Source organism: Petaurus breviceps, unplaced genomic scaffold (genome assembly GCF_028583685.1).
Source record: "Petaurus breviceps papuanus isolate PSGF00001 unplaced genomic scaffold, PetGlider_PUasm1.0 490, whole genome shotgun sequence".
Lineage (NCBI taxonomy): Eukaryota > Metazoa > Chordata > Mammalia > Diprotodontia > Petauridae > Petaurus > Petaurus breviceps.
In genome coordinates, this window is record NW_027186352.1 from 20,789,489 (window position 1) to 20,894,470 (window position 104,982).

The following is a 104,982-nucleotide window of genomic DNA, read 5'->3' on the forward strand; positions in this document are numbered from 1 at the left end:
GGGAGGGGAGGGGGACACTGAAAGCGGCCACAGGGAAGGAGGAGGGTTCCACCTCCCCAGAGAGACAGGAGAGCCCCGGGGCAGGCACGAGTGGAAGGGTGTTCTGGAAAAGGAGACGAGGGAAACAGAGTCATCCGGAGCAAGCCATGGAGTACCAGAAGAGGGAAGGAACGAGAAAGGAAGAAGTTTAAGATGAACATCAGTTTGTACATTATAGAGCAAGCAGGTGTTCCAGAGGGGACAATGGCAGGGCCCGCAGATCTCCAGTGGGACCTGGTGGGAGGGTATTGAAGTGGATGGGAGAAAGGCAATGGGAAGCTGGGGGTGGGCAATGCAGTTTGCACATTTTGGAGAAAGATCCACTAAGGGAGGCATGTGATTGGACTGTTGAAGGTCCTCCTTAGATACTACCTCATGTCAGGGAGGGCTGTTGTATCCCCTGCCAGCCCTTGAGGCCCGTCTCATGGCAGTGAGGAACAGAAGCTATGGGAGCCTGGGCATGGGACAAGCTGGAGAGGGCCCGGGGCCAGAGAGGAGGGACGGATTTTGTCTGGGGGTTTAGGGCCCAGGCCCTGGAGATGGTGCTGATGGGGTCCTTCTGTCACTGTTGATGATGAGTCTAAGCTCTCTAGTCACAACTCAGTGGGGTTCCACTCCAACTGCTCATCCAGCTGTAGATGTGACAGCTGGTCATCAGAGGTCATCCCAGAGGAGTGTGGGGCCAGCAGGCTCTAGTTAGAGTGGGAAGGCTTCAGATACGGTCCTGATGACTGACTTCACTGATATACAGAAACTAGCTCTGCTGAATATGGAGAGGCTCATCACCCACGGCTTGGTCACCAGGTGATGAAATATTTGGCAATTTATGAAACAAAGGAAATAGAGCGTGAGCCCCATTCCTGTCCTGGTTCCAGAGTCCGAGGATCTTAGTTCAAATCTGGGCTCTGCCATTGAATACCTGTGTGATCTTGAACACTTAACATCTCTGGGCCTCAGTTTCCCCAACTGTAAAATGAGGGGCTGGACTACATCTGTGTGTATGTACATATATGTGTGCATATGTACATTTGGGATCCTATGATTCACTTTGGAAAGACAAATAAAAGGATTTGGCAAAACCATTGTCGTTCAGCTACGTCTGACTCTTTGTGACCCCATTTTCTTGGCAAAGATACTAGAGGGGTTTGCCATTTCCTTTTCTAGTTCATTTAACAGATGAGAAAACTGGGTTAAGTGACTTGCCCAGGGTCACACAGCTAGTAAGTGTCTGAGGCCAGATTTTAACTCAGGAAGATGAGTCCTCCTGACTCCGGGCCCGGTGCTCTGTGCACTATGGCGCTGCCTAGCCATTCTGGCAAAACCAGAAGCAACAAATAATTCCGTGAGATCCGTCTTCTGATGCCCCAAAAAAACAGAAACCAACAAGGCCACCATGAAGATTACGGCTCCAGAGATAGAAGAGGCCTTAGAGGTCCTCCAGTTAACGCCCTCACTGTACAGAGGGGGGAATGGAGGCTCAGAGCGGGTACACACTTGGCCAAGGTAACAGACGGGATCTGAACCCTGATTCTCTGACTCCCAACCAGCACCCGCTTCACAGCACCAAGACGCTTTCACTGCGGCTCATGCACCAACATCTCTCGCAAAGAGTGAGGCAGAGGAATTCTGCAAAGGTCTTGACAACACCCCCAAACCAAGACACCCTAGACAATGATCGTCAGCGGCACTCCAGCGGCCCTGGGTGCCTGGCTGTTCCTCATCCATGACGCCCTATCTCCTGACTGTGCCATCTTGTCGGCTGGTCTCCTTGCCTGGAATTCTCTCCTTCCTCTCCTCTGCCTCCTGGCTTCCTGGGAGTCTGAGCCAAAGCCCCACCCTCTGCAAGAATCCTCCAGCTGCCTCCTCTCTGAGATCACCCCCAGGCTGGCCGGCCTGTCCATTACCAGGGCACGGTTGTTTGCATGTTGTCTCTCTGTTAGACTGAGGGCTCCTTGAAGGCAGGGACTGGCGTTTGCCTTGCTTTGTATCCCCAGTGTTTAGTACAGGGCCTGGCAAGAAGTGGGCCTTTTAATAAATGCTTCTTGACTAATATTTGAGTGAGAAAATGAACACAGGGAGAACAGCTCAGAATGCCAACCTTTAATATTTATTATCGGAATCCCAGGGTGGGTAACTTCATGAAGGGTCCAATTGGACAATAACAATCACTTTTTCTAATATGGAAATCCCATGGGTCTTTTGTGAATTGCTGTCTACCACTAGATGGCACTGGACTATTTGTCTACATTTCGATATCTGACATTTTGGCTTCATGGGATCATAAGGGTCCTATTTAGATTAGAGCTGGAAGGGACCCCCGGGGTAATCTTCCGCAACCCCTTCGCTTTACAAATGAGGAAACTGAGGCCCATAGAGATTAAATGACTTGCTAAACCTCACACATAAAAGGCCGCACGTGTACCTAGCTTCTCTGACTTGAGACAGAACCTATCTACTTCATTCCCATCCCCTCAGGCTTGGGCCAGCTCTTACCCCCTCACTGGGAGGGCTCTATGGGGCCATCACTCGGATCCCTGATACCAGCTAACTTCTCACTCCTCATTCTCCACCCCTGCCACATTTCCCAAATCGAGGCCCTTCCACACATTCTGGACATAGTCACAGAAAAGATGGCAAAGGAAGCTGTCCAAAATCGCAGAACTTGAGAGTTAGGGAAAGATCTTGGCAGCCATTTGGTCCAACTTATTCCCAAAAGTAATGACTCCTCCCTATGACATTCCTGATAGATGGTTGTCCACATGACTAGTATGGAAATGTGTTTACATGATTGTGCATAAACAACCTATATCAAATTGCTTACCATTTTAGGAAGGGGAGGGGAAGAAAGGAGGGAGAAAAATTTGGAACTCAATTTTTTTAAATGAATGCTAAAAATTTTCCTTACATGTAAGTGAAAAAAAAATACTATCTAAATGCAAAAAAAAATCTTTGTGCAGCCTCTGCCTGAAGACCACCAAGGAGGAAGACCTCACAACCTTTGGAAGCAATCCATTCTGCTTTGGACCAGTTTTGTTAGGAAGTTTTTCCAGACATCAAGCCGAAATTTGCCTCTGTAACTTGGTTCTGAACTTTGGAACCAAATAGAACAAGTCTCAGTCCTCTTCCTTTACACTAGCCCTTCAAACCATTAATGACAGCTATCAAGTACCCCAGAGTCTTTTCCTTTTCAAACCCAAAGAAGAGAGAGAAGCAAATCAGGAGGAAAAAAAAACCCACTCATAAATCCTTGGTATATTTACCCCCTTATCATCTCTTATTCACAGATCCAAGGAAAAGACTGTATGTATGTCTTAGATTGTATACAGCCCTAATGAGAGCTCATGAGAGACTCCCCCCCTTCCCCCCAAAATATCAGAAGACTCAGAAGGCATTAAGTAAACTCAGAACACCTGCATTTGGGTCCCAGGTCTCGCACTCGTTGGCTATGGGACCTTGGAAAATCACCATCTCTCTGAAATGTTTCCCAAATTTGTAAAACATGGATAGTGGTTTCCACACCCCCTGCTTCATGGAAACAACATGGCTGGTTACAGACAGAGTGGGAGCCTTGGAGGCAAGTTAGACACAGCTTTGACCTAGCACTTGTCCTGTGTGACTCACGGCAAATGACTTACCTTCTCAGCCTTTTTGTTCAGTTGAAAAATGAGCTAATACCTGGAATACTTCACAGGGTTATGGTGGGGTTCAGGTGACATCATCTATCAAGGGTGTCCCAAAAGTCTTAGTGCAGCTTTAAGTCTTAATAATTTATTAACTAAGTCTTTGGAGACACTCTGCACCAAGCACTTAGAATGTAAACTCATTGAGAGCAGAGACTTGGCATTTTAGCTTTGTAGCCATAGTGCAAAGAATACAATGAGTACTTACTGTTATTTTTAGACAACTGTATATTGGCTATAAAAATTCAAGGTATCATTATAACTAACAGCCATGATAATTTAAGACTGCATGGCTTAGAAGTCATGCCTTGAAAAAGGCTTTGGCATTAGAAAGATGTGGGTCCAAATCCAACCTGGGACACCTACTAGCAGGGGGAGCAGAAGCAAATAGTTTAACTCTCATGGTCCCAGCCTACTCTTCATTGACCCAGACCAAGAAATAATAATGAAAAAATTATAATAATGACAAAAAAGAATCTAGCACAGTGGTTTGTATATAATAAGTGCTTAATAAATGTTTATTATTGACTTGAACCACCAAAGCCCTTTTTCCAATGCACCAATATGGAGTTGATCTTAGGTTCACAAGGGCTCTGCCAATGTAGCCGAAGGTGGAGTTCAAACTCAGTTCTTCTGACTCCAAGTCCAGCACTTTTCTCACTACAGTGAACAATAAATTCATTAATTCAGCAAATCGGTATTGAGTGCCTTCTATGGACAATCCATAGGGATGGCCAAGAAATGAGAATGGAACACAAAGCAGCATTAGGTAGTAGGACAGTGGAGTTCCCCAAGGCAAATGGATAAAGTGTTGGATTGCCAAGACCCCCTCTGCCTTCTCCGTCCACAATAGCCCAGGATAATAACCCCTCTGCTCCAATCTGGTCGTTCCCTTTACTGTCCCCTTCGGTGAGTACACACACACTTGCCTGTGTCCCTTTAGTCACTCTGCCACACATTTTAAATATACTGTTAAGTCTGTACTGGCCATAAAAGTGTCATTTAAGCAAAGGTAAACTTCAGCTGAGCTGTCAAAATGATCAACTATTTTAAGTTAATAAAATCAGAATGAATGAGGTGTTACTGTTTTATTTTTATACATCTTTGTTTTTTTATCACAGCCAGGACCAGCTGGCCCTTCTCATCATGACTCTAGCCCTTAAACAGCTAACTATTTGGCAATAAAAATGCAAAAACCCATATTCCTGAATTTACTCATCAGTCTTGATAATGGACACGTCAGCATTTGGGACAATCTATGGGCAGATAGATGGTACGGTAGATCAAGAGGGCCAAGCCAGGATTAAGGAAGACTCATCTTCCTGAGTTCAATTCCCACCTCAGACACTTACTAGCTATGTGACCCTGGGCAAGTCAGTATCTCTGCCAAGAAAACCCCAAACGGGGTCACAGAGAGTCAGACATGACTGAAATGGCTGGTAAACTCAGTCTATCTAAAATCAATCAAGGTCATTAGTTCAGGGCCTAGGTAGACCAACTGAACTTTGTTCCATGTCTCCATACTGTGCTTCAAGCCAATCACTTCCCAAAGTAGAGCATTTGATGAGAATGAACAGATCGTTACAAGTACATTTGGACTATTTTAAAAACTTAAGTGCCTTCAGGCCCCACAGACAATGAGTCTATAACACTGTCATATGCAAACATAATTTTATGTTATATGCAAAATATATGTGTACATTGCCCCCCACACACACGCACATGCAGAGTAGGAAGGGGAAATTCAAACCTGAGATTTCAGCAGTGCAATATGTGAAATCTGTATGGGGGAACCCCCACAAATGGGCAATTCTTGGGTAACATATGTTCTTCTCTGACCCTCAGTTTCCCTATCTGTAAAGGAAAGAGGCTGGACTGGCTGAATTCTGAAGCCCCTTCCAGCTCTAAAGCCATGATCCTATCTACCATCTTAGATGTTCTCTCAAATCTCTAAGGTTCTTACTGGGGGTTGGCTGAGGTGAAGCCTGAGATGGTGACTTTCTGTGGTTACTTACACAAGCCATCATGGGCCCTGCTGGACTGTGATTGAGTTGCCACCAATCTGCAGAAATGGAATGTTCACACCCAGAGTTCCCAGACTGATCAAATACATATATGTGACCTAAGGTGATGTCAAGTGGCTAGACAGATGCTTATATTTTGCTGAAAGGTTTATTTTTCAATCATCCATGAAAGTAGATATGGAGGAAGAGAGGAAAGACTCCCTTTGGCCCCCCCCTCCCCGCCCCACTTCGGTTCTACCGATTCCACAAACCCACTGGGTAGACGTCTGGAGAAGCTGGAAGTAAGCTACCAAGTCCTAAGAATCAAGGTATTGCGTTATATTTACAGAATATCTTCAGGACTTACTGAATCCCAGTTGTGTGCCCAGAAGCTGACGCCATACTTTGCAGTTTGGGCATGCAACTTGCTTGTGCCTCTAAAAAGCATTACTTTTGCTTCTCTGATCTGCTTTTATTTGAAATTACATACGGGGCTTTGCATTCTCGTTTTATCCTCACAACAAGCCCTAGTGGGCACTATTATCTCCATTTTACAGATGAAGGAACTGAGGAAGACAGAGGAGTGACTTGCTCACCCAGTGTCTAAGGCTACATTTGAACTCAGCTCCAGGCCCAGAACTCAGAACACAGCTTCACCTCATGGTCCAGAATTCATAATAATCATTACACATTGTTAAAAATCCTTGTCTTGGAGACACGCAAGGCTAAGAAATGTATTTTTTTCAGTATGTGATGTGACTACAGAATATCTACCCTCCCCCTTATCTCCCCATAAAAAAATTAATTTATTTTTAGCAAGAGAACTTGCCAACTTCTCTTTGAATCAAGGGATCGTCTCTCTCGCTTAAGGTCCATTAAATATTCCCATCACAATGAAGAGTCATTAAATTGGGGGGAAAGGTCCCTAAAAGTAACATGGAAGATGCCCTCAGATCACTACTCTATGTGTTTGTTGTTTTGTTGAGGCAGCTGGTGGCACAGTGGACAGACCACTGAGCCTGGAGTCAGGAAGGCCTGAGTTCAAATTCAGCCTCAGACACTTCCTACTTACATGCCCCTGGACAAGTCATTTAACCTCAGATTGCCTGACAAAAGGATCCACTGAAAAAGGAAATGGCAAACCACATCAGTCAGTATGTTTACCAAGAAAACCCCAGGGACAGTTGGGGCCTGGCATCAGGAAGAGTTGGACACGACTGATGGACTGCCCAACAACTATTCTGGATGTACTGAATTTTCAGCAGTTTTAAGAAATGCTGTTTCTCATCTTAGCCAATCTTGCTGGGGAGATGTGATATCTCAAGAGTTGTTTTGATTTGCATTTTTCTAATCAACAGTGATTTTGGGCATTTTTTCATATGTTTATAGATATCTTTAGTTTCATCCTCTGAAAACTGCCTGTTCATATCCTTTGACTATCAATTGGGGAAATGACTTGTATTCTTACAGATTTGACTCAATTCTCTATATATTTTAGAAATGAGGCCTTTATCAGACACTGGTTGTAAAAATTCTTTCCCAATTTTCCACGTCCCTCTTAATCTTGGTTACATTGGCTTTATTTGTATTTGTACAGAAACTTTTCAATTCAATATAATCAAAACTATCCGTTTTGCATTTTATAATGCTCTCTAACTTATTTGATCATAAAACAAGGAAAATGATAAATGCTAGAAAGGATGTGGGAAAATTGGAACACTAATGCATTGTTGGTGGAGTTGTGAACTGATTCAGTCATTCTGGAGAACAATCTGGAACTATGCCCAAGCAATAATACCTCTTCTAGGGTTGTATCCCAAAGAGATCGTAGAAGTGGGAAGAGGACCCATATGTGCAAAAATATATATAGCAGCTCTTTTTGTAGTGGCAAAGAATTGGAAATCAAGGGGATGCCCATCAGTAGGGGAATGGCTGAACAAGTTATGATCTATGAATGTAATGGAATACTATTGTGCTGTAAGAAATGAGGAGCAGATGGACTTCATAATAACCTGGAGAGACTTATACAAATTGATGCTGAGTGAGAAGAGCAGAACCAGGAGAAATTTGTACACAATGACAGACACAACACATGTGTGACAACCAACTTTGATAGACTGGGCTCTTCTCAGCAAGGCAAGATTATAAGACAACTCCAAAAGACTCAAGATGGAAAGGGAAGGGATCTCCACATCCAGAGAAAGAACTAGAGTCTGGATGCAGATTAGAGCAAACCACTCACTCTCTTTTTCTTGTTTTGTTTTGTTTCCTCTTTCCCATTGTTCATTGCATTGGTTATAATTCTCCTTTACAACCTGACTAATGTTTAATGTGAAGGTATTTGTAGAGCCTATATCAGATTGCATGCCACCATGGGGGGGAGGAGGAGAGGGAGAAAATGTGAAACTCAAGGGATTGTAGAACTGAATGTTGTAAACTGAGTAAATAAATAATTTTTTTTTTTTTAAGAAATGCAGTTTCTGCCTTTCCAGTTCCAGGGGAAGGGAAAAACCAATAGAAAAAGAAAGGCTGCCACTGGAACAAGTAGGTTTACATCTGTTAGTCACACCAACCAAGGAAAAGAGAAAAAGAACACCAAAACGGACCAAAGAATTCCTGCAGTCAGGCCTCTTAATTCCGAGACAAATAGTCTTCCAGACTAAAGAGGCAGCAGGCAGCCCTGCCTTAGAGCACCACACAGCAACGTATGTTCATAATTAGGATGCTGAGTCACTGAGAGGCTTTCAGGAACCTGTTTAAAGATGGCATTTTTAGAAAGATTTGCATAAAATTAGTTTTATGGGATTCTTAATTGGTACTTAACCGGGTGGCGTTGGCTTACCAACGTACTTATTTGGAACCATTCATTAGCGCTGGTTGGAAGAACCAGTGTACTGGATTATGAAGCAAGTGCACACCTGGTTACAGAGCGCACTGTTGGGACATACACTGATCAAGTGCCTGCAAACACCTGGGAAAGTCGAGTGTTAAGGATGCTGTAAGGAATGCGGGTCAGAGAAGGGATGGATCTTCACTTGCATCATTGCCCAAGTGATCAAGGAGAATCGCTTCCTCTCTGTTAACGAAGATCCCAGCAGCAGAGCTGAAAGGGCCTCAGTCTTGTCTAACACCCTTTATTTTATAGATGAGCAAACTCAGGCCCAGAAGTTAGGTGGCATGTCCAAGCTCTCATGGGGCAGAACCAGCTGGGATTTGAACCAAGGGGCTGACTCCAGTAGGGGGCCCCTGAACTTCTTTTCAAGTTGCCCTATTTTCCATAACACTAGACCCGGAGTATGCAGAAGGCCCTGAATGTGTCCAAGATGAAGCACACACTGCTCCCCAGGCTGACTTAATGGCACTGCTTGCATCCCAAGCTGGCCTCCCTTGGGAGTCGAGGTGTCAGTCAGGATAAGCAGATTCTTCTATTGTCATTGCCTGGCAAGGAAAAAGAAGGTGGCTTTTGCGCTCACCTTGCCCCTTCCCCTTTGGGAGGGGTTTTGCCCTTTTCCTGCCTTCTTGAACATTTCCCCCCTTTAATGCCACATGCCTTTAGATACCTCCTCCTCCTCCTCCCTCTGTTCTGCTGCAAAAATGCAAACCTGTATGGCCTGCAATGTGCAAACCTAGTTTTCTCTTGCATTTTATAAGTTGTGATTGTCTCTTGACATTCACAAAGTCTCATCTCTCTCCCTGCTCTAAAGTCCAGTCTTGAGGCCTCTCGACATACAACCAAACCCTACAGCACTTCCAAGGCAACAACCCCATCCTGCAAGGCAGCTGCTGTCACTGTTCAGTTACGTCCAACAGTTCATGATGCCATGTTGTTTTTCTTGGCAGAGATACTGGAATGTTTGCCATTTCCTTCTCCAGCTCATCTTACAGATGAGGAAACTGAGGCAAAAGGGTTACATAACTTGCCTGGGGTCACACAGCTAGTGTCTAAGGCCACATCTGAATTCAGGGAGACAATGACTTCTCTAGTTGCCCCAAATGAGGGTGAGTTTTTCATTAAAAGTGTTTAGTTCCACCATTAACTCATTTTCCAATGGAGGCTTTTTTTTGTCAAAGGTCGCTTTATCCAAGGATTTTCAAAAGGGCCTTAGAACAAAAGATCCCAACACTTTTAAGGAAATGTGTGTATAAAAGAGTATACACACACGCATGGGTGTGCATGTGAATGTGTGTGCCAGTGTGGGGAGGACACCTAGGTGGACATGGCATCAGGAAGACTCACCTTCCTGAGTTCAAATCCAGTCTCATTTTACTAGTCTGTGTGACCCTGTACAAGCCACTTATCCCCGGTTTGCTTCAGAATCCTCATCTATAAAATGAGCTGGAGAAAGGAAACGGCAAACCACTCCAGCATCTCTTCCAAGAAAACTCCAAATGGGGTCATAAAGAGTCAGGCACAACTTGAAAACCCTCCATGGTCTGCACTTTACACACACCGCTGTGAGTGTATGTGACAAGGACTTTGGTCTGGATCATTCTGGGGCATCTTCTCTCTTCTGAGACTGACTCTGCTGCAACTTCCAGTGTTTGCTCTCCTTAGGAACTTCTTGTTACCTGTGACCAACACCAATGAGGCTTCAGTTCAGAGGATTTTTTTTCTCAAGAACCAAACCAGAAATGGGGAAAGCACAACCCTTCCTGTGGAGAGAGGGGAAATACTTCCTAATACTTCAAATTCCCTGAAACTTAGCCAAGAAGGCCTCCCAGAGCTGTGCCAATCAGTTTAGGTGATAACAACGTAATTGAGACTCTAAGTTCCTTGACAGCAGGGACTTGGTCACACATCTCTATTTCCCCAATAAATAGCACAGTAACTAATCAGTCGACAAGGTACTGATCACTTGCTAAAGTATAGAAAGCCGTATAGAAAAGAAAAGATCACTTGCTAAAGTATAGAAAAGCCGTATAGAAAGAATTAAGAAAATACTTAGCTGTGGCTAGACCTTAAATTCTAATTGCTGAAACTGATTCTAATTTATTAAAATGTGCCATCCCCAAAGACACTCACACCATTTTCAAAGATCTTAGAACTTGCTGTATTTTAATAACCAAATTATTATAGTGTGTGTATTATACTATCCAATACTGGGGTCTATTCCCAAAAGATGATGCCAGAAAGATGCTGATATTGTGCTGTTATAAAAACTACTGTACAATTTCAATTTTATTAGAGAAATTTTTACATGGTTATCACAATCCTCAGAAAGTCCCCTGACTGGATTTCACAGAGAATATGCTAAAACCAGTATCTGTAATGCTTTGACAACTCTGACAATCCTGTTGACATAAAAGGTCCTTGTCATGCTTGTAGAAATTAGAATTCTTGTATATTCAAAAATGATAGTGATCACAAGTCCCTGCAGTGATTAATTTTAACAGAAATTCTTAAATGATAGCTTTTTCAAACTCGAGTCCAACTGGACTACCATTCTATGGTCTATGTATTCCCAAGAGATATTAGTCTACATATATCGGGTGCCATGTTTTGTGGGGTGATTCTTCAAAAAGAAACAAAATCCTGCTATAAAACAGGAAATAAGTATAAGGTAAATCACAGGTCTGCAAAGTACAAACATCAAGTTATGTTATTATAAAATGAGAAACAGGATCTGCTATAAATCAAGGGGGGGGACATCACTGAAAATTTTTAATAGTCTGCCAAATATACAGTTATTAGGATTATCTAAATAGCACTTAAATTATAAAATTGGTAGATGATTCTGTAAAATAATGAACACAAGTTACATATCAACAACCCCTGAAGTCCAGTAATGGCCCCAAAGCCCAACAGCATGAATTACAGTCAAACACATTTTTAAGCAGACATAATTTAGACATTTAAATCAAAGTAACTAAGACCAGACTAAGTACATTCATTCAAGTACAATCAATTTAGCTTTTCAGGTTTATAATCATCAGTTAATAACAAAACTTTAGGTGCAATTTCACATGTTCTCATACACTTTCCAGTCCAGTTCCCAGAGTAATAAAGTGTCTTTGTGCACTCCATTTTCTTTTTATAAGTAGGTGCAATATACATTGTTTATAGAATATTTCACTTTATATTAAAATTGTTAATACACACTGTTGGTGAACACCATATTAAAACTCAACCCCAATAACTACAAAATTTCAAAGAAAAGACTTGAAAGCATTCTAATTACTGTTTAAACACTTGAGTATGATTCCTTGTATGGGAGCCTATCAAAATAATTGAGAATAACTGATTCTGATATTGACTCCAAAAAGAGGAGCCTTCAACCCTCCCAAAACATTAATAGTTTGTTACAAGTTAGTCATTTTGCCTACATTTGAAAAAGGATTTCTAGCCCATCATATTCAACGTATTCACACTCTGAAAACATAAGATCAAGATTTAAAATAAATATCAATACAATACTAAATTGTTCTATATGAAAAAAATGTGTAGTATTTTGCTTGTGGGTATGTAATAGAATTGTACTTCACAGTAATTTTACTATATTATTCTACTTTCTATATAACTGGATGAATACTATAAGTAAAACGTACCCTATGGACAAGAAATAAGGCCTTTGGATGTCATCTGTCATCATCACACAAACTCTAGGATTGTGCAGGGTAATGCTGCTTGTATAATATGAACTCAAAACATTTCATCTAAGTTTTAGGAGCCGTGTCAACTCTGAAACACTGGATACATTTTGTATTTCACACAAATATATTTAAAGATGATTTTTTAAAATTCATTATCTTCTAAGTATCAAACTAAATTTGATCTCTGAATATAATCACCTATTTTTTTTTAATGACTTTCAGCTGGTGGCTAAGCTTTCATGTGAATTTGCATTTCTGTTATCACATAAAACATTTGAAGTGATTCACATTTTGGAAAATCTGACAGTTTTTATATGTACCCTCTTGAAAGCTCCATCCTAGGATGTCACAGATTCTATAAATAAGGTTACAAAGGTACCAAATCAGGGTTGAAGGCACTCAAGAGGGAAAGTTATTGCAAAGCAATGTAAACAATTTGAGAAGCAAACAAATTTTTAATCAACAAATGGCCAAAGTTTTGACAAAAAGTTACTACCAGAGTGGGGGCAACTCTTGAAAATGGACACTTTAAGATAGATCTCTGTTATTTGACAAGTCTCTTAATGGTTCTACCCTCTTTCCTCCACTCTAAATTTTTTTTAATATATTCCAAACACATAAAAAGAATCTTGCAAGCCAACACCTTGGGTAATGCCAATTATCTTAAACATCCATCTGTATCCAAGCTGAGAGAATGTCTTACTCCATTGAATGCAGTCTAAAACCTGGAAATGGTAAACTGGTAATGCGTTTAAAAAAAAAAAAAAGAAAAAATACAATCTCTTTGTACATGCATTAACAGTTAACCAACAGTGGCTTGAAAATACAAGCTCCATGTTAAAGTCATTTAATATATAAGTTTTCATAGGTTTTTTCTAAGCTATTTAGATAAAATATTGAACATTTTTGTAATTGCTTAAGTTTGTGATTCAATCTATGTAATTTCCCTCCATATTAAAAATACCAATTAACATAAATACTTTGCTATAAAAACTATTGTACAATTTCAATTTTATTAGAGAAACGTTTAGTTATCACAATTCTCAGAAAGTTCTCTGAGTGGGTGCATTCACAGGGAATATGCTAAAACCAAAATTTGTTAATGCTTCCTTTGCCTGCTAAGACAACCCTATTAACATAAAAGGTCCTTGTCATGCTTAAGTGCTTAAATTAAAACTCTTATACACTTAAATGTTTGATAAATTGTGAACATGAGTCCCCACAGTCATTAATTTTAGCACAAATTCCTAAAAGATGATAGGTTTTGTTGTGGTGGCTTTTTAACTAGAGGACAGCCATTTAACCAGGTCTATTCTGATTCATTAAGTTCCTAGATAAGGAACTTTAAAAGGGGGGCCTTAGATGACAATGATGTAAAATGTAAACAAAAAGAATTGAACTCAGGGGGCTCACTTTGAGAAGTGTTCTGTGATTTGATATGGATTATGGGAAGCCGTTGTCCTGAGCCCCCCGGCTTTGAAAAAACCCAGATGTTGACTGGGTATGGATGTAATGGTTGGACAGTTTGAAATCTGTCTACTAGATCTGTTTCTGTCTTGATAATTCTGCCTGTATACTTTGAAGTTTGGGGTGCTGACCTTTTTCCCCTGAACAAGGATATACAGACCGAAATTGAAGCACATAATGATATTTTTAGAAACACTGATGGGAATAAGCAGAATATGTTTAAAGCACTTGGAAGTTTAGATGAGGCAGCTTTATTACAACGTAAACTACATGATATGTACCTGCGATGGAATGAATTAAAAGAAAAATCAGTGAGCATCAGGGCATACTTGGAGGCTGGTGCTAAGAAGTGGAATAATTTTTTTACTTTAAAAGAGCTGATTCAATGGCTAAACATCAAAGACGATGAGTTAAAAAAAACTCACAGGCATTGTTGGGGACGAAACTTCCTTAGAACTCCAGCAAAACCATTGAAAAACTTTGCAGTGTGAATTAAAAGAAAAAGAAGAGTGTATATTAAATGCTGTCGACCAAGCTTGAAACTTCCTTGCAGACCTGCCCATTGAGGCCCCAGAAGAAACAAAACATGACCTGCAATCTAAAATAGAATCAACTCCTGAAGAAAAAGCCCAGAAGATTGCTAAAGCCATGTGCAAACAGTCTTCAGAAGTGAAAGAGAAATGGGAGAACCTCAATGCAGCCACTAAAGAAAGTCAACAAAGCACTTGAGAAACTCAGTGATCTGCAAAGAGCCATGGATGATGTAGATGCTGTCCTCAAAGAAGCTGAGGGTGTGCGCAAATGCTGGAAACCTACACAAGAAATAGTTATATTGATTTTATGCTGAATGAAATAGAAAACGTCAGAACATTTAAGGAAGAGATTGCACCAATTGGCATAAAAGTTAAAACAATGAATGATTTATCCAGTGAGCTGTCTTCTCTTGATTCGCGTCCATCTATAAAGATGTCTCAGAAGCTAGATGATCTTAATAAGCAATGGAAACATTTACAGGTTTCAGTAGAACACCGCATTGAAAAGCTTCAGGAAGCCCAAAAACGTCTTGTACGATATTCTCAGCGTTTTCTCGCTATTTCTGTCCAGCTTCCATGGCAGAGGGCTGTTTCACAAACCACAGCTCCATACTACATCAATCACCAAACAGTCAACATGTTGGAATCACCCTAAAATGACAGAACTCTTAAGAGTCCCTTGTTGACTTCCACAATATACGCTACTCTGCCTACCGTACAGGTTTCAAAATCCAAAGAATACAGAAAGCCTTATGTTTGGATCTGTTAGAGCTGGAGAGAGCAAATGACATCTTACACCATCGCAACCTAGCACAGAAGGATAAATTCCTCTATGTCCCTGATGTCATCGAGTATCTGAAAATGACTTATGACGTGCTGGAACAGTCACAGCAGGACATGGTCAACGTTCCACTCTGTGTAGATATGTGCCTGAATTGGTTGCTCAACGCCTATGATGCGGACCGGACTGGAAAAACACAGCTATCTCTAAGTTGGTAGCAGGGCCTACAGAGATGGGTGACCAAAGGCAGCTTGACCTTTTACTTCACCATATCATCCAGATCCCTCGGCAACTTGGGGAAATAGCACCTTTTGGAGGCAGCAATATTGAACCCAGTGTTAGAAGCTGCTTCCAACAGTCACAATAAACCAGAGATAAGTCTAAATGATTTTATAAAATGGGTGCGTATGGAGCCACAGTCCCTGGTATGGTTTCCCCTTTTACATCGAGTAGCTTCCTCAGAGACTGTAAAACATCAGGCAAAGTGCAATATCTGTAAGGAATATCCTATCGTCGGGTTCAGCTTTAAAAGTCTTAGACGTTTCAACTATGATTTTTGTCAGAGTTGCTTCTTTGTGGGTCGAACGGAATTGCCCTTCCCGATACTGGAGTACTCTGTACCTGCAACATCAGGAGAAGATGTACAAGATTTTTTGAAGGTGTTAAGAAATAAGTTCAGGTCGAAGAAGCACTTTGCCAAATTCCAGCTTGGCTACCTGCCTGTGCAGACAGTTCTTGAAGGTGCCAATTTAGAAACACCCTCTGAGGCCTCACAACAAGGTCAGCATGATATACATTCCGAAATAGAGCAGTGTACCTCCAGACTTTCTGAGGTCTCACAAATTCAGGATGATACACATTCCCAAATAGAGCAGTGTGCCTCCAGAGGGGATGAGCATTCCCTCATCCCCCGGTATTGTCAGGCTCTGGGAGGCGATCCCCTTGCAGATCAGCTTCAGAGTCCAACACAGATCTTGAAATCAGTGGAAAGAAAAGAAAGGGCAGAACTGGAACGGATCATTGCCGACTTGGAGGAAGAACAAAGTATCTTAAATTTGGAACACAACCAGTTAAAGGAACAAAACCTTCCATCGATACTGAGCCCCCTGAGTTCACCTCTAGATGCCACCGAAACTCTTCACACTATTGAAGACCCAGAGTTCACAGCGGAAGCAAAGCTCCTCAGGAAGCACAGAAGTCAGCTGGAGGCGAGAATGCAGATTTTGGAAGATCACAATAAATAGCTGGAGTCTCAGCTTCAGCGCCTTCGATAGCTGCTTGAACAGCCTGAATCAGATGCTAAGATCAATGGAGTCACTCCTTTATCTTCTTCACTGGACCAAGATAACAGCTCTCAATTACAAACCACAGGTGCAGATGCCTTGGGCCCACCTCAAAACACCAGCCCAGATCTTACAGATCTCGAGGAACAAACCCACAGTACCTTTCCATCATGCTCCTCAAACCTCCTTGGCAGCACCCAGGCAATCTAAAGCATTCATCTGGCCGACCAATACTTCGTAATAGATAGATAATAGATAATATTCTTAGTGTATAGTAAATTTTTAGTAAGTTCCAATTCCAAATCCCCTTGAACAAGACTCCACATGACACCTTCGACACCTTGAAGACCACATTGTTTCAGTCTGACTTATGTCTTCCACTGAAGGAGTAAAACAGAGAAGATCCAAAGATGGGGATGTCATGTTTTTTAATAATAAATAGGTTTTTTTTCTCCTTCCATTTCTATGCAACTGTAAATTAATGGAGGTATTTAGAAATGGTTATACATTTGTCCTTGATTTGTATAAATATACAGCATAGGGAAAGGGGGTGGGGGCTTTATATATTGTACCTTCTTTTTTGATAAATAGGAAGACTTGCATAAAATTATTAGAAGCAAAATGTTACATTTATACATTCCTTTCTGCTCCTCACATTTACTTCTGACAATGACTTCATTTATCTACTGACATTTTGACCATGGCATTGAGGTTATTGACACACATGAGTAGGTGTCTAGAAGAGACTAGAATTGTTTTCCATGACTGGTCATATTAACAGGTTCAGTTAATTCCCTCAGATGTTATTTATTAAGAATTAGGATCTCACCACAGTTATGTGCAAACTGTTTAGCTTCATTAACAATGGCACACTCACCTCCAAAACTTTCCATACATGGAACAACATTTCTTGTGGAATATTTTTTTTTTCCTTCATTTGATTTCCCAGCCATACAAGAAAGTGTTTGTTCTTGGAGATTAATGTCAAATGTTACTCTAGAGAAAAATATGATTTAATTGTATAAGTGCAATCTTAAAGAACTATTTAATGGAAGTTTTCCCAAGGAGCATTTTTTTTTTTACCCAGAAAGTTTTGAACATCCTTTCCAGCTTTCCAAGGTCTACATTTTCAGCCATGAAGTACAAACCAATCCCACAACTAATTGTGATATTATTGAAAAAAAATGGCTTCTATCCCCTCCAAGGGTTTTTTATACAAAGAAAGAAAAGATTAAAAAAAAATCCATTACTTGAAACTTTTTTTTTTCTGGATGCAATGGTCAATTATAGCTTGAGTCTTTGCATAAATAGATCATATGACTTCACTGATTTCCACATTTGGGGAGGAATATTTTATAGATCATATGAAAATTAAATTAGCATGGAGAATGGGTTCTGTTTCCCTGAGTACATTTAGGCTTTTGGTTTAGCATCAAGTTAATATCTCATTCAATAAACATACTATATGATTACCAAACACAGAGAAAGCAAAAGCCTGTCCAAGGTTATGCTCATAGATATATAAGAAAGCCTCCAAAAGGACTGAAACTCTTATCCCCCCAAACAAGAGTACTTGGATTGTAGAATGTGTGCTTATGAATCGTCAGGACATGTTAACGTTTGCTTCTCTTCACTTGGGATGCAGCCAGGAGGAGATTCAAAGTTAGCAAAATGTGTTCTTTTCAAAGGGGTTGGGTGGGTGGGTGGGGGGAGTTGGGGTCTATTTGCAGCATAGATATTTTGAAAAGAAAAATTGTTTTATATAAGAGGAAAGCCATGACCGCCTTTCTACCTCAAACCCATCTTCATTCATAGTATTGGAAATAGCTTTATGCTACTGTATTCTGCAAAGTCTATAGCTTTTACCAGACCATACTGTAGCAAAGGAAAATAAAGCACCCCTTTTTAATTAAGGAAAAGGAAATATCCCTGAACACTGAAGTTCACAGTTGTTGATTTGGTGTGTGTCTTGTTACTACTTTGAGAAGTTATGTATTAAATTGTTTTTCTGCCTGTATTTGTATGCAAAGTAGGTCCTCTACTCTGCTACTGAGTAAAAGCTACTTAAAACACTACATTGTAACATTCTTCCTCTGAGTAATAATAAATAAAAAAGGAATATATTTCAGCAATTATTAGAAAAAGTTGCCCAGTTCTTTTGAGGTAAATGGGAAAGAATGGATCACATACCACCATCTAATCTGGTTTACATACTCTATTTTTTATCCAGAATAAAAGTAATTTTTAACACAAGATTGCTCTGATATTACTCAGCTAAGAAATAAATTACATTTAAAAGGCTATTGTTCAGTGACAGAGCGAGAGGTTTGAAAATACATTTATGAAAATAAAAATATAGAGAGATGTTTCTCAATAAAAAAAAAAAGAATTAAACTCTAATCCCATCCCTAAAAAATGTTGCTCTGATGTAAAAATTGGATTTCACTAGCCAAAGATAGGATACTGATATTACAAAAATATACCTGAAATGACAGGTGAAAACAATTCTGGGATACATATTCCATACTTTACTGATCTAGAATGTGCAAAAAAAAAAAATCAGTCCGCAAATAACACAAATGTGTTAAACTCGCAGTAGATACACAATTGCTGTTCTACACAAAGGCTCTTCCCTTAGTTAAATCAGACTTAAAATAATGTTAATCTTCTGAGTTTGGGGTTTAATGAACTCATAATTTTAATGGTCTTTCCTAAGGTAAAAAAGTGGTAATTTTCTTGGATTTGGTTTTTCCTTGCTTTTCTTTTTCAATCCAAAGATTTCGCCATTAGTCTGATGGCCTCACAGTTGTACACAGAATCAAACAGAGACTATGGGGGGAAGGCAGGGGGTTGGGAGGCATCCCAGAACAAAGGGCAAAGCCTAATTACTGTTATCAGGGAGTTGAGACCAGTTCTCAAAACTGACTCCTAAACTGTGTTTTTCTCCTGCTTATAAAATTATAAAAATGCAACCAGATTTCAAAATGCTACAGAATTTATTAAGGTACTATGCAATCACAAAATGAACTCATACAGAGCAGCCCTATCTTTTCAGACTCTGGCATTTAGCATCCTGGTCTCTGAGTTAGGAAAGAAGTCAGGATCATTCCTATCACCCTCCACCCCCAACCGAAGAGACAGAGATGGGGGTTTATAAGCACAAATTACTGTCACCCTTTCCAGTGGTTTCAATGCTATCTATTGTATGAAAGGGCCGAAAAACAACCAAAAGCTGAGCAAATATTTTCCTGGAATGTGGCAAATTTAGAAATGAATCAAAATAGTATATATCAAAACTATATGGATTGCAATAGAAAAGATAAAAAACCCAAACAACTATAATCAACATTTCCCCTTCAACTTAGTCTATACCTTAAAAACAAAAAGACTCAAGTATTTCTGACTGATTTTCCTTTTTTCTTTTTTGCCTTTTGGAGGGCAATTGGGGTTAAGTAACTTGCCCAACGTTACATGGCTAGTTTTTTGTGTGTGGGTGTTAAGTGTCTGAGGCCGGAACTAAACTTGGGTCCTCCTGACTCCAGGGCCGGCGCTTTATTCACTGCACCACCTAGCTGCCCCTCTGACTGATTTTCAACAGACTGAGTACATAGTCTGTAAAATGTAAACCAACCTGGAAGCCAGAACTAAAATGAGTCTTGTCCTGTTTTCATCTTTAAACAAAACTGAAACTAAATTCAAACGAACTTCCAATGACATTTTTCCAGTATGAACTAGTCTTGAATTATGGCTGACTTGACTAGAACTAAAACAATGCAACAAAATGTAGCCCTACTCCTACCAAAAATGAATGTGAAAAAAGTTTCAGGTATGCAATTTCAAAAAAAGATTATGGCATCATGAAAGTTTTTTTTTCCTTGTTCACTTACAGCAAATATTTAAGAATCCAATTTTTCAACCTCTATAAAAATACCTAAGAATGTGTGCAAAGTGGCATCTTCCCTCCGTAAAATTCAATTCTAAATGCAAAAGTCATCATTAGACGTACTTCTAATTCAACTCCACTGGCTTGAATACAATAGTAGAAAGCTGGATGTTATGAAAAAAAAAATCACACTGAATCCTATTATAATACACCAAAGGGAAAAAATCTACTTCTGAATAATCACTCATACTAATGACAGCTGTCCTTGCTTATGAAAATTGAGACATTACTTTAGTAACAAGTTCATATGGTTTCTCTCAAACAAACGGTGGTAAAATGAAACGGCCTCTTACGAGGAAAAACACTATTAAAATAAAAACATTATAAATGGCAGAACTGCAATGTTCCATTGAGTAAAAGTTTTGATTCTCTCAGGGAAGAAAGCTGTAAAAATGCATTCATCTCTGAAATGCAAGATTTTTTTAAAAGAGGAAGAGATTTTTCTTTTTTTGCTTGGGGCGATAACAATGCCCTTCAGATTCCAAACCATTTTTTACTATTTGAGACAGACAGTAGAGGAAGTCTATTGTTATCTTTCAGACAAACTATTTTGGAAATAAAAGGGATTATCTTTTTGAAATGCAGCAGGAACATTATCCACTTTGAGAAGGAAGCACCTTAGCACCTGTGATATGCTGGTCGGAACATGGAAGAGAGAATCAACATGTCACCATTATTACTACTTCATTAACTCAGACTTTCTCCAGTTTAGTAACTCGGTCCGGGGCCACAGAGGAGGTTGAGGACGTCAACTTGTTCCTTCTAGTTTTCCGTCTGTTTTCTAATCACTATGGCTCAATGGCAAGGCTGGGTGGACAGGGATGCATGGATGAATTTGCTACAGGAAGCTAAAACCGAACCCTTCAAACTCAAGAGTTTTTATTTAACTTAGGCCAACGAGACATAGACTGAGTCATGTACCACCATGTCCCCTGCTTAGCATTTCCTATGTTTTTTTCTTTATTCATAGTCTTCTAATGAACTATTAATTAGTTTTCCTGAGTAAGAGTATAAAAAAGTGAACCCTCCTACCAAAAAGTACAAAGACAAATAAAATGTAGTTGAATCACAATACAAATCTGTTACATAACATTACAAGGGCAGAGAGTCGCTGCCACTCTTCAGTATCATTGGCCCCATAAAAAGAACGTAGCAAAGAACTTAATCGTCTAAAATATTCTGCAGTACGGTTATCAGATGCTTCAGTCCATACACATATCCCTCATCCTTGGTGTTGCTGGGAAACACGTGAGCAAAGTCGATCATCCGCACTTCCACACCTGCACTTGCGGGGAGCTCTGTGGGGCAGCGGCACAAGACCTTTTCCAGTTGAGAGAGAACATTGCCATTCAAGTGCTCCTGTGACACACAGTTGCTGCTTTTCCACACATTGCCCTGGTCCCTATTTTCCACTTTCAGTGAAGTCTGACCGTGATGATTCCTGGAATAGGCTTCCTGATGACGCACATACACTTTGCCTGCGGAGGCCCCCACTTTTCCATTCTCAGCAGAACTCAGTAAGTGAATGTTGTTGTTATATTCGAGCACTCCGGCATCTGGCAGCTGTCCTTTGGCCCAAAAGGTCTTCTCTGCTGAAGTTCCGTCACCCAATTTGTTAGCCGCTGACAGAGATGAGCCTTCATAAACAAACAGCAAGGAACTCGCATAAAAGTTAAGCTGACTCTGGCTTTCAAACCACTGAAGAATCTTCTCAACTTTCTGAATGCTGGCAGCGATTGCATCTTTTCTCAAACAGTAACCATTATGGAAAAATCTGGCCACTCCTACCAAGAGGAAAACAAGATCATTACAGGGAAATGATGAAGCGAAGCCGCCAATCACTCTGTGGAGGCTCTTCCCTACCCTGGTCCCTCACTTTGGAGGGAAAACAAGAACATTCAGATAGTTTTCTATTTTAGAGCATTGTGTGCTAGTGGATAACATCAGAATCACAGCCACACAAATAGAAATGTGCCCTTCACAGAGACGTAAAATACAGAAACGGTTTCATTCACAAACTTCCAGCGGTCCTCCTTTCCTCGAGGACTGGATTTCAGCTGCCATCATGACCGACTCTAGGAGGGCTGTTTGTCTAGTAGAATTTTGAGTGAAGGTCACCAATTTATCTCACATTCAAAAGAAACTAAAATCCCTACGTTTTTTGCATCTACTCATCTAAAGTAAATTCAAATGAAAAGAATGGAAAAGATAGTTGGCATCTTGGCATGCCAGCACTCAATGTGGTCCCTGATACATGGCTGGCACTTAATAAATGCTGGTAGAGGAGATGGAGTTCGCATTCCAGATGCTTCCATCTTTGAGCCCAGCGATGCCTGCTGACAAGGTTAGTTCAAAAACTGTTTACCAAGCCAGCTAAAGGATGAAAGTTTTTCAGTCACAAAAACTGTCTATCAAGTTGTAGAGGGGTTAAAGTCAGTGGAGGAAGCACCCACACCCACCAAGAAAATGTGATTAAAGGGGCAGCCAGGTAGCACGGTGATTAAGAGCACCGGCCCCAGAGTCAGGATAACCTGGGATCAAATCCGGGCTCAGACACTTAGCACCCACCCAGAAGCACCTGGCCATGTGAGCTAGTTACTTAACCCCAATTGCTTAAAAAAAAATGTGATGTAAAGCATCTTAAATTACATTGAAAGTGTTCTCACTAAATACGATTATTGGTTCAGAGGTCACCTGATGAAATCTCTCTCTCTAAGGAAACTGGGCCAGAGGTATATACTAACTTGGCCAAGGTCTTACAGCTATTCAAAGTAGCAGAGCTGGTATCTGAACCTCTACCCTTCTTATTGGATTCTCCCATTCACAGCCCAATCATGTTTGATTTCTGAAAGTCTCACACTCATCCACTATAAACTCATCTGGACGATAACTTCTAACTCCCACTTGGGGAGGGATAACAGTCCTGCAGCTTCAAGAATACTGGGCTGTCATAAAATTCAACTGCATTGTAGACAGCACCACCCGCTTACCATCTTTGATTGTTTCTTTAGTCAAACTTCTTCCGTAGTGCTGGTTCTGTGTCTCATAACTATCAGAATGGGCATGATAAACCTGCCAAGAAAAAAATGAGAACATACACATTTTAGGAATAAATATTTTGGGAGTTCTCAATCATAAACAGCTAAACCAGTCCATATGAAGAGGCCAACATCACTCTCCAGTGCTGAGTCAATGAATAATTTCAAAGTAACCAAGTCCTTTCTCATATACAGGGGGATACAAGGCAGGGAGGCCAAGCAGGAGGCTACTGCACAGGTGAGAGGTGATGAGGGCCTGAAATTTGGTGTCAGTGTAAGTGGACAGAAGGGGATGGGAGAGGTGCATTGTGAGAATGGATATGGGATGGGGGCAAGGAAAAGGGAGGAATCAAAGATGGCACCAAAGTCACAAGGACATCACTCAAAATGCCTCAGAGGATAATGTTATCAACAGAACCAGAAAAGTCTGGAAAAGGAATCACTTTGGGGGAGAAAATAACATCATAAGATCTGCAAGGACCAGTGAGACATACTGTCCTACTCAAAACAACAAAGCGACTTATGGGATCCTACTCACTAACTACTGTCCTCAATGCAGAGCCTGCCCTCCAGCCGCCATGAGGGGGTAACACAGGAGCAGGGGGAGGATACAGAGCTGAGAGGCACTGACCGTCTGCTGCAGGGTCGTAACTACCAAGACAGGCCATGCTGGTTTAGAAAGGGAGAAGCAGAGCGTCTGCACATGGGAGTTAAAGATAGGTAGACCCATATCAAGAATAAGCTTTATGACTGACAGGACATGGAGGAGACACTGCTCACCTTCCACGTATTTACTGGTCTCCACATATTTACAACAGTCACCTACCTCGCTGCCCCCCCACCGCTCAACACACACACACACACTCTCTCTCTCTCTCTCTCTCTCTCTCTCTCTCAGTCAGTCACACACATTTCATTGCTGCCCCTCCAAATCCTTATTTTCCTTAAAGGCAGCCCGGATGTCACACTCTCCACGAAGACATGGGCAACTACTGTCATTGTCCCCTCTTCCTTCCTTCCCCAGCTGGCTCATTCTTTCTTCTTCCTAAATAACCTTACACATATTTATCTCTCGCCTAAGGATCTCCTGAAGATTCAGCTCCACCAACATTTGCTTAAGCATTTACTGTGTAGCCAGGCACTCTGCACAGAGTGAAAAGAGGTGAGGGGCATTTGCTGCACTGAATATTAGCAGTGAAAAGGAACCAAAGGTCATCTACTCCAACTATTTCATTTTACAGGTGAGAAAGTGGAGGCCCCAAATGGTGCTGGCTCTGGAGTCTGTGTGTCTTTGGGCAAGTGCCCTGCTCCCTCCAGTGGCAGACGCTACTGACCCCTCTTCTCTCCGTCTAGGTTCTCCCTTGGGTCCTCTCCAGTCTCCTTTCATGGAAGCAGATTTCTAGCCCCACCCAAGCCTCTGTCCTAGACCCTCTGCTCTCCTTGGTTTACATCCTATCACATGGTGACTGCATCTGCTTTCCTGACTTTGGGATGCTTTGATCCCAAACTGATACAGCCAGGGCCAGACCCCTGCTAGCTCCAGTCCCACATCACCAACCACTTTTCAAACATTTCCAACTAGATGTTGCACAAACATCTCCAAGTCAACATTTCCAAAGCAGAACTCCTCTTTCTTTCTGAATGCCCCTCTTTATACAGAGGACACCGCTATGGCTCCTAATCACCTCAGATCAAACTCTTTGGAGCCTCCTGATGCCTCCATCTCTCGCTCCCTCTGGGCACTCTCTCTAGCTGTGGCCCATGCCTGAACACTCCCTCTTGACTCAGCCCATCAGTTTCCCGGGCTTCCTTTAAGTCCCAACAAAAATCCCAACCCCTCGGGAATTCTGGTGGCTTCTCTCTGTTAATGACTTCCAGTTTATCCTATACAGAGCTTGTTTTATACATATTTGTTTGCCTGTTGGCTCCCTCATTAGACTGTAAGCTCCTTGAGGGCAGGCCTGTCTTTTGCCTTTTTTCTATCCCCAGGGCTTAGCACAGTGCCTGACACACACACACACACAGAAGGCACTTAGCAAAAGACAGTTAATTGAATAATCCGCTATGTGCCTGCATTGCTGCCTCAGTGTGAACCTTCTACCTCCCCACCTCTTCCTCTAACTTCTCCCTACTAAAATGGCCTCCTCACCCCTGGAGGGCTCTTTATGCCATACCACCACACTGCCTCAGAGCGCAGGATCATCCTATTTCACAACTGGAAGAGACCATTTACAAAGAACATCACAGGTTAACTCATTTGATCCTAACAGCCCCGTTCAATCAATATTCAAAGTATTATTATGCCCACTGTTCAAATGAGGAAACTGTGGCTCACGGGATGTAAGAAACCTGGCCATGGTCACATCCCTCGCAAGTGCTAGAAGTCTGGTTCAGTACAACTCTCGTCATATTATAAATGAAGGTCAACCAGAGAAGTGACGTAGGTTAACAGTATGGACAGAGAAGCTTCCCAGGCTAAGTCTAAGCATGTCAGGGAATTTATTTGGAATGTTACAAGCTCCCAAAATTGCCACAACACAGTAAAATTTAATTGTTTTTAATTTAATTATTTAAAATAATTATTTAAAATTTACTTATTGTAACACAATACATTCCAAAATCATGTATTCTGTAGGTTGTTTCATTACCAAGGCTGCCAACATACAGACTTCTTCCAGAACTCATTCTTTCTAGAAGTATGCAGAGGGTGTTGTATTTCACCATTACGTACATATTTATTAGCGCCCTTAGAAAAATTATGGCAGATGCACCCTATGCAGAGTCTCCCCAGCACACTGCTGGGTTCTTGCATCACCCAGGCCAGAAACCATCTCCAACTTTAGCTCTACCTGGCAAAGTCCCTCACTCCCTTCAAGATTCTGTCCAAGCGCCACCTTCTATATAAATGATGCATCTTTAAGATCCCATCAGCCTCTATACTACTGCCCATGCATGTGCGCACATGTGCATATGTATCTACCTTCTCTATCCTACCACTTGTATTCATTCTGTACATGCTTACATGGATATGTTGGGTGTTTCTGAAGAATGAGGACTACGTCGTTCTTGTCCTACTGTGCCTAGCAGCGCCTGGAACACAGTAGGCAAATAATAAGTTACTTATTGCCTAAAGGACAAGAGTTTTCTACCCCATCCTCAGCAGCAGCAGCCCCTGCTGCCATTGCCACCACTACCACAGCTCCTTTCCAGGACCATAGTCCTTTTCTGGACAAACTGTAGTTGCCAAAGTGCCAAACTGATGGGCATTTTCATTTATCCATGATTTTTAATAATAATATGTTTGGGGGAGAAAAGACTTTATACAATGTAAATATTAAGAATTAGAATCAATACTGAATGAATTCCTCATTTATAGAAAACTTATTTCAATCACTCAATCAATTATTAAGCATGCCACTAAACCCTGAGTTATATTTTTCTCTTCTAAAAGGTACATTTTCGATAATTGTAGGCAATATAAAATACTTGACACTCTACCTACCAAGACATTGAGAATATTGAGAAATAGAGATTATTAGAGAAATGCAAATTTAAACAACTCTGAGGAACCACTTCACACCTATCAGATTTGCTAATATGACAGAAAAGGTAAATGATAAATGTTAGAGAGGATGTGGGAAAACTGGGACACTAATATACACTGTTAATGGAGAAGCATTTTGGAACTATGCCCAAAGGAATATAAAACTGTGCATACCCTCTGATCCAACAACACCACTACTATATAGCCCAAAGAGCTTTTTTTCTCTTTTTTTGACAGGGGAAGGCAAGGCAATTGGGGTTGGGGTCACACAGCTAGTTAAGTGTGCCAAGTAAGGCCACATTTGAACTCAGGTCCTCCTGACTCCAGGGTCAGTGCTTTATTCACTGCACCACCTAGTTGCACCTGAGATTTTTTTTAAAAGGTGAAAGGCGGTGAGGGGAGAAGGGGTGGAAGAGATCTATTTGTACAAAAACATTCATAGCAGCTCTTTTTGTGGTAGCAAAGAACTGGAACTGAAAACTGAGGAGATGCCCATCAATTGAGGAATGGCTAAACAAGTTGTGGTATGTTATTTGTGATGGGATATTATTGTGCCATAAGAAATGAAGAGCAGAATGCCTTCAGAAAAACCTGGACTTAGGGGCGGCTAGGTGGCGCAGTGAGTAAAGTGCCGGGCCCGGAGTCAGGGAGTCAGGAGGACCCGAGTTCGGTTCCAGCCTCAGACACTTAACACCCACACAAAAAAACTAGCCATGTAACCTTGGGCAAGTTACTTAACCCCAACTGACCTCCAAAAGGCAAAAAAAGGAAAACCTGGACTTAAATGAACTGATGTTGAAGTGAGCAGAACCAAGAGAACACTGTATACACTAACAGCAATATCATATGATGATCAACTGTGAGTGACTTAGCTATTATCAGCCATACAATTATCCAACACAATTCCAAAGGACTCATGCTGAAAAATACAACCCCCCTCCAGAGGAAGAACCGATGAAATCTGCATGTAGATCAAGTATACTTTATTTTTACTTTATGTTTTTGTGATTTGGCGGGGGCGGGGGAGGGTGTCTGTGCTTTCTTTTACAACATGACTAATATCGAAATTCATTTTGTATGATTTCACATGTATAACCTATATCAAATTACTTATAGCGTCAGGGAGGGGTGAAGGGAAAGAGGCAAAGAATTTGGAAGTTGGAAGTTTTTTAAAGGAAATGTCCAAAGAGAAATCAAAAATTCAAGGAGAGAGAAGAGTGGTCACAATCACTTCACATAAGGGTTAAGGGAAATTCAGGGAAGGATTCATAAAGAGGTGTACCTGTACTAGGCCTATAAGGATTTTATTATGCAAAAAGAAGAGGGGGATGGTATGATCAAAAAGAAAAATAGCAGTTTTAGAAGGAACTTCAAAGATTATGACTATGAAGGAAGAAAAAAATAACATCAGGGAAGGCTAAGAAATCTAGATCAGTGAAAATGTTTAGTCCACAAAGAGACAAAAATACTGGAAGGGTTGCTAAGAACCAAACTCTGGAGGAATTTAAAGACCAGGAAGGCTGTACTTTCCTTCACTTGGTAATGGGAAAAGGGCTTTTGAATAAGGGAGATCAGAGAATTGTATTATGGCAAACTTACTCTATAAAAATTAATTTGTTAGAAGTTTCATTTTTTAAATATATCTTACAAATTATAAATGTGATTAATTTGTATATGGATAATATTAAAGATGGCAAGGGGGAAAGAAGTTTAAATTATTTAAGTTCTTTTTTTCTTTTTCTTTTTTCTTTTTTTGCCTTTTGGAGGGCAACTGGGGTTAAGTAACTTGCCCAAGGTTACACAGCTAGTTTTTTCGTGTGTGAGGCCAGAACCAAACTCAGATCTCTTCCTGACTCCAGGGCCGGCACTTTACTCACTGCACCACCTAACCACCCCATTTAACTTCTTTTTCAACTAAAAACCCCACCTCAAATCAAGAGTTGGTTCTAAACTCCAAGGGAAAATGAACATTTCAAATTAGAGCACGAACACTCTACTACCTCAGATTTCCACCATAAATTCTTCTTCTTCTACATTTTATAAGATAGGTTTCTTTCTTTTGGTTTTCTATGCCCATAATTTCAAATCTAAAATCTAAGAAGACTATATAACACTGTGTGTTATGTCTCTATCTTGTATCCCCACAATGCTCAGTAGTCTTCTGGAAACACCCAAATGCGCCTCCCAAGGATTTACTAAGTCAGACCCCATATAGATTAAAAGTTATTCTATGGGTCAAAAATTATTGGGGGGGGGGGGGAGAAGGAAAGGGGCAAAGTCAAGATGGCAGAGTAGAAGCAGGACTTTTGCATGACTCCCACTTCCATCTCCCTCAATTCATGTAAAAAATGACTCTAAACAAATTTGGAGCTACAGAACCCACAAAATGACAGAGAAACTAACTTCCCACTGAAGAGAGTCTGGCAGGCTGGCAGGAAGGGGCCAGCGCAGTGCTCTGGGAGCCCAGCCCAGCCCCGGGGGAGCCCAAGGTTTTAGCCTCAGGAAGGCCACAACCAGCTGCCAGCTGGAGGGACTTCAAATCACCAGCAGCTTTGGCAGTTTCCAGAATCATCAACCCATAGATGCTAAGGACAAAGTGAGGGGTCAATGCAGTATTGATGTTAGGAATAGGGAGTTCGGTCTGGCCTTCACCCCCTGAAGGGAGAAGCAGCTGAGGCTCCGCAGCTGCCACATGGCTGCTTCAGAGCTCCTGGCCTGCTGATTGTAGGGGGACCAAGCAACCAGTCCGAAGAGTAATCACTCTTGCTTTAACCTGCTTGGATCTGGATCACTGTCTAGGGTGGATGTCCTAAGGTGCGTGACTAGTTTGCCAGAACATGTGGAGGCTTCAGAGAGGGCACCCAACTAATAGCTCCAGCAGCTGTGAAAACCCCAGCATTTGGGATAAAGCTCTCATTTCTGTTAGCAGAGTTCTACTGTGGCAAAAAGCCCAAAAGTCAAGTAATTGAGTGGCAACATGAGCAAGAAAAGGAAGCGAAGCAAACAGAGCAATCCGACATTAGCCTCCTGTTTTGGGTACAAAAAGGATCAAAGCACGGAATAGGAGGAAGACAGGAAAGTCAGAACTCCTGCACCAAAAGCTTCCAAGAAAAATATGAGTTGGTTACAGGCCCTTAGAGGACCTTAAGAAGGAAAGCCAAATAAAAGAAGTGGAAGAAAAATTGGGAAGAGAAATGAGAACAATGCAAGAAAATCATGAAATGAGAGCCAACAACCTGAATGAAGAAAATAACACCTTAAAAAATAGACTAACTCAAATGGCAAAAGAGGCTCAAAAAGGCAATGAGGACAAGAATGCCTTAAAAAGACAAATTTGCTAGATGGAAAAAGAATTTCAAAAGCTCACTGAAGAGAATCATTCCTTCAGAATTAGATTGGAGCAAATGGAAGCTAGTGACTTTATGAGAAATCAAGATACTATTAAACAGATACAAATGAAAAAATAGAAGGCAATGTGAAATATCTCATTGGAAAAAACACTGACCTGGAAAATAGATCCAGGAGAGAGAATTTAAAAATTATTGGACTACCTTAAAGCCATGATCAAAAAAAGAACCTAGAAATTATCCTTCAAGAAATTCTCAAGGAAAATTGCCCTGATGTTTTAGAACCAGAGGGCAAAATAGAGGTTGAAAGAATCCACTGATCACCTCCTGAAAAAGATCCCCAAAAGAAAACTCCTAATAATATTACAGCCAGGTTCCAGAATTCCCAGATCAAGGAGAAAATATTACAAGCAGCCAGGAACAAACAATTTCAATATTGTGGAAACACAATCAGCATAACTCAGGACCTGGCAGCTTCTACACTGAGGGATTGAAGGGCTTGGAATATGATGTTCTGGAGGTCAAAGGAGCTGGGATTAAAACCAAGAATCACCTACCCAGCAAAAATGAGTATCATGTTTCAGGGGAAAATATGGTTATTCAATGGAATAGTGGACTTTCAAGCATTCATGATGAAAAAACCAGAGTTGAATAGAAAATTTGACATTCAGATACAAGAAGCAAGAGAAGCATGAGAAGGTAAACAGGGAAAAGAAATAAGGAACTTATCAAAGCTGAGCTATTTACATGTCTACATGGAAAAACAATAATTGTAACTTATGAAGCTTATCTCAGTATGAGAATAGTTGAAGGGAAGGGAAATGTGTATATACATACATATATATCTATATAGGAGGGTATATGGGCATAAGAATACATATGTGAGTGTGTGTATATGTGTACAGGTATACATAGACAGAGGGCACAGGACCAATTGAATAGGAAGGGATGATACTTAAAAGGTGAAATTAAGAGGTGAAAGAGGAATATAATGAGAGGAGATGGGGAAAGACAGAATGGGGTAAATTATCTTATTTAGAAGAGTCAAGGGAAAACTGTTACAATGGAGGGGAAGAACAGGAAGGCAACAGGGAATGAGTCAACCTTATTCTCACTCAATTTGGCTTAGGGAGGGAATGACATACACACTAAATAGGGTATCTCACCCTACAGGAGAGTAGGGGAGAAGGGGGATGATGGAAGGGAGGGCAGGCTGGAGGAGAGGGAAGTTGGAAGCACCCACTTTTGAAAGGGACAGGATCAAAGTAGAGAATAGAACAAGTTGGGGGGTGAGGGGGATAAGATGGAGGGAAATATAGTCAGTCTTTCACAATATATCCACCATGGAAATGTTTAGTATAGCTACACATGTACAACCTATATTGAACTGCTTATCTTCCGAGTAAGGGTTGGTGACAAGGGAGGAAGGGAAAGAATATGGAACTCAAAGTTTTAAAATCAAATGTTTAAAAAAAAATTAAATATAAAATGGGGAGAAAATTTGTAACTCAAAATCTGGTGGAAATGAATGATATAAACTAAAAAATAAAAAAGAGAAGAAAAAATAAAATAAAATAATAAAAGAATCATCAAAAAAATGATTTAGGAATCAAGAGGTAAATTCCCCTTCTATTAAACAACGACAAAAAAAGAGAGAGCAAACATGGTAGCTAAATGTTCTATTTTAGAATGATCACAGTGGGAAGCGCACTGGGGTTAGAACCACAGGTCCTGGATGAGAATTCTGGTTCTGCAATTTGCTGCTTGTGTGACTTGTCCACAAGTTGATCTAACTCTCAGAGACAGATCCTTTATTCAGAAATTGAGGAGGTTGGACAATATAGTAACAAGAAAAATTTCTATAGTTCTTTAAGATTTACAAAGCACCTTATATCTCATTTGCACCTCACACCAACACTGACAGACAATTACCATTATGATTTCCATTTTACAGAAGAGGAAACTGAGGCAGAAGCAAAGCAACTGCCCAGGGGCACATAGCTAAGATGTGTCTAAGCTTGGATCTGAACTCGGATCTTCCTGACTCCAGGCCCAGTGCGCTTTAGTCACTGCACCACCAACCTTAAAAAGTCCTTTTCGGCTCTAAATCTTAAACTCTTTTGAACCCTCTCGTCCTCTGTTTTCATCTGTAAAATTAAGAGGTGAAACCCTTGGGCTCTTCTTCCAAACCTACCTTTCTTTGAATCTACAAGTCCTATGAAAAAGGATGTAACAGAAAACAACACATCAGAAATTATTTGGAGGTATAACTGGAAATGGGTGACTTCACATACTTCTTGTTTATAACATCTTTGTGATATATGTACATTTTACATGTAAATATCAAAGTACAGTTTTCTAGTTCCATCCAATCATCAACCATTTATTAAGTGTCTAACATGTGACTGGTACAGGGCTAAGTGAGGAGGCGACAAAGACAAAGAAACAAGAATATTTGTTCATTAACATGTTGTGAAAACAGCCTCATCTGAAGGGCAAATCACATTTTTTTTTTTTGCTTTTTGAAGGGGGGAAGAAGGTAGGGCAATTGGGGTTAAGTGACTTGCCCAAGGTCACACGGCTAGTAAGTGTTTACTATTTTCTAAATATATGCTTTGGGGAATACTGGATACAGTTTATAATCCATAGTTACATACACAAATTTAACAAGTAATATCTATTTAGAATCAATCCTTTTATCTTAAATTTTCCATAGCTATTCCCCAGTCAAAAGAATGTCTTTGTCACAGTAAGTAGCAACAGACTGTTTGAAATCACTTAAGCATTACAATCTTTGTTTGCTGCAGTTATGTTCTGGATAGAGTCAGTCTACATTCCACCTGCCATCCATCCCCACAGACGGCTCCTGCTTCAGTGTCTTTGCTCACATAGGCCCCTTTATCTCCTTTGTCTGGCTAGCCCTCACTCCTTTCAGCTGGAAGCCTACAGAGATCCTTTAGCACCAAGTCAAATGCTACTTCGTCCAAGAAGCCAATGAGCTCATTGGCAAAGTCAAAGAACATGATGATGATAAATAAGTCAATGAGATGGTAGGGTCTACAGCAGGGATGTCTCTATGAATCAGTATTAACTACTGGTCTACCTGAGAATTACCAAGCTTAAACAGAATCGCATTATTACAAATTCTCTATCAGATACAAAAGACAGAATTCCACCCCAAATCTACTCTGTAGAACTAAACAGCACAACAGACTCATCTGTGAGTTGGCATTAAGCTAAATACAAGCTGGCAAATGCTGGAGCAGAACATAACTAAACAGCATAGGAGAGATAAGCCTCGATGGGGACCAAGCCATTAGAGAAGAGCTGTTCTAGGTTTTGTTATCAGTGGTCCAGAGTCCAATAACAGACCTGGTTATCTGAGGGCTGCCCAGTAGTTCATGGAGTCCTGAACTAAGCCAAGCTTCAGACTTACACGTGGAGCAAAACACAAATCAACAGGCATCCCCATAAACAAGTCAGTCTTCAGAAGACCTGGTGATGGTTCTATTTCAGAGTGTTTTTCCACCTCTTCATAAGACTTATCTCTTTGGTCCCTGGAGGTCTGTTCAAATGAAATTCTGTTCACCGTGACTGTTTTCCAGGAAATCATGAAAACTCTAAAACTATGCTTTGAAAATCTTTCTAAAATCTCTATTTGTGATCTATGTGACATTCTTTGCACTTTTTATAAAAGATGCTTGAAACGCATGCCCATATTCATTTCATAATCTTCCTCTTCTGATATTTAGATGGTTCTTTATATCTGGACTACCTAATATGTGCGTTGTAACTGACCGTGGTTTATGACTGACAGACACACCTTCCACCTCTGACTCACAGTTCTTGAAATGCCAGTGTAAAAGAAGGGGGACTGCCCATAGCTTGGTGACATATTCAATGCCTGTGAGAATTTCCTAAGGGGAAGGCAGTGCTAGAAGTTACAAGATAATCTTCAGGTACCAGTATGACTGGTCTACCCTCTCCAATTCAGCATGGCGAGGGACCATCCAAGTCTGATTCTAAAAGGTCTTCAAGAAAGCAGAGCTTAGGATGGAATGAAATTATGCAATCACAGAGCTTCCCATAAATAGAAAGATGGGGACTCCTGTTTTGGGTGCCTTTACACACAATGCTGCCCTCTTTCAACAGCATTTATAACCTGGAAGGAAGCACTACACTCAAATGAGAGAATCCTTAATAATGAGGTCCTTACCTTAATGAAAGGCAGACCAAATCCCCTGTCTTATTTTAGCTTTCTAAGCACTGACCTATTCTTGCTTCAATTCCCTCTGCTTCCAGAAGCGTGAGCTCACAGTCAAACACTCTGCCCTAAAATATGCCCATGAGCTCCTTTTGTGTGCACTCTGGCAATGTCACTGTTAACAGGAGGAGCAGAGATGTGTTAGGCTGTTGATCTGAATCCAGCACGTGCCTTACCCTCATGCCAAGCACCAAGAAGCCGATCTCCTCCATCAGCGGGTACTTGCTGACCTGCTGCTGGATCTTCCCAGGAGAGGCGAGTGGGTCGTAGCTCCTCTGCCCTATTTTTACATCCATTATGCAGGGCTTGTCAAACTTATGTGTCACGTCCTCCAGTTTTAGGTATAAATCTGTTTTTTTTAAAAACAAACTTTGGTTAGCAATGCAAACTTTTTTACAATATAAATGATGCTGAAGGGAAAAACACAAGAAAGAAGCACATACAGAACGTAATGAGACATTCAAGTATGATGGGGCAGATATGTGGTACAGTGTTACAGTGGCCAGAGCACTAAGCCTAGAGTCGGCAAAACCAGAGTTCAAATCTGACCTCAGAGCCTCACTAGCTGTGTGACTCTGGGCAAGTCACTTCACCCTGTTTGCCTCAGTTTCCTCATCTATAAAATTAGCTGCAGAAGAAAATGGTAAGCCATTCCAGCATTCATGCCAAGGAAACCCCAGATGGGGTCATGAGGAGTCAGACACAACTCACACGACTGCACAGCAACAATCAGGCGTAATAAGCCCAAATTCCCTAGACCCAGGTCTCCACCACACAAGCATACACTAGCAGATCTAGTCAGGAGCAGCACACTCAGAACTGGCTGTTTGCCAAGGATGGATGAAATCATGTTCAACCATAAGCAAAAAGCATCCAACAGCCTGTATGGCTGCAAAAGACACTAACAGCTTCATTTTAAGGCAAGGGGATCATTTCAAAAGCTGTTGCTAGGCACATTCCTTTGCAAATTCACTGTAAACCCTCTAGGCACCTAGGTCTTAGCACTGGATTTTAACACTTCCATGATAGGCACCAGGGACCCTAGTTATTATATACTACACAGACCTCAAGAATACAGAATCTAACAGGGTGGAAGAAAGAGATGTACAAAAGGAAATGTGATGCAAAAGAAAGCATACTAAGTGAGAAAGGCCCAGGCAATGTAAGAAAGAGGCATCTGACCTCCTTCTGAGAGGGAGGAAAGGGGAATGGTTTCAGAGAAAGTACCACATGAGTCAGATGAACCTCAGAGAAAGAGGGAGGGAGGGGTACACACCAGACACAGGAGGAAAAGAAGAAAAGTCACAGAGACAGGGAAACAGGGGAAGAGAACAAGGGGCAGTAGCTTCCTATTTTCTAGAACACGGAATTTGGCCAGGACTAACAAGAAGCAAGCCTGTGAGATGTGAGAGAACCTGAATTCTTGAATTAAGGATTGATTCTGCATGCTTCTGAGTAGAGTCATGACACCATGCACAAGGAAAAGTGTTTTGGTGGCAACATAAAGGGTGAGTTAGAAAAGGGAGAAACTGGAGAGAAGTTCACTTAATAAGATACTATTTTAATAGACAAGATACTATTTATTTAATAGAAAAAATACTATTATAGTAGTCAAAAGTGAAACCAGAGAATCAAAGCACTTGGAACTGGCAAGTACCTCAGACATTATCTAGTCCAATACCTACATTTTCTACATGAAGAAATTGGGACTCAGTGAGGGGAAATTATTTGTCCATCATCACAGACTAGGAAGCAGTAGCCAGTCTTAACTCTAAATTCAGTAGCCTATCCGTTAAGCCTTTCAGAAAGACCTCTTAGAATCAGTGATCACAGAACGAGGAGAAAGAAGAGAGCCATTATTTACGATACTATGGAGGCAGAATCCTCAGGGCTGACAGGTTGTGGGAGATGAGAGAGAAGTGTCAATGGCAGAAAAGATACCGGGGCAAAGGGCATGGGGAAGGTGACTTCAGTTTGGGGCCTGAGCCTGAGAGGCCAGCAGGACAACCAAGAGAAGATGGTCCAGAGTCAAATGAAAGTGAGATCAGTAATCTCTTTAGAAATCTGGAAGTCATCTTCATTGAAGTAAAGAGAATTTAAGCCATAGGAAAAAATAAATGAGGAACAGAGAGAAGGGGCACAGAAACCAGAAACTTTCTTTAAGATGAAAGAAAAGGAATAAGCAAGCGAGACTTGATTCTGAATTTAAGCTGTTACATCAATGAACTAATTCTCACTAGTAGACAACAACAGAGAGGGAAGAACAGGTGGAAGAGACAGATAAACAATGTATTTACTAAATGCTTGCTATCTATCAGGCACTGTGCCCAGCACAGGCATTTACATTCTAATGTCGGAAAGGTTCTGCACAGGGACAATATGGTAGACAAAGAGGAGGTGGCTGGAGTCTGGAGAAGAGAGTGGAAAAAGGGTGAGGTGAAGAATGGCTAGGGTTCTTCATCATATGGCAGGTCCAGGGTCGGAGGTCATTCACTCTTTACATACTAATGAGAAGAGAAGGCCAAGGGCAGTCAGTGGTCTGGTTAAGCATCTTTATGAATGCTGCTGGTTTCAAAACTGAAAGTTGTGGGGAGAATGAATGAATGAATGAAACAACAAATGAATGAGAAAAAAAAAACTTACTCAGCATTCATGATGTGCCAGGCACTACTAAATAATTAGTATATAAGTAAATGACATAAGATAATCCTTGACCTCAAAAAGCTTACATTCCAGTAAGGGAAGATAATTAATCTACATAGAGGGTTGGGGCCAGAAAGGAAGAGAGAGCTTGGTCTAGGAATTCACAAGGATGGTGAATGGAGCCAGACAGCAAATGACTACTAGGTCCTCCCAGGAAGAGACAGATCGCTCAAAGATGGCATGAAGATGGCCAAAGAACATTATGGTGAAGACCCTGTTTTCTCAGCACACAGCAGTAAGGTACAAAGACATGAGTGCCAACCCTAAACTGCCACCTGCTTGAACTTATGAAAGTCAAATAAGGAAACTGCCATCTCCAAGACACTGGACTTCTCTATCCTTACTGTGAATTGAAGAAAAACATGACCCCTTGAGAGGGCCCTCACAGGGCACAAACTATTAGACATAAATCCTTCATAAATGCAAAGCATTACATAGAAACGTACAGAGGCTGTTGGTGCATTCTAAAAGTTCCTCTGTAAATTGGCTGCTCATAAATTAAAGCAAGTTTTCTCACTGAAACAGTGTAATAAGGGGCAGTGAGGTTCCCCAATTACTCTGGAATAGCTGTCTTACCTGGAGTACAGCCAAACCACTAATACCAGCACTCTATGTCATGTATTATAAGCATTAACCTATTTGGAGAAGGAATAGATGATGTCCTTCTCCTTTCCCGAGCTTGGAGTAGAATTTGAGGACAGTTAATGGTCTAGCTGAAATAGGAAATAGGAAAAACTAGCTCAAAAGACCAAATGACAGAATGCAGAAATGCCTAAAAATCAGACTAATGACTGTGTATATGATTTACAGGGAGAGGCTGATTACCAGTCAGACCCATGCCTTAAGAAAGCTAACTTTGTCCTACTAACTAGCTATGGGTTAAGTGAGCTGAGGGAATTTCAATTGTGGGAAGAAGAAATCTGTTCATTTTAAAATGCAGAACTTTTTTGAAGCCTGGCCCCACCTGGTGGGAAATTCAGGGCACTGGATGCTTAAAGAGAAGGCTATGTGCAGATAGGGGTGGGAAGCAGGGGAATGGGGAGGAAGGAAGATGGCAAAGGCAAGGCTTACCTCTTACGATGTTTTATTTTGGCAGTCATAGGAAGGGTAGATTAAAAAACGGGAGGCAGGGAAACCAATTAGAAAGCTATAACAGCAGTCTAATCAGCAAAGTAGGTGAAATTAAAGCAAAAAGCGAATCATTCCACCAACCTTGGAAGGCAACAAAGAGGAGCCCTGAGTAACAACAAAATGGTAAATAATGAGTAAGAATCACAGGTTTAGGGTCAAGGAGACAATATAACTAAAATCATGCTTTTCATTTAAGTCAGTCAATAAACACTCACTATGTACTACTACATACACCAGGCCCTGTGCCTGGGGATACAAAAAGAGACAAAAGATAGCCCCTGACCCCAAGGAGTTTACAGTCTAATGTAAGGAGACAAGATTCAAACACATAAGTATAAACAAGCTATATATGAAAAACAGAAATAATTAACGAAGGGAAAGTGCTAGAATTTAGAGGGGCTAGTGAAGACTTCTTGGAGAAAATGGGATTTTAGTTGGAACTTAAGGGGAAGTCGGGGAGGTCAGCAGACAAAGCAGAGAAAGGAGAACATTCCAGGCATGGCGATTCCAGCATGATGATGCTGGTCCTCTGTGCTCAAAGAGGACCAAAATGACATCACTACGTTACAGTCAAGGACCTGACCCACACGAGCTAGGAAGGCTCTGCCACAGCTGGGGCACTACGGTGTGGTGTGGTGGGATGATTTCTAACAACCATTCTGATGGAATCAATCAATCAACCAGTGGAAGGAGTACAAAAGTAAAGCGTCTGAACTAGAAGCAAGGGATGAATGAAAAAGTCAATGGCGGAAGGCACCCACTATCCTAGCACTGTCTGCCTGAGGGACGGACGTAACTACTGTTGCTGCCACTGCTGCTAACAGCTAGAATCTATATAATGATTTAAGGTTGGCAAAGTGTCTTATAAATATCATCTAGTAAGGAAGCCTGCAAAACCTTTAAGACACACCCATCCATCTCAGAGCAGCCAGTGTCTCAGTGGAGTCAGGAAGACCTGAGTTCAAATCCATCTTCAGACACCAGCTGTGTGACCCCTTCACACACGAAGAGCAATTCTCTAACAGCTACATCACGTCTCTCTCTCTCTCTTGTTTTTTTTATAAACTGTGCAAAACAGATGTAAAGTTTCACACGCAGTCTTCTTCTGAACTCTGTGTATGGCAATGGACATGTCTGTGGATGATTTCAAAATGTCTAGTTCTTTCTGATGATTTTAAAAGACGGCTTCTTAACTTATTCCATTTTTAGGCCAGAGATAAATTGACTTTGATTTCTCCTCCCTCCCCCTGAAATCCTAGATTGCAAAACTGCAGAGATCATTTACTGTAAAGCCCTCAGGGAAAAAAAATTAGTCTTCAGTGTGAACCAGTATCAATTTATTAGAAAGAATCCAAATCACACAAACCATATTTCTTTTTACTGATAAGGTAACAAGGTCAACAAATCCATAAAATACCAAAGACTCAGAAAACACTTGGATTCAAACAGAAATTTGGAAAAGCTTTTATGTAACCTTTGATGGGAAGATGAAGACATTCATGAGCTAAATGACAGTATAGTTCTAAGGGTTCAAAACTCTTTGAACAAATGGACCCAAAGAAGACTGATCAACGTTATCAGTGTCAACTTTCATCTCAAAAAGACATTCACATTCTGGACCACACCCTATCTTCGTTCAGGTCAGGTCTCAGTACTTTCCTGCTCTGTTTAACATTAATGACTTCAGGGGCGGCCAGGTAGCACAGCGAGTAAGAGCACTGGCTCCAGTGTTGAGAAGACCTGGAGATCGAATCCCGGGCTCAGACACTTAGCACCCACCCAGAAACACCTGGCCGTGTAACCTTGAGCAAGTTACTTAACCCCAATTGCTTAGGGGCACCCAGGTGGCTCAGCGGAGAGTAAGAGCACCGGCTCCAGTGTTGGGATGACCTGGATCAAATCCGGGCTCAGATACTCAGCACCATACCCAGAAATAACTGGCCATGTAACCTTGAGCAAGTTACTTAACCCCGATTGCTTTAAAAAAACAAAAAAAACATTAATGACTTCAATCAAGGCTAAGGTTTTTGGTTGGTTTTTGTTGGGAAAAAAGGGGGAAACATTTGTTCCCCAAATCTGAAAGACAAGTCATCCAGAATAAAGATTAGATGGGTTTTTCTTGCCCCAGGAAGCAGAACTGAAAACAGAGGTGCAAACTGCAGGGTAAATTTTGGTCCAATATAAGAAAAAACTTTGCAATAATCAGAATTGTCAAGCATGGACAGATAGCAAGTTTCCCCTTGCTAGAGGTCTTTAAGCAGAGGTCAAGCATGTCATGCAAGATTTCTGCTTCAGGAATTTATACCCATTACATTTCATCTTATAGGTTAGCCCAGGTCACCTCACAGGGCAGTTCCAGTCCAGAGGGTTTAAGTTGTATAAACATCATCCAAAGAAGAAAAACCATAGGGCACATAAAATAAAATACAGGCTGTTATCGTGACCTGCTGCTCTTGGTCTCCTCCCAAAGGCCAAAGCCTGATAAATCATTCATGCTGATGACAATCTGATAAAAGAATCATTCTGTGGGAGAAATCACAGACACATCCCTAAGGGCCATTAGAAATTTGTATTATAAATTCTGCCTAGCTAACTTTGTTGAAGATTTTTAAACTAGAAAGCTCACATAGGAACAGGGAGAGAGAGGCGTGTGAGTGTGTAACGATACATGCATACTGATACACTGGACAAGACCTGTGCAAAAGGAAAAGAATCCCAGGAGGGGAAAGCCCTGGCTTCATCACCTTCCTTCCAAAAGCTATCATTAACCTATGAAAAGTGAGTTGTAGAGCATTCATCTTTTGTCTAAAGGCTTCTTTTTTTAAATGAGGAGCTTATGTCTAAAAGGCACAGTATTAAAAACTTTTAGAAGGGGCCTCAGCAGATCATCTAGTTCCAATTCCCCATTTTCAGGCAAGGAAACAGCCTCAAGAACTACTTGCCCAAGATCTCAGGCCCAGGCAGAACTCCGGCCCTTCTAGCCTTACTATACCACATCTGCCTTCCCAGTCTCTCAACTTATTAATGACTTCAAGCTGTCTCTGTGATTTTCAACATCAAACAAACTGCTGGGTACAAGGTATCAACAACTCAATTTAAATATGCTCTAAATCATCAACAGTAAGGGAAATACAAATTAAAACAACTCTGAGGGTCTGGATGACAAAAGGGTAAAATGACAATTACTGGAGATTCCTGGTTCAATCATTTTGAACTATATCCAAAAGGTCACTGAAAGGTGCATGCCCCAAGACCTAGCACTAGCACCTCAAAGAGAAAGAGGAAAAAGGAAAAGATCTGTGTGCAAAAATATCTAAAAGCAGAACTTTTTGTTGTAGCCAAGAGCACGCTCCCCCATAGGGGAGTGACTGAACACGCTGTGGTGAGGAACATAGCAGAATATTATTGAACGCGATCAGAAATGACAAAAGAGATTTATTCAGAGAAACCTAAGATGACTTGTACGAACTGAGTGAAGTCAACTGAGCTAGGATAAGAATTTATACAATAACTCTATCATAAAGGAAAACAACTGTGAAAGACTTGATGCATTATGATCAATGGAATGACCACTCATAACTCCATAAGCCTCATGATAAATTCCTAACCTCCTGGCAAAGAAATGATGGATACACTAGAATGAAAAGGCATCTTCAGACACAATTATTTTACACATTTGTTACAAGGGAAGGATTTTCTTTTTCTTTGAAGAATTATAGGGGGTGCAGGAGGGCAATGCAAATGATACTCCCCCCCAAAAAGGAGTGTGAATAAAACATTTTTTAAAATAAACAGAAAAGGGTAGAAGGAGTTCACATGACAAGCAGGGTGGATTTGGAACTAATGGGTTCAATTTTATATATATTTAAAACAAGCTCTACATAAAGATTCCCCATATCCATACATTCTTTTTCTGTTCTTCCCATTACAGTAATTGTCATTGAATGTGGGTATTTGCTGATTTTATTATAAGAAACAGGACAAAAAATCTTTTATAAGAAAGATCTAAGAGGTCTCGGCATTGTGTGCTTATTTGTTACCAGAGAGTGTTTTTACTTGGGGGAGGGAGTTGTGGGGATACAGTGCTAGAGATACAAGAAAAAAGAAAGGGGAGGGGAAGGCGAAGGAGGAAGAGCGGGGGAGAAACGGGGAACAGCAAGGGAAGGAGAAAGCAGAGTAGGGGGGAAGTGGGAGGGGAGGAAGGAAAATGAGGAGGGGGGAGAAAGAACAGAAGGAAGGAGGGGAAGAAAGAGAAGAAAAATTTTAGAAAAATCATCTTACTGTCCGCATGGAATATTCAAGTAAAGAAACTTGGTGTGGGCAGTCCCTCCCGCTAAGGAAAAGCCTTGGCAGGGGCTCTCAAACAAAGACCTGGCATAGTGTTACTCCAAACAAGAAACTGATCAACTTGTTGACTTTAAGGATGAGGAGGAACTACAGAAATAAGTACATTAGGGCATCATCAGGCTAAAGAAAACAAACCATGATTTTTAAGCTGAAAGCCGCCCCTAAAAATAGCCCCAAGCCCGAGCTCAGCTTGTCCTGGCAGTTTTATTGCAACTGCGGGTCTGGTCTCGACAGCTTTATACTGAGGGCCTGGTTTGGATCTAAGGATGGCTCGGAGCTTTCTGTCCTGCCCTCCAATCTGGACTTTCCTTTTCCCCTTTGTAGGAATCACATCTAAGAGATTGCAGCTACAGTTCAGAAGAACCCGATCAAGCCAAAAGCAGAATTCCTCAGCGTCTGCTGGGCACAGGGCACTTTTATTAGATCCTAGAGACACAGCCACAACAGGGCCCTCCTCTAGAGATCCTTGCGGGGCTTCATGCAGGAGGTGCTTCTAGAGGAAACAAAGAACCCTAAGGGTGAGGTATGGTGGAAGTGGGCTCCAGGCCCCGAGGATGCCAGAGCACAGGTGTAGAGATGACAGATGGAGGGGCAGCTGTGAGGAACAGCTAGTGGCCCGGTTTGCTTGAATGCACAGGCAGAGTGGAGCCCAGTACAGACCTTCTTTAAAAACCAGAGAGGACTTACCTAATTATATGTCATTGCCTACAGGCAACAAGGAGCCATGAGAATGTGCTGAGGGTAATGTGGTCAGAGCTGTGGTCGGAGCTGCACTTCAGCCTGTGTCTTGGGCTTAGACTGGAGAGGGGATATTTGGGACAGGAGATCAATGAGAAGGCTATAGAAATAATCCAGATGAGAGATCCCAAGGTGGCGGCCATGGAGAAGTCAGACAGGATGAGTGTCAAGGAGGTAGAAGCAACAACATTTGGCACTTAAGTGTCTAAGTGGGGTGAGAGAGGGTGAGGAGTCAAAGGTAATGCCGAGGTGGCAAACCTCTGTGACCAGAAGGCTGAAGCGGCTTCAACAGAAATGAGGATGTCTGGAAGAGGACAAGGCTTGGAGGATGCCCAATGTGGCACGTGTGCCTAAGAGCCAGCGAACGACCGGACAATAGGAAAAGGGAGCACTTTCCTCACAAGTTCTGGGGAGGAATACAAACTTTATTCCCACTTCACAAATGATGATTTGAAGCTCACAAAGAGTAAGTGACTTGTCTCTGGTCACAAAGGCAATAAACGTCAGAGCTGGCCTGCGGGTCCAGGTCTCTCCACTCAAGCCTAGTCAAGACCACGGCATCTAAGCAAAATGCCCTTTGTATTTAGTCCCCAAAGCTGAGGCTTCTGCTCTCTTTTCCAAAAAGACACCCTCACCCCAGTTCGACTGAACACATTATAATGCTAATATTCTGGAATGCACCTTTGTCCTTCTTTCTAAAAGAAGCATTACTGTGGCAGAGCTAAGTTTAAATGCAATTTATAAACACACATTATCACAGCCTGCCCCTAAAACTGAGCATCACAGAATAGGATCTGACATAATTTTAACCATTTTAAATTTACAATTTTAAGGCCAATCCAAAAGGCAACACTTTCCAAAATGTACTAATGATATCTTAAAGGTCTTCTCTCCTTTAGGATAAACTCTGTACTTTTGTGGAGCAGCTAGTTGGCACCATTCATAGAACACTGGGCCTGGAGTTCCAGTGTGGCCTCAGATAGCTCCTAGCTGTGTGACCCTAGGCAAGTCATTTAACTGTTTAACCTCAGTTTTCTCATCTGTAAAATGAAGTAGAGAAGGAAATGAATGGCAAACTACTCCTGTAAATCTGCCTTAAAACTGAACAACTACTCTCCTTTAGCCCAAGAGCCAATAGCTGATGACTTTTGCCCAGGAGGCTAAGATAAATATCCACTTGTCCCCACAGAGGTTCCCCGGACATTTAAAGAATCTGCTTAGAAAGCCCAGAGGATACCTGAGCACAAAGCAGTTAACCAGGAACAAACAGGCCGGGAGACATAAACAACAACCAGGAAGAAACTAGCCGGGATCAATTAGCAGATGTGGTAACTTGGAAAGTAGTTTGAAAAGGCCATGATTTATGAAACTTGGAAAAAGAAGTCTTAACTATTCTTCTAAGACCGACAGTTCTAAAGAAAGTGACATGTCATCAGAAGGGCAAGACGGCAGCTGTAAATGAGTCAATCGGTCCACAAGCATTTAGGAAGCATTTACAATGTGCTGGGCATCCAGTCAAAATCAGTCCCTGACCTAACAGAGCTCATGTTATAAGGGAAGGCAGATCTGACTGACCTGAACAACAATGCTAGGCTGCTAATGTGGTTTCCACTCTTACAGCCCAATGCTGTCTATGCTACACTCTCATACCTCTCTTAGTCACGATCAGTCACAGGAACCCCATTAGAGCGCCACAGCAAGGCTGCTCCAAGCTAAGCCAATGTGCTCGGAATCCCTGCGGGCTTCATTAGCTTTTCCCTGCAAGGGGCCCTGTGGGTGTGCCAGAGCCAAAGTCAGACTGAACCTACAACCTGAACTATGGGGTAAAAGAGAGCACAGGGAAGAGGAGTTGGACAGGTTGGGTCCAAATGAGTCTCCGAACAGACCGCATTCTAAAACTGGGCTGGTCAAAACCCCTGTGCTGCAGGACCTGGGTGAAATTACACTTATCGCAAGACAATTCAGAACCACGGGCTCTACAGAGTCTGGCTTGCTTAACTTGTTGTTAAGCCATTTTTCAGTTGTGTTTAACTCTCTATGACTCCATTTGGGGTTTTCTTGGCAAAGATACTTCCTTCTCCAGATCTTTTTACAGATGAGGAAATGGAAGCAAACAGGGTGAAGTGACTTGCCCAGGGTCACACAGTCAGTTAAGTGTCTGAGGACAGATATGAACTCACACCTGGTGCTCTGTGCCACCTAGCTGCCCTCCACCTGTACTTGACTCAGGGATCAAATGAAATGATATATCAGCTCTCAGAATCTTCATCCTATACTGAGGCTGTTTTATTTTTTCCCTTGGATGCTTAAGGGGAAGTTTGTTGGAACAAGATGGCCAGAGAGCTCATGGGATGTTAGAATGCCCCTGCCTATCTAGCTATGGCAGTAGCTGAAATGCACAATCTCCCCCATTAGGAGAAAGCAAAGGCCTGAGGAAAGAGAAGGAAGACCCTGGAAACAGAAAGAAGCATGGCGGGTACCAAGTGTGAACACTTGCCACGGCCACATCACAGAGGCTAATGCGCTGCTCACAAGCAGGCAGCGCGATGTCACTGCCACAGCAGTAAGCGACAGGAAGCCTGGGATGCCCAAACTGTCAGCGACCATCTAGTCCAACTCATACTGAAACAGAGATCCCATCTACAACAGCCCCAAGTGGCCCGAAGGCTCCCCTAATGGAGAGGCCACCCCCTCCAATTCTGACAAACCTCTGGCCCTGCTCACCGCACTCCGTGTCAGGCGCCATCCGTCTTCCCACATCTTTCTGAAATCATCTGCCTCCTCACTTCTTCAAACACAACAGGACCCCATCACATTCACAGGCCACAGCTTCTTCAGCCATTCCTCAGTCACAGGGTGACCTTTTCCTGGCTTTTTGCTACCACAAAAAGGGCTGCTATCAATAACTCTGAACAAAAGGTCTCGCCATGGCCTGGCTGGGTCAAAGAGCACATATTTTTTAATAATAATACTACATGGCTATCATCATCATCATCACAACTACCATTTACAGAGCACTCACATCGTGCCAGGCACTGTGCTAAGTAAGCACTACTCAAATATTAGCTCATCTGCTTCTCCCAAAAAGGAGGTGAGTGGTATTATTTTCTCCAGTTTAGAGATGGAATAACTGAGGCAGACAGAGGTTAGGTGATTTGCCCATGGTCCCAAAGCTAAGTCAGTGTCAGAGGCAAGATTTGAACTGATTATTCCGGGCCCCAGGCCCAATGGGGGGTCTCTAGCTCTCCCTCACATATGGTGTCAGCTTGCTTTCACATCCATTCACAGGCCCACCCACAGGTGTCCCTCCAGCATTTGTCATTTTCGGTTTTTCATCATCTTTGCCACTAGAATGGACTGAGGTGCAATCTCAGAATTGCTTTCATTTGCATTTCTCTAATTGGTAGTAATTTGGAACATTGTTTCCCAAGGCTCTGATCATCTACATTTTCGCCCTTGAGAACTGACTATTCATACCTTTAGGCCATTTATCAATTAGGCAACAGATCTTTTTCTTATAAATTTCAATCAGTTCACTACAGACCTTGGAAGTGAGACCACTGTTGGAGAAACTGGCAATACAGATTTTTCCGACTTAATTTTCTCCCTTCCATTCTTAGCTTTATTCATTCTGTTTATGTAAAAAACTTTGAAATTTGAAGTCACCAAGTGTCTCCATTTTCCCTTCTGTGATCCTCTCCACTCTTGTCTGATCCTTCTCTATCTCTCCTGTGCAGATATATTTCTCTAATCTGTTTATAATGTGACCTTTTATGTCAATGTATATAGTAACACTGTAAAAATAAACAACTTTCAAAGGACTTGATGACTGAAGACAAGTTCAGGGGGCCTCTTAACATGATGAAATAAACTATCCATTAGTAAGACATGAGAGATGTCATGACAGGGTGAAGAAGAAGGCATCTCTGCTTTTTATACAGATTTAAGGGTATCATATTTTACTTTGGGGGCACCTAGGTGGTGCAGTGGACAGAGCACCGGCCCTGGAGTCAGGAGGACCTGAGTTCAAATCCAGCCTCAGTCACTTATTAGCCGTGTGACCTTGGGCAAGTCACTTAAGCCCAAGTACCTAGCCTTCCCCCCTCAAAACCACAACAAAAGGTTTACTTTGTTCCAAAGAGGCCTCTCACAAACTGTAAGTAATATGTAAATGGATGCAGTATACAAAACTAAATGCATCAATAAAACTTCAGAAAGAAAACTGTAATTACTGGGCAGTGCTCCCTCTTTATCAAGCCAAACCAGGCCTCTACAACTTCCACCTTCTGCTCCCTCAGTAAAGTGGAACTAGGCTAATCCTTCTATGTGACCGTCACCACTCAGGCAGCCTTCCTTCGGAGGTCACCCTCCACCTTGTCACTGTCCCCTAAAAAGGCCACTCACAACTCACTAAACAAATGCTTCAACATCACAGACAGGGCCTGTGCCAGGCCAGGGCAGAGGAGAAAAGGCCTCCAAAAAGGCCCTGTTTAATGCAACTTAAAGTCATACTGGCTTTCTTAGTTATTTACCATGTCACACTGTCGGCATTCAGCTGAAATCCCCACTTCTATACAGAGGCTAGTGAACAATGATAATAATTGCTTTTGTAGATGCTTTAAGGTTTGCAAAGCGCTTTACATAAATGAGCTTTTGATCCTCACAACCACCCTGTGATGTGCTATTATTAAGCCTATTTTACAGATGAGGAACCTGAAGTTAAGAGAGGCCGGGTCACTTGTCCAATCTAGCTGGTGAGTGACTAAGGCAAGATCTGAACTAAGGTTGTCTTCCAGCCTCTAAGCCCAGCACACTATTCACCATGTGGTAGAGGACCCTATTTCCCTAATCTTGTACTTAATGCATTCTAGTTTTTAACGCAAATAGTTTACTGAGTTAGCCCATATCCTGTTTAAGGTTTTTAAAGAATTCGGCCATTTAGGATGTTTACTGGTCCTCCCAAACATCACAAGCTTCCTACTCTGCAAAAAACTGTCAACAAAAATACCCAGGACCTACGTGATATACATTAATGTCCTAAGGGATAACTAAAAGTAATGAGATGTGGTTGATATGGTAACAGATGGATTTGGAACTGGTTGAATGACTAAAGCCAAAGAACAGTCATTAACTAGATGAGGTCAAACTGGAGAGAAATCTCTGGGAGAGCCCCAAGGATCTGTTCTTGGCCCAATGCTAGGCAACAGAGGGAGAAGATGTAAAAAGATGAATTGAGTCTATACTTAACACCTATGACAGTCTGATCACACTTTGTTTCTCTTCCCTCCAGATGAGAAGTTGATTCTTGAAAATGCCAAAGATAAGGGCCCACAATATGAACAGATATTTTAATCCTAAGTGCCAATACATAGCAAGTCCTATTTACAAGAAAGGATCACATTACACATCACTTCTGCAAAAATATTCATCAAATTAGAGCTTGCTGCAATTCTATAAAGGGATACTCTTCTTTTTCAAACTCAACCTTGTAAGCCATAAAGATTTTCTGAAAGAAGAAACTTTTCACCAACAGATGAGGTCAATGGCCAGGGCAGGGCTCTGGGCCTAACTCACCAAAGTCCCCAGTCCTTGACTAGCCCCTAAACCTGCCTTAGAACACTCACTCAGCCTGGGTCTACCTGATGACAAACTTCCTTATCCTCCCAATACCCAAGAATAAATGAATGTCTGGGCAACAAGTGATAAACAGCCTGGATCCCTGGCTTTACAAACATGCTACCCCCCCCACCCACATACAGACATTTTCTGATTTCTGAGGAAATGATGTGTACCCAGATAAAGGATGATCCATTGTAGAGTTAGATACAAGCAAATGACACAGCTAGCACACACATGCACACACACGCACACACATGCACACTCACACATACACACACACACAAACACACCATCATCATCATCTCACAGAATGACTCAACTGTCACATTTCATGCTTCTTTCTCAAGTTAAAACATTGCCCTGGATGACAAATCACTTCTTCAAACTCTATTATAAACGTATGTGGGAGAAACAGCAACCCCTAAAGAGTTAAATGTCAAATAAGTGTCTAATTTCTAATCCATGACTACGAAAAGGAAAACGCACACAGAGCACAGGAGTCGCACTCTCCCTTGGGCAGAGCAAGGTGGAGGGCCAAACGCTGACTCTCCCCCTCTAGCACACTCACCACTCTGCGCTCCCAAGCTCCTCTTCTCTCCTGACACGGCCCTCACTCCTCCTCCTCCTCCTCCTCCCACCCTCAAGCTGAAAGCCAGGGAGGCTCGCCATGAACTCTCTCTCCTCCCCTTGAAACTCCTCCTCCTCCCTCACTCTCTTCTCCTTCATGATCAAACTCCCTGAAAACACTGTCTACACGTGGGGCTCCACTTTCCTTCTCAGCGTCCTCTCTCTGGTTCCCAATAGCTGCTTCCTCCAAAGGCACGGATGCTTCTTCATTTCACCCTTCTGGCAGCCACTGCTGTCCTGTGCATGCTCTCCTCTCTGGCTTTTTGGGATGCTGCTCCCTCTAGGTTTTCACCACTCCTACCCAGCCAAGCTCCTTTGCTGAAGCTCAATCCTCATCACAGCCACTAACCAGCTGTCATTCAAGGCTCTTTCCTGGTCTGTCTCTCTCTGCACTATCTCACTTGGTTATTTCATTGGCTCCCAAGGGTTCAGTTCTCCTCTCTGTGAAGAGGATTCCCAGATGAATACATCCTGAGGTGAACTAGTAAGCTGACACGAATCTCCAAATGCCTAAGGCCCCTCAGGCAGCTCCAAAGCACAGCTCATCATCTCAACGGGCTCTAGTGGCTCCTGATACTGCTGGCAACAAGCAGGAGGGCTCCGTTTGGCATTGAAAGCTCCTCCAAACCTGGCCCACCTCCTCATGTCTTCTTCTACTTCATACTCCAGGCACAGCGGCCTCCCAGAACACCCTCTCCTCTGGCTTTCTTCAAGACGCCACACAACGCCCATTTTATGCAGGAAGCACTGGGTACTACGTCCCCTTTTAGATTACCTTTCATCTCCTTTGTATACAAGGACTCCCCACCCAGTGTACTTCATGCTATTAAAACTTACCCTCTCTAGCATCTGATATAAAGTCTGCTCTGTATGCTGTCCCTACATTAGAATGTATGCTCCATGAGGGCAAGACTGGTTCTTTCCCTCCAATTGGCTCATGTGTGGCATACACTGAGCACTTAATAGCTGACTGCACAAGGAGATGGTCCTTTCTTTCCCCGAGCAGCCCCTCGTGTTCCAGATCCCGTCCCCCGCTGTGTGTTCTGGATCCCGTACCCTCCCATGTTCTCCAGAGTGTCCCCGCTATTCTCAAAGTTTCCAGTTTCTCTATATCCACTAGTTCCTTCCCTGTTGCCCAGAAACATTCCTGTGTCCCTCATGCTTAGATACTGGCATTCCAACAAGCTGCCGGCTTCTATTTCTCCTCCTTTCTCAGCTGAACTCCTTGAAAAGCTGCCTCCACTTCCTCTTCTCACACTCTTCAAAACCCTCTATCCTCTATTCCAATCTCACCACTCAAATGAAACTGCTGTTTCCAAAGCTGCCAATGGCCTCTGAAATTGCCCAGTGGGATAACGTGTTCCCTCTGAGCGTTAATCGTCTATCACCCCCCACCTCTTGAACATTTCAAAGTGGATGGCCCACTGCCATCCCAAACTCACTCTATTTATCCCAAACCCAATTCTCTTCCAAACTTTCCTGTTTCAACTGAAGCTACCACCAGCCTTCCAGTCACCCAAGCTCTTCCTTCTCTCTTACTGAGATATACCCTCAGTTGTCAAAATCTGTCATTTCTGCCTCCACGTGGGCAGCTGGTTGGCACAGTGAACAGAGAGCCAAGCATGGAGCCAGAGAGATTCCTCCTCCTCAGTTCAAATGTGGCCTCAGATACTTACTCGCTACTTGACCCTGGGTAAGTTACTTCACCCTGTTTGCCTCATCCTCCATGTAAAGGAGCTAGAGAAGAAAATGGCAAATCACTCCAAGGAAACCCCCAAATTAGGTCACAAAGAGTTGGACACAACTGAAAATGACTAAACAACCACCTGAAAACCCATCCACACCTCACATCCATCATTCTCTGATTCCACAGCCACCTCCCTAGGTCAGGCCCGCCTCACCTCTGCTGGCTCTGCCTCCAGTCTCTTCTCTCTCCAATCCACTCTTCCCATGTCGGCCAATATGACTTTCCTACATAGTGCAAATCTGACCACATCACTCCACGGCTCCAACTTCAGGGTTCTCTATTATCTCCGGGAGCCAATAAAAACTCCTCTGCTCATCCTGCCTCATATCCCCGCCCCCCCACGCTGCACAGTCCAGACAAACTGGTCTCCCCTCCTTTCTCATACGCAGCCCCCACCTCTCACCTCCACACCTGTGGACTGGCTGTCCTCCATGACTGGAATGGATTCCCTTCTCAACTCTGTCTCACACAATCCCTAGTTTCCTTCACAGGACACCGCCCACGAGGATCTCTCCTGATGTGCCCCCGACATCACCTTGTAGCTATAACATGTACATTTTGGGGATACTGATGCAAGTCCAAGTTGTCTCTCCAGGCCAGGTTGCCTATCCCCAGCACTAAGGACATATCAGGTGCTTAAGTCCTTGATAACTCACTTTCTCCCTCATTCTCCATTCTTTCTCTCTTCTATTTCTATATTTTTTTCTTCCTTCTCTATCTTTATCCTTCCTCTGTGCTTCCAAGGTCACCAAGAGACATGATGATTTAGTCCTGCTGATGGTGTGTGGGTCAAAAAGGATGTTGATCTAGGTATGGGACTAGTTTTTATCTTGAATTTTAAACACAGGCAATGTGTCTGTCCTGAAATGTCGCCAAAAATCCCCCTCCCCTTAATTATAATGAAATAAAACATTTCCTTGGTCCATAAAGGCTCCTTTTTGTTTTATTAAAATATTAACAATAACATCCAATTTGTTCACAATGTTGCAAGAGATCTTTTTACTCTGAAAATGACATAATGGGTAGAGGGCTTAGGGAGGAGGAAATTATGCTGAGGACTGAGTGCTAATCCAGCAAAATCCTCTGTAACCTACACTTTATTATTACAGCAAATATGACTCATCTCCAATTACAAAGCAATGACTTACTTCAGTTATAAACTTTACTTATAAATCTGTTCTTCTACTAGGTAATACTTTTTTTCCACAGGAAGCAATGTGTGCTTGGTTCTTTCCAGGACAGACACATAGTTGAATTCAAGGGCAAAGAATATCTGTATTTTTGCAAACAGTTAACTTTAGAAAAGAATGACCCAGCCCCTGACTTCTCCCTCCAGCCCAGGTGCCTAACCCTCAATCCCTGCTTCTGTTCAGTCTTACTGCGGAGTAAACTGGGATTCCTGTGCAATCCTCAGCCTCATAGCTGAAAGAGAATCACACACATATCACTTCCCCTGAAAATAATGCTCTGAAGGAACACTAAAACCAGGAATATCTGTACTCTTAGTCAAATATTTCTCCCTCAAGACAGGGGATGGAATTAGATAAATCTGGATTAGCCAGTTCAATTATTAGAAAGTTGGACATTTATTTTTATGTATGTCACAGAAGAAATTTTAAATGTTATTTGTAAAACCTGGTTCTTAAGGATTAAGTTTGCTCTTTTGAGTTCCTTTTCTTTTTCTACTGTTATAGGGTTTGCTTTCAATTCCGCGTTAATTCCAAAAGTTATTTTTAGCAATCATAAATAGAAAATAGTGAGAAAAAATGCATTACCATTTGGTGCAGTAGGTGGTGACCAGATGCCATAGTATTTTGGCAAAAATTTCCGTAGCTCTAGGAGAACACTGTCCCCACAATCAGCAGCATAAACCTAGAAAACAAGAAGAAAAAAAGGTTTTTTTATCTTGCTTTCTAATAGATCAAGACCACCATTTAATCCAAGGGAATAAGGTTATGGATCCATAATTCCTTGCCAGCTTTGCCTGCCAGATAGCAACCACCCAAGTGCGGTGTAGTAACAAATGTTGGGTTTGCTCTGACAGCATATGCCCAAACCCCCAGCTCTGCTACTCTGTGCCTAAGGAACCTCTTAACCTCTCTGTTCCTCAATTTGGACATGTGTAAAATGACAGAGATGTCCCAAGAGGCCCCTCTGACTCTCCCTCAACAATCCCACCATGCTCTGAGCACAGCCAAGGCCTAATTATTCTTCAAATAGCTGAAAGTACTAATGGTGAATATATCTGTTTGGAAGGTACTAGAACCAAAAGTAAAAAGTTTTTTTAAAACCCCAAATCTTAATTACCTGCAAACTAAAAGAGAGCAGTGGCAGGCTAACAGCAGCCAAGTCTCATTTCAGAAAACTAAGCATGCTCATTATTGCTCCAAAGTCCAACTGATTCTCTCCTACTAAACTCTGCAATTTGCAGGATGGAAAAAATGCATTTGATCCCCCCCAAGAGTGGGCAGCATTGAACAACAAACTGAACCTCCCAGCTCATTTTTCCCTCTGTTGTAGGTCCCCTGAATGGCTTCCCTACCTCCTCTCTCTACCCAACAATCCTCAAAGCTGCCAAAATCAGCTTCCTAAGGAGAAGGCCTGCCCAGGTCACTCTGCGGCTCAAGGCCCCAGAGCAGATCCTACAGCCCACAGAATGAATTACCAACTGCTCACTTAAGAACCTTCACCCTCTGGCTACAGGGCAGCCTCCAGATGCCCAAATTCCATTCACATAGAATGTCTCTCCCCTCCATACCCTATGCTACCAGCCTAAAAGAGAAGCACTTTTCCAGAAGCTGTTAAAATCCACACTTTCCCTTGCAATTCAGCCCAGGGGCCATCTCCACTGTGCAAGTATTTGCTGGCCCCCAGCTCAAAGGCTTCTCTACCCCCTCAGGTTTTCCTGGTTGTCTTTTGCAGATATCTCACTCCACCTTGCCATCATGCCCCTTTGGGTCCAGGCCATATCACCAGCCAGTTAAGAGTTGACAGCAGGATAGTGCCATGACTTCAGCTAGTCCTGTAGTCAGGCAAGTACTAGCTGGATGACCCTGGACAAGTCACTTAACCTTCTACCTACCTCAATTCCCTCCTCTCCAAAACAGAGATAATCCGAGCCCCTCCCGGTCAGGCCAACCACAAAGCTCTTGGTAAAGTGCTAGCTGGCCTTCAAACTCCCTGAAGGCAGGGGAGGCAGGACTGGTTTCATGGTCTTTATGCCCAGTACCCAGGGCAGGCCTGGACCCCAGCAGGTACTTCCCAAACGCTTGGGGAACTGAACCAAGCTACAAAACAGCACAACTGTGACCTCTGTGTGTTTGCAAAATAATAGATACGGCAAACACCCAAAGGAAGCCATTTTAATGAGGATACTGGGAACACAGCTTGCAAAATAAGGTTCAAAGGGACGGGTAGAGCAACAGGAAAGCACAGGAGAGCTATTTCCAAAGATCCAAGAGAGGGGCCACAGAGTCATGGGAAAAGGGCAGCTCTGGAGGCCGTGAGCCTGTGTTCAAATCCTGCCTCGATGCACACTTGGCCAGGCATTGTGCTAGGCTGGCGAAGAACATCAAGTTATAACTGCACTTATCTCACACAACCCCAATTTCCTCTGGAAATGTTTTGTCACATAATGTTCTGGGTGCAAATTCCATTAATATGGTGATAAAATAAGTTTCTGGAAACATTTTTAATGCTTCAGGTTTTATTTTCAAAACAAAATTATTAAATACAGATATAAATCTTTTAATGTTAACAAGAAAAATGCATCTATCCAAGAAGCCAGACCCAATTACACTGTACATCATATCAATGTCAACTAGTGGAGGGGTTCTCTGGGGTTTCTTTTAAGCCACAGCATCATAGGACTCGTGACTTCTCTCAATGAAAGATGACTTATGACTACTACACTAAGTCAGTGCAAATTAATTATACTTATACTTCAAGATAAGAAGGATAAACAGGCCTGATATATAGCAAATAAATCAACTGGCTGACAGCCTGCTTGACTCAGAGTCAACAAGACCCGAACTCTAATCCCAACTCTAACACTTACTAGCTCTCAGCTAACTATCCCAAGCCTCAGTTTCCTCATCCAAACGGCTGCCTCCGTGGCTGGCAGGAGGACCGAATGAGCATGTTTTACAGACCTTCAAGTGCCACAGAAATCCGAGCGATTTATTATTTTTGGAAATCAGGTTCTAACACAGACTAGCTAGCTGCCAGGTAAATAGGGACAGGTCCTTTAACTTCTCTGTGCTCCGGCCGCACCAAGAGAATTTCCTCACCTGGGAGGGCCCTACCCCTATACCATATACGAACTACTACACTAGGATATTATGTATATTATAAAACACAAAAACAGAAATTAAGGCAGTGCTAAATGAAGACAAAAACTTTTAAAGTATTGTTATCAACAAGTTACCAAAAAATTTGCTTTCACTAAAAAATTTTTTTACTAACAGCAATGTAACTGAATACGTACCTTTTAAAAAAAATTCTTGGTTTAACAGTTTGTTGTTGGAATAGCTGCTCTCATCCCCTCCCTTCCTCTGCCCTCTCTCCTTCTCCTTCCCACATCCCCACTCCCACCTTATCCCCCTCCTTATGAGAGCGCCCCCAGGGCCCAAAAAGCATTCCTGTTGCTTGCTCCAGTTGGGAGAAGATGGAAGTAGAGGGTGGGTGGAAAGGGCACAGACACCTGGGCCTGTCCTCCTGCTCACCTGAGGAGGAGCTCAGCCTCCACAGGGCAAGGAGAATAAAAGCAAAGGGGCCAATGTTCGGCAGAGTGATGGAGATGGAGCCACTCCAGGGGCTCCCTATCAGCTCCAGGACCCAAGGTGAAGCTCTCCTCCCCACCTCCCCCCTGCTCTGCAGTTCAGTGACACTGGCCTCCTGACAGGCCTCCCGTCTCCTGACTGCTGCTCTCCCTCCCTTCTCATCTATACCTCCTGCTTGTCCTAGTTTCCTTCCAAATCCCCCTTTAAAACCCAAACTTCTAGGAGGAGCTTTTCCCAATCCCCTTTAATGCTATGTCTTCCTTCAGCTGATGGTTTCCAATTTATCCCATATACATCATTTGTACATATCTGTGAGACAAATGCAAAGCGTAAGAGGCAGTTTGGGGTAATTAGTAGTCAATTTATTCATTAGGCTAGCTAATGATTGATAAATTGATGGTCAGTGGTTTTGGTAACCAAAGACAAAAACCACAGATCACTGAATGCTTAAATACCTTTGGAATAAGAGGGGGCACTGACAGGTGAAAATCAATCCTGACTGGTGAGCAATTAATTACGGGGTAGATTTTCCAATGAGGAGCTGGCCTTCGGCTCCTCCTGTTGAGAAGCTTGTTTGATCACGAGACTGGGAATCCATCTCTACCCAAACCACTCTGGTTGGTTTTCTCCGTTCAGAGTTGGGTCGCCTTAAACTCCAGTGGGTGGATGGGGCTGCTTTCGGGCTGGAATTCACCTAGGTCAGATTTTGTTTACACTCTCAACAGAAGGTCTTCCAGTTGGGTGAGGTCCTCTCTATCTGGCATGTCCTTCAGAAACCTACCAATTGGCCTACGGGGGCTGTTCCTGAATGAGGAAATGAAGGGGGAAAATCTTAATCCTAACTTAATAATTGGTTATTAATATAACAGAAAATAATAATTTCTCTCACTTGTTTGTGTACTGTCTCCCCCATTAGACTGAGCTCCCTGAGAAGGGGCTATCTTTTTACCTTTCTTTATACTCCCAACACTCAGCACAAGCCCTGGAACACAGCAGGCTCTATGTAAATGCTAGCAGTACAAAGAGTCAATGAGGAGGAGAGCAAGCTGGACTGCCTTCAGGAAACTGCAGAGTTCCTTTAAAAAATAGAGCTTCTGGGGCGGCTAGGTGGCGCAGTGAATAAAGCACCGGCCCTGGAGGACTGGAGTTCAGTTCCAGCCTCAGACAATTAACACACACACACACACAAAAACTAGCCGTGTAACCTCAGGCAAGTTACTTTAACCCCAACTGCCCTCCAAAAGGCAAAAAAAAAAAAATCGAGCTTCTGCAATGGCCCATCTTAAAAACGCCAACATTCTTCCAGTGCTATTGTACAGCCTCAAGACAAGGACCGCAGCTTCTAAAGAAGTGAAAATGAGAGGCCACAGAAGGCAGGAGGCATGTGCATTCTGGTGGTGGAGAGGGTGAACTACTGTGAGCTTCTCTGAACAAGAGAAATCCGGTCATTAGGATATGTCTCACAAAGAGAGATGAGTCAATTACATGGCAGGGGAGGATCCCAGGAGGAAAACGAATGGGAGGAGCCACTGTGGCCCATTTACAGGCAGCCCGGGATGAGTCTGGCCCAGGATGGGCCAGTGCGCCTGGGCTCACAGGATCCTAATCTGCCTGACCTGAGGGAACATCCAAGGCTTCCTAAGTACTGGGGCATCCAGGTTATTAAGTTACCAGCTACAAATCTGAAATATGGCTTTATTAAGTCAATGATAAACACGCTCCCCAGCACAAGGCTTCTGGACCACACCAAGGTGTGTCCCAGTAAACTGGCAATGAACATTCCCTGGTATTGTCATTTATAGGAGTTCAGATTCATAGACACTGAACTGGAGGATACTTGAGGTCATTCACATATATAGTTAAGAATCCAAGCTGGGATTTGAATCTAGTGCTCCAGCTCTGTATCTACAACACTCCACCAAATCTCTTCACAGGTTCCAAATCCACCTAATTATATCACAGCCCAGCCCACATCCTTCCAGCTCTTCCACAAGAATAACACAACTGTCAAATATTTTTGCTAAGATCTAGGCAAACAAATGTGCGGTACTTGGCTTATGTACAATGTTCAAGTCTAATAACTGTGAAGAGAAAAAGAGCTGCAACCTGTGCTTGACAAAGCCTCCCTGGCCCTTATTCTCATGGCATGCTGTCTAAACATTCATTAATGATCACCTTAAAGCAACATTCTAGAATTGTAACAAGAATCAAAGTCAGAGGGGCAGCTAGGTGGCACAGTGAATAGAGCACCGGCCCTGGAGTCAGGAGGACCTGAATTCAAATCCAGCCTCAGACACTTGACACACTTACTAGCCGTGTGACTTTGGGCAAGTCACTTAACCCCAATTGCCCTCCAAAAAAAGAAAGAAAAAAAAAAAAAGAATCAAAGTCAGACTCCCCTGGCCTGGAGGAAATAAGACAAGACTAGAGATACAATTAGAAGAGCTCTGAAGAGGACAAAAAATGTCAAAATTACTATCCCCCCAACATGCCACTTAGACCTGTCAATGTCATCTTGGGCTTAGACTCTCACGCCTTCACGCCTCCTTCGGAAAACTGTTTTCTAGGAAAGCCTTGGCCTATTTAATATGCTTTTCAGAATTAATTTTTTTCCTACTTTAGGCATGAGAAGAGCAGGGAAAATTCCTCTCCACAGCAAAACGGCAAATAAAAGGAAAAGTCAAACCTCTCAACAGCACAAACTTTTTCTTTACGTTTTGATGAGAAGGCATTAAAATAGCTATAGCTTATTATCTAAGGAAGTCAGGTTCCCTTGCTCAAATCCTATTTCAGGTAGAAGAAATGTTAATTCATGTAAAACACTGTGAGTCAAAGCCAGGCGACCTCTCCTAGGGATGCCTGCGTTAGGAGTAACGGCAGCCCAATTGTCTTCCATCTGAACCAGCCTTTGTCACACAGCTTTGGAGGCATGAAAATAGAAATGCTCTGAAAAAACAAGATAGCAAGTACATAGTAAGTTATATGAGAAATAGAAAAATGAAAACAAGAAAAAAATCTGTCCACAAGAATTCTATAAATAAGGAACTTGCCACCCACACCAAGAACATTTTTTTGAAAGAATAGCTTCACGCTTTTTTTTTTCCTTCAGAATAGAAGCACTGAAGGTCTAACTAGATGGTCCAGTAGATGGAGCACTAGGCTGGATTATCAGGAAGACTCGAGTTCAAATCAAGTCTCAGACACTCACTAGCTGTGTGACCTTAGACAAGTCACTTAACTTCTGTTTGCCTCAGTTTCCTCATCTGTAAAATGGGGATAACAACAGTTCCTCGCTTGCAGAGTCTTTGTTAGGATCAAATGAGATGCTATCCATAAAGTACTTAGCACAGTGCCCGGCACACAGTACACACTAACTACATCAATGCTTACTCCTTCCCTCTCTCCAAAGGGAGCAGCAGACACAAGAACAGCTGACAGAGGCAGTAAAGTACAAGGTATCCTAGGGAGCTGTAATGGAAATGCAAATTTAAAGATCTTTCCTGCCCCTAGGCTAAAGTGCACCTGGAACCTGGGGTGGGAGGCTTGTTTTTCAGTAGACACTTCTTGATTGGCCAGTGGGTCCAGAAGGTTGTTACATTCTCTGAGCCAGGAGAAGGCTATATAAGCCCTGATGTGTAGCTTTGTTTTGGGGGCTCACTTTGAGAAGTGTTCTGTGATTTGATATGGATTCTGGGAAGCCGTTGTCTGGAGCCCCCCCGGCTTTGAAAAACCCAGATGTTGAAACCCAGATGTTGACTGGGTATGGATGTAATGGTTGGACAGTTTGGTAATCTGTCTACTTGATCTGTTTCTGTCTTGATAATTCTGCCTGTATACTTTGAAGTTCGGGGTGCTGACCTTTTTCCCCTGAACAAGGTAAACGATATAAGTCTGACTGATTAAAGTAAGCTTGTTAACCCATTTTGAGTTGCTTTCCTTTAACAAAGCAGATCCAAGAACCTGTGCTGGCAGCAAACCCTGAGGACCCTTGGGGATGCTTGCTGCTTCAGGAGCCCAGAGGGCCAAGTCCTCCTGAGGGAGCAAAGGGCACCAGGGAGGGCCTTCTGACACACAGGCTCAAGTCTAAGGGGAAAATGCCTTGAAAAGCATCTGCATTTTAACAAATGCACACTAGGAAGTCACTGAAGATTTCTGGGCAGAGGAGAGGGACATGACTGGAGTGGCAGAGAAGGAGGCTGAGTGTGGTGACAGTGTGAAAGGGCCCTAATGGAGACCAGGGAGGCGGTCCAACCCTCCCATCACAAATTACATTCGTGTTCTCTAACATCACTTGCTGACTGATGCATAGCAGGTTTTTTATTCATTCAGTGATTACATCCCTACCAGAAAGCTCCCCTCCAGCTTCCAAGGAAGCTGCTGTGCCTGGGGGCCCTCCAAAGATGAACATGTCTTCCTATTTTAAGAAGAAAACCAAGGCCCTCTCATATAAGCTTCCCTATCAAAACCTGTCCACCATGTTGGCTGTCCCCTCCTGCCTTCCCCCTGGAGTAAGAGGCTCTCTTTAACAAGAGGAATTCTTCCACAAATGCCCTTGATCCATCTACCAGAGTCTACTTTGAAAGCCTGCTTTAATTACCATTTCCCTTTGTTTCTTTATTTGTTAGTTTGTTTTGGATACCTACGCTACAAGTGCAGCAGCCATGCATGGGCCCAATCCTACTGATCAGCAGGGCAGTTCTGACCTGCTCCATTTCCAAGCCAGGCTGGCTCACCCCTCCTTAGGCCACCTGGTGGCCCCTGCTCTCCAGGGCTCACCATACTGGTACAGAACTTAAATACAGAGACCCAATGGGCTTTTCCAAGTTCAAGCATGCACCAATCTCAGCCTCCCAGGAGCAGGGGTTACACACGTGCTCCACCATACCCAGCACTCCCATCACCATTCCTCCTCTCACACACCTTTCATTGTCTATATCTCCCAGACCCTTCACCAACTGCCTACAGACAGTTAAACTTGGTCTTAATTCCATCTTCTCCACAAGAGAATATTATACTAGTTCCCAGTTCACTTTCACAGCTAAATTCCCAGAAAATCCTCTCCACTTGATTCTCTACTCCCGGAAGCTCCCATTCTAATAAAACTGCTCTCTCAATTGTGACCATTGTCTTCAACTGCTCGATCTAACGGCCTTTTATCATTACCCATCCTCCTCGGCCTTTACAGATAAAAGGGAAACCAGAGACGCACATAACTCTTAGAACAAAGTCTTCGCAGAGAAAAGAAGAAGAAAGGGGATCCTGATGCTGAGGAATTTTGAGAAGTGGAAAAGTGGAGGAAATCACAGCTCAATAAATGGCCTCAATCTTCTCAGTGAAACACACTAAGTCATCGGCTTTAAATTTCTGAAGGAACGGGGCTAAGGATGAGCCCATGATGAAAGAGGAAAATGTTTCATCAGTCTCCATGAAGAATAAATAGGAACAAATGTATGAAGAGAAGATGACTCTAAAGCAGCAAGAAGGGTTCTGCTAAGATGATATTCCATCAATGGAGTCTGTAAAATCAACTCCTTATGCCTTTCGCCATCTACATTCATCAGCCCTGCAACAGTCAAATTGAAAGGTGGATCTGAAGTGGTCTGAGGATCAGAAATCCTCATACACAGGCAAAAAAAGGATTATTATGTCGGGAACAATGGAAAACTAAGGAGCAAAGAAACCTGGAAACCTGCTATTCAAGTAGCAGAAATCATGGAGTTGAGGATAGTCAAGGACTTCAAAGGAAAGAAAGGAAAGAGATGCCAGAGTCAGAAGAAAATGGAAGAGATCAAAAGTCTGGGAATCGGGGAGGCTAGGTGGCGCAGTGAATAGAGCACCAGCCCAGGAGTCAGGAGGACCTGAGTTCAAATCTGACCTCAGACACTTAACACAAAAACTAGCCTGTGACCTTGGGCAAGTCACTTAACCCCAACTGCCCTCCAAAAAAGCAAAAAAATAAAAAATAAATAAAAAGTCTGGGAGTCAAAGTAAGATCAAGAAGAAGGCTTAATGTGAGTAAGACAGTGAGAGACAGAAAGATTCTATCAGGCACTTTAGTGTGAAGCACTTGGGATACACAAAAAGAATAAAGCACTGCCCTCAAGGAGCTTACAGACTGGGATGGGAGGTGGGGGTGTTGGGGAGATGCAAAGAAATAAGGGGGCTGGGAGGAGGGATGGAGATGGCCCGGGACAGGCCAAGCTCTACAGAATCGTCTAGACTAGGAGCTACACAAAAGATGCAGTGATAGAGGAAGGCTGCTTACAACCTGAGTCCCTCAAGACAGCCATCACAAGGCCCAGCTTCTACTATTATCCTAACATTGTATCTATACAGAAATAACTGAGGCTAAACGAAACCACAAAGGAATAACCAGGTAGAAAGAGAACCAAGGGAGAGCCATGTCCTTCATAGTCTGCAGGACTTAAAGATCAAAAGGATGAGCTGAGGTACAGGCCTGGCACGACCGGCAGAGCCTTCTGAGGCCTTTGTTGCCCTGGGTATTCAGCCACTCTGGTCAAGCAGAAGAACAAAGACTGCTCTGAAAGAGTCCTCACTCTCCCTTCCAGAGGGGCTATGGCAGAGAGCTTTCTTTGTCCATTCCCAGTGGGCAAGGGCAATGGCTCTTCTACTCTCTGAGGTAGCAACAAGCTAAAAGATCTCAAGGGGTAACCCACTGTGATCCTCTTTTGAGGAATAATTCCTTGGTTTCTTTTCAGTAGAGCAGTTAGGAGACTATAAGACTGAAATGTTGCATATGCTGCCAGAAGCAGCCATGATTTCCATAACTTAACTTTTTCTATTACAAGAGAGACTTAATGAAGGGGGGAGGAACTGATGTGATACAGCCACAAAGAATGGCAAAGTAAAAACAAAAGGCATCAAAAACAATTTTAATTCTCTTCCTCCTAAAAGGAATTATTCCAATGTGTTTCTATGTGTGTTATCAAGCTAACCATTTCCCCACGTGCCTGATAATTGTCATTAACTGCTTCTCTTGAGCCAAATTTTATCTTCAATGATGAGTTTCGCCTCTAAGGAGGTCCTCAAATGGCCACAGTCTCATCTATCATGAGTGCTTACTGACCTTTAATATATCTGGGGTAAGACAGAGGAAGATGGAAGTGTAGGTTTGCTAAATTTCCCTGCCTCGATAATGAACTGCCAATAACAAGAAAGGCCTTCCACAGCTCCCACCCTCCCACCTATAATATATAATGTTGACTGATGGCCCAAAGCATTAGCCACAGCTCCAAGTAACAAAAAGCTCAAGAAAAAAGAAATCCTGTCGCATTTCCTTCAAGAATACCATCTGGGATGGAGAATTCTGATAGTGCCCTGGGAGGAATCAAGGCAGCATCGGCAACCTACAGTCCCAAGCCCAGATGGACCAGTCAGGTTGTCTGAGTCACAGGAACAGATGGCCAAGATCCCTCCCAAGTTAGAGTCTCTGGAAAGCATAAATGCCTGTGGACACACAAATGCCCAAGTACATGGTGAGCTGATCCCTCTGGTTTTACCCTCTGTTGAAGACAAGGTGATTAGAACAGAATGTTGCTATGTCTAAGAACAGAGAGATGGGAGCGGCTAGGTGGCACAGTGAGTAAAGCGCCGGCCCCAGAGTCAGGAGGACCCGAGTTCAGTTCAGGCCTCAGACACTTAACACCCACACACACACACAAAAAAAACTAGCCAAGTAACCTTGGGCAAGTTACTTAACCCCAACTGCTCTCAAAAAAAAAAAGGACAGAGAGATGGTAAATAACAGTGATAGGAAATGAAGTAGAGAACTCTAAAATCAGCTTTCTTCACCTTCGTCCCATTTAACTTTGAGGATAAATCTACAAGTGAGAAGTGCTTTGCAAACTGCTGATAAGAACTTCATAAGCAGAGATAAAATAATCTCCTGTGCCTCTTCCTTATGGTGTTTTACGTGAATAATTTTCTAGCAGAAAACTGCTTGCACTAATATTACTGACTGACCAAAGATGATTTCTCAATAAGTTAAGATTCCCCAAAAGAGGTTCTGTGTAAAGCAACTGAGTATGTATACTGAAGTGTTTCCCCCTGATTTATGTTACCTTTTCAGAGCTGAATTGAAAAAATAAAAAGTCTATATATGTCAAGGCAGGAGCAAGACCTGGCCTGCCTGCTTCCAGCCAATCACATGAACTAAGTGTATGGGAAAGCCCCTCATTGCATCTGGTCAGTCAAGTATAAAGTGCACTGAAGGACTCTGGGAGTGACCTGCCCTGAGTCACGTCTTCTTTTTTTAAGATGCAGAAGCAATTAAAATTCTACCCCTTGACAGACAAGCAAAGGAGGCCACGTTTCCCCTATTCTGGTCCCATGGCAACCCCAACATGGCAACTAGAGACGAGGGACTGCATGAAGTCATCTTAAACTTGGGCCACTGGCTGCCCTCTCCACTTTATGTTTCTTTCCTGAGACAGAAAAGTGACCCTAAGCTTAGCATGTTCAGTTTTGGAGGGAACCCTGTGAATTTGAGATCTTGTTGGAGATCCTGGGTCCCTTCGAGCTGACTGGTGGCAAGTTCTGGTCTTCCAGAAAAAGCCTCGTACCCAGAAGACATGGGCAACCCCTGACCTGGCTCACCGGAATATGGCTACCTTGAGAGGAAGAGTGTGGGGGGGTAGGTGGAGGGCAGGTTGAAACATTAAAAACTGCTTTGTTTTCCAATGTTTAAATCTCAGCTTCCCAGCAGAGTCTAACTGCAGCCATTACTGCCATTGGGGTAAGCTTCCTAATGTCAGAGTACACTTTTGTGGATCTTTATGCCCAGAAATTCCTCTATGTAGAATAAATATACATGTTCGGCCTGATTTACATACACTGCACTCTGAGTACCTTCCTCTTCACTGCTCTGGGGAGAGCCTGGACAGGAGCTAAAGTCTAAGCTTTACAGAATTCTTCCCCAGACCTCAGGGTTGAAGGTGTAATGAGCAAAAGAAAAAGAAGGAGGCCATTTCCTTTGGGCAGTTAATCTCTTGAGGGCTGGACCTGACCTGGACTGCATGTATGGTTCTGAAACATACAGACAGACCCCTTATTGAAGAAGTATGATAAAGATAACTTTGCTCCAGAATTATGATTGTATCAGGAGCGAGGACTCTCAATCCAGACACTTTCTGACAGCCCTTTAATAACTTGCCTGAGAGCAGCTGAGGCTCACTGACCCACCGTGGCCTCAGAGCCACCAAGTGTCAGAGGCAGGACTCGAACCCAAGGTTTCCTGACTCCAAGGCCAGCCATCTATACTCTTCTTCATCCATAAAAGGTAGAGCAGGAAGGCTCTTATGAGATCACTCATGCAAAGTGCCTTCAGCTTGTAAATACCAATATAAATGACAGTTATTGCTGGAGAGGGAGGATGCTCCAGGGAAAACACCTAAATGTGGTCTGCCCTTCAGTCACTACCTCCCAACACTGTAATTAGCCTCATAGAACACAGAAAGAAAGGGTCTCCTCCTTACACACTAGTGTCCAAATCCCTTCATTTTGAACATGAGGCCACTGGGCACCAGAGGTCAGGAGTTTTGAGAAGGATGGTGTAATAGATGGAGACTAGACCAGAAAGACCTGGGGCTCATGTATGCCTCTGAGCCTTACTAGCTGTGTGATCAGAGGCAAACACCCTCTCTGTTCTCAGTTCCCTCACTTACTTGCTTCCTAGAAGGCTAGATTACTCAGTTAGATTACTTCATTAACGGGAACTCCCAAAGTGGAGGGAGATCCCCTCTACTGATACAACCTTAAGAATTCTCTCAGAATAAAAAACATATCACTTCAGAGGGTACAAGGCCCCAATAAGATAACGGAGGTAAAGTACTGGGGGCTTTTCTAAGTGATAGCAGAATTTATTACAATGATTATTAAATAACCTCCCCAAGATCAGTCAGACACACTTCAGTTAAATCAATAAATCAAGAAGGATTTACAAAATGTCTACCATGAGCCAGGCACCGTTGGACACTTAGGATCCAAAACCAAAATGAAACCTTCCCTACCTTCAATGAGCTTACATTCATTCTATTGTGGGACCACATATACACAACAAAGACACAAAATCATAAAATGTCATTCTAGCAGCTGAGGATGAGGTGGGGAGGCAGCAAGGCCTCCTGCAGGAAATGGTGCCTGAGTTAAGCTTTCAAGAAAATGCCAGATCCTAGGAGTCAGAAGTGAGCACAGAACACATTTCTGGCCCAGGAGACAGACAAGGGGTGCAAAGGCACATAGAAGGGGAGTGAAATATGTAACAAAGAGCAAGATCGGAGAGCTGAGTGAAGGGACACCATGTATAATGAGCCTGAAAAGTCAGCTGGAACTTGGTTGTGAAGGGCTTTAAATACCAAATGAGTTTTTTTAAGTCTCCTAAATTTGTGGAAGCAAATCCCATAACAACTGAGATCCCCAAAAAGCAGTAGTCACTCCTAGTTCCTCTGTGAAACACCCACTTCATTTCTTATTAAGGACAAATGGGCGTCACTGTCTTAAGTGTATAAACAAATGAACAATTCTAGGACACGGAAATACATCAACACTCAGGGCACTGCCACCGACCTGGTCGTTCATGCACTCAAACACACCCTAAAGAAGACTAAAGGCATCAAAACAGAAAACTAAGTGGGACAAGCCAAGTGCACCCTGGATCACTAAATAATCAAAGGCAGGCATGATATACTGCTCCAAATTTCCGGTTCCTAAGCTTGACAAACTCTTTTGTCACAGTTAATTATTGAACAAGTTAGCAAGGGGCAAGATTAATTCAATATCAGTCATAATAAAAACAAAAAGTTTTCTGCCTTCATTACAGTTCTGACCCTAGTGAATAAATAATAATTGAATGGAATTTCTGAGCTATGCCCTTCCGTTTGCCTGAAAGAATAGAGGCTCAGTAACCCTTATGAAGGAACTGAAGGCATAAGGTATTTTTGTACCTAACAAGGGATTATATTTGAAACCCCTTCTCCTGAGAAACTGTACATTGTGAAATCCCTCTTTTTTCTTTCCAGCTCCCAGACATTAATCTGTGTCATTTATATTGTAAATTTATGTAGAGATGTGCAAATATACATATGGATATATGGCCAAGGACAATGTATTACTATTCTAATGCCACAAAGGTGAACTTTCAAACATGGAAAATACAAACGACAATGATTCCTACCAACGTGGAAATAACGACAATGCCGATGATAGCTATTTATACAGCACACACTATGTGCCAAGCACTGTGCTCAACTCTTTCCGAATGGTACCTCATTTGATCCACACAACAACCCCAGGGAGGTAAGTACTCTATTGTCCCCATTTTACAGTTGAGGAAACTGAGGCAAACTGAAGTTACGTGACTTGCCAAGGGTCAAGTTAAATGACTTTGCTAGTAAGTGTCTAAGGCTACATTCCAATGTTCTTTCCACCTTAATTGCTTGAAAGAGTTCAAAGGACATGATGAATCACATGTAGTCTGAGAACCAATTTAGCTATGTTTGAAGAAATATGTCACCAACACGTGACCACCAGATGAGGGGAGTTTGGGATTCTGTTTTCTTATTTAACTAAAGCAACTCACAAAGACCGAGAGAACAGTCACACCAACTAAAAAACACCTGGCTCAGAGAATGAGAAAAAAGGAGCTTCTGAGATCATGAATTCAATACCTGCCCACTCCCCTCCCCTCTCCCAGTTTGAGGGGAAAAAGAAGCAGAGCCCTAGATCTCAGACTAGAAATAAAATCTCCTCCTTCACTCTCTGGAGCTTGTTGTCTGTCCCTTGGAGTAGAAGCTTCTCAAGAATAGGAACTGTTTTACTCCTTGTCCTTGTATGCCCAGCACGGGCACAGCAGGCACTTAACTGATACTGACTGGCTGGCTGATTTCACACTACCTCCATTCACTTCCATTCCCAAGCTGGCATTTGTCCACAATCCTTAGACGAATCAACGAAACCACGTGCAATGGCAGAGCTTGACTGGGAACCTGTTTCCTCACCCAGTGCTCCAGCAGTAGTCTTCCATCTCACAAGCATTACTATATTTAACTACAAAACTACATAAAGCTAAGCTAAAAATAGGTCACTCAAAAAGTCAACTGAACTCTTCCACAGCCCTGAAAGAAAGTGGCCCAGGAGAGCTAACAGCATGAATTTCCAGGTGTCATTCCAGTCCCTGGCGTCCTCGCATCACTGCCATTCAACACTACTTCCCATCTTGCTGCTGGAAAGAAGCACGTCAAGATGACAGGGGTCAAAAAGCTCCATGACTTCCCAAATGAAGGAAGTGAGGCTCCACGAGTTCCAATCCCATTGGTCGGCAGACAAAACTCCCCTGCCTTGTCTTGGATGTTAGCTGCCAGAGGCACAATCCTGACCCAGCAGGACTACTTTTCAAATCCTACTTGATACATGGCCCAAATAACTGGAGTCCTCTAGTAACAAAAGAATTTGAACCATCCCACGAACAGACTAAGAGAGGGCAGCTGGAAAGACTTTCTCCCAACTACGAACTCACCCCATTCAAGGACTCTTACCGTACTGTAGAATTCCAGCTCCCTCGGGCCTCGAGGTGGAGGCTGCAGCTGCTTCAAGACGGTGCCATCCGGATGCTGCAGGATACCTGGAGAGAAAAGACAAGGCTGTCAACAGTTTAATATAGTCAGATTTTGCTTTCATGCAGAGATCTGCTCCTGAGAAAAAGTCAAGGTAACATTTTTATAAATCTCATCTTTTTCCCTACTAATATATATTTGTTTTTTGTTTTTCTGGGAGGGGAATGTTGAGAACCATGGGTTCATCATAGTATGGCACCCAGAGTAACTCCCTCCACCCAAGCACATCAGCAAATGGTCTGTAACTGAAGAGACAAAGAAGGTGCCTGAGGCACTGCACCCTTAGAGGAGGACTGTGGTGTCAAAACAGCTGTCTGTGGCAGGATTTAAATGCAGATATTCCTAATTCCAGGTCCAGTATTTTATCCACCAACACCAGAATTAATGCCTTACCTTTTTGCATGCTAACCCTCAAATCCTAAAATTTACCCTTAAGTAACAGTGATTTGTAAACAAATAGATTAGGGGAGCTAAAATGTTTTCAAAAATCAATGAAGGATCTTCCCCTCATAAAGGTTTAAGATTTGCAAAGTCCTCTTACACACATCCCATTTCAATTTCATAAGAATTCTCTTTGGGTGAATCGGTATCATTCCCATTTTACAGATGAAGCAAAACAAGAGTAAACAAACCTACGTGACTTGCTCAAGGTGAGGCAGCAAGTAAGGGCTAAGAATCCTAACATTCCTCCCCCATTAGTTCTAGTGTCATTATTATTATAATTAATAGTAATTTAAGGATTACAAAATACATGTTCTCTCCTCTGATGCTTACAGCAACCCTGTGAGGTAGATACTATGATTCCCCATTTTGCAGACGAGGAGACAGAGGCAAACAGAAAGGTTAAGTGACTTGCACAGGATCACAAAGGGAATGATTCAGAAGCAGAATTTGAACTCAAAGTCCAATACTCTATCTCAAAATGCCTCTTGGTTTCCTCAGAAAAGTCAGAGAGTAGATAAAGAAAGTGTGAAGAAAAGAGGCTGTGGAGGAAAAATCTATTGGGCAAGACACTGGAGGGGAATGGGAAGAGGAAGATCAAAGACAGGAAGAAAACAAATATCTCCTTCCTCCTCTATCCTCAGTCAAAAAATCAAGTCAGCTCAGCAGAGCAGAGGGGAAGCATGAAGGCAGAAAGTCTGAACATACCATACACTGACAGGACCGACACTGGACCTGTTGTTTCTTTCACCTAAATGTTTTTCTTTGTTACCAGAGAGTACAAAGGCAGGATGAGAGGAAAGCCATGGATATATCCAGAAATGACTGCTGCTATCAAACTAAAAGATATCAACAAGTGTATGGGGCATTCACAGAGGACTAGCGCCTCTGGTGTGAGGGCCTGACAAGCCCAAGCTAGGCTGCTTTCCATCTTTAGTGTCTACTTGTCACCCAAATCTCGCCTGAGACTCCAAGAAGATGAAGCATGTGCAGTGGCCACACCCTAGCAAACCATCCTGGCTGATGGGCTAAACCAGGTTGAGGATAATTGACAGACTTCAAACTTGTAGGTGAGTTAGAGGGATGTCTCCTCCAATCACATGAAGATTTCCCCCAGCTGAATGGGTGGCTGAGAATAATTTGTTCCAACGACCATGACTTCAAGCTTGGTCAGACTCCAAGGTCATCCACTGCATCCTGGGTCATCCCCCAACGTTTTGGCTTTTGTCTTACCACTGGGCTTGGCTAGGAGGGAGAGTGAGGTTGACTACTTTGTGCAACTCTGCCTCTCATATCCAATTCACTAGCAGGTTAAGACATCATCCCATGATGACATTGTCCTCTTCCAAAATGAAAAACACCATGAAGAAATGGCATCAGCAACAGAAACAGGAGGTCCAGTATACTGCAGACAGGAGTAGGGCAGGAGTATTCAGATGACTGAGGAGCAAATCCGTCCACTAGGATTTACCAAGCACTTGCAAGGTCTAAAGAGGGCTTTGGAATAGATTCCTCTCTCAATGATAATTGAATTATCATCCAATGAGTCAGCACTGGGCTGTGTGATAAGGATACAAAAGTAAGTGAGACTGTCCCTGCCCTGGGGGGGGGGTTACACCCTGGTGGTGTGACTTCCTTAAGCATCATTCACCAACTATGAAGGTCTCAAAGATTTGGTATAGAAGGATCAGACTTGGTAGATGTTTTCTCCAGCGTTAATAATGTTGAAGGCCTCATCCCTTTGGCATCTTTACCTCCTTCAGATACTTGTGAATTGATCCCTTCACAATTACGCCTCCTCTTCCATCACTGGACTCCACTATGGTGGTATTCTGGCCTCCTTGTTCACTATAGCGCCACTTCTGCATCCAGAACTCAAAGTTAAGAGACCAAATATGGGGCTCTCCAGGCCTTGATGATGAAAACAGTTGCAAAAATCTTGAAGCCTTCGTCCTTCCATTTCACTTTTAGATGGCTCAGGATGCTGCTAAGTTGATCACTTGCCAAACTTTCTTTAAGCAGGTTTTCTTTCAATGATTCTGATTTCTGAAGCCATCCTGCTTATAATCATCCATCAATCCTTCCTCATAACATTTTACCAAGAAGTTTATATTGAACACTGATGTGGCCTCTGGCACCATCTCCATCACCTGTTTGCTGGCCTAGGAGCTTTCAAAATCCTTGTAATGACGACTGATTCATATCAGTTAAACTTCCTTAAATTTTAATTGCATTGATTTCATGTCTGCCATCAATTACCTATTTTTCATGATCAGCCACTTCTTTAAACAGTTCAGGAATGAGCTGCTCCAATTGCTCACCATACTTTTTCTCATTATTTGTCCTTCTGGCTTTTAACTACTTCTTATCTTTGCTTTAATACAGCAGTGGGAATGTGAACAGGTGACAGATTCAGAGATGGTGTTTGGGGATATCATTGTTCTTCCTCACCAGGCCCTCAGCCTAGGGGACGACTGATGTTTTCACTGAAAGTACAGAAGCTTCTGCATAGTCTACAAGTCTTTGGCCTCTCTCATTCCTTCTTGCCAAATGTTTTCCACCTCATTCCCATCTTTGCATTAGTCAAAGAGAATCCAAGTGCTTGTTGATTAATTTGGAGGGTCTTACTAAATTCTTTATACAATTCTTCTATCCTTTATCCAGTGTAACTGATGCAGGTAGAATACAGGGACCAGGGAGACAATCATTCCAAAACTTGGTTTTACACATTTTTCAGCATCCTTAGCTCTTCTGGGCAACAGGAAAGAGATAATAGGGATCAGATGAGGTGTGTCTGAGGAACTAATCTGAAACAGGATGAATGTGTGATGCTACAGGAAATCCATATTCACCAAAACATTCATAGCAGTATTTTTTCCCTTTGGTTTGTTGTTTGTCATTTTTTTTTGGAAAAAGACCAGTGATGTCATGGGTGATGACTTACACATGAACATAAGGCAGGACTGCACAAAGTCATCAGCCTCGCTCTCCCAGAGTCATCAAAGTCCAGTGGCAAGGCAAATCCCAAGACAACCACTGATGGCCAAGGATGAAGTGAATGATCTTCACGTCTTCGATGTGTGACCAAGTTCTAAGTGTTCCAAAGAGCCTTCTTCAGTCACCTTCATGGTCATTGGGATAAACTGTTGTCATCCACCAAGTCAGCTGGTGGAAGTCTTCACGTGACTGGGGTAGACATCCCCCTAATTCACCAATAGATCTGAAGTCCATCAATTGCCCTCAGCCTGGGTTAGCCCATCTGCCAACATGGTTTACCAGGATGTGGCCTCTACACGTTACAGCTTCTTGGAGCCACAAGTGAAAGGTGTACACCAATGGCTGATAAGCAGCCCTCAGAAGGGCTTGGCAGGCCCTCACGTCCGAGGTGCTAGTCCTCCCTGAACACAACATACACAACCCCCCTTTTTTGTAGCAAAGAACTGGATACAAAGTAGATGCCACCAGGATAACTGCTAAATAACTGTGGGACATAAATGTGATGGAATTATCACTCTGCTGTAATAAACAGTAAAGATGATGAAGCATGGGAAAACTTACATGAATTGATGAAGAGGAGAGTCAGTAAAGCCAACAAGAAAATATAAACAATGATTACATGAATGTAAACGGAAAATCAATCATCATAAAAGTGAATGTTGCAAAATTGCAAAGTACAAGCATCTCTTTGGGGATAAGAGAAGATAAACCCAAGTCCATACTTGGGTCCACAGGTGTGGAACACTGCTGTTATTTTCAGACCTTTTTCATGTAGTATTGGCTTTACTAATTTCTTTCTCTTTTTTTCTTTAAAAAACATTATTTGTTGCCAGAGAGGATGTGGAAAAATTAGGACATTAACATACTGTTAGTGGAGTTATTAACTTGTCCAACCATTCCGTAGAATAATTTGGAACTATACCCAAAGGGCTATCAAACTGAGCATTCCCTTTGATTCAGAAATACCACTACTAGGCCTGTTTCCCAAAGAGATCAAAGGAAAAGGAAAAGAATCTATATAAACGAAAGTATTTACAGTAGCTTTTTTTGTAGTGTCAAAGAATGAGAAATGGAGGAGTTGCCCATCAACTGGAGAATGGCTGAACAAGTTGTAGTATATGACTCTGATAGAATACTACTATGCTATAAGCAATGATGCATGGGGTGGTTTTAGAAAAATCTTCGAAGACATACCAACCGATACAAAGTAAAGTAACCAGAACCAGAGGGACACTATATGTAGCAACAGCAATAATGTTTTTTAAAAAGATCAACTGTGAAAGACTTAGCTACTCTGTTCAAGGCAATGATCTAAGACAATTCCAAAGGACATTTGATGAAAAATGCTATACACCTCCAAAGAGCAGAGGAACTCTTGAGTGTGGACTGGAGTATACTTTTTTCACTTTATTTTTCTTGCAATGTAGCTAATATGGAAATGTTTTGCTTGAATTCACATGTGAAACAGGTATCATTTGTTATGTGGGGTGGCTCTCTGAGAGGAAAGAAAGGGAGAGACCAGAAGAAATGTTGTCCATGTTAAAACAAGCGATATCAATGAAATGTATTTTTTTAAGTTGCTGTGGAGAGTTCTAGGAATCACCACAAGGAAGCTACATTATTAACAGCCTAATTCATGAAGTTATTCCCATTTCAACCAACAAAAAGATTAAAATAAAAAGAAAATCTAGTCATTAATGCCCTTAACCAGTCAAGGCAAGAAATTAGTTCAAATCTTATACCCAAAATGAAGCAAGCACACTTTCATTATTAAGATATAATATGCAGGGGCGGCCAGGTAGCACAGCGAGTAAGAGCACCGGCTCCAGTGTCGGGATGACCTGGGATCGCATCCAGGCTCAGATACTCAGCACCACACCCAGAAATAACTGGCTGTGTAACCTTGAGCAAGTTACTTAACCCCAATTGCTCTAAAAAAAAAAAGATATAATATGCAATTCTCTAACAGATCACATCTTTATAGTAACATAATTAACTTAAAAGTGTGCAGACAAGATCCCACTGTGTTTTCTGTATAAGGAAAAAGTTTAATTTTTTTTTAAGGCAGCACTATAGTGGAGAATCTCTGTCAGAAGTCTTCTTTGGCTGGGGTGCAGAGTTCATACTGATGCTAGCTTGCATTCACTGCACGGTAAGATGTGCAAAGCACTTCACATATATCACCTCAATTTGTCCCCCAACCATTCTGGGAGGCAGACAGTACTGTTATATTCATTTTACAGATAAGGACGCTGAGGCAGAGAGAAATCAAGTGACTGGTACAAAGTGACAGCTAGTGAGCCTCTGTAGGTCAGTGTGGAACTCAGGTGCTCCTGAATGCAGGGCCACCCAGCTCCCTGGAGGCATGAGAAGGAGCCTGAAGATCCTGGCTGGAGAGAGAATGGAGGAATCTGTGTCTGATCCTGGAGACACTGGCACTTTAGGCTTTTCAGAACACCAATTTGGCAGGGACTGGAAGTAAAGGATTTTGTTTTGCTTGACTGCATATTTGCTAAAAAAGATTTTGTTTTTATTTTTTTTGGAGGGGGCAAGGCAAGGCAATTGGGGTTAAGTGACTTGCCCAAGTTCACACAGCTTGTAAGTATCAAGTGTCTGAGGCTGGATTTGAACACAGGTCCTCTGGGCTCCAGGGCCAGTGCTCCATTCACTGTGCCACCTAGCTGCCTGTTTTATTTTTTCATCAGTGGGAGAGGTAGGAAAAACCAAAAATAAATTCCTGTCGGTTTGGGAAAAAAAAAAATGAATTGGAAAGAGGCTTTTAAGGCTTGTCAAGAATTTTGCATATATTTGAGCCTCATAACCCTGGGAGAGACTGCTGATACTGTGATCTTCAACTTAGTGATAAGGAAATCGGGGATCACAGAGATTATGTGACTTTCCATGGGAAATAAAGGCAGGGATTTGGTTCTGTACATCCCTGGCTCTAAATCTGGTGTTCCATCCATTATGCCAAGTTGCTTCTCAGAGAAATGCAAATTAAAACAGCCTAAAGAACCCCAACCTACAAATGCGTTCTATTAAATATTTAAATAACATCCATACTAAAATAAACTACTCTTGAAAATAGAGAAGGCATTCCAAAGTCCCTTCATCAGACAAATAGAGATCTGATACACAAAGAAAGAGATAAGAAGAGATGTACAGATGAATGAACTAATGAATACTGATGCAAAAAAAATTTTTAAATAGAATCCTCAGTCCAGAATTTGATTTAAGGAGACAACAGCAATATAGCCAGAAAATAATTTACTATGACCAAGCTGGCTTCCAACCAGGAATACAAGGATACTTCAACATTAGGGAAACAATTAGCAGGCGCGGCTAGGTGGCACAGTGAATACAGCACCAGCCTTGGAGTCAGGAGGACCTGAGTTAAAATCTGGCCTCAGACACTTAGCACACACACACTAAAACTAGCCGTGTGATCTTGGGCAAGTCACTTAACCCCAACTGCCCTCCAAAAAGAAAAAAAAGGAAAACAATTAGCATAATTAATCATAACAGCAAGAAAAACAAAAACTAGAAAGCTATTTCAAAAGATACAGAAAGAACTTGTGACAAAATCTAAGTAGGACGATCACAGCCATAGGTTAAAGCTTCCTTTACTCACTGCCTGGGTGCTCTGTACCTTGGCTGTTTCTATCTGGCCACTGGCCCCAGATGACTGCACAACCCTCCCTCACTCAAATCCAATTCACTTGCAAGTCATGGCATCACCTTCTTGATGCCAATGGCAATGGTCCTCTTCAAGAAAAAAGGACAAACAACCCAGGGCACTAAGAACTGAAGGACTTGCCCTGAATCACAGTCATTCGGGTGCCACTGGCAGGGCTTGAACCCAAGTCACACTGGCTTCAAAGTCAGTTCTCTGCACACTATACCAAACTGCCCCTCATTTAACCCCTAAAAGCAGAGGCATGGAAGAGCCCTTCTCCAGTGTGACCAAAAGCATCCATGTAAAAACAAAAGCTCTTATTTTTTTCCACATAGAAAAGTTTACAATAGAAGTTTTCCTAGTACAAATAAGGGTGAAGCAATGATTCCCCATTTCTCAGTTTTTTGGTATCGTTCTAGAAATGCGAGCTGTGGCAATAAAACAAGCAAAAAACTCAAAGATATAAAAATTGACAAAACTATCCACATTTGCAGCGGACATAAAAGTCCCAAAAAAAATCAGCAAAAAAAACTCAAATGATTAATAACATCAGGATACAAAATTAGTCCACAAATCATCAGCATTTCTTTTAACAAAAACAGGAAGAAAAATTCAATTCAAAATAACTACAAAATGAATTTAAAAAGTGGGACTCAGACTACCAAGACACATACAAGAATTATATAAATACAACTACAAAATACTCTTGGCAGAAATAAAGGGAGATTAAAATAGAGAGTTAGTCACTACTAAGAGTTAGGCCACAATTAGAAGAATAAGAAAATTCATTTGGAAGATCCAATGGCCTTAAAGTCTCAAGGGATGCAATAAAAAAAGTATATTTGAATGAAGGGGACATAGCATTATCAGATTTAAAACTAGACTACAAAGCAGTACCCGCCAAAACTATTTGGTACTGGTTTGAAAAAAAAAACAAAAACAGAAAAGTAGGTCACTGGAACAGATGAGAAAAGCAAGAAACAGGAAAAAAAAAAAAGTGAGAATAGCAAGGCAGTCCAGTGTGGAGATGTGTTGGCTTGAATCTGCATATCTGTTATCAAGATTTTTTTATTCTTTTTCCAAAGGGGGAGAGAGGTAGGAAGGAAAAGAAGGCTAAAGATAGGGTTCCTGGGAAAAGAAGGAGGAAAAAGCAAATTTAAAAAGAGAAAAGAAAAGGTCATTGGAGTTGTTTTTTTTTAATTTCACAGAAAATGGAGCAGCCAGTTGGCACAGAGAATAGAGAACCAGCGGTGGAGTCAGGAGGACCTGAGTTCAAATCCAGCCTCAGACGCTTAATACTTGCTAGCTGCTTGACCTTGGGCAAGTTACTTAACCCCAGATGCCCTGCCCTCCCCCCTCCAAAAAAAAGTTAAAAAAAAAAGCTCATTTTGTTTAGTGTTAAAGTTCAGAATAAAAAAACATTTACATGGATATATATGTACATGTGTCTATTTAACATATGCATATTATATATTATAGGTATGTATGTATAGATATAATGTGTATGCAAAACATCAAGCTTGACCTCAAAGAAGAGTTATAACAAGGTCTCCCCATCTTCTTTGCAGAGTTGAGGAACTATAGGTAGGGGACACTGAATATCATTATATATTTTTACATACAACCAATTTGGTTAATTTCACTCAACTCTTTTTTCCCTCTCTTCTTTTATTCTTTCTTGTAAGGAGAGACTCTCTGGAAGAGGAAGGGATAAAAATGAAAATGTGGGTGACAGAAAAATGAAAAAATGTTAATAAAAATTTATTTAAAAAACAACAACAGTCCAGGGTATGATAAACCCAAGAACATAAGTTACTGCACAAAGGACTCCCTTTTCATGAGAATCGCTGGCCAAATTATAAAGTGGTTTGGCAGAAATGTGGTTTAGCACACAAACCTTGGGCCTCATAATACATGTTGGGCCTTCCCAACAGTCACACAATGAAAATAGAAAAGGTCAAACCATAAAAAAATTGTAAGAATCGAGCCAAGGTACCTTGCACAACTACCACACATGGCTAAGGGAGAAAGTTTTAAGCAAACAAAGGCACATTTGAAAGATAAAAAAGACAATTTTTACCACTATAAGGGGTCAAACAATGTTAATGGTTTTCCTAAAGAGATTGATAATATACAAATGATCACATGAAAGCACTCCCAATAACTGCCAGCAAGAGAAATGCAAATTCAAACATATGAGATTTCAAGTCATACCAAACAAACTGGAAAAACAATGTTGAAGATACAGGAAAACAAGCACATTGCTACACTACAGAGCCGTGAAATGGTCCAAACATCCTGGACATAAGTTACCAATTACACAAGTAAACTGCCTAAGATTGTCCACATTCTGTGACCCAACAATCCTCTTATTGGACATAGACCTTAAAGAAGGCAAAGATGGCAACAAAGGTTCAAATTTACTAATATATTTATGGCAGTTCTTTGTGGTAGCAAATAATTAGGCTGAAAATGAGTGCCTCTCAAATGGGGGAAAAGTATGGTTAAATAGACCTAAAAGGCAGTGATGGAGAGAGAAAGAGGGGCAACCTCCGAGTCAAGAAGACTCAGCTTGGGCCCCAGCTCCAAATGACATTTACCTGCAATGTGACATGAAATGAGTAAATTGGAACCTAAACCCCAGCTCCTTCCTCTATGAAGATAAATGATACCTACAGTAGCCATCTCACAAGGGGGCTGTGAGAAATAAATGAGAACACACATAAAGAACCATTCCTGTTATTGCTGGTGCCATTATCCCTCAGTGAGGGGTTTCCAGAGACCGACTGTCCCCATTTTGGGGGCCAGGACATTTCTCTGCTGTCCAGGACGGTGCAGATGACCACATCTGTTGCTGACAACAGTGCTCATCAAGCCTGCAGGCACCAAGGCCTCGCTTCTGCTCCCAGAAAAGGGGACTGGCCAGTTTCTCTTTTGTAGAGACATTAGAACCCTTCTTCACACCTCTGACACTTTCTTCCCTCCTCATGTAAAAAGGGCCAGCAGCTCACTGAAATTCTGGGCGTTCCAAAAAGTATAAGCAGGATATATAGCTGAATAAAATAGTGAATGAACTAAACTATCAGCAAGGTGGCTGATAAGAGCAAGGTGAGACTGCAAGAATACATGAAACGTAAAAATTAGCACCTTTCAGTCTGTATCAACAATAAAACTGAAGGGATTATTTATTAGTGAGGAGGACAAGAGGGGAGGTTATAAAGGTAATAATACACTCACAGGGCATAAGGGAAAGTGGGAGATGCCAAGAGTGGTTACAGAGGGACACTCGAAAGCCAATGAATTCAGCTGTCAGTTATTATTAGGTATGTCAATGGCATCAGATTTATGAGGATTCTTCCGTGGCCATGGGTTCTCAGTGCCACTACAATCACTGAGACATTCTTTCTAACCAGAGATTTCCTCTTATATAAACTCCAATTTTGCTTTAACCATTTCCTACTGTGTGGCACTGTATTGGATAATGTACATTTGGCAATGTACAGAGAAAATAATGGAAAGAAATATTCTTAGATTTTGTTAATTCTAACTAATTCCAAGGATTCTGAGTATAATATAATAAGCAGTAACTATAGTAATGTCATAAAAATATGGCATACTTAATGCTGAGTAACTAAAAAAAATAGTGAAGATTCCAGAAATCAGCTAATTCAACAGGGGAGCAGGACAAAGAATTGTAAATAGAGGGATCGGATTTGGTCAAAGTGTGTATCATTTGTATTTGCTTATTTTTGTCACAAAGGAAGGTTTCAGTCTAGGGAGGTACAGGGATCTGAAAGGACTGTGATAGGAAGACCCAAAAAAAACACTTAGAAGGCCTCTTTTTAATATTCTTGAGAATAGAAACAGGATAGTTATCACCAGGAATCTAGTTCCATTAAAATGTTTGATATCTCTAGCCAATTATTCCGGAAATGGGAACAGCAAGTGACACTGGAAGCTATTTTCAGAGGGTCAGGGGGGCACTGAATGGAAGATCACACATCTGAAGCAGGCCTATTTCCAAGACTTACTTTCCCCACCTACTGATTGTTTTTAATAATCCTATCCTAATTCCTACATTACTAAATTGGAACATAAATACAAATTTATTGATGAACAGTTTATCAATCACTTTTTAAAAAAATTATTTTCACCCTCCTTCAAAGCTATGAAAAAAAATGCCACACCATCAAGTATTACCTCAAAAACATGGAAATCAAAATCTATGACTAATATTTAAATTACTTCAATAAATTACTAAAATAACACTATCAACAGTTTACTGAATGATCAGTCTCAGCTACAAAATCTACTAAAATAAACTCAGTTGCTACAACAAAGGATGGAATGAGGCCCTTTAAAACCAGGAGTGGCTCAGGACTGTATACCATAATTATTGTACTTTGAATCCCAACAGTTTAATCATCAACAATTATCTGATAAAAAAGTTTAACATTATCTAAGTATGCTTTTATTGGAAATACACAAATCTACATCTATAGCTAAAAAATGCAATTACTAAATAGTTTTAGTACCTACTAGGCTCAAAGCTCAGCACACTTCAATGCAATATGACATATGAGGCAACTTTTATAATCTACTGGCCAACAAACAGTTCTTGTCTATGGGTTGTAATGGAAATGCAAATTTTAAAGATCTTCCCTGCCCCTAGGCCAATGTGCACCTGAAGCCTGGGGTGGGAGGCTCGTTTTTCAGTAGATGCTTCTTGATTGGCCAGTGAGTCAATAAGGTTGTTACATTCTCTGAGACAGGAGAAGGCTATATAAGCCCTGATGTGTAGCTTTGTTTTGGGACTCACTTTGAGAAGTGTTCTGTGATTTGATCTGAATTCTGGGAAGCCGTTGTTGAGAGTCCCCCGGCTTTGAAAAACCCAGAATGTGGAAACCCAGATGTTGACTGGGTATGGATGTAATGGTTGGACAGTTTGGAAATCTGTCTATTTGATGTTTCTGTCTTGATAATTATGCCTGTATACTTTGAGGTTCAGGGTGCTGACCTTTCCTCCTGAACAAGGTAAACGATATATGTCTGACTGATTAAAGTAAGCTTGTTAACCCATTCTGAGTTGCTTTCCTTTAACAAAGCAGATCCAAGAACCTGTGTGAGCAGGCACCCTGGGGACACTGGGGTGCTTGCTGCTACAGGGTCCTCCTCACAAAACATTACCAGGAACAGCTGAGCCTGCAGGGGTGGGGACCTTGTGGCCTCCTAAATCCTTGGGTGCAGCCTTTTGACTGAGTCCAAGTTTTACAGAACCTTTTATTTTGGGGATCTGTTCTATGAAGTTTGGATTCCTGCACTTAAGGACCTAGAGGGCCACAGATTCCCCACCCTTGCCTAGGGAAACTCAAAACTTGGCACCTTGGAGGAACTCTAATTCCAGATTGCCTGAACAAAAAAAGCAATGTTATTAATGTCTAATGCTCAACCACAAAACAGGTAAGCAGGTGAAGATAGTGAATAATGATAAATAACAAATTTAACACCTTTATTAAGGTGTTATCAAACAAACCAGAAAAAATAAAGAATAAAAAGCACGAGATTTATGATCTATTTTCTCTCTGGGAGAAATCAATATTGAGCATCTGTCAGCACAAAGGGAAAAGGGTGGGAGGTAGGGGAAAGGGGCCTAAGAGTTTTTGCAATTAGCTCCATTCTGGAAGCAGATACAGTCATTACTGGCTGCTCTGGATAAGATCAACTTATATCCAAGTTGCTTTTTTTATTTATTTATTTATTTTGGTAAGCAATCAGGGTTAAGTAACTTGCTCAAGGTTACATGGCCAGTTATTATTATTTTTGTGTGGGTGCCGAGTATCGGAGGCCGGAATCGATCCCAGGTCTCCCAACACTGCGCCACCTGGCCACCCTAAGTTGCTTTTTTTAAAGTAAAATCCAACCTAGGTAACATTTATTAAACGCACTCCGCGCATGCACACAGGGCACGTTGTTGGGGGGGCAGTCCCAGGGAAGAATACAGAATTGCCTGGCTTTCTGGACTACCTGTAGACATTACCATACAGGCTGATACTCTGAGATCCTTGTCCCAGAGACCAAGCAAGCATCCTACTGAAGCCCTATCAATCTTGAAGATTCTGCTCTAAATGAAATATGGGCTACACCCAGACAAAAGGGAGATGCAGCCAAGGAGTGTGGTGACCTCCTCAGAACTGGAGCTGGTTTCACCATGCATCTAAGGACAGAGGGATTCAGTCACCTGGCCATCTCCTATTGCAGTGCTGACAATAAGGAATTACAAAGAGCTGCCATGAAAGTAACTGCAGTTTATTTACCTCTATCTTTTGTAGAAGAATTAGGTATGAAGAATGTGATTAAGGTCCACCAAACTAAATCAATATTCAATTCGATTTACATTTGTCGTGCGTTTACTTTACACAGGCACTGTGCAAAGTGTGGAAGCATATTGAGCCCTCCTCCCCAATTAATTTCCTCCTTTACACGACATATTACAAAATAATATTAAAACACTTTAGTCTCAAGTCCCATGTCAAGTCTAAAATAATGAAATTGTTTTGCATAATTCTTATTGAAGCCTTAACCAGTTTCTAAAGGGAGGGTCTGATAAGTCCTTCTCTCCAGGAACTGATTAATGATCAGATTGAGCAGGATAAATTCTATTTCATTCTGTCTATAAAAGTTTATCTCCTGAGTTCACCTTTGACCAAATCGAAAGGGAACTCTCTAAACTCTAAGACTTAAGGGAAGTGGTTAGAGAGGGTTGGATGGTTTGGGGAAAATGACTGTCCAGAGCACTGCCTACATTTTCAGTGACCATGGCTCTGTTTGGTGAATCAAACTGTTTGTTGAACTTGGAAGCTTTGTAACTTTGCCCTATCTTAATGCAGACTTTTTGTTGGGGAATACTATATAAAATAACTCAAAAATGGCTTGTATGACAGATTTTCAAGGGCAGGATGAATTCTGTCCCTTTGTATTTTCTCTCTAAGCAAATGTATTGAGAATTAGAATTAAATAAATAAAATTTGTCTCTGGCAGGTCTGTGTCCAAAACAGAGTATGATATTTTTCTTACACACTAGATACTAAGGAATACAAAGGAAAAAATGGAAAACAGACCCAGCTTTCCATTCTACCAGGGGAACAAATACAGCATGGAGGAAGAGAGCTCTAATACCAAACAAGATCAGAAAATGCTTCCTGCAGGAGGTGACAACTGAGCTAACCCTTGAGGGAATACTGTCATCAACAAAAGTTCCTCACATCTCTCATGGAATCTAGTATATATATATGTTCTTCATGGGAGACAAAACCTCCAAAGCAGTTATCGTTCTGGCAAATCAAATTCCTATCTGCAGCACCATCTAATGCACATGATGGGATCTTAAACTCTCTAAACCTTTTATTGTCATAAATAAAACAGCAAAGATTTAAATGCTCCTCCAAAATGCCACCTTCCTGCAGGATTTCCCTTCTAGAATAAAAACAGAAGAAGGATTCCACAATCACAAAATTCTAAAGTTGGAAGGGCCTTTGGGGCCACTTAAGCGATGCAAGCCCAAAAGGAATCTTTCTAACATCCATCTTCGCTTGAAGAATTCCAGTGATCAAGAACCCAGTAGTGGTGGGTGGCAGGTTCTACTCTGGGACAGTCCTAAACAGTAGGAAGTCTTTCCTGGCAAACTTCTACCTAATTCACAGTAACTTCAACTTCTAATTGAATTACTTCACAGTAATTCAAACTTCTACCTAATTCACAGTAACTTCCACCCATTATTCCTGGTTCTGCCCTTGGAAGCAGAACAGGTCTAGTCACAAGACTACAAGAGGGGCACCTGGCCCCATGCATCCCAACCTTTCTTCTTCCAGGCTCATCAATCAACAATAAACAAAGCATGTATCAGTACCTATTATGTGCCAAACACTGGGGATAGGAAGACAAAAGAAAAGCTACTGATCCCAAGGCACCTACAGTCTAGCAAGGGGAGACAATAAACCCACAGGGAGGTATGAACTCAATGTCTACAACACAGACAGAAGGTGACTAGCAGTTGGGGGTCATGCAGTTCTAGGAAAGCTTTCATGTAGAAGGTGGCAGCTGAGCTTGGCTTTGAAGGAAGAAGTCAGGAGAAAACCCATTCTAGACATCCAAGGCACTCAGTGCAAAGGCACCAACCTGGGAACTGAAGCACCATGCATGAGGAACTCGGAAAAGAGGCTGACAGTCTGGCTACACAGGAGGAAAGAAGCCCATAAGACTAGAAAAGTAGGTAACCAATCCTCATGACAAGGACTCCAGGCCCTTTCTAATTCCTACAAACGGGGAGATGCTCCACATTTCCTATTTGCAGAGGCCACTGCACTAAGCTCGAGAGCTCTGCAGAACATCCTAAATGAGCTCCACACTCATACAAAAAAAGGGGCATAATCATTCCCACAAGACTTAAGGGTGTCTGCTGTACAGAAACTGAAGTGACTATGTGCGTTTGCGTGTGAGCTGAGCCCACATGCATGCAAGCACACACGCCTCAGGGACAGAAGCTGCAAATGGCTAATTAGCTGGTCCCAGAACTGACCCGGAGGGAGGTGTTGGAGAGAATCAGTGATATTAACGACCCCAAGTTTCGCCCATCTTTTAACCACACTCTTCTAGTGATTTTGCAAGGCAATGAAGACTACAGTGTCCAAACAATTAAGGTTCAAGGTCATCCCAGGGAAAAAGAAGGTTATGGTGTGCTGGCATCCCCTTAATACCAGAAAAGAATGTGCAAAAGATGTACCTAAGGGATGTCAGAGAGACATGGACCAGACAGGAGAATTAAGTTAGCCTGGTTTTTCCCTAAAATGGTCTTTAAATTGTCCTTGAGATTTGATTGGCTCAGGGTCTTGCAATTACTTCCTGACCTCCTGAGCCCAGAACCACCCGAGGGGCTCCAGAGCCTCCCGGAGGGGCTCCAGACAGCCACCACTCTCTAAGGTTGGCCTAGTATATCACAATGGATGACTGAAGCAGAAGAGATGCATGCAGCTGGAACAATTCCCAGTGGTCCCCAATGAAAATCCTTCTCCTGCAAAGGGAAAATAGAGAAATCTACTTTTGTTAACAGCTGAATGACCTTGGGGCATTTCATTTCACTTCAATATTAAACCTAAACTCCCAGAAGAATGGCCTGAGTCAGGCCCTGCCCAGACCATATGGTGAGAAGGAGGAATAACCAACAGATAGCCACATGTTCTGTTTCTATCCCCATCACATCAATGGAGCTAGAGGAAAATCTCTCCCCCTTCCAATGATGGGCATAGATGGCCCTGGAGAATTTATGGGGAAAGCACAAAACCATAGGGTATAGAGGAATACAATCTGCATCACAGAACATGGTCCCCACAAGGATTATAGCACAGATCCCACGTGCTACTATGTGACAGTTAACACAAGGAAGGAATTGATGAAAGACAAGAGAGAGATCAGGAAAAGGGCCCTGGATCCAGTTTAGGTTATGAAAGTCTTCATGGAAGAGAAGATGCAGAGCCTTAAAGGAAGAGGCACATTCTGAGGAGAACCACGTCCATTCCAGTGATCCAGAAAAGTCAGCATAAATGTCTGGAACAAGAGGTTCATAGAAGGACCTTCAGAAACCATCTATTCCAACACTCTCATTTTATAAATGAGGAAAACTGAGACCCAGAAAGGTTTAGTGTCTTGTCCAAGATCTTGTCCAAGATCATGAGAGCTAAGCATCAAAAAGGGGATTTCAACTCAGGACCTCTGATCCCAGGGCTAGTACTCCCACTGAAAAATGCTGCCTTTTCTGGCACATGGAACTGAGGAAACCATTAATAATCTAATTTGGCTGAAAACACATACTGTGTGAAGGCAAGTAAGTGAATAATTTTATTTAACTAGAAAGCGGGATTAAAATATTACACACCAGGGGCGGCCAGGTAGCACAGCAAGTAAGAGCACCGGCTCCAGTGTTGGGATGACCTGGAGATCAAATCCCGGGCTCAGACACTCAGCACCACACCCAGAAATAACTGGCCGTGTAACCTTGAGCAAGTTACTTAACCCCGATTGCTAAAAAAAATAAATAAATAAATAAATAAATAAATATTACACACCAAAAACAAGGTACCTTTTAATGGCTGAGGAATAGGAGAGCACAGGTTAGGTCTGACTATTTTTGGTGTTAAGCAGTTTCTCCAGTCCCACTGGACTCTTCGTGAACCCATTAGGGTTTTCTTGGCAAAGATACTGACTGGAGCCATTTGCCATTTCCTTCTCCAGTTCATTTTACAGATAAGAAAACAGAGGCGAACAGGTTCAGAAGGCTTTTTAGGGTCACACAGCTACTAAGTGTCTGAGGTCAGATCGGAACTGGAGGAGTCATCTTCCTGACTCCAGGCCTAGTGCAGCATCCCCACAACCACCTGCTGCTCAGGTCTTCCATGACAGGCTAAGGAGTCTGTGGGGAATCAGGTGGGTAGTGGACAGAGCACTGGGCTTGGAGGCAGGAAGACTCCTCTTCCAGAGTTCAAAAGCAACCTCGGACACTTAATCAACAGGACCTGGCACAAGTGACTGGGTATGGAATATGAAGAAGAGAAAAAAGTCCAATGATTCCAAGGTTTTAAGCCTGAATAGCTGAAATGATGAAAGGGATCATCAACAGGAACAGACAAATTGGGAGAAATGACGGGTCTGGAGGGAGGAGGCCAAATTGGGTTTTGGATATGATCCCTGCTATCTATCATGTTTGACCTATGGTCAGATGGGCACGGCCAGAAAAACCCTGGATGGAGTTCAGGGAGATTTCGAAGTCATCTGCTTAGAGGTGATGAGTGAATCTGAATGAGTAAATGACTCCAGGAGACAGAATGTAAAGAGGGAAACAGGCCTAGGATGGAGCCTTGGGGAAACCAATACTAAGGGAACCGGAAGGTGAAGACAGGGCAAAGGAAACTGAAAAATGTCACACAGGTAGGAAATCCCACAAAGGCTAAGAGAAAAGAGTATAGATGCAAGAGAAAGGGGAATCAGAAAGCAAGCCCGGAAGGAGCTGAACACTCAATTCATAGTAAAGCCAAAGCTCCTAGTAAGAGTATAAACAACTCTGCCTAGAGTTTAGCCATCTAAGGGAAGTAGGATGATAGCTGGAAAAAAAAAAAAAAAGAGATTAAAAATCTCATCAAGAGACAGAATGATCCTGGGGATGCAGGTAAGCTCCTGGGGAGGCTGGAGGAGGTAAGATCGAGGGCCCTTGGCCTTAGCCCTGGCAAGCAGAGCCAACTCGTCTGTCTTCTAGATGAGCGTAAGAAAAATGGCAAAAGGATAGATGAAGATGCAGTAATGTTTAGAAGGATGAAGTACGCGAAGAATAGGAATTCACAAGAATATATGACCTCAATGTGGTCTGTGAAAGAGAGGACATCTCGTGAGGACAGAGGAGAGAGAAGTTCTTGATCAGGCAAGTGGAGAGTCAGTCATATTATCTGAAGAAAAGGTCTGTCATGGGACACTTGGCATCTCTTATCATCTCTAAACAGAGGACTATGAAATGTCTGTATCAAGGCCTAATCCCCTTCCACTCTATCCTATGTCTTCTGGGTAGCTCAACCTAACCATATATCAGCCACCTCATCATACCCAAAACTCAACTCCTATCTTTCCAAACTCCCACTGCAAGGAATCCAGGGAGGGTCAATAATGATGACGGTATATAACAGGAACCTAATCTCCAAGGTCTCTTGGCCCTCACCACACCCTTTCCATGGTTTGGGAGTATTAGTACTGGTCTAATACCAGCAAAATCCTAAAGTGTCCAACCAAGAGTAGCAGATTGAACTTTCATAATCTAAGGTCTTGGTTCTCAAGATGTGATTTGGAAGTACATATGATGGGGTACCTGGGGTCTAAACCAATTTGTAAAACCAGTTTGTACAATTGTAACTGCAATTTGTATTGTAAAATTGTAATCTGTAAAATCCCTTTCCCAGCCTCAAGCTCGGCCCCTTCCCCCTATCTGCACTCAGCCTAATCTCTTCATGTCTCCTCCGGTCTGGCCCAAATCTCATCTAAACTATCTATGCACTAAAGTTCCTCTAGGTCAGCTCTAACCTTTGTCTATGCACTGAGGTCCCTTCCGTCTGGTAGGCCCTGACAATGGCAGCCCTACCCTTTAAAAGTAAAAGCATGTACCCCTCTCACTCGAAGGTCCCCTAAAGGACTCTTGCCCGCTTCTCATGGAAGTGTAACAATAAACTTCTACAACTCTCACTCCAATGAAGCCTGAGACCTTGAATTCTTTCTGCTATTGCAGGTTTTCTGGTCTTAGATAAGATTTCCTGTTGAAACCTGCTGAACCTAGAAGGAGCCATCCCTCATCAAATAGAGATCCCCAAGACCTTTTCAGGGGATCCTTGAGATAAAAGATATTTTTGTAATACTAAGTTTTCATTTTTAATACAATAAATATTGCTAGGTATAATCCCCATTAAAAAAAAAACACTTGGGGGAGAGGAGGAGAGTCGTGTGGCATTTAAAAAGTTCAAGAGACATAATTTCTGGACAATTAGTAATTTTATTGATTTTAATAAAAGGTCAGTGTCATTCTGTAAGACCAAAGACCCTCATGGAGGTGGGCTCAAAGCTTATATGCCCCTGGAAGAGGAGTGTTCCTGAGGGTAGCTGATCAACTCTGAATGATTAACAATTAATATGAGAATAAATATTACAATGAGGGGCTGGACCTATTCTAATAAACTCTGATTATGTAACTAACTTCTAAATTACCTAGCCTTGGGCAATCTGTTCAAAGAATTTACCCCCACCCAAAGCAGAGTAAAAGGTTGGGTGGGGTCTGACCAAGATAGAGAAGAGTTATTAATTCAATCTCATTATCAGTAACATCCTTCAGAGAGACTGAACTTTTGAAATGAGGACTTTAGAAAAAGGGAGAACTCTGGTTCTCTCCAAATCATAGGTTATTAATAAACATTTCTCTCAGGCCCATAATTTTTAAGAGTGTATAGGGGTCTTGGATCATTCCTGGAACCAAAAAGTGTGTGTACACTACACTCAGCTCCCATTTAACACTTCCTTCTAGTCTTAATTTTGGTTTTCTCTTTAGGATAAATGACTTAGACTAACTACCTAAGAAGAGATCTCCCATCTTAGCGCCTTAAGATTGGGTTGGATGAATGCTCTGGCTTTTAAGCCAATCACATTTTACAAAAGACACAAACTGCCCATTTTAAAGGATTTTCATGGATGGTCAATATTATCATAAAATTACTGCAAATTTTAACCTTTTAAGGGTCTTGCCCTCCAAAGACAAAGGTAAAATTTTAACAAACTGCAAGGAGAACTCAAAGGCAGTATTCAATAAGAGTGCAAACAAAACTCTTACTTCAAATTACAAAGTCTCAAATAACTAAAACCATCAAATGTGCCCAAGTAAAACCAAGGTTTCTGTTATAGTTTCCTACAGTACAAAGCACCTCTACTTTATTTCATTAATTCTTCTAGTAAAATTTTTTTAAGCGAACTTGCTCATTAGTGGCCTCAAATCTCCAAATATTTATTTCCAAAAAGCTACCAAAGACCATTATCACTCATAAGAACATTTATATTCCATTCACGTCTAAACAAAAAGACTGATTCTTCTGGAAATAAGGCCCAGAGTCAAACTTTTTCAAAATTCTGATCAGTTCACATCCTCAGTGGGAAATTTTTATCCTTTATCATAAGAAAACTTGGAGAAACTCAGAAATTGCCCTTTGACCATCTTTCTCCATTGTTGTGTAAATGGTAACTGACAGCTTAAAAATGCACAGCATGGCCCTGTGCTTTCCCACTGATCCGTCCAGGGAAGGAAGGGGACAATGGTGCAAGAGACTGACAGATTGCCCTGCTGGCTTGCCTGCTCCTTCTAGTTCATTTTCTCTTCAAACTCTGACACTTTCCAAATGGGAGTAAATAAGGAGGATAAAAAAATGCTGAGCCAGGTGTCTTATCAGGCAACTGGATCCCAGAGAGTTCTCTCATTGGCCAAGTTTAGAGCTGGGTTTCTTCCCTACATCACTTTCTTAAGTAAACACTGACCCCTGCATCCAGATCAATATACCAATCAATCAACAAGCATCTATTAAGTGCCTAATATGTGCCAAGCACTGTGTTAAGGAGCTGGGGAAACAAAGGCAAAAGACCTTCCCGTAGGCAGCATACAGTCTAATGAGGGAGACAACATGCAAACCACTAAGTATAAACAAGATACAGACAGGAAAAAAAATGGGAATAGTCTCAAAGGAAAGGCACTGAGATGAAGAAGGACTAAAGAAATCATAAAAAAGAGAAAAAGACCTAAATGTACAAAAATATTGATAACAGCTCTTTTTGTGGCAGCAAAGAATTGGAAATCAAGGGGATGCCCATCAATTGAGGAATGGATGCATAAGTTGTGGTCTGTGAATGTAGTGGAATGCTACTGTGCTATGGGAAATGATGAGCAGGAAGATTTCAGAAAAACCTGTAAAGACTTACACAAACTGAGGCTGAGTGAAGGAGAACACTGTACACAGTAACAGCAACACTGACTGGGTGAAGACCAGCTTTGACAGACTTAGGTCTTCTCAGTAATGCAAAGATCTAGTAAGACAATTTCAAGACTCCTAATGGAAACTGCCATCCACATCCAGAGAAAGAACTGTGGAGTCTGAATGCAGAGTGGAGCAGACATTTTCACTTTTTTTGTTTTTCCTTTTGTTCTGTTTCCTCTTCCACAACATGATGAATATGGAAAGATGTCTTACATTACTGCACATGTATAATCTATATCAGATTGCTTGTCCTCTTGGGGAGGAATGGGGTGCAGGGAGGGAGAGAAAACTTGAAACTCAAAATCTTATTTAAAAAATGAATGTTAAAATCTTTACATGTAATTGGAAAAAAATAAAATACCATTCATTTTTTTTTTACGATTTTTTTTATAAAACTATTAAGGAGGACTTGGAAAGGCTTCTTGCAGAAGGTGGATTTTAGCTGAGACTTGAAGGAAGAGAAATAGAAATGAAGGAGAGGGTTCCAGTCATGAGGATAAACCAGTGAAAATGCCTGGACACCAGAGATGGAATGTTGTGTTTGAGGAACAGCAAAGAGGTAGGGGAAGGAGTAAGTCTTTCTATAACTCCTGCTATGTGCCAGGAGCTGTGTTAAGTGCTTTAGAAATGTTATCTCCTTTGATGCTCACACCTAACAAACCCTAACAAAGCAGATGCTGTCATCATCCTCATTTGATAGTTGAGGAAACTGAGGCAAACAGAGCTTAAGGCACTTACTAGGGGTCATACAGCTCCTAAGTTTCTGAGGCAGAATTTGAAATTTGTTCTTTTTGACTCCAATGTGTCACCTAAGGGTTTAAGATTTTATACTGATCCTGGAGCTAATAGGGACCTAACTGAATTTACTGAGCAGTGGGTAAAATGGTAAGAACTACACTTTAGGAATATCAACTTGACAACTGAGAAGATAAAATGTAGTAGGGAAAGACTTGAGTCAGGGAAACCCAATAACGGGTGCTGAAATATTCAAGTGTTAGGTAAAGAGAGCCTCCACCAGGATGCTGGCAGTGTCAAAGGAGAGAAGGGGGCATATACAAAAGATATTACAAAAGCTTACAGGGCATGACCACTGATTGGATATAGCAAATGAGAGAGAGTTAAGAGTCAAAGATGATACCTCAAGTGTGAGTTTGGCTGACCAGGATAGTGGCACCCTCAACAATAATATGTAAGTTAGGAAGAGAGGAGGGTTTTGTAAGAAAGATAAAGAGCTCAGTTTTGAACATGTAAATTAAAGATATCTATTGAGACAGCTAGTTCAAGACTCTACTAGGCAGCTGGAAACCTAAGCTTGAGAGAAATGTTAGAGCTGGACAGACAGACTGAGGGGCCGTAATTTAAACCAGGAGAGCTAATGAGATCACCATAGAGGGAGAAGAAAAGAGGGTCCAGGATAGACCCTTGGAGGTTCCCTACTGTTAGCAGGCATGGCCTTAGATGAAGACCCTGTCAACGAAACCAAGAAGTGGCAATCTGACAAATAGGAAGACAACCAGGTGAGAGTGGTGTCCTAAAATCCTAGAGAAGAGAGTATCAAGGAAAAGAGAGGACAACTGAGTGAAAGTCAAAAGTTGGAAGGGTCAAGGAGGATGAAGATTAAGAAAAGGCTCTTAGACTTGTCAATTAGGAGACCACTGGTAACTTTAGAAAAAGCACTTTCAGTTGAATGATAAGGCTGGAAGTCAGACTGTAAAGACTGAAGAAGAAAGTGAGAGAAGAGGAAAGGGAGGTGAGCCCCCAAAGTAAGATCAAAAGGGCCACAGCAAACAGCAATGGAGGGTTCTTTGAGGATGGGGGACACATGGGCATGTACACCATCTCTTTGGATACAGCTCCAAGCTTTGTACACTTTAAGTGTAAGTTTGAGATCTGTGTCCAGGCTATACTGATATCGCTTTAAGAAGATTCTTCCAAGCTCTAAAGGATGACACAAACCTGAATATGGGACCTATATTTTAAAATAAAGGAAGCTTCTATTTTTTACAAATATTTGCATAGTGATATGTCATTTTCATTTTTCACAAGTAAAACTATAACAGAGTTTGGGATAGAAACAAAGGAAATCTCCATTAAGTATCAAAGACTAAGACTGCTCTGGCCTGAGCTCAAATCACTAAAAATCAGCTCTTAAAGCAGGCCCTGTTTTTCAAATGCCTTCCAATTCATCATGAAGATGCCTCCCTAATGAAGACAAAACAGTTTTATGTAATAGTTAACAAGCTTGCATTTATTGGGCACTTGCTAAGGGCTTGGGAGGCAGGGGTTACCAACATACAAAAAATAACTGAATACATACAAGTAGTCTGCAGCCTAAACAGATGGGAATCTGAGACATTCAGTCCATAGTACAAAAGTTTAGATGAAATGGAAACAAGTTCGTTAATCTAAGTGAAGCACACTGCATCCCAAAGTTGCTGTAATATTTTGACTTTGCTATGAAGTGATTAAAAGATTACACACAAGCAACCAGGAATGTTTGGCCTGAAGAACCTTAACAAGGGACATGATAGCTGCCTTCAAGGACAGAGAAGAGGTCAGCTTTCCTTAATGCCAAAGGGAAAAACACTAAGAACAAATGGAGGGGCCCTACAGAGGCAGATTTGGGTTCAACATATGGAAAATGTCCTAATGAGAACTGATCAAAAAGTCAGCTGCCTCAGAACGAGAGGTCACTGCCCTGGGTATAGAAGGGACCTTTCAGGCCATCCAGTCCAACTCTTCCTCTTTCCATAGAGGAACTGAGGGCACATGGTTGGGTGACCTGCAGGGGTCACAGAGCTACTCTCATACCACTACAAGTTTTCATTCTGGAGCTGAATGGTCAAGTTAAGTCAACAAGCACCTACTACCAAGGCAAGACAGGCCCTGCCCTCAAGAAGCTCAGTCTGATGGGAGAGACAATACACAAAGGACTAAAATGGCCATCATGACAAGATCCAACAGGGTAAGACAGAGCTCCCTTTTTACAGAAGAATCAAAGGAGTGATTTATTCAACAATCATTGGGCCAGAAGTCTTGGTTTTTTACATCAAATTCTAGCCAGTGCTCACCTGTATACGGATTCTGAGAGGCCCCTTGAAGAGAGAGCTTGTACAGCCTCTATAATCAACACCTTTCTAGCCTCCCTCCCCCATCCCTACCCCATTACCTGGCAGTACATGCTCTGGGAATAATGTCTAATTAGCCCACATAAAACAGCGGGCTGCCTTCCAAATCTGACTTGGTATTACCACCAGCAATGGAGCTTTTCATGCCTCAGCCTTCCTCCAGAGTCGATTAGCTTATCTGATTTAACCAGCAGTATAAAGGGATCAAGGTCAGGGGTTCAACCCACCTGAACTATTTAGTTTCTCTTTACCATGACCCACCCTCTAAGTGGAAGGCTGACACTGCCCTCGACCAGCAAGGTCTCCCACTGCATCCGGGATCATCTCCAGTTGTCCTAATCTGTATCTGCCACTGTACCCAGATGGCTTCTGAGGAGAAAGTGAGCCTGGTCTTTGCACATCCCTGCCTCACTTAAATCCAATTCACTTGCAAGTCATGACATCACCTCCCCAAAGTGGTGTACCTCCTCCAGAACTGACAAACAACAACAGACACTTCAGCTTCACTTTTCCATGACTACCCTCAAAGTGGAAACTGCTTGTGACCCGCACTCAGCAATCACAGGCTTGGAGGTGTCTGCTGCAGGTGTTTGCAGCCACCTCTGAAGTGGGGTCCAATTCTCCCATTCTGTAACTCCCCCAGATCCATAATCATTCTCTAAACAAGACCCCCTTGTACCGTTGTGTCAGGGCAAAGGAGCTAGCCAGGGCAGAGACAACCTTAGTGTGGAAAAGCAAGAAGTGACAACCTTTGCAAAATTCAGCTTTTCCTGATAACAAAGGCCATGTAGAAAAGTCATAAACTGAATCGTGCCACACAGGAAAAAGTTGTAAATTCCTAAGATTATTCAGGCTTCAAAGTACATCACTAACCAAGGAATGAACTTGGAGAGGTAGCAAGAGAAGTTACTACTTTTAAATGCCTGGGACATTGTTTCTTTTAATAATCATCATGAAATCATACTACTCCCACCTTTCCCAGAGGAAACAACAATGTATAATTCTGGACTCGGAAAGTCAGTGTCAAATGAAAGGGTTTTAGATGAAATGTGGTTCTGCTCTTGGATTAGACCTTGGTTCTCTCTCTCCTAGCCAACCCACAGCAGTAACTGCTACCTAAGGAGGGGGTATTACAAACTGGGGCTTCAGTACCACCCCAGCTACTCCTACAGGGAAAATCAAGTCTTTGCTAAGAATACCCTGGAAAAGGAGGAGGTGGAGGGGAAGAGAAAAGCTGGAGAAGTCAAGATAAGGCTGACTCACCCCGATTAAAAAACAAAAACAAACCAAAAAAAAAAAAAAAAGCCCCTCCAGCTATGCAGCTGCCGAATGGCATCCCAACCCAGGCCTGGACAGCCCCTTCTGGGGCTTGATCAGAACCTACTTCCTTACCCAGCCCAATAAAGGGAAGTTCCTGCTTGTCACAACTAGGACAAGAATTTCAACTCCCCACCCCCTCCTCTCTGGGGGAGGGCTGGGCAATTCTCTCCCCCACTTCATGCAGACACCTCAGGCCTGGGAAGCTACCTCCATTTTCCAAGTCAAAACTACCTTTGTGGGCCTCAGTTTCCTCCTGTGTAAAAATGTCTGGACTAAATGACCTAGCTGAGAGCACTGGGTCTGGGAGTCCAGAAGATCTGAGTTCAAGCCCAGCCTCAGACACTTCACAGGAGGTGTGAATCTGGGCAAGCCACTTCATCTGTCTGCCTCAACTGTACAACAGGGATCAGAACAGGGCTGTGTGAGTCACAGTCTGGCAGATAGCAAGCAGGTGATCTTAGAATCCTTATTCTCGACAAAGTGGGATCACCAAAACTCCGTCCCCAATCTGGATCTCGAGTTCCCCAGCCACAAAATGAGGGAGCTGAAGCAGAGGCTCTCCCTTCTGGGCCTCAGTTTCCTCACTTTTTCCAAGAGGGAGGCGGAGATCAGAAGTCTCCCCCACAAAATCATATGATTCAACCTCTTCTAGCCAGAGCAGTCAGTCAACAGGCATGTATTAAGCGCCTACTAGGGACTAGGTGCAGTGCTAAGGACCTATACAAAAAGGCAAAGGCACAGCCTTTACCTAGGAGCTGCCAGAACAGGGGACCTGCACCATGCCCACCACTCTGCCTCAACAAATGCCCCGAATGCGCACTTTTAAGGCCTGAGAAGCCCTGGACCCATATTCTCATCTGAGCCTGGCAACAAGCCTGGGAGGGAAATGCTATCGTTATTCCCAATTTACAGATGAGGAAACTGAGGCAGGCAGGGGAAGTGTCTTGTCCAGAGCCTCCCAGCCCCTTCCTCCTGACTCGAGTCTAACCTCCCGTCCCCTATAGAGCCAAGTGGCACGACCCCAACCCTGCATGTGACAAAGGCGGACACTGCATGGGGGGGCCAAGCAGTCTCCCAGGAGGGAGCACGGCGCCTCCCAGCACCCAAGGCTAAAGCCCCGTCGGGCGAACAGCCTGAGATTCCACGTCCCCAGCTGCCCCCCGGGGCCCCACGCCCCCCTCCAGCCCCCGAGGCCGCAGAGCCGGGGCTGGGCACCAGGAGCGGCTCCGGCTCCCCCAGCCCCGAGGACCCCGAGGCCCGGCCCTTCCCGTCTCGGAGGAGGAAATCCGGGCCGGGGGGAGGGGAGCGGTCGGACCGCCGGGGCGCCGCGCCGCGGGGCCGGGGGCGGACTCACCCACTTTGTCCTTGCCGTACATGTGCCCGGCCACCTGGTGCGACAGCGGCACGCAGCCGTTGAGCAGGAGCGGAGGGGGCGGCGGGGGCTGCGGGCCGGGGGGCGCGGGCGCCGGGGCGGCCCGGCGCAGCCGCAGGGCGGGGGGCTCGGTGGCCATGGCGGGCCGGGGCCGGCTCAGGCTCCGCGCCGCGGGGGGGCCCGAAGCCCAGGCCCCGGGGGGCCGGCCGGGGCCGTGACCGTGACCGGCGCCGCCGCCGCCGCCGCCGCCGCTACCTCCGCTGCCTGGGGCGCGCGCTGGGGCGCGGGGCCGGCGCCCATGACGCGCCTGGCACCCGCGGGGCTCCGGCTGCGGCCGCCGGCGGCTGCTGGAGCTGCTACCGCTGCTCGAGCCGCTGCTGCCGCCGCGAGGAGAGACCAGCACTAGCTAATGCTCGGGCGGCCCCGCGATAGCCCTCAGGGCCGCGGAAGAGGCCCCGCCCCCAGCCCTGCCCCGCCCCCGGTCGGCCCCGCCCTCTGCGTGCAGCCCGGGCCCCGCCCCCTCGACGGCGGTTAAGGGGGAGGAGGGCTGAGGGGGAAAGAGGGGAGGGCGCCAGAGGGAGTGTCGCGCCTGCGTCCCCAGCCAAGCCTCGGTGCGCAGCTGCCCTGAGGCTACTGGGCATGCCCAGGGGGCGGGGACGCTGCCACTGAGCATGCCTAAGGGAGTAGCCCCGCCCTCCGTAGCTCCCCTCACCCTTCTCGGAGGGCCCCAAGAGAATAAAAATCCCTCTTCTCCGGACACACTCCCAGCCTCCTCGCAGCTACTGAGCATGCTCAGGAGGGACTTCCCTCCCTCCCCCCAGCCTGCGCCGACCCCGACGTCTCTCGCATACCTGACGACTAGCGGTTTCTAAGCATGCAGTCCCTGCTCCTAAGGTTGAGAGCAGGGTGTCAATCCCTCAAACATCTATTGCTATTAATAACTATTGCTGATTCTTATCAATAAAAAAAATAAAAAGGCCACGAAAATGAGCAGACAAGTTAAAAGGAAGCTGACCATTAAAGCTTCGGGCAGCAGGGCAGACTAAGACAGGCTCAGAAGAAGACAATGTGAAAGACTACAAGCAAAGCCTCAAAGAAAAATACTCACTGGACCCAAGGCTAGTAAGAATTTCCGAAAGAGCTAAAGAAAGAGATAAGAGTGGTAGAGGAAAAACTGGGAAAAGAAATAAGTGCAATGCAAGAAAAATATGAAAAGAGAATTAAGAGCTTGATAAAAGAGGTACAAAAATTCACTAAAGAAAAGAACTCCTTAAAAAGAATTAACCAAGTGAGGAAAGGGGTACAAAAGTTCACTGAAGAAAATATTTCCTTAAAAATTAGAATTTGGCAAATGAAAACTGGTGACTCCACGAGACTTCATGAAAAAATAAAACTGATCGAAGTAATCATTTTTCTATTAATAACCAAATATTAAATTATAATTAAGGCTTTTTCTCTTTACTTCCTCATTCAAGGACCAGTCCCTCTAAATCAGCTAGTCAGTCTCTGAAGGACATTGCTGATAGATCGTATTGCCCAAAATGCTCTGTCAAACATGCTTAGAAATCTAAGGCAGGACCTTACCTAACTAGGAGAACTTACTTCTGTTAAGAGTGTGAATAGAATCTAATCTAGGTGAATTCCATCCCCAAAGCATTAAGCCCATGTCCTTGTACCCTTCTATTGGATAGGATAGCTCAAGGGGCGGCCAGGTGGCTCAGCAAGTAAGAGCACCGGCCGGGCTCAGATACTCAGCACCACACCCAGAAATAATAACTGGCCATGTAACCTTGAGCAAGTTACTTAACCCCAAGTGCTTTAAAAAATAAATAAATAAATAGATAGATAGGATAACTCCACTCCCAGAGTGGACTGGGTAGGAATGGATTCCTTTGTCCAGATTTCTGGAGTCTCCCCCTATCAAGTCACATTCTCAGCAGGAGGAGCTGAAGACTTTTAGCCCACCTACTCATTAATATACCCAACCCCTCATTAATTGTTCACCAATCATTGCTATTTTTCACTTGTCATGGGTACCCCCTTTTCTAAAAATATTTTAAGGCATACAGTATCTCCATTAGATGGTCTTTGGTTATTGAGAGAAACTACTAACCATCAATTTGTTGATTATCAGCTAGCCTAATTAATATTGATTATTAATAACTCAGAAAGTCTGTCTCCCCAGTTTTTCATTCATCTCAAAACAAAGTCAAAAAGATGAAAAAAATAGAAGAAACTGTACAATATCTCATTGGAAAAATAAGTAATCTGGAAAGCAGTTCAAGGACAGATAACTTAAGAATCACTAAACTACTTAAATGCCATAATTTTAGAAAGTGCATGAATGTCACCACAAAAAGAGCTGCTATAAATACTTTTGTATATACGGGGCCTCTTCCTACTTCTATGATCTCTTTGGGATACAACCCTAGAAGTGGTATTGCAGGGTCAAAGGGTATGCACTTATTTATAGCCCTTTGGTCATAGTTCCAAATTGCTCTCCAGAATGGCTGAATCAGTTTACAACTACACTAACAATACATTAGTGTTCCAATTTTTCCACATCTCCAGCATTTATCATTTACCTGTTTTGGCATGTTAGCCAATCTGACCAGTGAGATGTGGTACCTCAGAATTGTTTTGATTTGCATTTCTCTAATGAATAGTGATTTAGAGCATTTTTTTCATATGCTTATAGATATCTTTAATTTCTTCCTCTGAAAACTGCCTGTTCATATTTTTGTGGTGGCAAAGAATTGGAAATCAAAGGGATGCCTGTCCATTGGGGAATGGATAAACAAATTGTGGTATATGAACGTAATGGAATACTATCATGCTATAAGAAATGAGGAGCAGACAGACTTCATAATAACCTGAAGAGACTTATACAAACTGATGCTGAGTAAGAAAAGCAGAACCAGGAGAAATCTATACACAATTACAGACACAATGTATGTGTGACGACCAACTTTGATAGACTGGGCTCTTCTCAGCAATGCAGGGTTATAAGGCAACTCCAAAAGACTCATGATGGAAAGAGATGTCCCTGTCCAGAGAGAGAACTACAGAGTTTGAATGCAGATTGAACCAAACTACCTGCTCTCTTTCTTTTTCTTGTTTTGTTTTGTTTCCTTCTTCTCATTGTTCATCCCAATCCTTCTTTACAAACTGACTAATGTTCACTGTGAAGGTATTTGTAGATCCTATATTTGATTGCATGCCAATATGGGGGGAGGGGGGGAGAGGGAGGAAAGAAACGTTATATTTCAAGGAATTACAAAGAAAAACTGCCCCAATATTGTAGACACAGAGGGTAAAACAAAAATGGAAAGAATCACTTTCCCAAAGTGAAAGTTCCCAGGAATATTATAGTCAAATTCTAAAGCTCCCAGGCCAAGGAAAAAATTTTGCAAGCAGCAAGAAACAATTTAAATATTGTAGACCACAGTCAGTATCACACAAGATTCCATTTTAAAGCAGGGTCCATTTTAAAGGAGCAGAGGGCTGATATCCCAGAAGGCAAAGGTGCCCTGTCCAGCCAAACTGAGTATTTATAATCCTTCAGAGGAAAAATTGATATTTAATGAAATAGAGCAGTTCCAAGCACTCCTGATGAAAAGACCAAAGTTTAATAGAAAGTTGGACAAACAGAAGTCTCAAGAGAAGCATTAAAATGTAAGCATGAAAGAGTGATCATAAGGAACTCTAATAAAGTTAAGCTGTTTACATTCCTGTGGGGAAAGAAGATACAAGTAAGTCCTAAGACCGTTATCATTATTAGGGCAGTTAAAAGGAGTCTTCATAGACAGAGGGCATGAATGTGAGTCGATTATGTTGGGTTAATCTCCAAAAATAAAGATAAAATGTAGGGGTGAGAAAGTGGAATGCACTGGGAGAAAAGGGAAGGGAAACGTAGAATGGGGAAATTTTTTCTCATGTGAAATTGGTGTGCAAGGAAGAGCTTTTATAATGCAGGTGAAAATGGGGCAGGGCACAATGCTTGAACCTCATTCTCATCAGAATTGGTTCAAAGAGGGAAGAATATCTATATACATTCAGTGGGAATAAAAATCTATATTACCCAACAGGTAAATCAGAGGGGAAGGAAATAAGAGATTGGGGAATGATAAAGGGAATGTTGTATTAAGGGAGGTAGTGGTCAGAAGCAAAACAGACTTTTGATGAGGGATAGAATAAAAAGAGAGATGGGTAAACAGAAGAAAATAGGATGGAAGGAAATACACAGTAATTATAACTGGAAATGAGAATGGGATGAGAGCTAACCCCTAAAAAAGGAAGCAGATAGCACAATGGATTAAAAACTAGGATCTGGTAGTATGTTGTATACAGAAGATATGCATGAAGCAGAAAGGTACACACAGTTAAAATAAAGGGCTGGAGCATAATCTATTATGCTTTACCTGAATTTTTAAAAAAAGGCAGGGGTAGCAATCATGATCTCAGATAAAGGAAAAGCAAAAATAGACCTAATTTAAAAAGGTAATTAAAGAAACTACATTTTGCTAAAAGGTACCATGGACAATGAAGTGATATAAAAAATTTTACAACAAATTTCTCTGATGAAGGTTTCATTACTCAAATAGATAGGGAACTAAATCAAATTTATGAAAATAAGAGCCATTCCTGAATTAATAAATGATCAGAGGATATGAACAGGCAGCTTTCAGAAGAAGAAATTAAAGCTATCTATAGCCATATGAAAAATTACTCTAAATCATTATTGATTAGAGAAAGTCAAATTAAAACAACTCTGAGGTACCACTTTACAACTATCAAAAATGACAAATGCTGGAGGGGACAAGGGAAAAATAGGTATATTGATAAAATACTGGTGGAGTAGTGGAACTAATTCAACCCTTTTGGAGAACACTCTGGAACTATGCCCAGATATATATATATATATATATATATAATATATATGGTGCATGTCGTACATATACTTTGACTCAGCGATACTACTACTAAATCTGTACCCCAAAGAGATCAAAGAAAAATGTACAAAAATAGTTATAGCAGCACTTTTTGTGGTAGCAAAGAATTGGCTGAACAAATTGTGGCATATGATTATGATGGAATGCTATAAGAAATGACGAAGGGGGTGGTTCCAGAAAAATGTGGCAAGATCTAAATGAACTGATGCAAAGTGAAGCAAGCAGAATCAGGAGATCATTGTGCACAGTAACAGCAATGTCATAATGATGATCAACTTTGAAAGATTTGGCTACCCTGATTGATATGGAAAAATGATCCAAGACAATTTCAAAGGACTTGTAATGAAAAAATGCTATCCATCTCCATAGAGAAAACCAATAAACTCTAAATGCAAATTGAAGTAAAATTGCCTTATTTTATTTTTTTTTGCATTCTTTTGCAATATAGCTAATATGGAAATATGTTTTGAATGACTCCACATGTATAACTGATACATTGTTTGCCTTCTTAGTGGGTGAGGGAGGGTTAGGAGGGAAGGAGAGAATAGGGAACTCAAAATTTTTTTTAAAGAATATTAAATAAATAATAAATTTTAAAAGGAAGAAATCATCAAAATATACAATCTATATAATATACAAGGAACAGGAATGATGATTATATTTGAACTGTGAGTTTCCATTATGTACAGTTTTTAAATGCATTTACATTAAATTTAACCAGGTAGTAAAATAAGTTGTTCTGTGTTTGTTCATTCCTGCACTTCATTTTAGATGGCCTTTACCTCTGCATTTTTTGAAATGTTTTGTTGATGTTCTTTCTTGGACTAGATGTCAGTCAGTAGGTCAATCACTTAGTCAATAAACACTGAAGAAGCGCTAACCTTCCATATGCCAGGCGATGTGCTAAGTAAACACTGGAGATACACAGAAAGGTAAAAGACAGTCCCTGCCCTCAAAGAGCTTTCAGTCTTCTGGGAAAGGCAACTTGCAAACCACTCTGTACAAACAAGCTACCTACAGGATGAAACGGAAATAACCACCGGAGGGAAGACACTGCTATTAAAAGGGACCAGCAAAGGCTTCCTTTAGAGGGTGGGATTTCAACATGGATTTGAATGAGCCTCTTGTAGAGCTTATCCCCACTGTGCATCTGGGGACAGAACAGATGGACAGTAAGCTGGGCCCAGAGGAATGAAGACGGGTTGTTTTCAGGGAATTGGCAAAACTCCTTGACTTACCACAAGCTTCCTGTGAAAGCAAACGTCTGTCTCTTATATAAATGCATTTTTGCCCGTGTTGCTGTATGGCAGCAAGACGTGGACCACCCTTGCCTCTGAGGAACTCAAGAAGAATCTATCAGTATCCAAAAATGAGTCTTCACTCTCTTAGGGGTGACTATGAACACACATAAGCATGTGTCAAAGACTTTGAGTCAAGCTGAGAAGACGGTAGTACTAGGGTGATCAGCAAAGGCATCATGTAAACAGTGGCATTTGATTTGAGCTTTGAAAGAATCTAGGGATTCCAAAGGATGCAGAGGGAGGACATTCTAGAAAAGGCCTCTTCCCATGTCACAGACAGAGGAGAGGAAGCATTGTACCTGAGGAATAGCAGCAAGGCCTTTTGCTCCATCATACAGTGAGTTAAGGGGAGTAATGGAGAACGAGGCTGGAAAGGTAATTTGGAGTCAGGCTGTGAGGGTTTAAAATGCCTAATAGAAACCTTTACATTCATTCCTAGAGAACTACCAGAGTTTATTATCAAAGACAAGGAGTTCTATTTTGGACATGTTGATATATATGTATGTGTGTGTATATATATAAGACAACTGGAAATATGAGACAAGAATTGAAAAAAAAGATTCTCCCCCTTCTTGTACTCTCCAAACCCTAATCACCAACAATATGAATTCAAGGTCCATTACCATTCTGGTTACCATCAATCAATCAATAAACATTTATTAAGACACAATGACAGGAGGAAGGCAGCCAATTTCTGTGCAAAGTCAGGGGGTGAACACTAGCCAATTTATCAGCGTCCTTCCTAGAAGGTGGTACTCAAAACTCGGGAAGGATAGAGCAGCACTACCCCATTCTCAGTTCTGACTACTACGCCTTTCCACTAAGTCGAAGAAGTCATGAGCTTTCTGGTGTGCTAGAAGCCCTCGTTTGTAGCACCTCCATTTGCATCCTTAAAGGACCCGAGGTGCTTCTGCTTAGTTAGATATCTGGCCAGACTTGTTTTAAACTGATTTTACTCTCCACTGCCTATGTTATGAGAGGATAACGCTTTTGTGATTTCAACATCCTTCATTTACAAGATTTTAAAAACAAGTTTACATTTTAACACAGTGTTACCTTTATTTGCTGTGGCATTCACTTTACGTGGGTAAACTATTGGACAAAATTATTATAGTCAGTGTTAATGTCATTTCTGCTGTCCAGTTCCCATTTTTATTTTTCAGTTATTTGTAGCTCAAGGTTAGGTTGTTTCAACTGTATCTATTTTTTTTTCATATCCCACATCAATAACAATTTTTTCCTATTAAAATAAAATCTGTTTCAATTTTTATGGTGTTATTTGGTACTCATCCTGTCCAGTACCTATTGTCCTTTTCTCAAAGAAAGTGTGCATGACATAGAGGTGTGAGGCTTCTGTGTACTCTACACATCTTTGGTCTCCCTCATTTCTTTTTCCTATTTTTTTCCTCCTCTTCTTTAGTGGAGCTACCTTCACTCATGCTGATCTATGTTTTGCCACTGGACCCAGACGAATCCAGAGGAGAAAATGAGGCTAGTGATCTTGCACAGCCTCCCTCACTCAAATCCAGTTCACTTGCAAGCCCTGGCATCATCTTCCTGATGTCACAGTCCTCTTCAAGAACGAAGGACAAACAACTTCATCTTTAACTTTGCCCATCTTTGTTTTGAAGTCAAATAACAGAGTGTGTTTACTTCATTTGGAGGGGCTTATCAAGTTCTTTCATAAATTCATCCTCAGCTACCAACATTGGTACATAAGCTACAACTTCTTCGTGGTGATCTCTTTGCATACATTATTGGTAGCTTCAATACATGACCAAATATCGCATGAGATAATGGTTCTTCTTGTCTTTGGGCATATGGCAAATCTAACTCATCTAACTCTTTTTTTTGCCTTTCCAAGAAGGTCCTGTGAGCCATCCATCCATTTAGCCACAACTTCCTTGGGGTTCAATGGAGGAAAGAAAGAATGAATGAAAAAGCACCTATAAAAACACATACTAGGTGTTAACACATTTGGGCACACCAACAGAAGAGCAAGACAGTCCCTGTTCTCAAGGAGCTTGCACGTTAATAAAAGGAGGCAAAGTAGAGAGGAAGTTTCTGGTGTAATAAGCTAGAAGGTTCAGGGGTCCTTGCAGCAAAGCAGAGAGTAACACATCTTCTTTACTGTCATTCCCATGAATAAAGCTATATTAGTTTCTGATGTTGAACCATTTGATGGTGCCAAGGACTTTGGAAGCTTCATTCTGAGGTTTTTTTTTGTAACCTTGGCTGCTAAGGAGTTTGGGGGGGGTGGGGGGGGGGGGGGGGGGGGAGTAACAGGGGGAAAACGTAAGTCTCTAAATAACGATGCAACTCCCGGACGGCGGGGCGGGCAAGGGTACAGTCAGCGGTCTCGGCAG

General features: G+C 42.2%; 1 protein-coding gene and 1 pseudogene across 1 annotated transcript; one reads left to right on the forward strand and one right to left on the reverse strand.

Moving 5' to 3' along the window:
* Window positions 1-10,883: 10,883 nt before the first annotated feature.
* Window positions 10,884-96,502, reverse strand: IPMK (inositol polyphosphate multikinase). The gene is made up of 6 exons (XM_069101814.1): window positions 96,346-96,502; window positions 68,758-68,843; window positions 53,201-53,297; window positions 34,690-34,862; window positions 23,311-23,392; window positions 10,884-22,104 (listed from the first exon to the last, which is right to left on the reverse strand). The coding sequence occupies exons 1-6, from the start codon at window positions 96,500-96,502 to the stop codon at window positions 21,482-21,484; spliced, it is 1,218 nt and encodes a 405-aa protein (XP_068957915.1). The 3' UTR covers window positions 10,884-21,481.
* LOC138172095 (utrophin pseudogene) lies at window positions 14,475-18,820 on the forward strand (annotated as a pseudogene).
* Window positions 96,503-104,982: the final 8,480 nt, after the last annotated feature.

Bases quoted from the DNA above. Each gene is read 5' to 3' on its own strand.
- IPMK (XM_069101814.1), bottom strand. From the start codon at position 96,502: ATGGCCACCGAGCCCCCCGCCCTGCGGCTGCGCCGGGCCGCCCCGGCG. The intron at 34,863-53,200 runs GTAATGCATTTT...TAAAAAAAACAG, and splicing joins ACCACCTACTGCACCAAATG to ATTTATACCTAAAACTGGAG. The intron at 23,393-34,689 runs GTAAGGCACGTG...TTTTCTTGGCAG, and splicing joins TCTTGGTGCTTGGCATGAGG to GTTTATCATGCCCATTCTGA.